The 144179-nt window shown below is 46.3% G+C and overlaps 6 protein-coding genes and 1 long non-coding RNA gene across 11 annotated transcripts in view; all 7 read right to left on the reverse strand.

The window, feature by feature from the left end:
* Positions 1-15739: 15739 nt before the first annotated feature.
* rap1aa (RAP1A, member of RAS oncogene family a) lies at positions 15740-60981 on the reverse strand. 2 transcript variants are annotated; one of them, XM_035382523.1, is made up of 8 exons: positions 60839-60981; positions 25378-25466; positions 23825-23893; positions 22711-22767; positions 21934-22074; positions 20940-21083; positions 19173-19291; positions 15740-16614 (listed from the first exon to the last, which is right to left on the reverse strand). In XM_035382523.1, exons 2-7 carry the CDS (start codon positions 25432-25434, stop codon positions 19202-19204), a joined length of 558 nt encoding a protein of 185 aa, XP_035238414.1. In that variant the 5' UTR covers positions 25435-25466; positions 60839-60981; the 3' UTR covers positions 15740-16614; positions 19173-19201. The 2 variants fall into 2 exon arrangements, with proteins under 2 accessions (XP_035238414.1, XP_035238415.1); XM_035382524.1 differs by lacking the exon at positions 60839-60981 and adding an exon at positions 59669-59692.
* Positions 60982-68141: 7160 nt separating this feature from the next.
* LOC118208484 (CMRF35-like molecule 3) lies at positions 68142-91443 on the reverse strand. Of its 2 annotated transcripts, none has more exons than XM_035383206.1 (7): positions 89846-91443; positions 88867-89196; positions 73354-73446; positions 72009-72086; positions 71099-71206; positions 69972-70015; positions 68142-69279 (listed from the first exon to the last, which is right to left on the reverse strand). In XM_035383206.1, exons 1-7 carry the CDS (start codon positions 89880-89882, stop codon positions 69040-69042), a joined length of 930 nt encoding a protein of 309 aa, XP_035239097.1. In that variant the 5' UTR covers positions 89883-91443; the 3' UTR covers positions 68142-69039. The 2 variants fall into 2 exon arrangements, with proteins under 2 accessions (XP_035239097.1, XP_035239096.1); XM_035383205.1 differs by lacking the exons at positions 88867-89196; positions 89846-91443 and adding exons at positions 74285-74614; positions 75286-76339.
* LOC118208485 lies at positions 83985-88396 on the reverse strand. Its single transcript, XR_004761575.1, has 4 exons — positions 87674-88396; positions 86767-86874; positions 85825-85868; positions 83985-85133 (listed from the first exon to the last, which is right to left on the reverse strand). It is a non-coding gene; the product is annotated as an uncharacterized LOC118208485 (long non-coding RNA).
* A 1390-nt stretch (positions 91444-92833) lies between the features above and the next one.
* Positions 92834-97872, reverse strand: LOC118207406 (mitochondrial import inner membrane translocase subunit Tim17-A-like). The gene is made up of 6 exons (XM_035380932.1): positions 97729-97872; positions 96420-96519; positions 95861-95924; positions 95471-95599; positions 93865-93975; positions 92834-93152 (listed from the first exon to the last, which is right to left on the reverse strand). Exons 1-6 carry the CDS (start codon positions 97752-97754, stop codon positions 93082-93084), a joined length of 501 nt encoding a protein of 166 aa, XP_035236823.1. The 5' UTR covers positions 97755-97872; the 3' UTR covers positions 92834-93081.
* A 12606-nt stretch (positions 97873-110478) lies between these two features.
* On the reverse strand, positions 110479-122581 carry LOC118207862 (leiomodin-1-like). Its single transcript, XM_035381995.1, has 3 exons — positions 121893-122581; positions 112897-114654; positions 110479-110524 (listed from the first exon to the last, which is right to left on the reverse strand). The coding sequence occupies exons 1-3, from the start codon at positions 122166-122168 to the stop codon at positions 110498-110500; spliced, it is 2061 nt and encodes a 686-aa protein (XP_035237886.1). The 5' UTR covers positions 122169-122581; the 3' UTR covers positions 110479-110497.
* Positions 122582-124540: 1959 nt separating this feature from the next.
* LOC118207864 (protein shisa-4-like) lies at positions 124541-134218 on the reverse strand. Of its 2 annotated transcripts, none has more exons than XM_035381997.1 (6): positions 133975-134218; positions 133738-133800; positions 132329-132506; positions 131001-131140; positions 128853-129071; positions 124541-126613 (listed from the first exon to the last, which is right to left on the reverse strand). In XM_035381997.1, the coding sequence occupies exons 1-6, from the start codon at positions 134054-134056 to the stop codon at positions 126573-126575; spliced, it is 723 nt and encodes a 240-aa protein (XP_035237888.1). In that variant the 5' UTR covers positions 134057-134218; the 3' UTR covers positions 124541-126572. The 2 variants fall into 2 exon arrangements, with proteins under 2 accessions (XP_035237888.1, XP_035237887.1); XM_035381996.1 differs by having other exon boundaries at positions 133954-134015.
* A 5166-nt stretch (positions 134219-139384) lies between these two features.
* LOC118207861 (importin-9) overlaps positions 139385-144179 on the reverse strand; it is a 29040-nt gene continuing 24245 nt past the window's right edge. The window contains exons 21-25 of one of the 2 annotated variants that reach the window (XR_004761474.1): positions 143942-144061; positions 142352-142453; positions 142073-142149; positions 140194-141304; positions 139385-140125 (exon numbers count right to left, since the gene is read on the reverse strand). Coding sequence is in view for 1 of the 2 variants with exons in the window: in XM_035381994.1 (XP_035237885.1) it covers positions 141194-141304; positions 142073-142149; positions 142352-142453; positions 143942-144061 (410 nt within the window). In the remaining variant the exon portion in view is untranslated. Of the gene's footprint in view, positions 141305-142072; positions 142150-142351; positions 142454-143941; positions 144062-144179 lie in introns of both variants that reach the window. The other variant, XM_035381994.1, reaches the window with a different exon arrangement.

Consider the following 144179-nt stretch of genomic DNA (forward strand, 5'->3'; position numbering starts at 1 on the left):
CTGCTTCTCAAAACCGTCCCTGCCTCCGCAGCTGTCACCCCAGTCACACACACCACAGCCTGTCCCAGACCAGGATCGTCAGAAAACCCATACTGGGGTTAAAGAGAGCCAGACTGCAGCTTCAGACACATACTGGGTTACCCTGTCAAAGAGCCAGACTGCAGCTTCAGACACATACTGGGTTATCGTGTCAAAGAGAGCCAGACTGACATGGTAACCCAGTATGTTTCTGAAGCTGCAAAGAGCCAGACTGCAGCTTCAGACACATACTGGGTTACCCTGTTAAAGAGAGTCAGACTGCAGCTTCAGACACATACTGGGTTACCCTGTCAAAGAGCCAGACTGCAGCTTCAGAAACATACTGGGTTACCCTGTCAAAGAGAGCCAGACTGCTGCTTCAGAAACATACTGGGTTACCCTGTCAAAGAGCCAGACTGCAGCTTCAGAAACATACTGGGTCACCCTGTCAAAGAGCCAGACTCTGTGGGAGTCTCACTATTTCCTGTTATTGCTGTTGGAAAAGCTGATCATGCTAAAAGATTATGGTGTGGTAGTGCTGGGGCGTGTGTGCGGTGGGTGGGCGGTGACGGTGGGGTTTGAGGTATCTGATTTGGCTCTGGATCCTGTAATTTCTCAGTTCTTTGCAGTCTCTCAGCAGGCATATTGAAGTGGGGGGGGGGGGTTAAAGAACAGCTGGGACGGGCCCAAGAGAGAAAACGGAAGTCTTTGAGCTTGATTCTACTGCCATCTAAAAAGAGTGCATGAAACAGACAGAGGGTTGTTTCTTTTTGATAGTGAAACAGCTTGCATCATATCATTCTCTAGTCAATCTACCCACAGCTGCAGCAAATTAAATTTCATTTGTGATTGTTTTTCTTTCTTTTTTTCCACCTGTACATTTTCGAAACAGACAGGATGACACAGAGAACAGCGATGGCATAATAAGGGATAAACCCAGCCTGGTGACAGAGCTCCATGATAAGGCTTAGCCGCGGCTGTGCAGGTCCATTTTCATGGGAGTGCTGAAAAGGGGGTGGTCGAGAAGGGGGGGGGGGGTTTCTCCCTGGGGGGGGAAACTCTGGAGCACTCAGCGTGATTTTGAAAAGCTGACACACCGCGAAGAATTGAATGCTGCCGCACATCGATCAAGCGCAGCGCCTTCGACAGGGGGGGGTCAAGGGGAACTGTAAATAAAGCGGCAGGAAGTGGGGGCTTAATGGGGTGTCGCAAACCCAATTTAACAACTGTGTTGAGACGAATAACAAGGAGATGGATGCTGCACGGGCACAAGAGGAGAACACCTGGGGCAGTACTGGGCGATCGCAGGAGGACTCACCCCAAAGCGGAAACTTTATTCCAACTGACCTCGCCTTTTAATGCTACTGCCACCATTTAAAAACCTGCCCCATGACAACGGCACCGGTTTTACCACCAACAGAGCACATTTTAAGTACATTAAGCTTTCAAAAAGCCACGGTAATTGAAGCTTGTATTTAGCCGGTGTTGTCTCTGTGGGGCACTCCGTGCTGCTAAATCATGGCGCTGTTCCCCTCCCCGAGGAACACTTCCTGTTTACTCAATAAGCCGTGTCTCCGCCAACTGGAAGCTCCCTATTAATCCTGCTTAAACACTCTCACAAATTAACAGCCACTTTCCAACGAGAGATATTAATGAGGAGAGAGAGACAGAGAGAGAGAGGGTGAGAGAGACGGGGGGAGGAGAGAGAGAGTGAGAGAGAGAGGATGAGAGAGAGAGCGGGAAGAGAGAGAGAAAGAAAGAGAGAACCTATAGTCGAGATAAATAGATGAGGTGAGATGAGAACTGAGATGAGGCTGAGAACTGAGATGAGGCTTCTGTTGTTTTGATTCATAGTTAATTTACAGTTGATTCATAGTTGATACATCGTTGATTTATAGTTGATTTATAGTTGATTCATAGTTGGTTGTTCCACATCATTTTCCCACATCCATATCAAAAGGATCTGGTCTATGATCCTTTGCTCACTCACTAAACAGATTGCAATGTTTTCTATCCTTCCTTTCAGGTTTATGAAAAATAATAAGCAATTTAACTGTGCTGGATAACCATGACTGTTCATATATAACAGCTGGACCTTGATAGTGAGCAAAACATGGCAACACATGAAGCATTATACAATTAATATGTTATTGCAATATGTTTGGGTGAGATTAACCATCATTCTGAGAGTCGTTCTGATGTGTGTCAGGAAATGTGCTGCATGTTTGCTGGATAAAGTGCTCTATCCCACAAAGAGGTCATGAAGGCTTTGCCTTGTGGACAGGCTTCAGTGTTCATGTGGTTCATCATGCAGTATCTCCGTCTGTTTCAGATCAGTTCGACAAACTGCCAGATGGGACTGCAATAAGAAACTCAGAGATACTTGTGCAGCCTGCAGTGATACACTGAGAGAGGGAGCTCATTTATAAACCCAGGCTCTGTGCACAATTCGAAAAGGCAGCTAATCTGTTAACGTGCATGACACTGCGCTGGCCTTCGCAAATCTACATTTCCTTAAATCATTTCCGGAGTTGTGCTGGGGCCAGTCTCAGCGATCCAGCTCAGATCGCCCAGAGGTGCAGACCGTGACATCTGGGAGCTCCAGGAAAAAAATGTGTTTATTTGTTCATTAAATAGCAGTCAATTTGGAGTTGTTTAAACAACTAAATCATGGCAAGATAAGTGTTTGAGGAATCAAACAGGGGAGTCAAATTACATGTGAACTTTCTTCTCACATTTGAGAAGATGGATGACCCTTCGTAGCCTCCATAACTTGCTACAGTCTAAACCCACTCCTTGCTGTTTGGGTTCTTCCACAAATTAAACTGTCATCTATTAGAAGTGCTGTGCTGACACATTCAGGCTCTCTGTAAACTCGCCTATGCTGCCATTTCTCAGGAACTAATAGGCTTATATTTGAAAACAGGCCCGCGGCAGACTGCGAGTGTTCCGCAGCGTGAGAGTTCTGCAGACGAGCCGCGCGCTACATAGAGAGCTGATCACACCGCGGTGAATATGAGCTAATCGGTTTAGCGCTAAACTCTGGCGTGGGCATCGAAAACGTACCCAACTCCCCAACAGCCCCCTCCACCCCATTCTCCATGGCCCTGCCTTCTGGACAGTCTCATTTCGTCGTTCATTTAAAAAATGCAAATGAGATGCAAATCGCCCCCTTATTAAACGTACTGTTTCTCTTTCAGACATGTTGAACGCCACCCCCAGCTTTTTCCTTTCAAAAGGATTCCAGCTGGTAATTATTGCCGTTCATTTCCTTTTCTGTCCTGTCCTGCTTGATGGTAGAAAGAAGCACAGTATTCTCCGATGAATATGCATGTATGAGGAGAAGAGCAAGTTTCTTGTGTCGATATACAGTGCAGTCTGCAAGTATATGGACAGTGCCACAGTTCTTGTGGTCTTGGCTCTGTTCTTCAGCACGTTGGATATGAAATTAAGCATTGTGAGATTAAAGTGCAGACTGTCAGCTTTAATTTGAGGATATATATCCATATTGGGTGATCTTGTAGGAATTACAGCCATTTTTTGTATAGCTCCCCAATTTTGCAATGCTCTATTGGGGAGCTATACAAGTTTAACTAGATTCAAGACAGGTGGTTGACAGTCAAGAACATTCCGCATTGTAACCCTGAAAAACTCCTTGGTTGCTTTAGCAGTGTGTTTGGAGTCATTGCCCTGCTGCAAGGTGAAGTGTCTTCCAATGGGTTTTGGGTCAGTTGATTGGACCTGAGTAGATGTTTCTGTAATATTTCAGAATTCATCCTGCTGCTGCTGTCAGCAGTCACATCATCAACAGTCAAGGGAGACTCTAGTGGCAGCCATACATGCCCAAGCCGTAAAACTACCTCCACCATGTTTCACAGATGAGCGGGCCTTAACACTACCTCCACCATGTTTCCCAGATGAGCGGGCCTTAACACTACCTCCACCATGTTTCCCAGATGAGGGTGCCTTAACACTACCTCCACCATGTTTCACAGATGAGCGGGCCTTAACACTACCTCCACCATGTTTCACAGATGAGGGTGCCTTAACACTACCTCCACCATGTTTCCCAGATGAGGGTGCCTTAACACTACCTCCACCATGTTTCACAGATGAGCGGGCCTAAACACTACCTCCACCATGTTTCACAGATGAGCGGGCCTTAACACTACCTCCACCATGTTTCCCAGATGAGGGTGCCTTAACACTACCTCCACCATGTTTCACAGATGAGCGGGCCTAAACACTACCTCCACCATGTTTCACAGATGAGCGGGCCTTAACACTACCTCCACCATGTTTCACAGATGAGGGTGTGCTTTGCATAATGAGCAGCTCCTTTCCTTCCATCACTTTAGTACAGGTTAATACTGATCACAAGACTCATTTGTGCATTTTTAACAAACTTTAACCTGGCCATTCTATTCTTGAGGCTTATCAGTGGATTGCATCTTGCAGTGACCCTTTTGTTATGCTGGTGTTGTCTTCCCGTTATGGTAGTCTTTGACATATCCATGTCTACATCCTAGAGAGTGTTTTTGATCTGTTTGACAGTTGAAAAAGGGTGTTTCTTCACAACTGAAAGTATTATTTTGTCATTCACTTCAGTGGTCTTCTGTGGTCTACCAGGTTGTTTGCTATTTCTGAGCTCACCAGTGCATTCTTGCTTCTCAACAATGTAGGTAACAGTTGATTTTGGAACACCCAATGTCTCTGATTGATTTATTAAGATTTTTCACCCTAATGATGCCCTGCCTTATAACAGCAACAGACTCCAAATGCAAATGACACGTAGAATCAACTTTTGTTAGCTTTTTTTGTCCATGAACTAATAATGGGAAATAAAGAAACATTTGATCAGCCAAATGTCCAATTACTTTTGCTCTCCTAAAATGGGAACTACTTACAAAAAGGTCTGTAATTCTGATATGGATCACCAGATATGAATGCAAATTCCCTTAAATGAAAGCTGACAGTCTGCACTTTAACCTCATTTTCATTATTTCATTTCAAATCCAGTGGGCTGGAGAACAGAGCCAAAACAACAAAAAATAGGTCACTGCTGAAATACCGATGGACTGCACTGTATCTCCCAGGCCCAAAAGCAGTCACTGTATCTCTCTGGCCCAAAAGCAGTCACTGTATCAATCTGGCCCAAGAGCAGTCACTGCATCTCCCAGGCCCAAAAGCAGTCATGTATCTGAGAAATACAAAGTTCTGGGGCAGGCTCACCAGAATTCCAAAGCACTGCCAGTCATGTCAGACAATCCAAAGCCTTTTAGCAGGTATTTAGGACATCAGCACCAAAATCACACAAGCTGCAACTACAGTTATAAAAATACACGCACACCTCAGTCTCTCTGACCTTCGGCCTGCCCAACAGCTGACCACACCCACTGAGGGCAGAAGGCAAATATGTGTCACAGAGGAAGGCTGTGGGAACGGGGTAATTCCTTGGAGCACAGACTCTCGTTTTACACGCCAGCCTGGGGGAGAGCCCTGATCCGCTGGGCCGCATCGTTCTGGAATCCTCAGGTCCCCTTTCGGCGTGTCTGGTGTTCCGGAATTTCCCCATGGATGGAATGGGATGGGCATCAGAGAGCGGGGCCGGTGGGGGCGGAGGGCGCTGTTAAAAAGGGAAGTCACCCTTCATCACCTTCAGATGCAACTGATTGGTGCAAACAGAGCAAGTAAAACGCACCCCATTTAACCTTGTAAGAACAGACATGCAGAACCCAGAAGGTGGATGGGAAAATGATTTTTTGGGAGCTTACTGTATATGTACAAATACTGTGCCCTCCATAATGTTTGGACAAAGACTTTTTCTCTCCATTTTCTCCCCAATTTAGTCGTTATACCAATTCCCCGTGTGTATCACATTTCTGGTCGATGCGCTATCCTCTGTCGGTCTGGGGAGGGTGTAGACTGCCACATGCCTCCTCTGATACAGTCGCCAGCCGCTTCTTTTCACCTGACAGCGAGGAGTTTCACTGGGAGAGCGTAACGCGTGCGGAGGTTCACGCTATCTCCCCCAGATCCCCCCCCTGCTGAACAGGCGCCCCAACCAACCAGTAGGAGTCACTAATGTAACGATCAGGACTCATACCCTCACCGGCTTCCCAGCCGCAAACACTGCCAACTGTGTTCGTAGGAACGTCTGACCAAGCCGGAAGTACCGCTGCCAGGGATTGAACCCGGGTGTCCATGGTGGTAGGCGAGTGCTTATACCTCTACACTACCCAGACGGCCCGAACAAAGACTTTTTTTAAAAAAATTTTATTTGGCTCTGTACTTCACAATTTCTGCTTTGCAATAAACAATAATAAAACAATTCACAAGTGGTTACTCTGTGCAGATTGTCACTTTTTCACTATGTAGAAATTACAGAACTTTCTATACATAGCCCAACATTTCAGGGCACCATAATGTTTGGGACAAATGAATGTAGTTGTATTTATCATCCTTCTGCGCTGTGATAAATGACAAATGTATCTCGGTGTATATTAATAGATTCTGGTGTTGTCATTTTGTCCATAGAGAGAGCTCGGATTTACCAACGGTCAGATGGCACACTCGGCTGACCTACTTGTCCCACTTTCTCACTAATTAAATTAAACGGAACGAAGAAAAGTAAATCGAATTAGTGCCCAGAAGTGCGTGAAAGGCCTGTTTTATATTTCAAAAGGCTGTATCGGCCGGGTCACAAACTCAGAGACCTCCGTTCACTTTCTCAGTTCCTCCTTCCAACTACACTCCCCCCCCCCCCCCCGGTCAGCTTTCGCTTGTCTCACAGGATGAAAATAAGCTGAGGAAGTTTTACGGCTCACTGAAGCCCAGGCAACAAAATGGCCCTCTCTCCCCCTGTACTTCAGCATCTCAAAGTGCACAGCCATGATCCAGTCCCTTGCTTTTTCATTTAGCCACTATTTTCTCAAACTTGTGCACACTTCTGGCGACCTCCGCTGCTGAAACACACAAGCCCTCCCTGTTTGCAGTTTTTATAGAGCCCCTAGCTACTGCCATACATCAAAACAACAATATTATTGGAATCTCAACCAAAAATTCAAACCATAAAATAAGCCTTTATGCAGATGATATATTGCTATATACACAAACTCCATCGAAATCACTGCAAGAAGCCTTCAAACTCATTCATTAATTCTCAAACAAACGAAAAAAAACAAACACAAGCATGCTCTTTCATCAAAAACATGTGATGACAGACTGAATCAGAAGAGAGCGCTTGCGGCTGGTGCGCGTACATCATGCCCAACTGACCAGTGGGCTGCCTGAAGACACAAATGTCCTGGGCACTAAAATCTCTCACTCCCCCAGTGATGCCCTGCCCGACAGGGCTGCACCCCACAGTTGGCACAGTGTGTAAGTGGTCCTCAGCAATTCTGCTAGGCGGTCAGTCTGGAGAATCAAGAGTGTTACACTGCAGCAGGCGTGCTCAACTCCACTGCAGGCACACCACTGTGTCGGTACAGCAGAAGCTTCAGTGCACTGTTACTCAGAGAAAGAATACAATTCAGCTGAGTCCGTTTTATTGATCTCCTCATTATAGACTGTCAGTGTTCTGTGTTGATGCATGGCGGACGCTCAGAATGGAGGATTCTCAGAATGGCGGACGCTCAGAATGGTGGATTCTCAGAATGGCGGACGCTCAGAATGGCGGATGTTCAGAATGGCGGACGCTCAGAATGGCGGACGCTCAGAATGGTGGATGTTCAGAATGGCGGATGTTCAGAATGGTGGATGCTCAGAATGGCGGACGCTCAGAATGGCGGATGCTCAAGATGGCAGACGCTCAGAATGGCGGATGCTCATAGGAGATATGTGTGCTTACAGTAAGTCTTGCTTATTTGTCTGTGAAACAATTTATCAAAAAATTAAGTTCTGTTGGTGTACTGTCATTTTTTGTTAAAAAATGACCATTTCCAAAACCAGCAGTTTTAACAGCTGACCCTTATTTAATACTCAGCCCTCAGAATACAGAACAAAAGTGGCATCAGCGGTTAAAATTTCTCACTTATCCATGTCAAACAGATTTATTCTCAGTCAGCAAGGCAGTCCCTGTTTCAGTGGCCCAGCTAATCAAGCCCCTGCAGTCTGCCTGCATCAGTTCAAGATGCAGCACAGTCCTCCAGCACAACTGCAGTTTCACCAACAGACTGAAGCAGCTACTGACTATTCAGAGTACTGGAATGCCACCTCTCTCTCCCAAATTGATGGAGGACTTTGTGGTGATATGATGTGCCTGCAGAAATATGAACATAAAGAGAGCTATTCCGCAGATAGATGTGACTCATTTCCTTGGTTCCTCTTTCCTCCTGTTTCCAATAAACTGCTAAACCTTTAATTACATTCTCACACAATGTGACCAAGATTATAGATCAGAGGGGTCTTTTTTTCCTTCTTTAAAGTACGTTCAGCATTTTAGACCACATGGGAAATTCCTGAGCTCCTAGAGAACACTCCGGAACTCACAGAACTCAAAATAGAGACTTAAACCCTCAGCCACAAATCTAACTCCATCAAGCAAATCTTTCAACTACTGTGTCAATGAGTCATGTGTTTCCACAGAGCCCTGAAAAAGTATTTACCCCCTTCCTGATGTCCTCTATTATTGCGTAACGGTTTCAAATCTTCAGACAAAATGTAATATTAGACAAAGGGAACCTGAGTAAACACAAAACACATTTTAAAATGATCATTTCATTTATTTAATGAAAGAAGTTATCAAACACTTAGCAACAGTCTGATGGAAATGGTTATATATAGATTTTTACAGTATAAACATACTGAAATACTGGTGAATCATTCAAGCAGTGTACTGATTCTGGGAACCAGAGAGGACAATTCATATAGATAATTGATAAATGTATTTATGTGTATATATTTATTTGAATATGAATAATCGTGCTGATCCCCATTGTGACCCTGGCATAAAACTCCAGCCTCTCCTTCAGTCAGAACGGAAGGTTCACTAGTGTTCACCAACTGGGGGAAGTGAACAATGACACAATTAAAAGTCAGGAATCAGGGAATGCATGTATGTTAGGCCCTGATTGGTGCTTCTGTTATTATGCCAGGGATCCCCTCCCCACAGTCCACACACTACCTCTCAAACTGCATGTCACAGAGAGAGATGAGTCTCTGTTCCAGGACAGCCGCACACACAGGGTTAGGGACAGGTGTGGATAATCCTTTCATCACCACCATTCCACAGATGTCAGATGTTCCGGGTGGCCCCAGAGAATTTCCTTCACACAGCCCCTTTGGGAGTTCAGCCTCCTCTGCTAATGATTATATCAAGAGCTGCTGTGGGCGACGTCTCAGGGCATCAAGTTCAGGAAATAAGGAGGTGGGGACGGTTGGGGGGGGGGGCTGAAATTCATTTAAGCCACTACCCCAGCCCATCAGTCACTGACAGAACAACGTTCTAATACAAGGCTGCACCAAGGGGGAGGGGGGAGGCAGAGGGGTCACCAAGGGTTGTCAGCAAATGCACGGCAGATGAGGGTCTGCAATTATAGGGAACGCGACTGCACAGGAAGCTGAATAAAAGGCCTCTTAATTGGACAGTGAGGCAAACCGTCAAACCGTGATGTCACATGCCTTCATAACAATGTGCAGTGCACATTCACGGTCTAAATCAATGAGCGGATTGGCGTGTAAAGCTCATGTACGCACAGCAGAGCATGCTGGGGCAGTATATCACGCAGGCAAATGGCACACTAGTCAGATTGCTTCTGTGGGGAAGAGTATTTATGGTGCGCAGGCCCTCAGAAACGGACCCTTATTGACCGTGACCTTCAGTGTCCAGTCCCAGCACAGAGAATATGAAGCAGTGCCTGCAGGATGTTACCGGAGTCTAACTGCAGCGCGAGACCGGTGAGCCGTAATGGGGTATCGACATTCAGAGAGATGGGGGAGGGGTCGTCTTGCAAATCAGGGCGCTCGATAAATTACCTCATGCATTTTCGCAGCGTTGGGGGGGTCATCAAAAGGTAACACGGTCCATCAAGACACACTGCAGTGCGTTGGGGGGTGGGGAAGATTCCTGCTTTCATCGAGCCTATGGAGGTGTTTTAGAATTACACAAACATGTTTCAGGTACAGTGCACAAATGGTTATTAAACTGTAAAGTGAACTGCAGCATCACAAAGAAAAATTTCTCTCTTATTGCATATTCGTCGCACTGAATGGTTTCAGATCTTTAGACAAACTGTAATATTAGACCAAGGGAAACTGAGTAAACTCAAAAACATTTTTTAAAAATTATTTAATTTGTTTACTGAAAAAAAAGTTATCAAACACTCATAAGACCCATGTGGAAAAAGTAATGCCTCCTTAAATTGCTTTGGAATACAGCTTGTTTAATTTTTCTGAGCTAAGATAGGCAATTTTGATATCAATACTTTTAATGGCAGACCTAGATTTGAATGAATGACTTGCAGACAGTTCTTAAGTGTGAGTAAATTGCCATTTTTGTATGTAGAAAACACTTTTTTCATCAAATTTGCTTTATACAAGACATAATGGGACCTGTGTCACCCAAACAGTTCAATTTTTGACAAACCTTCCCTGACTGACAAATATTACAACATTTCTTCTGGAATTTCCTTTGATCGTGGCTTAGTGTGCTTGTAGAAACTTGTGGTGACTACTTCATCGTAATGGCATGGTTCAGTAGGAGTGAGTTTTAGATTCAAAACGGCTGGCTGCAATCAAGCCTGGCTGTGTTCAATCAGCTGAATCGAAGTATCAATTAAATTTGGTTAATTGGTTTATTGAGTAACTAAGGGGGAAATTACTTTTTTGTATAGGTGGCATGGGTGTTTGATAGCTTTTCATAAATGAAATAACAATAATATTAAATAATTACAAATAAATTATTTTAAAATGTGCTTTGTGTTTACTCAAGTTTCCTTTGTCTAATATTACATTTCGTCTAAAGGTCTGAAACCATTCAGTGTGCCACACAGGCAATTATAGAGGAAATCAGGAAGTACTTTTTTACGAAAATGTTTGCACATTATAGTAGCTCATGATATAATTTGCTTTGCAGACACGCTTATCCAGGGAGACTTGCACAATGAAATAGAACAGAATAGAATTGTGTTCTGTCAAATGATGGATGTAAATCCACACTTCTTATTGATGCTGAAAATTTTCTGAAAGAAAAAATATTAAATAAACACATCATTGTAAACATGCACACTAAACACCCATGTTGGAACTGAGAAACAGAAATGATATCAGAAATGTCACATGTTTAAAAACTTTGCTGTGCCTAAGGATTCAGAACTCTCCACCTTCAGCTCTCCAGAACTCTCCACCTTCAGCTCTCCAGAACTCTCCACCTACAGCTCTCCAGAACTCTCCACCTTCAGGTCCTGCAGAAAGCTTGTGGGCTGTCTTCCTGGACAGAACTAACAGGTCGCTGTCTCACTCTCAAAAAGGTGTTATTTTTTATTTTATGGTCCATAACACACAGTGGAGGTCCTAGTCATGCAGGATTTCCCTTTGAAATACGTTTTATTACAACTCACTCACAGTAGTAACTGGGAAGCTATTTTAGAATTATGGGGTTTGAGCACTGGAAACATAATTAAAACAATAATTAGTATAACAAAGCTGATGGACTTGTCAAACAAAAATTCTTACAACAACAATTAGATGAAGAAATAAAATGGAAAGAGGATGTAACCAATTAAAATATAAAAAAGAAAAACTTAAAAACTGTGGCACTAAAAAAACCTTTGCAAGGGGAAAATAAATTGTGTTAAAATGTACTGCATTGAACAACCGCCAAATTTCAGTTGAAATCACAACACTGGTCTGTAAAATCTGTTAATGTTCGGACAGAACCCAGCTGCTCTGAACTGTGAAGGACAAATGCCCCGAGCAGGGGTATGGGTTCAGTCATCTGTAGAATATTACAGAAAGTTCCCTGTTGGTTAACTTAATCCCTCCCAGCTGTCAACAGTTCCTAACTGCCTGGAGTATATCGCTCTCTGGGCTGGAGAGCACATTGGACACTTACAATTTAAATAGCAGACAGCAATCTGAAAACCAATACAGACTCATATTTAAAAGTAAAGAGCGACTTTTTCCCCACATAAGCATCACCTTTAATATTTCCATGATTTTGCTGCACATTTGTAAGATTATTACCGTTTTATTACATCACAATGATGCTGCCGAATCACAGTCTTGTAAGCTGAGTTAGTGACAGGAAGTAGCTATTATATGTGCCGTCTGTGCCACGCAATGGAAAACCAAAACCTCGCCCGACGGTTAAAAACACAGCAGGGTTCGAGGGCAGTCGGGTGGGGATGGATTTTTGTTTCCTGCCCGTCGTTAATGTGATGCGTGTCACTCCCTCTCAGTGCTTCTGAGCACCCTCTGCTGGCCAGCCAGCCTCATGACACTAACTTTTTTACAGGGCCATGTATATATACCAAAACACAGTAGGTTTATTGTGACAGTGCTAATGAATCTGGATAGGGATTACTGCTAAATGAAATGACATAGCATTATGAAAGGTTTGGATCTGACTGGATTTAGACATATGCTTAGAAGAATATTAGAAAAAGGACAGTAAGAACAAGAACCAAGCCACAATTTCAACTCGACCCTGAGAGTAAATAACAGACATCAACGAAATGAAACACAAAGATACACAGGAAAAATATAATTAAGTATTTTACCATTTTGTGATCAGACCATTACAAAACTGCAGTAGAAACAACTTGGGTTTTTCACTGAGTGGAATTTGTTTCCATTTACAATAAGCAGATTTGGGTGAAGACTGTGTTTAGCTGCATGAAAGAGTGGACTGTTTTACCCAGATATGCCTGAAAATGTCTCACACAGATGCATTAATTTGTGTTCCATACTGTATCAGCATAATTTACAGCTGAATCTAGTCCCACCCCCCAATTCCCATAGAGATCCATTCAAATGCAAAGAGTTTTGTATCGCTTGTAGGACAGCCTGAAAATATCCAGACTCTGGTGATGTTGATAGGTCACAGACATCAGACGTCATGGCATGCAAATGATATGCAACCAAATACAAAACCTGATTCTTTTATTTGACATTATGTTAATTTGTCTACTGTATAAGTGAATTTCCCTGTTTCTAGCTTTTCCCCAAACAGTTCACTGCAGCAAAAGTAAACGAGCAAATGGTGGCACAGGAGGTCTTAGGAGTGCATTTGTTAAATTTTTGCTAATTTTCTGACCAATGATTTGTTCATTAACTCACACGGCTCTTCATTAACTCACACAGCTCTATATTAGCTTACACTACTCTACATTAACTCACACTGCTCCTCATTAGCTCACACTGCTCTCCATTAGCTTACACTGCTCTTCATTAGCTCACACAGCTCTTCATTAGCTCACACTGCTCTTCATTAGCTCACACAGCTCTTCATTAGCTCACACTGCTCTTCATTAACTCACACTGCTCCTCATTAGCTCACACTGCTCTCCATTAGCTTACACAGATCGTCATTAGTCTACACTGCTCTTCATTAGCTCACACTGCTCTCCATTAGCTTACACTGCTCTTCATTAGCTCACACTGCTCTTCATTAGCTCACACTGCTCTTCATTAACTCACACTGCTCCTCATTAGCTCACACTGCTCTTCATTAACTCACACTGCTCCTCATTAGCTCACACTGCTCTTCATTATCTCACACTGCTCCTCATTAGCTCACACTGCTCTTCATTATCTCACACTGCTCTTCATTAGCTTACATGGATCTTCATTGGCTTAATTGCCACAGCTAATTGCGGAGTAGGGTTTAATTTTACCGGAGGTTTTGGGGAAAGGCTGTGCCCTGACAGGGCTGCTTTGATAGTGAAAACGCTTCAGGCAGTGCACTGGCTCTCAGCCCAGACTGTCGCAGGACTGAGCCCAGACCAATGAACTACATAAGAGCTAGAAGGGAAACTGCCTTCTCAGATCCTTAGAGTGCTAGTTCTTATAATGTTCAGAGGCCCAGACAGACGTTAACACGCCTCGGATGGGTTACGAGTCACGAATATTCATATTCTTCCATGAGTGGGGACTGAGATCACAGCCAAAGATTCAATAAAGTCATAAGATAGTCAACTCCTACATTCCTCTGTCCTCTCGGTTTCTCGACTACAGGAGGTTCCAGTAGGCAATAACTGTGAGTTTCTGAGGCTGCACTACAGTACAGAACATTCTCTGCCACAGCACAGGTCCTGAGCACAGCTTCAATGTTAAAAACACAGAAATGAGAATCTGGTGAACCTAAAGAATCACACCACATCTTACCCAACCGACCCTCTCAAACTATTTTTAGGACACACCTGTGGTCATTAGATCTTCAGAGCTCTCTTCACCACTTTATTTAAACAAATTTACATTTTTAAAAATACAATAAAAGGTAGCACAGGGACTGAGAACCTGCATAAAAGAGCAAAGCAATGCATCAGACAAAAAAAGTTTCATTAAAGTTCAACTGGACGCAATTCTCAGCCTATAGCTCTTGGCATGAAATCAGTTCAGTATAAATGGCTGCAATTTTAGGACATTGTGACATCTTAAGAGCTGCAATAAGGGGCTTCTTTCATAATAACAAGTGCAATGTCTATCCATCCATCCATTATCTATACCTGCTTATCCTGGGCAGGATCGCGGGGGGTGCTGGAGCCTATCCCAGCGTGCATTGGGCGAGAGGCAGGAATACACCCTGGACAGGCCGCCAATCTATCACAGGGCGCACACACCATTCGCTCACACACTCATACCTATGGGAAATTTAGAGTCTCCAACTGGCCTACCTGCATGTCTTTGGACTGTGGGAGGAAACTGGAGCACCCGGAGGAAACCCACGCAAATACGAGGAGAACATGCAAACTCCACACAGAAAAGCCCCAAGCCGAGATTCGAACCCACGACCTTCATGCTGTGAGGCGACAGTGCTACCCACAAGTGCAATGTGTATTATTATCAAGTGTGTCACCTTGCTCTGTTCCAATCATCACTTCTCCAACCTGAGTTCTGGCCATTTCCCAGATTAGTGCTGCCACCTAGTGGCCAAAACAGCAGCTAGCTGAACATTAAACCAGCACACCTCATTTGAGGAGCTAGGTCTCGTAAGCCACCTGCAGTCTGGAAGAGGGACCACCACCCACGCCATTATTACCTGAAAACAAACGTGTATTGACAATATATAAAATGAATACATTCTTTACAGCAGCATCCCAATACTGCACACTGGGGGTGAAATCAGTCAGTACTAACTTCAAATCTGAAGCACTGGTGGTGATGGGAGAGCAGTCATCTGTATGAATGGCCAGTCAGAACAGGGTTAGCATGTTGGTGGCACACACCAGTGACGATAAAGTAGAGACAGAACAGCTGTTCCATGTCACACATAGAAAGAGGAGCTTAACCAATCACAAAGTAAGGTGGCAACAACCAACAGAACAATGCCGATGGTGATTGGTGAACATACTTCCAAGGAATCCTGTGAGTATCCAAGAAGTAGTATCTGCCAATCACAGTCAGTGTTCCTCTTTTGGCTGTTACATAAGTACTCTGAGCCCCACCAATCACAGTGACCTCAGAGCAACCTTATCGGATGTGAAAACCCCAAATACAAACACATAAGCAGGTCTAGCCTCCTTAAAGAGAAGTTTAAAACAAAATACAACGACCAAAAAAATAATGAAAATGTACTAAAATTTAATCATTCATAAAAGCTGGAAAATCATTTTTGTGACAGGAAAACACAAGAAGCAATATTAGAGTTGGTTTAGTATAATATATTTCAGCTTCAAGAGACATAGAAATCAATTCTTATTATTTTTCCCCTTTTCTTCTCTATAAAAGACATTTTTTTCAAAAGCATTATTATGCAAAAAAAAAAAAAAAATCTGAATTAGAATATATTATGGGAAATATGAAAGCCCCGTGACTTTAAATATAAAACAAAGTCACCAAGGAAAGGTGTTACCTGGAGAGAACTCCTTAAACGTAGGGAAAACAGAAATATATACGGACACTGATCTATTACTGCCAACACAATTAGTGCAGTGCTGAGGGTGTGGGGTTATAAAAAGGCCAATATCTCAACTTGATTTCACTTGCAACATCTACAATTGATCTGAAATGCGTCCATGCGGTTTTAAGGGAAAGGTATTTATAAACATAGGACTAACGTCAATTTTCCGATCTTTGAATAAGCTATCGCAAAGACGGAAATACTGTAGTCTCTGTTTTCCTGTTTGAAATTTTGCGTTTCCCATAAACAGTGGAAAGCTGGGGGCTGAGAGAGACAAGCCGCTGCAGTCTGCGGCCGGGGCCCGCCATCCGACAACAGACGAACGATAATCCCAATTATTCTTCAGGGCGGCTTTACGGTGTAAGAGTAGAGGAGCGGTCCGTTTGGATATGTCCCATCTTCTCTCTTCTTCCTTCTTTAGCGGAGTGAAGCGTCGTCGGTTATGCTTTTCCTAACGCTTGTGTTTACGGTTTGGGGGGGAGGGGTTTGGAATGCTGGCACGTTCCGAATGGGCAACAGTTCTTCATCACAGCATTCTGCAGTGTGAGAGAGAGGGGGGGGGGGGGGGGAGAGGGAGAGTATTTTTTTTTTTTTATTTATTTTTTTTTTTTAAATATAACGGATTAACTGTATATAGTTGTATGTTATAACTACTGCTTTGGCAACACAAGTGCCTATATTTGTCATGCCAATAAAGCACTTTGAAATTGAAATTGAAATTGAGAGAGGGAGAGGGAGAGAGAGAGAGAGAGGGGGGGAGAGAGAGAGAGACAGAGAGAGGGAGGGAGAGGGAGAGGGAGAGAGAGAGAGAGAGAGAGAGAGAGAGAGAGGGGGGAGGGGGAGAGAGAGAGAAAGGGAGGGGGAGAGAGAGAGATGGAGGGGGAGAGAGGGGGGGTAAGGGGAGAGAGAGGGAGAGAAAGAAGAGAAAGAGATAAGAAAAGTTATATGGGTGATCTGGTCTATCTCAATAACATTGGCAATCAAGTTAGAGTTAATGAAACTGATTTTCCTGCAGCCTGATTGGCTTAGCCAGTGCTGTGTCACAGTACCAGCCAGAGATGGAGTTGAGCAGAAACGCTGGCCTCAGTGAAGTTGTGATTCACCAGGAGAAGAGACAGGAGGATTCACTCATTAGCAAAGCAATTTATCTCACATTAGCGTCAATCTGTGTCAGGCTCATAGTGCCGTAGGTTTAACCTGATCAGACTGTTTGTTAAGGTTAAACTAATCCAGGCTAATAGTATTTCACGGTTATGAACCCGACAGGTGATGTAACAGAGAACCTGGCTAACTCGCACAACAGGAAAGTGGGTCAATGTTTAACCCGGCCAGCAAATTTAGCTCAAATACCGAAGCAGAGAAACCTGTGGAAAGTTCCTTACTGAACACAGCAAATCAATCTTTTAGCCAATCAGCATTAGAAAAGATAACAATTTATAAGGGAACTGGAAGCAGAATAATTATTTTTATGCTCCATCAGCAGGCATACCACCACACACTCTGCTCCTGCCGACTGGCTGAAGCTAAGCAAGTGTGGACTTGGTTAGTACTTGGATGGGAGACCACCAGGGAATACTGAGCTGCTGGCTAAAAAATGTTCTCTCCCTCCAGTGGAGGTGCTCAGTGGACAACAATAGAGGACTGTGGGTGTACTGGGCAGCTCCCAGGTGTGAATGTGTATGAGTGTGAAGCAGGGCGTTCCTGCAAAAGAGCATCCGTGCTCAGTGAACCTACCCGGGGTAAATAAAGGTTAAATAAAATAAATAAAATCTTACCCTCAGAAAAAACTGATGACTGTATTTCAGGTGTGAAAACATCCTTAATCTGTATCTGCAAAATATTATTTGAGTAAAGTCACTGGGACACATGTCCTGTGATGTCTCTGAATTGAAGAATACTGTGTTGTGTCTTTAAAAAAATATCTCCAACCTCCAATATGACCAACGCCAAGTCCTGCAGTTCTGGGCAGTGTAAAAACTAAACTAAATTGCTTTCAGGATGAACTCAAAATCTCAACAGTATAAAACGTGGTTTAGAATCTTTATCCATTTTTTCTTTATGCATGGAATAATGATCATACAAACATTGCATGATGATCATTTGAACGTGATTCAAAGCTTCGTTTTAACAGCATAGTTAAAATCAAATCGTTTCATCTCAAAGAATGCAACGGAAATTCACTTTTAATTAATCAGAATAACTTGTTCAAAAATACTTAGACCTGGACAAAGTTGAACGTATATTTAGACATCACAACAGAAATTCTGTAGCTAGGGGCATCTGAGTCTATTTGGAAAATTGTGGGCTATATTTAGCAGCTACATGCCTCAGTAATGCAATTAGACAAACAAACTGTACGGCTGAATTGCATTTATAGGACAGCTGTATCTTCAGGGAAAACTGTGTTGAACCATATCAGAGCTGATGAGTTTTTAGCTCTTAAAGGCAGGACATCCCGATTGTGTTACACAGGAGCCCATTCATAATCTCAGCTACACTGTGGCCAACACTCTCTAATTCCATACCATCTTATAAGGCTAAAGTAATGCTAAAAGGGTATAGGATGCACTGTTATAGCGGCTAGTAAAGTGTTAAAGCACAGAGGGCTAATACAGCTATTTTTAATACAGCTAATACATTGCTAAAAGGCATGACTATTGGAGCGAATATACGGTACAGTACACGCAGACACGAACAAGCAATATAATCTCAGTGGTTCAGGGACACGTGCTGGCATCGGCTGGACAGCCTTTTTAATGCCTGAAACGGACAGAAGGCCGAACAACAACAGAGAGGAAGCGCACCAAGCACCATACTGCCAGCAGATGGCGCCGTTTCTCTCTGTTGAGGCCCCGAATCAAGGCAAAGGACAAAGCCAAATCAGACCACATTAATCAATGATGAAATGATTGAAATTGTTGCTTTTTCATTTTAAAAAAGAATATTTTGCTGAAAACTGGCAAAAGCCTACAAACAATGCAGTTGTGATAATCAAGTTTAATCAAAAGTGCATTGAACTGGAAATAAAACAGATAAAAACAGTCAGCTGTAAAAAAGCTCCACCCTAAAAGCGGGTGTAGCCACGCCCACTCACCTGGCTCAGAGCTGCTGCGGGCGGGAGCTTTAGAGCAGAGTGCAGTTTGATTTCTTTTTCGCCTTCTTCTTTTCCACCGGCGTTTTCCTATTTATCTGCCTGACCAGGTCATAGAAGATCTGCACAACGGAGAGAAGCACAAATGAGCACAGCTGCATCTCAGGGGTGATTGGCCGAACCCTCCCTGCATTCTCAGAGGAGATTGGCCGAACCCTCCCTGCATACTCAGAGGAGATTGGCCGAACCCTCCCTGCATTCTCAGAGGAGATTGGCCGAACCCTCCCTGCATACTCAGAGGAGATTGGCCGAACCCTCCCTGCATTCTCAGAGGAGATTGGCTGAACTCTCCCTGAATTCTCAGAGGAGATTGGCCGAACCCTCCCTGCATTCTCAGAGGAGATTGGCTGAACCCTCCCTGAATTCTCAGAGGGGATTGGTCGAACCCTCAGAGGATGGTTTGATGATAAACCAAGAGAATCAACATAAACTTTCTACTTGAAATTATTCTACAGTCCTGGTCCACGCACTATCCTCTGTCAGTCTGGGGAGGGTGTAGACTGCCACATGCCTCCTGCAATACATGTGGAGTCGCCAGGCGCTTCTTTTCACCTGACAGCGAGGAGTTTCACTGGGAGAGCGTAACGCGCGCGGAGGTTCACGCTACCTCCCCCAGATCCCCTCCCTGCTGAACAGGCGCCCAGACCAACCAGTAGGAGTCGCTAATGCAGCGATCAGGACTCATACCCTCACCGGCTCTGAATAGCTTTTAAAACGGACTGAATGCAGAAATAAAAACTTTGGATGAGGATAAAAGCATGCGCTAAATGTAAATGGAATGGAAGACACAGGCTTCAGGAAACCCGAATGGGATTGGCTGGCGAGTTAACCAGCGATTCTGAATGGCAGACTATTGAAGGCAGTCCTTCTGATTGGTTCACACAAGACAGTGAGAGAGCAGACTGCTTCTCCACCCAGTAAGGGGGCTCAGTCTTACCCAATCCCCCAGAACGATCCGGGGAAGAATAGCTCTTTCACCGTTTGTATAAGAGCGTTTGAAATGGGCCCACACTCCACTCTTAGAGAGCCTTTGCACACCTCCACCCACTCAGAGTCGTGGGAAGGCATCGATACAAGAATAAAAAAGATCAGAGCAGAGCTCCCACGTGCTGCTAATAAAGCTCCAGCTGACAGTGTGGTTATCGCTTTCCAGCCAGTTGCTCCTTTTATGCAAAGATCTGGCACCGTGAAGTGTGTTCCTCAGTTAACCGCCTGGGTGGATACAGGCTCTCCAGTGCCCACACTGTGTGTGTGGGTGTGTGTGAGAGTGTGTGTGTGTGTGTCTGTGTGTGTGTATGTGTGTGAGTGTGTGTGTGTGTGTGTGAGAGTGTGTGAGAAAGTGAGAGTGTGTGGTTGTCTGTGTGTGTGAGAGAGTGTGAGTGTGTGTGTGTGTCTGTGCATGCGTGTGCATTGTGTGTGTATGTGTGTATGCGTGCGTGGATGTGCAGTGTGCAAGTGTGTGCGTGTGCAGTGTGTGTATCTGTACGTCTGTGTGTGTGTGTGTGTGCCTGCATGTGCAGTGTGTGTGTGAGTTTGTGTGTGTGTGTGCGCAGTGTGTGTGTGTGTGTGTGCATGTGCGTGTGTGTCTGCACGTCTGTGCGTGTGTGTGTCTGTACGTCTGTGTGTGTGTGTGCGCGCAGTGTGTGTGTCTATAGGTCTGTGTGTGAGTGTGTGTGTCTGTGTGTGTGAGCAGTGTGTGTGTGCGATCACCTCGTTAACGTTGATCTTGGATTTGGCTGAAGACTCTAAGAAGGCACAGTTGTTCCACTGGCGGGCCAGGTTCTGGCCCTGCTCCTTCCCCACCACCCGCTCCTCCTCCAGGTCACACTTATTCCCCACCAGGATCATGGGCACCTGCAGGAGCAGGGGAGAGACCAGCACAGTCACCCAGCACCGCACACACTTAACACCTGTCCTTAACACTGCCTAGGATTCAGCCCACACCTGTCCTTAACACTGCCTAGGATTCAGCCCATACCTGTCCTTAACACTGCCTAGGGTTCAGCCCATACCTGTCCTTAACACTGCCTAGGGTTCAGCCCATACCTGTCCTTAACACTGCCTAGGATTCAGCCCATACCTGTCCTTAACACTGCCTATGGTTCAGCACATACCTGTCCTTAACACTGCTTTAACTGCAGTAAAAATCAAGAGCACCAAGGACCCCTGATCCTGTTAAGATGGAGGAAGCTCACCTGGCCAGCCTTGAAATGAACTCCTGACCCAAAATTATAATTGGCCACAAATGGAATTTAATGTATATGGTGACTGAATGAATCTCATTGGTTGAAACCACAGTTCTTTGTCTCTGAAAACTATATAAACTCATGTACTGGACTTCCAAAGACCGTACTTGTACCTCTTCCTGACTGGTCGTATTAAGAGATCAAAAGTAGCTCCTGACTCTGTCATTCCTAAACTTTATCTCCAACACTTAAGAAATTCCTACAATAGCCAGGAAGCATCAGACAATCACCAACTGCATTGTGCAACAGGTCGTTACCAACATACTATGATTAGAGGAGACCCTTCTGTTTTCTACAAATAAGGCCTTCCTATCCCTATTGTACCATCCCTGCTTTCTCAGACTTTGCAGTTAATGGCTGACAATCCCTGCATTCTGTATTTCAGCTGGTTCTCTGATACGGACTGTAAAGAGGCACCTGCCGTGGGAAGGTAAGGATTTAAACATGGGGTCACTCACGTCCTCAGTGTCCTTCACCCGTAGGATCTGCTCCCTCAGGTCCTGGAGGTCGTTAAACGTGGACTGTGCTGTGATGGAATATACTAGTGCAAAACCCTGGCCGTTCTTCATGTACAGGTCCCGCATCGCCGTGAACTGCTCCTGTGGAGGGAGAGGGGGGTAGGGAGGGAGAGAGAGAGAGAGAGATGGAGGGTGTGAGAGAGAGATGATGGAGAGGGTGTGAGAGAGAGATGATGGAGAGGGTGTGTGAGAGAGAGAGATGATGATGGAGGGAGCGTGTGAGAGATGGTACGTCACTTCTTCTCATACAATATTCCCCCCGCACCCAATCCACCAAACATTTAGCCCACCTCCACACTCGACACCTCACGCTCCCAGTCTCCACGCCCCCCCCCCCTCCCCCCACCTTTTGCTCCTCCAAACTGCCCCGCTCCAAGCTCCCCGCCCCCAAACTGCCCCGCTCCAAGCTCCCCGCCCCCAAACTACCCTGCTCCAAGCTCCCCGTCCCCAAACTGCCCCGCTCCAAGCTCCCCACCCCCAAACTGCCCCGCTCCAAGCTCCCCACCCCCAAACTGCCCCGCTCCAAGCTCCCCACCCCCAAACTGCCCCGCTCCAAGCTCCCCGTCCCCAAACTGCCCCTCTCCAAGCTCCCCACCCCCCACCCCCAAACTGCCCCGCTCCAAGCTCCACATTCCCGTTCCATGCTCCACACCGCCCACCTCCACGCTCCACGCACCCGGTTCCACACCCCCGCCTCCACACTCAGGCTCCACTTACCGTCCCCGCTGTGTCCAGGATCTCCAGCATGCACTGCTGCCCGTCTACTTCCACTTGCTGTGTGTGTGTGAGAGAGAGAGAGAGAGAGAGAGAGGCAGGAGAGGGAGAGAGAGGCAGGAGAGAGAGAGGGAGAGAGAGAGAGAGGGAGATAGGGGAGAGGGAGAGAAAAGAGACAGAGCGAGGGGGAGAGAGAGAGGCAAGAGAGAGAGGGAGAAAGAGCAAGGGAGAGGGTCATAGGGGATAGAGAGAGGGAGAGAGGGACACAGGGGATAAAGAGAGGGACAGAGAGACGGGATAGCGAGAGGGAGAGAGAAAAGAGAGGGAGAAAGGTAGACGGAGGAGAGGGAGAGTGGAGAGAGGGAGAGAAAAGAGACAGAGTAAGGGGGGAAAAAAGAGAGAGGCAGACAGGGTATAGAGGGATGGAGGGAAAAGGGAGAGAGGGAGAAAGGGAGAGAGAGGGGAGAGAGAGAGGGAGCGATGATTGCTTTATTCAATTTTACCTTTTATTTAACCAGGTAGGTCAACTCAATTACCTTAAGCAGTGGCTATCTGGGAAATAAAAGCTGGTAGGAAATGAAAGGGATTGAGTTGCCAATCAGATAGCGGGCATAGAGGCAGTTTTCTTTGTGGGAACTTGACCCGGATGCCAGGGTTAACACCCCTACGCTTTCAGAAACCGCTCATGGGATCTTTAATGAGCAGTCAGGGCCTCAGTTTAATATTTCATTGAAAGCACAGAAGGTGCTTTGTGTCATTGTGCTGGGCCACTGAGTTTGCATTCTGGGCAGAGGGAACAGTGCCCCCTACTGGCCCACCAACATACGCAGTGACTTGCTTTACTTCAACACATACAATTGATTTAAGCAGCAGTAATTTTATTACTGAGGATTATTATTGGATTCGGTACCTTGCTCAAGAGTACAACAGCAGCACAGCTGCATACCTATACTACACTGCCACCCATCCAAGAATGAACCCAGCCCAGGCTTGCTTAGCTTCAACACTAACATTAAGAGGGTACGGAATGGCTGCGGGCTGATGATGATGATGAGCACACGAGATCATGTGTGGTTTCGCTTGCACATCGGGTCCAGCTCATCGGGTACTCTCTTACCTTTCTGTAGGAGTCTTCTATTGTGGGGTCATACTTCTCCACAAATATTCCCTGTACAAATTGGACTGTCTGAAGGGAGGAAAGAGGAAGTAAGGAGGGAGGGGAGAGAGAGAGGGAGAGAGAGAGAGAGAGAGAGAAATTATCTCAGCAAACCCAAAACCTTCTGTCTCCTTTCTTACTGCTGATTTCACAGAGAGAAAAGAGAAAGCAACCAAAAAAAAGGGGGGTGGGGTCAAAAGCATGGCCAAGCCCAGCACATCGGGATCTGTGCGCCAGCTTAGGCTAATTTCAGGCATGTACTGGCAAAAGAGTCCACACACCTCCCTTCCATGGCTTAAAACAGCTGCTAACTGAAAGGGAAGGACTGGAGTTGGAGTTTGAGATCCGACTCAAAGCCGGAGTTTGAGATCTGACTCAAAGCAGGAGTTTGATATCCGACTCAAAGCCGGAGTTTGAGATCCGACTCAAAGCCGGAGTTTGATATCCGACTCAAAGCCGGAGTTTGATATCCGACTCAAAGCCGGAGTTTGAGATCCGACTCAAAGCCGGAGTTTGAGATCCGACTCAAAGCTGGAGATTCAGATCAGACTCAAAACCATATCTGAGTCAAAGTGTCTCCGATTGAAGCCCATGAGGTATCACTCTGGCTGAAGAGTTTTTCCCCTTGGACAGTGGCAAGAGGTCGAGGGTGTCATGCTCCCTATTTCTAAAAAAGGGGCGAGGCTCAGGCAGGCCACCGCCCCCTTAGGGGTGGGGTCAACTCCAGCTACACACTCACAGTGCCCTGCCCCTCCTATGGATGACCGTCCTCATCGCACCGACAGACAGGCTGAGAGACCAGCAGAGGGGCGCCCCAGCCTTAAACGGGTACAACGCCAAGCTCTCCTGGGCTGGCTCGACTGTCACCATGGACACCAGAATCAGTGTCGTAGACACGACAGTCAGAATTGTGGAATTGAGGCATGCAAAAAAAATCTTTGCAAAAAAAGGCACTTCTCTTCACACAAATGAAGCCTAAAAAGGCCAGAATGGCACACATATTTATGACCTCAGCAGTGCATATTTCAGTACGTTCAGAGTCACTGAAAGTATAAATATTAATGATATAGGAATCATACAGGAAGCAGGGCCCAGCCTCTCTCACCACTGTTCCTCTCCACGTGAGTCGGGCTGCTCTTTCTGGAGCTAACTTCTGAATGAAATGGCATCACCTACATACGGTTTCCAAAGTTTCTAAAAGACATTCCAGACTGAGAAGTTGTTATTGGTTTTGTACAAATCCTTCAATAATTCTCTTAAAATGAAAGGATTACAGCCGATGTTGTAATTCAAATCAGATTAGCAAATGAGAGGCGATTAATTTCCGGGGCATGGAGTGTGGAGAAGGTAGGGCTTCAACGTCACAATCCGTAGTCACGGGATGGGCTTCATGAGGGTCTGTAGCTCATTGGTCGAGGGGGGCCACTGGGGCTGTGGGGGGGCAGTGGGGGTTTGTGGGGGGGGGGGGGGGGGTCTGAAAGCAAGGCAGGGGTAAAGAAGCAGCCTGTACTCACCAGAGCGGATTTGCCCACACCCCCTGAGCCTAGCACCACTAGCTTGTATTCACGCATGATGGGGTCTGTTCAAAAAACGGTGCAGCAGTCTGTGTGAGAAAGAGAGGGAGGGAAGGGGAGGAGAGACAGAGAGATGGTTAAAAGCAGACCTTCCAATGAGTTCAAAAATCAATGTCAATCACACAATTTTCAGATGAGGGACAGTGCCTTATGACTGGGTGGGACTCAAAGAGCCACTGAGGTTGGGGACATGACTAAGGTGAAGGTGAAAGAGGGGAGTCCGTGTCTCTCATTCGCTGACTTTATTTGGGTGGCCCGCCCTAATAGATTTGCCCCCGCCAGAAAAGCTTTTTTTGTATTTCGTTCTTAATTTCACCCATCACCAGTTTCTAGTTTAGCGCAATGGAAATGCGGTTCAGAATGAAATGCATATGTGCAACAAAAGTTCACTGTACTGCAGCATAGAACTATAGCTTTTCAAGAGAATCACCTGTAGCTCTTCAATTGTTATTTATAAATCAATCCAGGAAACTGTTGTTGTTATTGATAGCGGAGTTGGATGTCGTGTCTAGTTAAGGTGTTCACCGGACCACGGTTGACAGCTGAACACGTGGTGTTAAGTGAAGCACTCTCTCTCCCTGCAGACTGTTGCGCATTCCCCGCACTGTAAAGGCTCGTTCAGACCAAGGATTAGCGACGGGCGAGCTGCAGCTGGCGAGGTTTGCAACATTCTAAAACGGACCTGCTGACATCAAAGCACAGAGATGCGACACTGATCACGGTTACCATAGCAGCGACGCTATACTCTTCCTAGTTTACAGTTACTTCCTTGTTGGTTGCAATACTCAACTGGAAAATATCTACAGGCCAGTATAGCAAAAATGAACGAAAGTAGCAGCGACACTGAAATGCGTGCAGTAGCAGCAGTACTGCTACTAAAAGCACAGGCTCTTTAATTTCACCCGTATTTTCCCGAGCAGTGTGCTCACTGAAGAGCTGGTGTCACCGTGGATTGGGGACGAGACTGCTCTCATACCGCGGGCTCTTTAATTACCACAGCGATCCTTTTTTAAAATGTCGTAGGCAGCAGTGTAAACACAACCGCCGCCACAATTAAGGGAAACAAATTCAGGGAAGCACAAAATTCAGCTGTAGCGGCACGGCGCAGCTGAGCAAAGAAAGGCTAAATGACGGCAGAGCAGAATTCACAGAGACGTGGAGGTCACCAGACGCCTCAGCCTCAAACGCACGGATGGAGACTCCAGCTAAACGCAGCCGGGAAAAAACAAGGAAGAAGAACCAAAGACCTGCAACACCACACTGACACACGTGTACTCCAAGTAGCCTGCCATACTCTCATTCTGGGAGGCTGCTGCTAGTGGAGACCAGGCAGGCAGACAGATACTAATCCCTGGTTAAAAGAAATCTCACTTGACTGAAGAAGTCTAAGTACAATCTGAATATAAACTCGCACACCTGTATTTGGTGCAGAAGAGTGGGAGACAGGGTACCCAGTTAAATCTGGCCCGATCGTTTCTTTGTCCACAGTGCTTGCACAAGCCGAAGCTCACGTAAGGGTCTCTACAGCACGCTCATGCCAGGGGTCAAACGGTTGTCTTTGCCTTTCTCTTTGTTGTCGCGTTTTCCGTTTTCCCAGAAAACTCCGATGTACGTGCTTTCGGTTTCGGTTTCCCCTCCCCTCACAAGCAGCTCGAAGGGTTCCGGAGAACATTCCTATATTCCGGCGGAGAACACGCGGCAGGGAGGCTAACGGCTGTCTCTGCTTCTGACGAGGCCGCTTAAACAGCCCGCGGCGGCTCGGAAGGCATCGGAACGTCACGGGACTGGGGCGGGAACAACCTGGGAACGATGCTGGAACATGGCGGGACTGGGGCGGGAACAACCTGGGAACGATGCTGGAACAGGGCGGAACTGGGGCGGGAACAACCTGGGAACGATGCTGGAACATGGCGGGACTGGGGCGGGAACAACCTGGGAACGATGCTGGAACATGGCGGGACTGGGGCGGGAACAACCTGGGAACGATGCTGGAACAGGGCGGAACTGGGGCGGGAACAACCTGGGAACGATGCTGGAACATGGCGGGACTGGGGCGGGAACAACCTGGGAACGATGCTGGAACATGGCGGGACTGGGGCGGGAACATCGTGGGAATGACAGGGGAACGAAGCTGGAACAGGAGGGCCGTCCCGCCCTGCCCGAGCTCGCCACGAGGACACCCACGCACACAGGTAACGAACTGAAGATGCGTTTCCGGAAAAGATGCCGCAGCCCTGGAAGTGATGGACAAAGGCCACGCCCTGCCTCCTAAAGCTCGAACAGCGGTCCTGCCAAGACAGAATGGGGAGAAATCCCACGTCTCCTCGCACAAGAGACTAAGCCATATAAGGGCATCCATCTCCTCTATCCCACAATGCTCTCTGACCACCTGCCTACAGCATTAGACAACTCCACTCTTAAATACTCTGTGCCTTGCATTAGTCAAACAGAGAGAGAGGGAGAAAGAGTGCACTGAGAGAGAGCAAACGCAGCTCACTGGCAGCTACACGTGCTCAGGGTCAGTCGCTTGTGCTCCTAGCTGCATGCAATCATCAGTCCCTCTAAATCCATGATATCACCACATTATCCACTTTTTTCCACCAAAAGAGCATTTTTTTTCTCCATGTAAGGTTTGGGGGAATGGGGAAAACAGCAGGAGCTCTGCAGATTTCGGAGTGGTTTTCCCATCCTGGCTCGGAGAAGAGGAAAAAGAGAGGGAGATTACAGAAGGAGCTGAAAGACTTGCTCGGTAATTCCTCCTAATGAATATCAGAAAACCGTTTGTCATCACAAACGTCTCCAAGTGGCCAAAAACCATTGCATTACCAGCAGTGCACCAGAAGTTACCGAATAAAAAAATTAAATGCGGTCCATTAGCCTCAAATGACCTCAGACTATATTCAACCCACACATTAAAATGAAACGTTTACCAATAAGCTTGAAAATAAATTAGGGCTGTCAATCGATTAAAATATTTAATCGGGATTAATCGCATGATTGTCCATAGTTAATCATGATTAGCCTAATCGCAAATTAATCATACATTTTTTATCTGTTCAAAATGTACCTTAAAGGGATATTTTTCAAGTGTTTGATACTCTTATCAACATGGGAGTGGACAAATATGCTTGCTTTATGCAAATGTATGTTCATTTATGATTGGAAATCACAGAGACCTGGATCACACCAGACAACTCTGCCATTCCTGCTGCCCTCTCATCCTCCTACTCCTTCTCCCACACCCCCCGGCGATCTGGCCGTGGTGGTGGTACTGGTCTACTGATCTCCCCCACCTGGAAATTCTCTGTTCTCCCCCTCCCTGACCTGTCCATATCCACTTTTGAATTCCATCCTGTCTCTATCACCTACCCTGCTAACCTTTATATTATTGTTATTTATCGCCCCCCGGGGCCCCTGGGAAGCTTCCTGGATGAGCTAGACACTCTGCTCAGCTCCTTCCCTGAGGACGGCACCCCGCTGATCCTCCTTGGAGATTTTAACATCCACCTAGAAGCCTCCCAGTCTGCTGCCTTCCTACCACTACTTCACTCCTTTGACCTCTCCCTACAACACTCTCCTCCAACCCACAAGGCAGGCAACCTCCTAGACCTGATCTTCCTGAGGACCTGCTCCAGCTCCAATCTTACGGTTACCCCCCTGCATACGTCTGACCATCATTTCATCTCCTTCTCCCTCCCCCTCTCTCCACACCCTCCCTCTCCCCCTCCCATCCCCACTGTCACTGTCCGCCGTAACCTCCGCTCCCTATCACCCTCTTCTCTTGCTCACAGAGTGACTGCCTCCCTCCCCACTCTTCAATCATTTTCCAAGCTCCCCACTAACTCTGCATCCTCCACCCTGACGTCATCTCTCTCCTCAGCACTCGACTCCCTATGCCCCTTCGTCCCTAGGCCAGCACGTTCATCCCCTCCCAGTCCATGGATGTCTGACATCCTGCGCACCTCCAGGGCCACCCTCCGCGCTGCTGAGAGGAAGTGGGCCAAATCCAGGGACCCATCTGACCTCTCAGCCTATCAGTCTCTCCTGAAAGAGTTCTCCTCTTCTGTCACTGCCGCTAAGGCAAAATTCTACCAAACCAAAATTCATAACTCCATTTCTAACCCTCGTCAACTTTTCTCTATTTTCTCTTCTCTCCTCAGCGTGCCACCTCCTCCACCCCTGTCTTCCTTCACTGCAGATGACTTTGCAGCATTCTTTGACGAAAAGATTGCAGACATCCGCACCTCCTTTGCCCCCTCTGCGTCCTCCGCCCCCTCTGCGTCCTCCGCCCCCTCTGCGTCCTCCGCCCCCTGTTTCTCCACATTTTCTCTCCTCTCAGACACTGAAGTCTCCCAGCTTCTGCTCACCCACCGCCCTACCACCTGCGCCCTCGACCCTATCCCCTCATCTCTCCTTCAAGCAATCACACCAGACATCCTCCCTTTTGTCGCCTCCCTCGTGAACTCATCCCTATCTTCTGGGTGTTTCCCCTCATCCTTCAAGAAGGCCCACATCACCCCGCTGCTGAAGAAACCCACACTAGATCCTTCAGTCATTCAGAACTACCGCCCGGTATCTCTCCTCCCTTTCCTATCCAAAACACTCGAACGTGCTGCATCTAACCAGCTCTCTGCTTATTTCTCTGAGAACAACCTGCTTGATCCCCACCAGTCTGGCTTCAGGCCTGGCCACTCGACTGAGACTGCACTCCTCTCGGTCAGTGAGTCACTCCATGCCGCACGAGCAGCCTCCCTCTCCTCTGTCCTGATTCTCCTAGACCTCTCCGCTGCATTTGACACTGTGGACCACTCTACCCTCCTGTCCTCCCTGGCAGCATCAGGGATCCGCGGCACAGTCCTTGACTGGATTGAGTCCTACCTCTCTGACCGCTCCTTCCAGGTTGCCTGGGCGGGTAAGGTATCACCACCCCGTCCCCTCACTACCGGAGTTCCCCAGGGCTCAGTCCTTGGTCCCCTTCTCTTCTCCATGTACACCAGATCCCTTGGCCCTGTAATATCTGCCCATGGCCTGTCCTATCATTCCTATGCCGACGACACGCAACTCTTTCTCTCCTTCTCCCCATCGGACACACAGGTCCCTGCCCGCATCTCCGCTTGCCTGAGGGACATACAGAGCTGGATGGACAATCACCACCTGAAGCTCAACCCGGGAAAGACGGAGCTAATCTTTATTCCTGCTCTATCCTCTCCCCTCCTCGACTTTTCCATTTCCTTAGGGGACACCGTAGTGACATCATCACCCTGCGCGAAGAATCTCGGAGTGATGATGGACAACAGGCTGTCCCTCTCCAACAACATTGCAGCAGTAACCCGGGCATGCAGATTTTTCCTATATAACATCCGCAGAATCCGCCCCTTTCTCACCACCTACTCAACCCAGCTCCTGGTCCAAGCAATGGTTCTATCCCGCCTGGACTACTGCAACTCTCTTCTGGCTGGACTACCGGCATCTGCCACCAGACCCCTGCAGCTCATCCAGAATGCTGCGGCTCGTCTGGTCTTCAACCTCCCCAGACACTCCCACGTAACTCCCCTGCTCACTACCCTCCACTGGCTGCCTGTTATAGCTCGCATCAAATTCAAAACATTGGTTCTAGCATACCAGGCAGTCAAGGGATCAGCCCCAGCATACCTTCACAAGATTTTCAAACCCTACATGCCAGCCAGATCCCTCCGTTCTGCTACCTCAGGACGCCTAGCACCTCCCCCTCTTCGCACCTGCACTTCCAGAACACGTCTCCTGTCTGTTCTGGCCCCACGATGGTGGAATGACCTCCCTGTGGAGGTCAGAACAGCTGAGACTGTGAACAATTTCAAACGACGACTGAAGACCCACCTCTTCAGGCTGCACCTCTCCCCATCCCTCCCTTCCCCCCCTGTAAATGACTAAACTTAGGGGTGTAACTAGGCAGCTGTTTAATAGGTGACTTAGTTGATGCGCCAGTCTTAACGACTACTTGTATCTTTATTTATTTTTATTTTTCCATAGATTGCGTTGTTGCCGTTCTCGTTGTTAGTGTTAATCAGTTTAACCACCAGGGTCCAAGTTGAACTATGCGGTTGTTCCCTGTACTTGGACCGGTACTTCTCTCTAGGGGTTTCGTCATCCTTGTTCCTGGTTATGGTTATACACTTTGTTGTACGTCGCTCTGGATAAGAGCGTCTGCCAAATGCCTGTAATGTAATGTAATGTAATGAAATCAATTGACAACCAAAAACAATGACAAACATTGTCCAGAAACCCTCAAAGGTACTGCATTTAGCATAACAAAATATTCTCAAATCATAACATGGCAAATTCAAGCCCAACAGGCAACAACAGATGGCATATTGACCTGCTAAATTTAACATTACTTAGTAATATGAGTGCTCACACAATGTAGTGTGTTCAACTTCACGCTTATAAAGGTTCACTAAATCATCCTGTTTTTTTAAGCATTAACACAGAACGATGGACCTCGATGCATCGCAACAACAGACACGTCGTAGTACAACAGGTACATTGGTCAGCTAAATTTTCCATTACTCAAAGATCATTCCCTGGATCCCTCGCACTTCTAAAGAAAATCACACAACGTAATTGTGTCCAACCTCACATGGGGAAAATAAAGGCTCACAAAAACATCCCCTTCTACTAGCCTATGTGGGATCAAAACAGGAAGACACAAAATAAAACAAACAATAAATAAAGTGAGCAGGAAACAGTGGGAAGGGAGTATAATACAGAACTCCACTAGTCAGACCTCGTTTTTCACTAGTTCCGAGTTGTCTTGAACGCAGCATAAGGGTCGGGCAAACGTTCATCATAACAGAATGTGCGTTAACGTGCGTTAAAAAAATCAGTGGCCTTAAATCAAATTTGCGTTAACGTGTTATTGTCGCGTTAACTTTGACAGCCCTAAAAAAAATATAAGTATATAAAAAGACTTTGAACAGGACAGTAAAATTTAGGCAAATCAATAAAAAAAATTAATAAAGCCAGTAATATCTCTCAGAGAAATGAACAGGGAAGAATCTTTATCTATCTGGGAGAACATGAGTCACTCTCTGTCCATAAACAGGGACAGAGGACACCCTGCAGCCACAGGGATGGTCCGAGCGTGTGCTGCTAGCCTGGGCACAGGATGGGGAGTGTAGGGGTGATGGGGAGTGTAGGGGGGCCCGGGGTGATGGGGAGTGTAGGGGTGATGGGGGGTGTAGGGGTGATGGGGAGTGTAGGAGGTCCCGGGGTGATGGGGAGTGTAGGGGTGATGGGGGGTGTAGGGGTGATGGGGAGTGTAGGAGGTCCCGGGGTGATGGGGAGTGTAGGGGTGATGGGGGGTGTAGGGGTGATGGGGAGTGTAGGAGGTCCCGGGGTGATGGGGAGTGTAGGGGGGCCCGGGGTGATGGGGAGTGTAGGGGTGATGGGGAGTGTAGGAGATCCAGGGTGATGGGGAGTGTAGGGGGGCCTGGGGTGATGGGGAGTGTAGGGGGGCCTGGGGTGATGGGGAGTGTAAGAGGTCCCAGGGTGATGGGGAGTGTAGGGGATCCGGGGTGATGGGGAGTGTAGGGGATCCGGGGTGATGGGGAGTGTAGGGGGGCCTGGGGTGATGGGGAGTGTAGGGGGGCCTGGGGTGATGGGGAGTGTAGGAGGTCCCAGGGTGATGGGGAGTGTAGGAGGTCCCAGGGTGATGGGGAGTGTAGGGTATCCGGGGTGATGGGGAGTGTAGGAGGTCCCAGGGTGATGGGGAGTGTAGGAGGTCCAGGGTGATGGGGAGTGTAGGGGATCCGGGGTGATGGGGAGTGTAGGAGGTCCCAGGGTGATGGGGAGTGTAGGAGATCCTGGGTGATGGGGAGTGTAGGGGATCCGGGGTGATGGGGAGTGTAGGAGGTCCCAGGGTGATGGGGAGTGTAGGGGATCCGGGGTGATGGGGAGTGTAGGGGATCCGGGGTGATGGGGAGTGTAGGGGATCCGGGGTGATGGGGAGTGTAGGAGGTCCCAGGGTGATGGGGAGTGTAGGAGGTCCCGGGGTGATGGGGAGTGTAGGAGGTCCCGGGGTGATGGGGAGTGTAGGAGGTCCCGGGGTGATGGGGAGTGTAGGAGATCCTGGGTGATGGGGAGTGTAGGAGGTCCCAAGGTGATGGGGAGTGTAGGAGGTCCCGGGGTGATGGGGAGTGTAGGAGGTCCCGGGGTGATGGGGAGTGTAGGAGGTCCCGGGGTGATGGGGAGTGTAGGGGATCCGGGGTGATGGGGAGTGTAGGAGGTCCCGGGGTGATGGGGAGTGTAGGAGGTCCCGGGGTGATGGGGAGTGTAGGGGATCCGGGGTGATGGGGAGTGTAGGGGATCCGGGGTGATGGGGAGTGTAGGAGGTCCCGGGGTGATGGGGAGTGTAGGAGGTCCCGGGGTGATGGGGAGTGTAGGGGATCCGGGGTGATGGGGAGTGTAGGAGGTCCCGGGGTGATGGGGAGTGTAGGGGATCCGGGGTGATGGGGAGTGTAGGAGGTCCCGGGGTGATGGGGAGTGTAGGAGGTCCCGGGGTGATGGGGAGTGTAGGAGGTCCCGGGGTGATGGGGAGTGTAGGAGGTCCCAGGGTGATGGGGAGTGTAGGAGGTCCAGGGTGATGGGGAGTGTAGGGGATCCGGGGTGATGGGGAGTGTAGGAGGTCCCAGGGTGATGGGGAGTGTAGGAGATCCTGGGTGATGGGGAGTGTAGGGGATCCGGGGTGATGGGGAGTGTAGGGGATCCGGGGTGATGGGGAGTGTAGGAGGTCCCAGGGTGATGGGGAGTGTAGGGGATCCGGGGTGATGGGGAGTGTAGGAGGTCCCAGGGTGATGGGGAGTGTAGGAGGTCCCGGGGTGATGGGGAGTGTAGGAGGTCCCAGGGTGATGGGGAGTGTAGGAGATCCTGGGTGATGGGGAGTGTAGGAGGTCCCAGGGTGATGGGGAGTGTAGGGGATCCGGGGTGATGGGGAGTGTAGGAGGTCCCGGGGTGATGGGGAGTGTAGGAGGTCCCGGGGTGATGGGGAGTGTAGGAGGTCCCGGGGTGATGGGGAGTGTAGGAGGTCCCGGGGTGATGGGGAGTGTAGGGGATCCGGGGTGATGGGGAGTGTAGGAGGTCCCAGGGTGATGGGGAGTGTAGGGGTGATGGGGAGTGTAGGGGGTCCCAGGGTGATGGGGAGTGTAGGAGGTCCCGGGGTGATGGGGAGTGTAGGAGGTCCCAGGGTGATGGGGAGTGTAGGAGGTCCCAGGGTGATGGGGAGTGTAGAGGTCCCAGGGTGAATTGCGAGCCCTCAGGGTTTACTCCCCCGGGGGGATCATACCTCACACAGTGCCACTGCAGGGACCAGCGCAGCTCAGGTCACAGGCCCTGCAGGTGAGCTGGCCGAACTTCACAGCGACAGAGCCACAAATAGCCTAATCCCATTACCGCCAACCAGCGTCAGCGAAAGAGCTTCAGGCTGCCCCATCAGCCCACAACTCAGACACGCCCGCCAGCGACCGACCAATCCGCAGCAATGACAGAACGAAGGGTTCCTGCAGAGCGTGAGCCACAAGCTGTCAGTCAGAGCCGGTTTGAACCAACCAAAAGATTGTGCTGTCCACAGCAAGCCATGATGATTGGATAAAGCTCACTGAGTAGACTGTAGCTCCGCCCATCTTTGGTTTCACCTTCAGGCCTGCAAAACAGGGCCTAGCCATAGCACCGATACAGAATGATTTCCAGTGCTGATCAGACATAACTTTGTTTACCCCATCTCCAGCCAAGTACCTGGGACAGGCAGAAACATGACTGGACAGATGACCTGAAACAGATATCAGCCCAGGGAGGGGGGCTGGGCGGTTCCCTTAGCAACCATACAGCTGAAAAGGCAAGGCTGAAGGAGGCCTGCTGGCCTTGCGGAACATGCTGCAGGAGCAAATCTCACAGCTCGACAAGCACTGAAACAACCCATATCAGCCACTGGGTGCCATTTTGGCTCAACAGGTTGATTAATGTGTGCTTGGATGTGCCATTCACTGCAGCCCATTTCTATGCCTATTAAATGGCTGAAGGTTTCGGGAAATTGGACAAAACAGCACAGGGATGATGTATAAGCATTGATTCACTGCAATTTCTCTTGAAACGGAGACAAACTGACAGTGCTGTCGATTTGCAGACTTACTAAACCACCTTATCACCCAATATGTGCGATTAGACCGGTCCGAGAGATGCTGTGAAGCTACAGTCCTTCCAATATCACTCCAGCCTTGATATGACCCTCCCACGCCACCTGAGCTGGGCGTATATCCGTATCTGATGAAAAACACGTTTTCAACGTACAAAACCGCCAGGTTACTCACACACACAAAGCAACGTGTATAACTCATTCATTCAAACTGGCAAAATCTTGGCCTGCCATTAAAAGTATTGATATCAAAATTACGCCCAGTTACTGTACTACAAACAATATTGGCTATTTTACCTCACACAAATTAAACAAGCTGTATTCCAAAGCAATGCTACCCAATGTTTCCTCAATTGTTTCAAGTCACTTGGCCCTGTGTTTGTAATGAGTAAGTGATAATAGTAATTCACATATAAATGTAGGCTATGACAGACATGCATAAACATAAAAGCATGCAAATAAATATATCCTACATTCTGAAATAAACATAGGCATGGATTCAATCCTTTACCATGAATGCCAAATAAATGAAAGTGTATGTTATATTTTTTAATGGAAGTGTTTTTAATGGGCCATTGCACACGACAGACCTACAAATTGTTTGTATGTCAGTAGAGGATATATAGGGCTAGCTAACATGAATTTAGAAATGTGGCGTTGCAGGGTTAAAGGTACATTAGCGTAGTTAAAAAGTAGTTACTGGTGCACAGGCAGCGGTGAATGTGAAGGGTGTTTTAGTTGAGAAAACCGGACATACCAGGCGTGAAATCATAGTCTTGAAGCAGTTCCTATACGACCGTTAACGTTCCCAACCGGACCGAATCGCTATGCAGATATTAGACATCAATACCGGTGGCGTCTGTTATGTGTACTAACGTTATACAGTTGGTGTGTCGTCTCGTTAGCAAGGTAGCTAACATTAAACTCGGTAAAACTGCCGAAAGCGGAACTGTCTGTAGTGTGGGTGTATTTATTTGGATTTCAGAAATACGAATGAGTTTCTCGCAGAGATTGTACAGATGCAAAAGCAATAGTTTAAATGTTTTATTTTTAGTTAGCCAGCAAGCCAGTGTAATGATTTAGAGACTTGCTTCAGTCAAAGGGGGGGATTTGAACCCGGGTCTATCAGTCATGCAAACAGTTCCAATGGCGAAGGCTCTACCCAGTGAGCTACGAAGGAAGTAGACGTCAGAGCTGCAAAGTTTTACTGTTTTAAACATGTGCACTTGTATATATGTTTATTTTGTGCCTGTATCCAATGTTTTTATTGGTAGATGTAAGTAAAAAAGAAGGAGAAAACGCTAAATCCCCTGCAGTTTGGGGCTTTGTTGTGCGGACGTGTGAAGTTGTTTGTGAATTCTGTGTGTTGAGGTCTGAAGGTACAAAATTTTTTGTTTTTAAGGGCTGAGAGTCTGTGGTCATTGTAGTTATTTCTGTAAGACAAGTGCCAAACTCTTGGTGCTGTATAGGTATGGGGCATGCCACCCCACCAAGGCGTAACTTGACGGGATGGCATACCTGCCATCCCAATACTCCAGTCCCCATTGGCTCACCCCTCCATCTGAAGGGCGTGGCTCGACCCAGCCCACAGAATCTGTGTTTCTGCATTACCCAAGCACCAGCCGTGCCGTGCTCAGAGGGACAAAATGGCCGCTCCGTGCCACTCACCCCCTTGGCACCCCGGGCCATTTGCAATGCTAAGGAGGGCAAGAGGGGCGGGGCTGCTCGTACCGCCGCGCCAGAGCCAGACAGCTGCAGAGCCAGGCACAGAGGACCACAGATATACTCATCAGAGAGACCGCACAGATACTCACCAGAGAAACCACACTAAACACTCACCAGAGAGACCACACAGATACACTCACCAGAGAAACCACACTAAACACTCACCAGAGAGACCACACAGATACACTCACCAGAGAGACCAACCTAAACACTCACCAGAGAGACCACACAGATACACTCACCAGAGAGACCACACTAAACACTCACCAGAGAGACCACACAGACACTCACCAGAGAGACCACACAGAGACACTCACCAGAGAAACCACACTAAACACTCACCAGAGAGACCACACAGACACTCACCAGAGAGACCACACAGATACACTCAGCAGAGAGACCACACAGAAACACTCACCAGAGACCACACAGACACTCACAAGAGAAACCACACAGACACTCACCAGAGAAACCACACTAAACACTCACCAGAGAAACCACACAGACAATCACCAGAGAAACCACACTAAACACTCACCAGAGAAACCACACAGACACTCACCAGAGAAACCACACTAAACACTCACCAGAGAAACCACACAGACACTCACCAGAGAAACCACACAGACACTCACCAGAGAAACCACACAGACACTCACCAGAGAGACCACACAGACACTCACCAGAGACCACACAGACACTCACCAGAGAGACCACACAGAAATCCTCAGAAAGACCTTAGTGATACGATCACCAGAGACTTTGTGGCATTCATATGATTGTAGAATGTCTGCCTACACGTTGCAAAAAAGTTGCGTCACTTTAAGAATAACATAGGCTACATCACTTACTTTACAATTAAAGGAACATGACGTTTCACCTTGGTCCTCATCAGCCTGTGCTCTGTCTGGCTAAAAGTCAGGGCTTTATGATTGATTACAGTAAGGAAGAGGAACCAGCAGTGAGGGCACTCCTGCTGCAGTAACCTCCAGCCCGCCACGGCACCAGCAGCCTGGCAGGCCACGTGCACACACCACGTGCACACACCACTGTGACGTCAGCTGCTACAATGCGGCTATGTTTGACTGGTGAACAGTTACTGACCCAGAGTAATGTGCAGCTCCTGCTCGGCAGCTGACGAAACTCCAGAAAGCTTTCTTTCCCGATTCGCTCACAAGGGGAACCAGCGGCCTTCGAAAGCTCGCAAATCCCAGAGCACTGGAGCATGTGACCCTCAAAGCTCCACCTCTGTCCAAGGTTCAGGAACAGCCATTCCAGGCTGAGGGCCATGTTCTCTACTGAAGGGCACTTGTTTACGCCACACTTGGAGAGGAACGTATCACAGCAGCAACCAGGATCACAAAACGAGAGGCACCAGCGGTGACACTTCCTAAGGGCGCTACGGCCTGAACAAGAGCACGGAAAACAGAGATCAGTACTCCGCAGAGCCATCATAAATTCAGCGATCGCCATTTTCTCCTGCGAGACATAGCCGTGCATGGTTCATCTGCGCAGTCACACTGAGCTGGTTTTGAGGTAAGTCGACGTCAGACTACAAACCCTGCCCACCTGGAACCGCTTTGTCCACTTTATCACAGTATCACTGCATCTTTAGCATATGACATGCCACATTCAGCAGCTCACTAATCTAGCATCACTCCCACAAACTTTTAACCGCAGCAGAGAACTTGTATAACCCGTAAAAGAATCAGAAGCGGCCATTCGGCTTCTAAATTGGGACCAGCACTACCTATTGACGCATTAATAGAAACACAACAGACAATACCGGGTTTACTCACATAAAATACTGGGATGAAGGAATGCGCTCTGTTGCTATGGTGCTTTCACTAGCATGGCGGGACGGGCACTGCTGCACTGTCGGAACACTAGGTTCCAAAAAGCTCACAAAACAGCATACGGACCTGGGGGAGCAGGATGAACGATCCCACACCATCCAGATCTAAAACAAACCGGGCCTACCATCAAAAGAAGAAGAGGAAAGCACAAGCATAACAGGAGCTAGAACTTCAAGGTGTTCACTGAGACCGTGTGCACAATGGAACCAGAATCCTCAGACAGCATTTTCCACTGCTCCAGTCACAGAGCCCTTATCGCTCCAGTGACACACAGGTGAGGGTATACCAGCTCATACACAGGTGAGGGTATACCAGCTCATACACAGGTGAGGGTATACCAGCTCATACACAGGTGAGGATATATCAGCTCATACACAGGTGAGGATATATCAGCTCATACACAGGTGAGGCTATATCATACACAGGTGAGGGTATACCAGCTCATACACAGGTGAGGATATATCAGCTCATACACAGGTGAGGCTATATCAGCTCATACACAGGTGAGGATATATCATACACAGGTGAGGGTATACCAGCTCATACACAGGTGAGGGTATATCAGCTCATACACAGGTGAGGATATATCAGCTCATACACAGGTGAGGCTATATCAGCTCATACACAGGTGAGGATATATCATACACAGGTGAGGATATATCATACACAGGTGAGGGTATACCAGCTCATACACAGGTGAGGATATACCAGCTCATACACAGGTGAGGCTATATCAGCTCATACACAGGTGAGGGTATACCAGCTCATACACAGGTGAGGATATATCAGCTCATACACAGGTGAGGGTATACCAGCTCATACACAGGTGAGGGTATACCAGCTCATACACAGGTGAGGGTATACCAGCTCATACACAGGTGAGGGTATACCAGCTCATACACAGGTGAGGGTATACCAGCTCATACACAGGTGAGGGTATATCAGCTCATACACAGGTGAGGATGTATCAGCTCATACACAGGTGAGGGTATACCAGCTCATACACAGGTGAGGATATATCAGCTCATACACAGGTGAGGGTATATCATACACAGGTGAGGATATATCATACACAGGTGAGGATATATCAGCTCATACACAGGTGAGGGTATACCAGCTCATACACAGGTGATAATAATAATAATAATAATAATAATAATACATTTAATCTGTAATGCACTTTTCATTAGAAATAAATCCCAAAGTGCTAAAATGTACACAGGTGAAAATACACAGGTGAAAATATATCAGCCGATATACGAAATATATCAGGGAGGGCTTCATATCAGAAAACTGGGCCTGTCAGAGAAATGGGAACGGATAAAGGGGTGACCATCGCCCGACCGCCTTCGGGTCCAAACCAGCCATCAGCACATGGGGGGTGACCATCGCCCGACCGCCTTCGGGTCCAAACCAGCCATCAGCACATAGGGGGTGACCATCGCCCGACCGCCTCCGGGTCCAAACCAGCCATTAGCACATGGGGGGTGACCATCGCCCGACCGCCTCCGGGTCCAAACCAGCCATCAGCACATGGGGGGTGACCATCGCCCGACCGCCTCCGGGTCCAAACCAGCCATCAGCACATGGGGGGTGACCATCGCCCGACCGCCTTCGGGTCCAAACCAGCCATCAGCACATGGGGGGTGACCATCGCCCGACCGCCTTCAGGTCCAAACCAGCCATCAGCACATGGGGGGTGACCATCGCCCGACCGCCTTCAGGTCCAAACCAGCCATCAGCACATGGGGGGTGACCATCGCCCGACCGCCTTCGGGTCCAAACCAACCATCAGCACATGGGGGGTGACCATCGCCCGACCGCCTTCGGGTCCAAACCAACCATCAGCACATGGGGGGTGACCATCGCCCGACCGCCTTCGGGTCCAAACCAACCATCAGCACATGGGGGGTGACCATCGCCCGACCGCCTTCGGGTCCAAACCAGCCATCAGCACATGGGGGGTGACCATCGCCCGACCGCCTCCGGGTCCAAACCAGCCATCAGCACATGGGGGGTGACCATCGCCCGACCGCCTCCGGGTCCAAACCAGCCATCAGCACATGGCTCCAGAGAGCGTGAGCAGAAGCCACTCGTTACACAGCTACGCAGCGCTCACAGCTCTGACTGCGCAATTAGAGCGTTACACCGACACAAAGTTCTACAGCACACCATTAACGTCAACAACAAACTGCCCCTGAACCGCAGCCAAGGTGGCCGTTAAAGCACCTTCACTCAGGAGCTGAGGTTTGGCAAAGCCCCATGGGAGCATGAAAGACAGGAAGCATCGCACGGCAGGAAGCCGAACCTTCCCCTCAGACAGCCACGTCACGCGGGACGTCCCAAAGGAACGCAGGGGAAGAGGCCGCACTTTCCTAGAGAGTCTGAGCAGCAGGGACTCCCTGCAGGAATTTAAAAAAAACCCAAACTCCGGGCCAAGACTGAATACCCCAGCAAAATGTTTCCTGAAGGCAGCAGTGAATGGCCCCACCCTACCTGCCCCCCCATAAAGTCACTGTTTTTTTGGGTTAAACCCCAGGTGATTCGGGGGTGCAGGTGAAATTTCAAGCCAGCTGGGCTGGATGCTGTACTGAATTTGGCCGGTCCAAAACCAAAACGGCTCATCTGTTCAGCTTCTCCGGATGATTCTCCTCCACTGCTTGGCTGCGGTTCGCCACTCTACACATCTTCAGCAGCCACGGATACTGGTGGGAGGTGAAAACCATTGTTCCCCAAACGCTGCATGTAATCAGCTTCCACCGAGCTCTGGAAACCAGCTCTGTTTCTGTGACCGTGAAAGAGAAACGGGTTTCTGAAACTGCACATCCGTGATGAGCGCAGCTCGGAACATTACCATCTTTTTTAAATGAGAGCGCTGTTGGGCGCAGGAATTAATATGCCCCAAACGCGTCTCTGCAGCCCACGGAAAATTCATCTCTACCTACGGAGGAATTCTCACAAGGGCTAGTGGCGGTTCCAACAAGCGAGCACTGTTAGCCTGTTCTGCGCATCACACGGCCGAACCCGGGCCCTTTCAAACGTCCACTCCACAGGACACCCGGCCGAACCCGGGCCCTTTCAAACGTCCACTCCACAGGACACACGGCCGAACCCGGGCCCTTTCAAACGTCCACTCCACAGGACACACGGCCGAACCCGGGCCCTTTCAAACGTCCACTCCACAGGACACACAGCCGAACCCGGGCCCTTTCAAACGTCCACTCCACAGGACACACAGCGAACCCGGGCCCTTTCAAACGTCCACTCCACAGGACACACAGCCGAACCCGGGCCCTTTCAAAACGTCCACTCCACAGGACACACAGCCGAACCCGGGCCCTTTCAAACGTCCACTCCACAGGACACACAGCCGAACCCGGGCCCTTTCAAACGTCCACTCCACAGGACACACAGCCGAACCCGGGCCCTTTCAAACGTCCACTCCACAGGACACACAGCCGAACCCGGGCCCTTTCAAACGTCCACTCCACAGAACACACACATTGGCAAAAAAAAAAAGGGAGGCGAAAACAGAAGGTGGAGGCAGGGTGACAAAAGAACCAACGACAGGTTTCTGAATTTAACCAGAAATTGATCAAACACAACTGTGACGGTCTGTGTCCTAGTATTCATCAAAGAGACAGGATTTTTTCTCTTGGCAATTTCTCTTGGCTTGCGCCATTCACTGAACTTATCGTTTAATTAAATTCACAGAAAGGGAATATAGCAGTTCTGGACGGAAAGATTCTGAAGAAGCCACTTCCACAGGAGCCGACGGCCAAACTGAAGACGAAGCCTCTGAAGGCGACGGACGCTACAAGACGAGGAATCCGGGACCCAAATCGGCCGGAGATAATGGCCTTGTGTCCGGAGCAGGGACGGAGCGCACGAGCACAGACCTGACCCCTGAGCTCACAGCCCACCCGCCACAGCACAAAGAGAGGCCTGTCTCCCGCCATCAGAGAGAGAGCCGCTCGGCTCCTCCCACACAGGCGCCACTCCGCGGGTGCAGGGGCCAATGACACCGCTTTCAGCAGCATCAAAAACAAACACGCGCAAGAGTTCCATTTCACAGAACTTCATTACCGGTAAAAAAAAGTACGTAACTTTATTCAGAGAAGCAGGCATTTAATGGCCTAAAAGAATGTCAAACTAGAGTTCTGTTTGAAATGAAATAACCGTAATTAGCATAACTTGAACGAAGAATGAAAAGCACGACACCGCAAAAAAAAAACAAATAACGACGGAAGATTGAAAATTATAAACAGCGATTCAGGACAAACTTATTTTTTTTTGGCCTCAAGAAAAAGCCTCCCCAATTCAGCCCCCGACCAGGGGCAGCCCCGCTGGCTCCGTACGGGTGGGTGTGCTGTTCCACGGAGCGGAAAAGAGTCGGTTATCTCCCCGGCACAGGCAGCCGGGGGTCCTGTCCTGCTGATCCCTGGCCTGACTCAGCAGTGCGCCGTGACAGGCAGGCCCGGCCGCCCGCCGCTATCGCCACGCGACAGCGCAGCCCAACCAAACCGCCAACAGGAACAGGGAGGATGGAGCTCCCGACCTGTCCGTCACAGAGCTCCGCCCACTCAGAGCGTCTCCACGTCGAGCGCAGGCCCCGCCCCCAGCAACTGCACACGAGAACAATGTGTTCTGGTTCTGCATGTCCGTTTGGTAAATGGCAAATGGACTGCATTTATATAGTGCTTTTATCCAAAGCGCTTTACAATTGATGCCTCGCATTCACCAGAGCAGTTAGGGGTTAGGTGTCTTGCTCAGGGACACTTCGACACACCCATGGCGGGGATCGAACCGGCAACCCTCCGACTGCTAGACAGTCGCTCTTACCTCCTGAGCTATGTCTCCCCTAACAGTTTGGACCCTTTAAGAGTCACCAGAACACTAATGCAGATGGTTTAAGTGTTTTCCCTTCCTTCATCATGTTTATGGAAAGTTTAATTATCATTCAGCCATTAAAAGGAGCCACTTGGGCTGAGGGGGGAAAAGTTCAAAGTTCCACGAGGTTGTATGAGGACAGTGTAGGGCTCTGCTCTGCCTGGGTGCCCCGTTTTATTCTGCAGGAGGCAGACTCCATCAGGGGGCTTGACTATCCCAGAATTCCTGGCTGATGGCATCATCATGCCCAGGGCCCCGCTCCGCTCCTGAGGGCCCCGCTCCGCTCCTGAGGGGCCCCGCTCCACTCCTGACAGCCACGCAGATCAGGCTGGGCAGTTTCCAGCTCTGAGCCCAAGTGTTCCAACAGCACAGGAGGCAGAAGACCCGCTGGTTACTGCTGCTACGTTAGCTCTAACCATAACCTTAACACCAACACATCAGCAGTTCTGAAGTTTCCACCACAGCTCCGGCTGTCTCAGACACCAGTCATTTTAGACAGAAGTGCACAATTATGACAAAAACTTTATAAAAAAGACATCAAATTAAATACGTGACCTGATGTGAAATAGTAATGCGTATGATCCTGCTCTTAGCCACAAAGAGAGCCAGGCCTTATCTGTGCCAATGCCCCTACTGACGAGTCCTGCTGCTTAATTTAGCCGTCTTCATACTGCTCAGCAGGCTGTAAACTTTACTGCAGGCGAGGTCTATAAGACGATAACGTATCTCTACAGGCACAGCGGCAGATGCAGCGGAAGTGCGTGTGTGTGTGTGTGTGTGTTTGTGTGTGTGTGTGTGTGCTCTGTGTGAGCCAGTGCAAATTAAAAACAGGGAGAAGGAAACAGCTCCTCACCGGTTCAAATGAAACTGAATGAAAGCAAATGAAGCCACAGAAGCCGAGGGTTCTGTGTGTTTCAGACCAGTCTCGTAAATGGCACCGCACAGAAGCACAGGGGCCATGTTAGAACACATACAGCTAACTGTATCCCTAACTGTAACCCCAACACATACGCGTCCACACGGAACCCAAACGAAACGCCGCCAGGACAGGGATCGCTCTTATATCCTGTCACCGCAAAACTACACAGAAAATTCAACCAGGGAGAAACAGAGGAAACGTACTGAAACCATACAACATCCCACCGGGCTATCGACAGGACAGCAGGAAGCCAGAATCAATTACACGCAGCTTCGGATCAGGGGCCGGAGAGCAGAGCTGGGAGTGGACAGCACAGGACAGGACAGGCCTGATCGCAGGCCCGCAGCGACGCCTCAGTGACAGAACTCCGGCTGTAAGGTTCAAGGCCCCGCTGACTACAGCTTTAATTAACCCTTTGAAGAGCAGGTTTCTGGGAATGTTTTTTTTTTTTTTTTTTCCAAAATTCTAAGTCAGTGTTCTAGAACCTTATTTCTTTCATTTACCAGTAGTGATTGTGACATCAGCATTAGAATGTTCAGTTAAGAGCATTCTATTCACACATTTGTGATGTCACAGATGCTCTGAAGGGCATTAGTGGTGCAGATGAAGGCAGTACAGTCTGTGAGGACGAGGATCTCCACACAGTAACCGGCAGCTGTAATGTGCTGTAAAGACGCTACGGGCTGGCCTGGCTCTCTGTGCTGTGTGGAGCCGGCTGATTTCTGGGACGGGACTGTGGGAATCGGCCAGCATCAGACTCCCTGGAGCATAGGCACTACCTCCCCCGCAGGCAACCGAGGGCCCCGCCTGCCCCGCCCGAGCCACGGCCCCCAGGGGCCCCGCCGTCGCCGCGGCTGCTCAGACACGGCTTTGCACAAATGCCACAGGAAATGGCGGCATCCAAACAGACTGAAGACAACATCTGGAGGCACCCCAGCCCAACCCTTCCCCAAGACCCTCCCCAACACCGGGAAGAACTGGGAACCCAACCTTTCACTTCACAGACCAGATCATTCAGGGATGGAAAAGGAGAAATATTTCAAATAAAAATACAAAATCACAGAAAAAGAACTTTAAAAAACCTCAACAATGCACCCAAGGAAACCACCTGAACACCACAGCCATCTGGTCATGAAGTCTGAACGTTCTTACCAACGCTTAACACCATGCTTAACATACATTTCTGAATATAAACCTTCAATTATCACAAAGCTCCATGATTCCATACTACACTAGTCAGCACTACAAAAAGTAAGACTAGTGTGTTTTTATTTTTTTTCCAAGCGTCAATTTTTCTCATTTGTAATAACGGTCGACTCCACCTAAAATAACAGGCATTACTGCCGTAGTTTTTAGCTGCGACCAGCAGCTCTATAGCTCTGTCTGTCGGTCGGTCGGTCAGTTGGTCCACAAAAGTGTCCCACCCCGTAGCGGCCACAGTTTTCGCCCCAGGAGGCTGAAATTTGGCATGGAGGTTGGTCATGACCAAAGGTAGAGCTGAGTAACTTTCAAGGCCGATTGACCAAGAGGGGGTGTGGCGATGGGTGTAGCCTATCACAAAAAGGCGCATAACTCCCGAATGGATTCAGATTTGCACAAGATTTTGTGGAAAGGTTGGTCATGAGCTTATACGGTCAATGGTCATGAGCTTATACGGTCAGTGGTCATGAGCCAAAGAAGAGGTCACGGGTTTGTGTGAGGGTGTGTGCGTGGACACGTGCACACATGGATGCATGCGCGTGTCTGGCACTCTGTGAAGGCACCGGGAGCTTTCGGCACGCCCGCCATGCCCGGCCCAGCCCATGCTGCCGTCAGTCAGTTCCGATTAGCTGCATGGCTAGCCGTTTTATCAGCGCTCTGAGAGCCCTCCGCCTGATTACAGTGGTCAGCGCCCTCAGATTAAAGCCAGCCAGGAGGCAGATCAAATTAGATCAGCCAGCCGCCAAACTCCTATTGTGTGCGTCCACAGTGCGGGTCCACTCGACAGAGGCTGCTGGCCATTACAGAAATACAAAAATAAAGAGAGACCCAGGGGTTTTCACTGGGGGTCACAGGCAGTGAGCCAAGCTGAAGAAAGAAACCAAGTAAACAAGCAGCCTAGCCTTAGCATTACTGGCTGCTTCCTAGCGATGCTAACTGGCTGAAAGAATCCAACCAGTTCAAGCTGCTAACGGGAAGGGCTGCGTGTTTATTCGGCATTAGCGAAAACAGAACCATCGTTTAGGTATCTAATTACATCCCAGGGATCTTAGAGAAGCCGCTCCCAGAGATCACTGTCACCAAACACGGGCGAACATGAGGCAGCACACGCAGGTCAGGGAACGACAGCAGCGACGCCCTGGCAAGCAGAGGAGAACACAGGGGTGACGGTACCCAGTCCACCACCTGAGGGAGCGCTGCGGCTAACGCTAACGTGCATCACCTGAGCAGCGAGGGAGAGCGGTGGCTAACGCTAACGTGCATCACCTGAGCAGCGAGGCAGAGCCGTGGCTAACGCTAACGTGCATCACCTGAGCAGCGAGGGAGAGCGGTGGCTAACGCTAACGGGCATCACCTGAGCAGTGAGGCAGCAATGCGGCTAACGCTAACGGGCATCACCTGAGCAGTGAGGCAGCACTGTGGCTAACGCTAACGGGCATCACCTGAGCAGTGAGGCAGCAATGCGGCTAACGCTAACGTGCATCACCTGAGCAGTGAGGCAGAGACCCGGGGCTAACGGGCATCACCTGAGCAGTGAGGCAGCAATGCGGCTAACGCTAATGGGCATCACCTGAGCAGTGAGGCAGCACTGCGGCTAACGCTAACGGGCATCACCTGAGCAGCGAGGCAGAGCCGGGGCTAACGGGAATCACCTGAGCAGTGAGGCAGAGCTGCGGCTAACGCTAACGTGCATCACCTGAGCAGTGAGGCAGAGCTTTGGCATCACCTGAGCAGTGAGGCAGCAATGTGGCTAACGCTAACGGGCATCACCAGAGCCGCCGCTAACGAACAACATCCACGCTGCACAGCGGGGAAACGCGGCGAGCCCGGCTCGCTCACCCGCGAAGGACAAAGACGAGAATAAACGGCGCTGAAGACGCACAGACCTGGCAGAAACGGACCGAGGCCTGACTGAAGGCCCGGAGAGCATTCAGACAACATCCAGGTCCAGGACCGACCCAGCAGAAGACGGCAGTCACACGGGTTAGAAACGCAAACCCTGCAGAAACCCATAACTCCTCCACCCCTGCGTAATCCGTTACACGCTCACAAGAGTTATCACCTGTAAACATATAAACACAGCCACCACTCCTGCGAAGCCTCTAATCCCACACGTTCTGCAGGCTGCTCAACCTCATCAAGCAGCTGCTAGTAAACTCTAACAAAAACCCACTTTTCTAACTCTGCAGCTCCGACGTCTACTTTCCTTGCAGGCTTGCGGCTGCAGGAACTGGAGCTGGTCCGAGGCAAATCTGATCAAATTCTGCTTCAGAGCGCAGTTGCTGTTAGCATTTGGAGGGAGACTGTGCGGATGGAAAACAAAATTGATGTAATCGTGAAGTGAGGAGAGCATTAACATACCGTCAAAGGAATGCCGGGCAGGGGGGCCTAGGGGGGGACGTCCGCACCCTCCAGCCAGAGGGAGCCTGGCTCAGCCTCCCACCCCCCCCCCCCCCGGCCTGACCTCGTTTCCACTCCCACTGCTGCCCCCCACTCCTGAGGAATCCCCCCCACCCCACAGCACCCCCCTTCTCCCACAGCACGCCCCACCCCACAGCACCCCCCTTCTCCCACAGCACCCCCCACCCCACAGCACCCCCCTTCTCCCACAGCACCCCCCCACCCCACAGCACCCCCCTTCTCCCACAGCACCCCCTACCCCACAACACCCCCCTTCTAAAATCTCACATGGCAAAAAATAAGAAAAACGGGGGGTTTTGGGTGCCTCCGATAAACTCTCCGATAAGGCATATAAGGAAAAGAAATCAGCCTGCATGAGCATCACAGGAGAGATGGGTTTTGTATCTTTAATAACAAAAATGCCTGTATCCTGAAAAGGAAGCACAACATAGCACAAGTAAGATTAATTGCTAATCTTTTGAGAACATGCCATTGTGGTCTCTCTCATAATCTTTCTTATGATTGACAACCTTTGAGGCCAGCCCACCAAAAACACAGCCAAGTTCATTCCTTTTTTTAACTGGGAGCTGTCCATGTCCATGTCGTGGGAACAAAGAAATATCGCTTTTCAAAGGCACAAAATTAAACCCACATTCATTCATGATGCAAGTAGAAGAGGTGTACTGTCAGAGTGCAAGGTGTAATGTCCGTTACAAAAACAACGCGGCAGAATTAATGACTGAGGAACCTGACAAACTGAGATCAAACTGAGGAACCCGCAAACTGAGCTCAAACTGAGTTCCATATGAGCAACTACAAGCTCAGATTCAGTACGTATAGAGGAAGGCTAGTAGCTGGCATTCAACACCTCAAAAGAAGACAACAGTGCAGACAGCAGGCCTGGGTACAATGCGTAACTGAAATACTTCAACCCACACATGCTGGCAAAATTTAAAGATGCTCCTGTAGGAAGTGTTACCACCTAAAGTATACAATGCTATGAAAACACAACTTTGTATTGGTGAAAATAATTGTTTCAAATAATAATTAACAGTACTGAGCCCGCAGCACATTCACTCATGGCTAAAAGGTTTTCAAAAATATTTACAGGTGATAAGTCTTGTTATTGGGGCACCGCTTGGCTTCTACCAACAGCACTGCAGGTAACACACCCCCGCCAGCCTGACGTCACACAGCACACACACAGTAATGCACTCATCACCGTACACACCCTTCACAAAACACACACACACACCCATCAAATTACACTGGTGGTACTCATAAGTATTCCATCTCTAATAGGTACCCGGATACGACTATCGACGGCGTGTACCTGTGTGCGTATATAGATGTACATTGACTTTTTATTGCGGTTTTTAAGCCTCTGAGAAGGACAGGTAACTGCCAGCACTCTGCTCCCTGTGAAGCCCTCTGAACACACGTTGCTGGGAGCCTGTGGAGTGGAATGACGTCGCCTGGAGGCCAGGATATATTTAGGCCGCTTCGCGCACGCAGGCGGGCAGGAGCCGGACGCCAGGCGCACGGCGCAGCGCGACTGTCAACAAGGGCAAGCGCTGGACTTTGCCACCCGTCGCCACGGGCATGAAAACCGCCGTCAGGAGAGACGGAGGAACAGGAAGTCCCGCCACTCTCCTCAGACGGGAAACGGCTTCGTTCGCTTTCAATAAGGAACCCGTGCAAGGAACGAACTGCAGAACACACGCACGCACGCGTACGCACGCGCACAAAAAGAGAACAAAGAATGCACTGGAAAGAAAGAGGGGTGAAGTTAATCTATTAAGGCATGGGTGTTAATGTTCATCCACAAAAGGCCAGAAGGACTGAGATCTATTTAAATAGCTTACTTCTGAAATCAAAAAAAAAAAAAAAAAAACCCTGTTTAAACGCATGTTTTTAGTTGAACCTGAAAGTTTTTATGTCTAATATTTATAGGATATTTAAAGAGACACTATATGGCCAAAAGTATGTGAACACCTGAACCTCACACCCATATGTGCTTGTTGAAAATCTCATTCCAAAACCATGGGCATTCATATGGAGTTTGTCCACCCTTTGCTGCTGTAACAGCCTCCACTCTTCAGGGAAGGCATCAGCGATGTTGGGCACTGATTGGGCGATTAGGCTTGGCTCGCATCGGCTTTCCAAATGATCCCAGGTGCTGGGTGGGGTTGAGGTCAGGGCTCTGTGCAGGCCAGCCAAGTCCTGCCACACCAAACTCAGCAAACCATTTCTTTATGGACCTCGCTTTATGCCTGGGGGCATTGTCATGCTGACACAGGAAAGGGCCTAGCCCAAACTATGAAAAACAGTCCCAGACCATTATTCTCCTCCACCAAACTTTACACTTGGCACTATGCATTCGGACAGGTAGAGTTTTCTTGATGGTGAAGCATGATTTATAACTCCAGAGAGCTCTAGAGAACTCCAGCCCAATGCCAGTGTGCTTTACACCACTTCAGCGGACACTTGGCATTGCACATGGTGGTCTTATGCTTATGTCCGGCTGCTCGGCCATGGAAACCCACTTCATGAAGCACCCAACGACCCGGTCTTGTGCTGACGTTGCTTCCAGAGGCAGTCTGGAACTCGGTAGTGAGTGCGGCGACCGAGGACAGACGATCTGTACACGCTACGCGCTTCAGAACTCAGAAGTCCCGTTCTGTGAGCTTGTGTGGCCTACCGCTTTGCGGCTGAGCTGTTTTTGCTCCTAGACGTTTCCGCTTCACAATAACAGCACACAGAGTTGACTGGGACAGCTCTAGCAGGGCAGAAGCTGAAAGTCACTGAACTCTTCAGTACGACCCATTCTAATGCCAATGTTTGTCTGTGGAGATTGCATGCCAATACGCTTGATTGTATGCACCTGTATGCACCCAGCAATGGGTGTGGCTGAAGTAGCCAAACCCAGTAATTAGAAGGGGTGTCCACATACATACACATGGCCATGTAGTGTATTTTGAAAATTAGATTCAGTTTAATTTTCAGAAGGATAATTGGGTAATATACACATGTATAACCTCTAGAGGTATAATGTCATTATGCAAGCTGCTTTTCAGTAAAATGAAGTGCATTTTCATGCTTTTAAACATGCAGGCACCCAACCTATATTTCAGAAATCTGAGCATAGGAGAAAATGCTTGGGCCAGATCAGGAAACATATGACTTAGAGAAACGGTGATGAGGGCGAGAGGAGATCACAGTGAGCTTAAAAGAACAGACGGTCATTACAGGGTTTCTTGCGCAAGGTGGTAAGTTTTTTTCTGACATCTTATTTTAACCTGTCATTCCATCCTCCAACACCAAGAGGGCAGTACAGCTCTTTCAAGCTACTTATTAAGCAACCAACACATTCCAGTACCATAATCATCTCAAGGAATCAACTAAATGGAAATTTGCTTCCTTGCTGCAGCAGGCTTTTCATCTGGCTCTTAACTGCGAAATAGGTCATGTTCCTTTAACTGCTAACTGCTGATTACAGTGCCCACAGTGCAGTTCTGAGGATAAAGACTGAAATACAAGTTACATTTATCCCTGGTCACATGATCAGGGAAAACTCAGGGCCCTGAAGGTGCAACATTAACGTGTTAAAGCTGACAGTATACTCAGTAAGAAGAAAGAACTTCAGGATTGAGAACCACCGGCGAACATGTCCACGAACACTGTTGTCGGTATACTCAGTGAGAACACCGCACCGTTTAAAGTCACTCCACGCCGCTGGGGTGTGAATAATTATGAATAATTACCAGGCAGCTATTAACCGGGGCTGGAATCTCGCCCAGACCTCCGTCTCGCGGCTACGCCATGGATGTATAAAGAGAAGGGCTACGCGAGATCACAACACAAAACAAAAAGTTTAAAGTGTTCAAAGTGCCTTTAGTTTATCTAGCTATGCAAAAGAAGAAAAAAAGGCATAGGAGATGGTACGTTCGCCCTCTAAATCAGAGTAGGACGGAGAATGGAGAGTTTTGTCTGTACATTCGGCAAATGCGGAGTTTAGACGAGGGGGTCCGCTTTCTCTTATTTCCGAATGTGTGCTAGACGTTTTGATGACTTGCTGAAACGAGTAGCACCATTCATCAAACACGCGGGAACTCACTGAATTCCTATCTCTGCAGAAGAGAGATTGGCATTAACTCTCCATACATTAGCATGTGAAGTCTGCCCTCTGAACTCTCAACCGTGACGTAACCAACCATGTGATATTTGGACCAATAGCTGAGAGGGGGAGGTCGGAGAACAAGAAAGACAATTTTCTAAAAGTTCTCCCTGGAGGCCGTCGCACACTGCACCGTGAGAACACACAACACCACGTCTTTTTGTTCTTCAGTTGTTCTCATTGCGTCTTTTTGCTCTTACGAAGTACACTGCCTACTTAAGAGTTGCGGGAAGGCACCAGTCTGGCGAATGGGAGGAAGTAAAACTGTCCCTGAAGCACACCCGCCATCTTTCCTCGGCACGCCTCCCGATCCAGCCGCCAACTCCGCGGCTCCGCACCGTCAGCCCGGGAAACGGCCGGGTCTGACCCACATCAAAGCCAGCGACTGCATTCTCACTCCGGCCCTTCCTGACCCAAGCCACACGCACACAAAGACTGGCTGGAACCGGCCTTTCAGAAACAGTTCCCATTTTCAATAGCCTACATTTCAAACCGGAATGGGGCTACTGACTAAGAGCACTTCAGGATGGCTTCGATAACTACCGTTTAACTGCAGCTGTTTGCTTACGTAGCTTATGACATTACCCCTTATGCTGAATTTAATATTAATAACTGAAAGTGATTCCTGGAGGTAGCCTATTTGACGAATACTGCATCGTCTGGTTTCATTAGTTCATGAGGGGAAAAAAGAGGCAAGAAAAGGGGAAGAAAAAAAAAACATACCACGAGAAAAGCAGAAACCGAGAGGAGGGAATAAATAAACAGAATCACTTCTTTTTAAAAGCCGAGAAACAGCTGCCCTGCATGAGGCTGTGTCAGGAGAACGAGGGGTTGCATGCCATTACAAGAGACAGCATGGAGTCCGCTCCTGCTAACAGCCCTTCTGAGCCTAACCCTAACCCCAACCCCAACCCCAACCCTGCACCCGCCAAAACAGCTCCAAAAACAGCCTCCTTTTCTGTCAGCACCCTGCAGACAGAGCTGCAATAGTGTCCCTGAAACTAGACAACTGTAATAGTGTACTAAATAGAGCTTAGGCTATTACACCACTTCAGACTTCCAGACCAAACTCTCACACATCAAACCCTAAACCAGCGGGCTGGGCACCAGCTTAGCTGCTGGATATTCAGCCTAAAGTCTCCGTCTTAAAGCCAAAATACCTTTCTCCAAACTAGCCCCTAAGGCAGAGAGCTTGTTTTTTCAGAAGCAATTAATGCAGCCCGAGGTAACCTGCTACTTCTCACACAACACGCCCATTGCAAAGAGCTTCTTTTTTTTTTTTTTTTTTAAGAAGATGATGGGAATTGTAGTCTTTGGAGAGGTGGAATGGAGCTGACGAGGCCCCGGAAGTGAAACCCGGCAGCAGAACGACGGTTCCGCTGTTCTCACGTTTCAAAACGCTGCGCCGCAAAGCGACAGCCACGGCGACCCCAACCATTTCAGGCCTTTTCAGACGAGGGGGGATCTCCAGCCGAAAAGACCCACACAAAACAAACCGTAACCGAATTTCCCCTGAAAGACGGGCCATTAGTCCGGATTACATGTCCGCGCGCTGACGCACGGCAGAGCTCCACCCTATTCAGAGCGCGGACAGAGTAACCGATACTCCAGCTTTCCGTCCGGTCTCAGCTCGGCACGTCTGCTGCGCTCCGTCTCCATGCAGACGAGCCTCACAACTGCACATCAAACCGGGAAGATTACAAACGGCCTCGACTTCACAGCTGAAAACCTACCTCTGCCCCTGAGAGACTGCGAGGTCCACCACTGCACCGGGTGGAATGAGGAGTTGGGCCGTTCCGTGCAGAATGACGTCATGCCAGTAAAATGCACTGCTGTGTGCACGGTGAAGGCCTCTGTGCAGGGGACAGATCTCCGGGGTAGAGCAGCCATCGGCTCATCCAGTCAAAGCCCATTTGGCAGACCAGCCATCTTACAATGCACCTCCATTCATTTCGCTGGCCATGCATGGGGGGCCAAACCTGATTACGTTTACTAAAGATGGAGGGGGGTCATTAAGAACTCAACTGGCCCCAAGTCTGAGGAACCCCTGTGCCACAGTCACCCTCAGACTGGAGCGGGAAGAGAAAGATAAATATGCTGGGACATTTCTTGCCCCATTTTTTTCTTTCTTTTTTTTACAATTCTAGCCACAGTTCCTCCCAGCATGGAAAGCTAATCATCTCTGAACCCTCCTTCATTAAGTCAGAGCAGCCCAGACAAGCAGCGACATGACACCAGACACACACCGCAAGTCTGACGCTCGCAGCGCAGGAATAGTCCGGATCCAACGGCGGGCCGCAGGACCCATCCACACACAGAGCGTTAACAAAAAGCCCCGGAAAGCAGCAGAAGAGGCGATGACATCAGCGTGGCTCTGAATGCAGTTTTGTGTCAGACAGCCTGCAGTGCACTGCGGGTTTGGGAGAGTAGTAGCGGCTTGGGGGAGGAGCAAAGGCTTTGGGAGAGTAGTAGAGGTTTTGGGGGAGCAATAGAGGTTTTGGGGAGCAGTAGAGGTTTTGGGGGAGCAGTAGAGGCTTTGGGGGAGCAGTAGAGGTTTTGGGGGAGCAGTAGAGGTTTTGGGGGAGTAGTAGAGGCTTTGGGGGAGCAGTAGAGGATTTGGGAGAGCAATAGAGGTTTTGGGGAGCAATAGATGTTTTGGGGGAGCAGTAGAGGCTTTGCGGGAGCAACAGAGGTTTTGGGGGAGCAGTAGAGGTTTTGGAGGAGTAGTAGAGGATTTGGGGGAGTAGCAGAGGATTTGGGGGAGCAGTAGAGGTTTTGGGGGGGCAGTAGAGGATTTGGGGGAGCAGCAGAAGCTTTGGGGGAACAGTAGAGGATCTGGGGGAACAGTAGAGGATTTGGGGAAGCAGTAGAGGTTTTGGGGGGGCAGTAGGCGTTTTGGGGGAGCAGTAGCTACGTGTCGACAGCAGCACACCCATGCTGCCCAATACAGAGCACGAGCCGTTTTAACTGCTTGGAGCTGATCACCTTTCAGGTGGAATTAATAATGCAGCACATGCCCATGAAGTGGCCCCAAGCAGACGCACACCTCACTTCCGCGAACCGCCAAAGGGAAAGAGACGACACCACACACAGTTGTATCTGAGATTCTGTATCTGAGCGTGTGTGTGTATGTGTGTATGTGTGTCTATGTGTAGGTGGGGGGGGGGGGGGTTTACACACTCCCTACTGCCCGTTCAGCAGTAAGCTCCGTTTCCTACACCAGGGAAGCGGGACACGCCCCTCCACAGACTCTGGGAACATGAAACAGCGCACTCTGCCTGACCCTCCGCTACACCGCCCATCAAGCAGAGAAAACACACCAATCCACCGGGAAGGCCGATCTGGTGAACTTACTGACCCCAATAATGCCCCCCCCCCCCCCCCCAAAGTTATGGAGTTTCAACTTTAACCAATTTTAATTATTTCTCATTCCTTCAACAGGAACTTTCACTTTCCTGCCTAATCCACCACAGCCATGGCACAAACCACAGCTAAGTACCAAAAAAACTACTTAGCACACAAACCACAGCTAAGTACCAAAAAAACTACTTAGCACACAAACCACAGCTCAGTACCAAAAAACAACTTAGCACACAAACCACAGCTAAGTACCAAAAAAACAACTTAGCACACAAACCACAGCTAAGTACCAGAAAAAACAACTTAGCACACAAACCACAGCTCAGTACCAGAAAGAACAACTTAGCACACAAACCACAGCTAGGTACCAAAAAAACAACTTAGCACACAAACCACAGCTCAGTACCAGAAAAAAACAACTTAGCACACAAGCCACAGCTAAGTACCAGAAAAAACAACTTAGCACACAAACCACAGCTAAGTACCAGAAAAAGTAACTTAGCACACAAACCACAGCCAAGTACCAGAAAAAACAATTTAGCACACAAACCACAGCTAAGTACCAGAAAAAACAACTTAGCACACAAACCACAGCTAAGTACCAGAAAAAACAACTTAGCACACAAACCACAGCTCAGTACCAGAAAGAACAACTTAGCACACAAACCACAGCTAGGTACCAAAAAAACAACTTAGCACACAAACCACAGCTCAGTACCAGAAAAAAACAACTTAGCACACAAGCCACAGCTAAGTACCAGAAAAAACAACTTAGCACACAAACCACAGCTAAGTACCAGAAAAAGTAACTTAGCACACAAACCACAGCCAAGTACCAGAAAAAACAATTTAGCACACAAACCACAGCTAAGTACCAGAAAAAACAACTTAGCACACAAACCACAGCTAAGTACCAGAAAAAACAACATGCAGCCGAAACGAGAGGAACCTGCAGCGCCTCCTTTAGGTGCGTAAGCATGGCCCCAACAGCCCCGTTAAGCCCCACAGTAAAGGTCAAAGGGAACGGGCCTGAGCGGGGCAGGAAGTGACAGCACTGTTGCCAAACAACCTCGTGGAGGTCCCTCTCCCACACTCCCGTGGCAGGCTGTAAGCAGACCATGGCCATGTCTGAATTGGTGCACCCGCCGACTATTGAGTATACGAGTCGTACATGAGTAGTACACTCAATAGCAGGCAGGGGGCGCTGATTCAGACACCGCCCGGATTCAGACCCCATCAAGCTGCCATTCAAGGTGCTCCATCACACTTTCTCAAAATACTCTGAATGAGCCGACGTGTCAGTTATCCGGCCATTGCTGGGATGGAATGCTGATGGGGAAGCTGTTCTCCTTGTGCAACCTCGACCAGGTTCTGCTAAATGAAGGCAAATCCCTGTTCCAGGTCAGGCTTTGGAGAACACACATCCTCGGAGAACATAGCTGGTGGAGATGCTCATTACTGCCCCTGTGCTCATTACTTACAGGTGTGACGCGTAACCCCGGGGGTAACAGCCTCCGCAGGTACGTCACTGACCCGGATTTGCCTGGAGATGAGGGACTTGGGACTGTGCACAACAGAGCTCTGAAGGGCACAAACAGAACTGGTTTGTCACGGTCGTTTTTGCCTAAAGGGGGAGCAGGTCACAGTGTCGGTCCTATTCAGGACTGAACTGGCCGGCCTGAGCCCCTGCTTCACTGCAAAGTCCTGCGACACGGTCCCAACACCACCATCTACTCTCACACCACCCACACCACCCACAACCTCCACCTGTGTGGACCAGGCCTCTGCCCACTGCTGTTGAACGAGCTCCATGTTCATTATGAGGCTTGCAGCCGGGTGCAATCGCCACCTCCGGGAAGGTCTAACGGCCTGTGCAGGAAGCTTAGCTCTGTGGCTTATGGTCAGGCTCACGGCTCTCCAACTCCGGCGCAGGGGCATCCACTGCTCAAGAACCTTCTGAGAGGATTCCAATAAACGTTTCAGCTAATTACGGCAGGTGACTAAGAGGGCATCCTTTCACTCAGAGCCCAAAATAGACCACACTTGTGCCCCGCAGGGAAGAGAAGCTATTATTAGGGAGGCACTGTCTGCGGGGATAAAAAAAACCGCACCAGGAAAAACATTCTGCTGATTTATACAGGACGCTTACGGACGCGTATGGAACGGACAGCCTGTGCTCTCCTGCGACAGGCGTATTTCTGTCCTCAGAGAGGGAAGCGCTGAAAGGCAAAAGCCCCTAGCGAAGGCCAGTCATTCTCCTGTCCATTACCACGAACAGATCAATGGAGAAAAATCACACAAAGCAGGGAACTGGGGACAAAAATGCAACATTTCCCTGGTTCCATAACTTACCAAATAGCTTTATATAGTGGGTTGACTATACGTACATGAAATTAACTGAACATACCACAGCAAGAAATACGAAGACAAGCAAAGGACAGACAATCTGAAGGGAATGAAACTACAAGATACAAAAGTAGATTGCATATTTTGCCTTCATTCATCTTAAAGCACATTTGTTGGTTAAGACAGTCCTATCTATAGGGCCTTATGTTTGAGTCCATGGACATGAACTGATATTGAGCTATCAGGCTCCCACATCCCACTCATCTGATTATTTAAGAGCTTACATAACTGTACATTTAAAATATATATATTTAGGACAGGAACATTGACTGCCATAAAATGCAGGAAGTAGGCCAAGGCATGCAGGTCTTTGCACCTGCCAAATGCAACTGAGAATGGTTCAAGTATTTTTCAAAGGTGAAAACTGGATTTGTTTTCAAATCTTTTATTAACAATTTGTAGATACGCAGGACAACAATTATTCACAAAAAACTGCCCCAATAAAAAAATAAACTGCAGGCATATTCCAGGCTAAAGAGTGTTTTTGGATTCTAATGCCTCAAAGAGAAACTTAAATCCGCACCTGAATCTGGGTATCATGTAGCAGCATTTTGTGACTGGACCTGGGAATTGGTTGGAAGCATTCGCGTAAATATTTATCCAGACAGCACGAGCTAGGGCGCCATATTTGGAAAACAAGCGTACACCATCCACTGTGATGTATCTTCCTACAAAACGCCAGCAAGCAGCGAGATAGTTAGGGTTTTACGATCTCTCCAACACTCCCTTAAGAAAAATAACGAATAAGTGAAATGCAGCCAGTTTGCTATTGAGATAATTGCTTGAGTTTAGGCCAAGCGAGCTAATAATCCGTTCAAAAAATAATTTTGTTATTGTAAAACGTTACTAGACAGCCTATAAAGCTGTTTTTTCTACAATACAGGTGACGTCCGCTTAAAATGAGATGCTTAGCAGGGTACCCACCCACTAAAGACCCATCAATCTACATATGGACTCAGTATTATTTTCAAAATTTGTCGCACTAGCATTGTATGTTAACTAGCTTGCTGCGTAAATAGTTAAACGTTTCACTGCTGAAAACAATACAGTAACGTATCAAAGTAGAAGATGGCCAGTTACCTATGCTTTCACAAATGAACGGTTATGAAATAAGGCGATATTAACCAACTTACTGCTAGTCTGCGTTCTCGGTCCACATTGAACCCACGTTAGCTCAGTGCAGACCGTCTGGATTCAGTCACAGCTGACTTCGTAGCTAAAGCTAGGCCAAAAAAGTACTTAAAGCTCTAACATTGGAAATAGATTTGGCTAGCAAGCTAAATATTAGCTTATTCTATCCAGTGTTACAAGCGTAGACTACACGGATCAGCCAACACAGAAAAACTACCTAACTAGACTAGACAAGATGAGAAAACGGCTAAGTGTGTTAGCCATTTACCATTAGCTAACGTTCCAGTCAGATGGCACACAGCCTATCAAAGATACAGCTAACAAATTATATTAACGCTACGTTAGATAGTAAACAAAGCAGAGTGACGTTTAGCTACAGTACAACGTAGAGAGACAGGCAAGCTAGTCGTACATGTAACAATGTGGTGTTTTTTTTAAATGGGGGCAATAGGTCTAATGATATTTTGCTAATTGGCTAACTGGGGAGAGAGCTAATCTGAAGCAGACGGCTTCAGTGATGCGCTTCAGCTAATTTGATAGTGTACTGGATAATTTAGCAAGCTCACACGTTAAACTTTCGTTCGAGCTAGACATCGTTAACTATACAAACTAACTAAAGCTAAATGGCTAGCCATCCGATACAAGCTAGCTACTTTGTCAACTAGCAGTTGATCATCCCTCACTGCTGACAGGTTTGATAGCGAACGTTAGTTTGTAACCGTTATAGCCAATTCACGAAGCTAGCTACACTCAGTCTAAGATTAGTCTAGCCTTTACGAAAAACGGACAGAGAGAAAGGGATCTGTTAGTAATATCCGTGTTCTACTAGTGGTTTTGTAATTCACAGCTGTCCTAACTATATACCCCCGCCATGTTCCGTTTGCAAAATGTGACTTAACTTAGCAATACTGATACATAGCTAGGGCAGGCTAGCTACCTCCCTTCCGCCCGGCCTGGGCTAGCCTAAGTAGCCTTCACACAACTCGCGAGTAAAATAGTCTACTCAGTGTCTGACTTGTTGGAGAATTCTACAGCATAAATCCCCAAGCCCTGCTGTCTGACTCCATTGTTGTGAGCTCTGAACTCTAAAAACGTGAATTCACCCTCACGCACCCGCTGTAACCCGCTCTGACAGCAGGGAATCTACGGATAAAGTTCGCTGTGATACTCACCGTTTCGCCCTCTCCGCTGCTCCACTAGTGTCTAGGTACGGATCAACTCCGGTCTTTGCGCTGGAAACGTCATACCCCAAGCCTCTCGCGCTTGTGCTCTTAAAAGGGCAACACCCATAGACGGTGGGCAACACCACAAGGGCCAAGGAACGGCGATGAATGACACCCACTGTATTCATGTTAGAAAACCGAATATTTAATACTTGTTATATGGAGATATACGCTATGCTGAATGAAATAATATAACGCATATTGAGCAATATGGCGACAAACTATTAAAAAAAGCAGAGAAGAACACACTTAATAGCGCCACTTTCAAAAATACCTTGTTCCCACTGTAAGCAAAACATGTTGTGTGGTTTTGTAAATTTTGATTGGCATAAATTGGAGTCCACGTGCAAAGAATCAGTTTCCCTTGTCTGGCAGATGACGCACGGATCTACCCTGTTCTTTCCCCCTGCCCGACGGGCATTGCACCCAAACCCTACCCTGAACCTTGCGAGTGGTTGGCCCACACGGTTGTCACACGTAGTCTTTTCTAGCTTGGCCCGGCCGAGACACATGGGCTGCCCGGCCACCAGGCGCTCGCCTGCGGACAGCACCCCCAGGCCTGGCTCCAGGGATGGGTCCCGGTAACCCTATTCTGTACAGTGTAAACTTAGCTCTGAATTTGTTTACCATAAGTAGTGAAAAGCTGGTCGGTGCATGTCCTGGCAGCAACCCAAGGACCCATTAGTGCTCCAGTGCTGTCAAGCAGAAGAAAAAGGAATTCCAGGCCTGGTTGGCACGGAGAACCTCTGATTCAGCAGACAGGCCACAGCTGCAGTGGCAGAAGCAAAAGCCGGGGCATGGGAGGAGTTTGGAGAGACCTTGGAGAAGGACTTTCGGTCAGCCCCAAAGTTGTTCTGGAAAACCATTTGGCACCTCAGGAGGGGAAAGCGGGACACCATTCAGGCTGTACTTAGCTTTGGTGAAACTCTCACCTCAACTGGGGATATTGTCGAAAGGTGGAAGGAACACTTTGAGGACCTCTTGAATCCGACAGACACGCCCCCCTTTTTGGAGGCTGAGCTGGAGCAATCTGGGGGACCAGAGTCCATCTTTGTGGCAGAAGTCACTGGGGTGTTTGGAGAGCTCCTCAGTGGCAGAGCACCAGGGGTGGATGAGATTCGTCCAGAAATGTTGAAGGCTCTGGATGTTGGTGGTGTGTCTTGGTTGACACAAATCCTCAATGTTGCGTGGAAGTCGGGAGCTGTGCCTTTGGAGTGGCAGACCAGGGTGGTCGTCCCCATTTTTAAGAAGGAGGACTGAAGGGTGTGTTCCAATTATCAGGGAATCACACTCCTCAGCCTCTCTGGGAAAGTCTATACCAAGGTGCTGGAAAGAAGGCTTCAGCCGACAGTTGAACCTCAGATTCAGGAGGAACAATGTGGGTTTCATCCAGGCTGTGGAACAACAGACCAGCTTTTTACCATCTTACAGTTATTTGAGGGGGCATGGGAGTTTGCTTATCCAGTCTACATGTGTTTTGTGGATTTTCAACATACTCCTTTTCATTTCATTATATCATATTAAATCACTGAGTCAGAAACACATATCTCAGGCTCTAGTTTCTTTGTATGAATCAACTGGACTTTCAGTGTGACTGTCACATCCCCCACCTCCTATCAGGAAAGAGGAAAAAAAAAACCTAGAGAACATTTCCTGCAACAAAGAGTCTTTCCTCCATAAACGACGGTCTTTCCAAGCCCTTCTTGTCCATCATTAAAATAAATACTGACGTCAGAAAGTACAGTGACTGTCAGAAGCCATAGAATGTTACAGGAATAGAAACAGTGTTTCTACACGGCAAGCTATTTAGAGACTTTAAGCTATTTAGAGAGTTTAAATTGGTTATTGAACGTTTTCTCTAAACCTCCTACTTGGAGGGGTGTATATTTCAGTCATACAGGAAAATGAGGGAGCAGTTGTCCTGTTCTGCCTACATCATACACAGTGCTCCTGTGAAAGCACCGCCTAAGGGGATCTATCAAATCAATCATACAATACTGCTACAAAGTAGTCTGATGATATTTTGAATCTGTGACAAAAAGTATAGAGCATACAATTAATGGCAATAATTATACAGGTTTTCTGGTAAAAACTGTATTTTAAAAAGCGTAAATAGGATATACTATTTTCCCTATTTGTAGTTATTTTATATTAATGCTCCTGGACAGGTTAGCTGGGCATGTCTAATGTCACAAAAGAAGAGGTGAATAGTGCGGGTGAACTACTATTCAAGACAGGTGGTTGGACCTGTCAGTTATCAACACTACAGTAAGACCTCAGACAAATGGGTGTGAAATGGAAGCCATGGGTGGACAGTGAAAACAGCCTGGGTGTTTCAGAGGCTCCTGTACAGAAAAGCCCCAGGAGGAGGTAGCAGGCATTCCTCCTCTTAGCTTCCCAGGAGCAGCCTGCAGACCACCAGGCCTGGCCATTGTTCACATGCATCACAGGAAGCACCTTCAGAGGGACAGGAAACATCTGCAGTCAGATGGCCAAAGACCAGCCTCACGTCATCCCAGTGCTATAATCCCTTTCTGACGATGGGGGGCAATCCCATTAGTGTGGGGGGTGGGGGAAGGGGGGGGGGGGTAGTGCAGTGTGGGCTGCTGTGGAATTGGGGGGGTCTCTTTTATGGGGGGGCTGTGAGGTCATGTACAGGGGGTGGGGGGGGCTGTTTAATGTGGAAATTGCTTGAAATGTCAGCTAAACAATGCAAATAATTTTGCCCATGGGGTAAAATCTCATATTCCAGATGATCACACCTCCCGCTGACCTCCTAGATCTATTGTTCATATTGTATGGCCGTAGGGAAGCAGGTATCGCTGTATATCATCTGACTAAGGGAGAAATGTTGAGCGATAATGACAGCCTGGTGATAGCTGTCCTGCAGCAAGGGGAGAGAGACAATATCACATGAAATTTCAACACTGTGTAGACAGATGTGTGTACAATGGCAACCAGACTTGGAATGAACACATAAATGGAACATTTCAACATTTTATGTGACAGTAACCTTCGAAAAATATTCCTGCAGCAGATCCATGTTTCACAAAACATATCACTAACCAAAGGCGTACAGTCCTACAAAATAACAGTTTCATTTTGAATACTGGTGAAGAGATGTTTCTTATAAAATCATCAGTAGTCTGTTGGAGTTTTATTATTGTTTAAGACGATGATGATTAAAGCACTTTTCTTTTGCGTTTGACTATAGAACTGCAACAAGGCATGAGAAACCTCTGTTCAAAAATAATGTTGCCAAAAGGTATGTTTGTTTTATCATTGGACTGTTTCCAAAAGTAATTATAGCTGTGAAAATTTCAAGTAAGGAAAGAAGACAAAACAGAATTAATGCCCTTCGTGAATGACCTCTGTGTTTATGTAAGGACACAGGAACAGCTGGTGATGCAGACTGGCCATCTACCCCACCTGGCTTCAAAGAACAGCAGTGCTATGCCTGGGTAGTAAACCGGCAACCTCTGAGTTCCGCGACTATTATATTACTCTGGCTACCATAGTGGGAGAATGAGACCAGAGGCCATAAGATGGCAAACCAGGAGAAGGATGTGGTCTCATAAACACAAGGATCAAATACAGCTGAAGGTCAGAGGTCACAATGTGTCTGGCACTGGTACTCGAGTTCAGATCGCTATTGGATGGCATTCAAGCAAAATCTGTGAACTGCTGTCATATCTGTAATCAAACGCCAATGCCACTGATGTGGAAATGTTGTTTGTAATAAGCTGCCAGCTCTTTCCCATGCTTTTCAAAGCCTCTGGGGGCTCTGGTGGTGGTTGGTGCTGCCGCGGAGCCGAGTCAAAGCCAACGCGTGACTCTCTGGGCTTCTGTACGGTTAGAGAGAAAAGCGCATGAAAGGAAAAAGGGAGGAGGCTGTTTAACAGCCCATAATGACACGATCTGTGACCAGATTAACAGGGTGTATGAGCCCAAAATTTCCCTAACATCTCCAAAAGGCTTTGGTGATCTAACATGCAGATATGGTTATAAACTAGATACATTCCATACACTTTCTTTTCTGAGCAACATGTTTCCTCTGCTCCTAATTTAACCACAGATTCTATAGACTCACCAGATACACAGGTCCACATTCTTAATACTGACAGCTGAAGCTGAATCTTTACAATTTGATACTTCTCTGAATATCTATGAGGAGGCATGGCCCAGTACACCTGTACAGCACCTGCTGTCACCAACTGGAACCTTCTGTACCTATGAAACAGAGGGACTTAAAGACTGCAAGAGCTGAAGATCTGGTGAGTACAGAGAATCTGTACTTTAACAACCTCTAAAAACCAGTACTGCCTCTCAAACCAGTGCTCACATTGCAGCCATGTTCTTCATTAATGCCATCCCTGTGTCTCTTTGACCATTTCAGGAATGACTCACCACGTGGTTATCCGAGGTCCTTATTGTTTCTTCTTCTTCTTCTACCTCAGTTTGTGCCTAAACTGAACTCACTGACTCACTCCCTGCCTGCAGTGAGTGCCGTAATTTTAAAAGGAGCTGAATCTCAGCCTGTCTCAGTGCGGACCGTTCTGGAAAACCGGGAAGACACAGCGACATTCCTGAAGCGACACAAACACACCCCAAAGAACGAGTGGCTCTGTGACCGTCGTTCTCCGTTAACCTCGACCCTCTGGGGCCCCGTGATCTGGCCGGGTCCCCCTCGCTCAGTGACAGGCCAGTGGTGTGCCTCCATCCACAAAGCGCCACTGTGGAAAAAGCTGAAGAGGCCGAGGGGTCAAGCCGGCTGGCCTGAGCTCGCAGCGCCTTCCTATTGCAAAGCTTCTCGATTGTTTCCACTTCCCCTCGAGACTGACAGAGAGGAACTCGTTCATAATCAGAGTAAAAGTCAGGGAAGGAGCGGCAGTCACCGGAGATCCCCGTTGGCTCGGAGGTGGGAAAAGCCCGCGGGCTGACGCTGAAGATCTGTGATGTCCGTGAGAACGGCGTTCGGCGGTGAGATCTGTCATCGGTCACCTGCCAAAATCACCTGCCGCTCTAATAGACTTCCTTGTGTTCCTTCTACTAGCGGTATCTGCCTCCCTCTAGTGGTTACAAAATAACCATACATTCAATACCAAGAGGAGCTGGGGTTAGGCCACAGAACTGTAATATTATCAGAGATCTCCATGAAATTGGAGTGGTAGGTTTGGGTGAGAGATTCAAAACACACTTTGTAGCCTTTTCCTTTCATCCAGCAGTCCATCCATCCATCCGCCGCTGCCTCCCTGTAGCGCCTACCCTGTGCATAATGTGACTTCCCTGCTTTCCAGCCTCATCTTTCTCATTATAATGTATGTGTATAACAACAGTACTCACTGTGGCACTTAAAGTTAAACAGTATTCATCTGAATGCTTGATTCACACAAATGCACACACTTCTGTTAAAATTACTTAAATATGTCCATGCAATGTCGATCCTGCCGCAGCTGATCCTACAAAGAGGTCCCCTGAGAGACTTCAGAGACTTCAGTCAAAGTTGAGAAGCTTTAATACATGATGATATCATGGAGAGAAATATAGCATCTGAAGTTCTCTGAAAATAGACAGTTTATTCAGCAAGTTGTATACCCTCTATACAGATTATTACACATGCAAGGTTACATATTTTGCAGTATGCCTGGCCTATATGTTGAGAAGCCAGGAATCCACAAACCACTAAGCATAGAGAAATACACTCCTTTTTTTTTTTCACAAGAAAAAAGATCTGTTAAATTCTTCCACAGGGGCAATAAAATCAGAAATTGCTATCTGCACATTAGAAAACATAATATATTGTGGTCTAGCAAAAATAATTAATTCATTTATTTGTTTATTTATTTATGCACAAGTTATGTTGAAGTGAATACAAGAAATAGGAAAGAACAAGACAATGTTTCTTCATCACATCATCATCGATGCCATTATTACATCAGACATTCAAAGTCCTAAATAACTTTCTGAACGAGATTAATAACAGGCAAGTAAATTGGTTAGACAAAGACAAGTGACATGAGCTACTAAACAATACTTGAGTAAGTAACCCCTCAGATACACCAAACAGCGTCGAGGTCACCTACTATAAGGAACCAGAACTTATCACACTGAGATCACCACCAGTAAGAAACCCCTCCTACACACCAAACAGTGGAAGCATCCGAGTGGCGAAGATTAATTTAATGTTACAGTATCTCAATTATCTGACAAAAATAATGTTTCAACCGTTCCTCTGGCTAACAGTTATGCATAGATGGAAGAGACTGCTGTCCACCAGCAGTGTGGTTTTATACAAATCGCTATCTAGCTTGGTAGATGTGAACATGTCTTTGCCTTGTATAGCCTGCATAAATTACATTACAGGCATTTAGCAGACGCTCTTATCCAGAGCAACTTACACAACTTTTTTTTTTTACAATTGTGTATCCTGCTATGACACTAGCGTACAGGTGAGTGACTACGGGGTGCAGATATCCTCTGTGTGTCCGCGAGGACCTTAAAACTGCTTGTGTGCAGTGGTGCGAGTTAAAGAGGAATACCAGGTTAAAATGAATGCAGTTTATTGTTCAGTGTGTCTAGTAATAATGACAATATACAGTGTTGCAAAATGTGAGGGTGAAATGGCTAATGGCTTACGCTAGTCGTAAGTGTGGACGCCCGTGTGGACGAGTCTCCCCAAACCCCTGCATGTGTCCCCTTATATACAAAACTATCAAAGCAAAACACCAAGTCATCAAATAAAGACACAATCATGGCAAAACAGTATAGAACAATGATCCTGCTTGCACTACCTCTATAAGCATTTCACACTGGATTTACCTTTGTATCTAGCTGGGGGCTGATCCAATAGATATCAAGATCTTTAGTCAGCACCCCCCACCAAAGACACCAACTTGTTCCCCATGACATCAGTTTTCCAACAATACAAAACATGATTACATTATATTTTAGAAAACCTAAAATTCACATCATGCTGATCTAATCAGATATATTGTAACCGAAAACTCGCTCTTCATAACAGTTGCTGACTCACTGTCAGCACAGTGAACAGTTTTACGTTGAGGGTCTGATGAGAGGTAGACTTCTGTGAACTGCCCTATACATGTAATAAAGCATAGCATTAGGCCATACACAGTACTACAGGAAAATTTGCTAAAAACACTCCGATGCTGTTCGGGTAGAACACACACAAACATTTCTCAACAGGGCTATAGTTAGAGCTGGCACTGAGTGTGCTTGGGGTCTTTCTTCTGCTTTTTTATGCTGTATCTGTATTCATCCATTTTTAGTTGCCCAGATCATTAACAATAATAAGAGAATCAGTAGAGCCTATGCCCCACTGCTGAAAGCACCCTACCTGACTGTGATGGGAACTTTACCAACCAGTGTTATTAAGTGCTGGCATAGCTGCAGCACCAAGCCCATTTTTGGGTCACACTTCTGATTTAAACTCCTACCTACTGGGCCTGTTCGTTTGGCTTCATCAAAAACTGAACCACTTCAGATACAAATAAGTGATCGTGTTCGTTTAAAAAAATATATTTTACAATCTTGATAATTTCATCCTTATTCGTTGGAATGCACTAAAATGTTGTAGAATGATTAACACTCAGCAGTTTAAAGCTTTTTCATGCCATCTCTCAACGGCGTATTGAAGCATCTCCGTGGAAACAACCTTAGAGTGCAGTTTTTCCACAGCTTCCATCATCAGTGTTTGTGAAAACGTTCCAAGTCTGACAGTATGTCTGTGGTATATCAGCTGGGGCACCTACTAAGCTGGGGATATTCCATTATGGAGTTTTGTGCCAACTTCGGCTTTTAATTATTTCTCAATTTATTTGATCAAACATTTTTGCCAAGTCATGAGCCTCAGCTGCAGACTGTGTGTGTGTCCTTGGTGAAATCGTTTTACTGTCTGATACTGGACTGAGCCAACACTGGTGTAGTGCAGCTTCTTAGAAAATGAAAAGTTAAACCAGAATAATGGGTTAGAAAAACAAAAAACAGCACACACACCAAGCCCACACTGTGGCATCGCCCACACACAGACCTTTCCTTCAACACTCAATTTAGGTATTGGAAACCAGGTGTGTGGACCTTTTAGCCAATCAATGTCTTAACTAGCTTTTATTGCTGAAACACACCAAAAACTAACATACACAACAGCCTGCAGGACTGCAGTTAAGCCCAAGAGTAAGCTTCTCTTCCAGAAGGTGTTCTTCGTTCAGTGGGGCATCACCAGTACAGGCCATTCTCATCTGCCCCGGTGGAAGGTCAGAGAACTGCACCGTGCAGTATCCCCCCTCAGAGTTCTCCACGGGCAAGCCAACAGTACTGTATACGGTCATCTCACCGTACTCATCGTACACATGTTCAGGGTCCTCTTCCCCCTGAGGGAGAGGTGCCCAGTCTGTCACAGCAGATCTCTTTGACTTCATGTTACACATTAATTACAGTTAGTACCCTGAAAGTGTCATACATGCGGTATACTGCACTCATAATCTGGCAGGTGGCATAACTGGATTCCTAATGTATCAGGGGTCTGAGGCTCTGGCACTCTGTTCAGCGCTTTTGGGTGACTGAGCGCTTAAAGCACTTAATTAGGCTGACCCAACTCAGAAACCAGCTGAGTCAGCAGTTCCCCAGGCCCAGATTCACAACCCCAGTTAATTTGTGATTAGATGCTTGGTATCGAATCCAGACAGGAATATGGGACATGAGCTGCCTCAGAATTCTTATTGGATAATAAGGATGATTACAAGGCCTAGAGCCTAATCAGTTACTGCTAATGCTCGCAAATGAGTAGTAATTGCTGTCAAGTAGAACAGTTACAGTGTTCCTTTATGTTTTAACAGATTTACAAGCACTCGCTCATACTTTTGCCATCCACTGCTTTGGAAATACCCATCCGTATAACTCAGTATTTAAGTGTGCCTCAACCAAACAATTTTTTTCTCTCTCCAGTTGGTGGTTTGCCTTTTATAATAAGACTCGCAATTATTTTCCCAGATTTTTCTGTCCATTTTGATGAGCTTATATATTCCTCTCAGTAATGTGGTTTTAGAAATAAGATGCTACTTACCTGTACAGTGTCTACAGGGACAGACAAACCTGCTGGTTTTAAGGCTACAGAAAGAGAGAAAACCAGGGATAAATGATGAAATACGCCCTGAACGTTTTGTATTAAAGTTTACAAAAAAGGACATGTATGATGTCGGATATAAATGGTGGCATCACAAGGCTTCTTTAAAGAAACATAAATATGGTCACCCAAAGGGGGTGAATTTTATTTTAGCCGGTGTGGTCGCTACTGCTCTGAAGAAGGTCCATGTCCTCAAAAAGCCTCTTGAATTGGGAAGATGTATACAATTACCAAGCGGTCTCACACTTCTCTTTCTTATCTAAAATGCTCAAGTGTGCATTCTGCAATCAACTGTCTCTTGGTTACCAACAGAATGACATCTTCGACCTCAGCCAATCGAGTTTCGAGTTTGGCTGCTCCACCCAGGGTCTTCGCTGGCGGAGAGCAAAGCATCTGAGCATTCAGCTCCCTTGTCCTGCCCGGATGGTCTTCTGCACTCAGCACTGTCAGGCGCTGGCTTCTACTCTCACCAATCAGAGACGGGCATTTCAAGCTCCGCCCCAAAGCTGCAACCTCAAAGCTCCGCCCTCACATGGTCTGCCTTGTTTAACAGACCAGTCCTGCCAGGTGGTGTGGTATCATTACTCAAAACTGCAGAAGAGCAACTGACTGAGGTTGGATTACCAGCAAAGTCTGATTCACCCATTGTTTTCTTTTTACTGTAAGTCCTCCCCACGCATTGGTCTGTGCTTCACTTTGACTTCAGGCTTACAGAAAACACAGTTTTCCCCAAACACACAGCTTGCTCAGTCTTATGGATGCAACAGAGACAGCCTACCTGCAAGGGCAGGATTCCCTGGTCACTTAGTGATCTAAATGTCCAAGCTCAGCTGAGTGTCTGCCAGGCTTAGGAAATGCCATCAATGGCATAGATCCTTAGACCTGTGGCTCTCAATCACTAAGCATATGCAGCGAGCACAAATTTACTCCATCATCAGTCATTATAATGTCTTTTATAATGGCTCAGCTTTCACAGAACTGCCCCCACCACACTGTACATTGGCCACCGGGGTGGGTCTCACTGACACATCTGATAAGCACTTAGACAGAAAGGTGGAGAGTCTTACCAAGAGGATTTGAAACTGATCTTTTGAGTTGGACAGCAAGAGCAGCCAGAAATAAACACACCAACACACCGAGAGCTGGGCCAATCGCAACCAGGCTGTCCGTGACCCCTGGCAGAAAGCAAGTTCAGTAGCTCAGTCTTTTCTGACAATATCAACAACACATACAGGAGGAATTCATGCATTCAAAGACTGTCATTTTACAAAAACACATTCTGGAAAGAATTAAATTTAAGATTAATACCGTTAAAAAGGTTTCACCCATTTCAGTGCTATACTTTGGATCAGGGCTGGCCCTAGGGTTTTGGTGGCCCTAAACAAGTCTGTCGAACGGGGGTGGGGGGGGGGGCGGGGGTGCTGTTGGATTCTGTCGAGCGGGGGGGGTGGGGGGGGGGGGGGTAAAATCACTTGGTAAAATCCTTCTTACATTACACTGTTATGAAATGTTCTGTTGCCATTCCATTTTCGATTTAGACCGCTAGTTCCGCGATAGGGTATGAATAATGTAATTACGAAAATAACGTAACTTATCTTAGATAAACATTGCATCATGTGGCCCCCCCTAGCGGTTGTAGCCCTAAACAACCGCATAGAGCATTTATGCCATGGGCCGGCCCTGATTTGGATGATTCCTGCATTGAATTAGTTGTTTGCCCAAGTATTTTTAAAAATACATGTACTCTTCAAAAAATCCATCAAAACTATTTTGTTAGTTATGAAAAGCATAGTTCAGGTTGTCAGTGCTTACAGTCGCACTTTATTGTATTTTACCTTGCACTTGCACCTTTAATTCATCGGAACCTGCAGTGTGCCTACTGCAGTCTACTGACAGACACCAAAATCTGGTACTGGGCCATTTACATGTACAAACAGTTTTAGTGGAAAACAAAACTCCATTCAAAGGTTTAATTACCTTTGTTCCCATCCAGATATATAAATGGCAGTGGGGGCGTGGCAGTTTCCATGGATAGATTTGAAAGATAAGTTCGATCTGAAAGATAATATTTACCATTTGTCAGGAGTGGGTGCGGGAATGGACCCAAACGCAGAGTAAAAACAGAAGTCCAAAAATGGGAAAACAAAAACTTTAATAAAAACAGGGAACAAAGGGACTCGCAGGGCAAAACTCACAAACAACGAAAATCTTCAAAATTTCACAAGAAAAAAAAACAAAAATACAAAAACCCAAAAACGAAGGAAAACAGGGCAGGCAGGGCACAGGCAGGCAAACAACAGGTAAACTGGAAAAACGGGCAGAAACAGGAACAAAACAAGCAGGTAGCAAACCAGGTTACAAAGCAAAGCAAAGCAAACAAAGCAACAGATTCCAGCGCCTGAGTCGGGGAGAGGGAGACTTAAATAGAAAGACGGAGACGAGACACAGGAGGGCACGATGAACAATCAAGCCACAGAGAGGGAGGGGAACACGAGACACAACACAACTAATAATTAGATAACGCGAACCAATAAAACAATTAACAGGACACAAAACCGAGGTGCCGCCATCTGGCGGCCCAACAGAGAAACAACACAGGGGGAAGACACAGAACCCTGACACCATTTTCCTTCACAGTTTAGTAGATCAGATATTGCATTGTTATGAACAAGAAATTATAGATCCACATAAAAACAACCTTTTGCATTCTTGTAAAATGATCTTACTTTTCTCTTCAGGTGCATAGCTGTATCATAAACCTTCATTTAGTGAAATACTTTTTATTTTAAAAATAAAACAGAAAAGTACTCTTGGAAATTTAACATTATATACATGCCATGTTTTATATACTGTTATATATTCCATTTACTGGAACACCAAGTGAAGCTGATCTGTTTTGAGCAGGCAGTCATTGTGCCATGTGTGGGCTTACATTATACATTTACAAAAATATATGCGCAAGATCAGAGCTGACTTTCTGAAACTGCACTCATATTTTTTATGAGTTCCTGTTGTGGTTAAGATGTATGAAAGTTTGGGGGGAGAACAGGAAACTCCACACAGAAATGCTCAGGCCAAGAAATGCTCAGGCCAAGAAATGCTCAGGCCAAGCCGAAACCATGACGTTCTTGCTGTGAGCTGACAGTGCTACCCACTGCACCGCTGTGCCACTCCACATATTCATATATAATAAATACAGTGCATGTGTTCATATATCTGCGTGTGCACACACGCACATGCACACACACACACACACACGCACACACGCACACACGCACATGCACACACACACACACGCACAGGGAGCTGTGTTCTTGCTCACCTGTGGAGGCCATGCCAGGTGTTCTGATGAAGCTGCTGCCATTCCCATCAGACCCAGCAGCAGAGAGGGGCAGTGTGACTGCAGGATCCACCGCTGTACAAGCATAAAAACATTAGCGTCTATCTACCGCCCACAGGGTTTAACTACTACATTACAACCATTTAGCAGACACTCTTGTCCAGAGCGACTTACAAAACTTTTTACATAGCATTTACACTGCATCCATTTATTCAGCTGGATATATACTGTATAAGTAATGCAGGTTAAGTACCTTGCTCAAGGATACAACAGCAGTGTCCTAGCTGGGAATCAAACCTCTGACCTTTAGGTCACAAGACCAGCTCCTTACCCATTATACCATACTGCTGCCTAAAAGGGCATACTGCATGGTATATACAATAAGCTCCATAATGTTGGGGACAGACATATTTTTTCTTCATTTGACTCTGTACTCTACAATTTAGATTTGTAATCAAACAATTCACATGTGATTAAAGTGCACAGCTTTTATATTTATACATTTTGGTTTCACCACGTGAATTTTCTGAGTATAAATCTAAAATTGTATAGGGCCAAATCAAGAAAAAAATGTTTTTTTCCCTAACATTATGGCGCTCACTGTATATTTCTATTTATTCGGAAGGCATTTCAAGCACACAATAGTTAGGTCAAAATGAGATTGAAAGATTTAAACTTTTCAGTGTGTTGTCTCCATCAGTAAAATAGTGTCATGTGCTGATGGCAGTCATATATATGTCTAACTGTAAAGCATTAGCACAAGCGTACCACCTAATTACAGAAAACATAGCAATTGGAGGGTCTTTTTCAGGTATATACAAAACTCTACTGGCTATTGTAATGATACAGTAGTATTGGTGTGGCATGCATACACAAAGAAAGAATGGAAAGGCAAGAATCAGGTAGGTTATACCTTTGCTGACAGTCACTTGCACTTTGTCCCTCTTGTCTATGCCCCATTTGTCTATTCCACAGTAATACAAGGCACCATCCTGTAGATTCAGTTCTCGGATGGTCACAGTGAAAAAACGGCCAAGGGAATTGTCATACAGAGAGAATCTTCCAGAACGTTCATAGACATCCGACTGGGCACCTCTGATAAGAACATCCTTTTTCCAACATGGATGACGGCAGACATACTTTGGATGATGTTGATAACCGTCTGGATATGGACACCGGATATCTAAATGTCCACCTTCAATTCCATGTGCTCCAAGTTCATAGCCCATTGCTGTCCAGTGAACTTAATACACAAAGAAAAACATTAACATAAAAAACCAATATTGAATTCAAAATAATCTTATCAAAGACAAAGACAAAACATCTGGCTGAATGTTTGACTTGTGATTAAATGTCAGTGTGAGATTTTCGTTCAGAAAGTTTAGAAAGGTCAGGAATCACCATTATAAACTCACTAAACTGTTTGTGAAGAAGTTCCCTCTACTTGCACATTACATGTTCAAAAATGGCTTAGTCAGAAATAAAAATAATCTTGGTGTAAACATCAACAAGTATTAATGTTTCAGAACTATCGACCAATTGTTTATTTTCATGGAAGCAAAATTCTACGTATTCTAATTTGCTGCAAAAACTGCTTTCTACATGTTCTTCCTTCTAACAATCCCTTAAAAAATTAGGTATTACATCAGTAAAAACATACAGACTGAAAAATAATTAAAATTTCAGGTCAGTTTGATGAAAGCCAAATAGTAAAGAGTATAAATACAAGTAATGCAAATCACACCATGGCTGCACACAGTTTCAGCCTATCCAGCTATAAATGTTTCTGCAACAGTGACATGCAGTATTGCAGCTATGCCTCCCTCCTACCGAGTTTGATCCATCCTCTCTGAAGTACCTGTGAGATTCTGTTAAAAAACACTGGTTGCAGAAATACAAAACACAAGGACTTACTGGCAAGGAGAGAGAGGATCTGCAGAAGGGAACTCATCACAAACCCATGCAAAACCTCATTCCAGCAGTTCCCTTCAACAAACCGTCGATATGGCTGAAGAGATCAGCACACCCCCTGCAATGGTCTACCACCGGTCCCTCAGTGCAGCTCTCACCCTTATGAGCAGACCATTTTCCAGCACCATGAAAGCTCTCGTCATGACACAGCTGTGGGCTGGTAACTGATTCAGAGATGGAAACGACACAGACAATAGCACCGGAAATTTCTGTGACAGACACAAAAGGAACAGCCACATCTAAGACCCACTTCAGATCCTGCAATTGTTTGTGACCGACTGATCTGTAAATAGAAGTCAGTATTTCAAAGTATGTCATTTTACAAACTTTATTTGTTGGACAATTTGTTATGATGCGCTGAGCTCAATGACTACTAACTAAGGTTATTTGCGAATTTATTCGCATAGAGGAAGTGCTACTGTGTAGAAAGAATTGAGTGAATTGTCTTGTAACCGCCAGCACCGTATGGGGTGGGTGTGGTCTGGACAATTACAAAAGCTTGGACTGACAGGGGCCCTCAAAAAATGGTGCTGTAATTGCACAGGGTTTTCGTGGTTTGCAAATTTTCATGTGGCCCGAACTCTCATAGATTTTATTTGATCTGATTCCCTGGCAAAGCACTACCATAGTACCCTTGAGCAAGGTGCTAAGCAGAACCACATCAGCGAAATCCCAGCTGTCAAAAATGTCAAAGAATGAAACGAATCTGAACAAATAAAATATATTAATACTGAAAACGTCAATGCATATCACTTGCACATTAATGTCACCACTTTAATATGTTATGTTTCATGTGTTCTGTGCTGTAGCTGGATGGGGTGCACTAAAGCACCCACTAGTCTGGCAAACTGAACTGGCAGAAAATGCTACAGAAATGGGGCAGGCCTACAAATACAAATGAGTCATTCGGAGAAAAAATGGAAATATGGAACAGAAATTGTATCTTAATTCTGAAATACTATGAATACTACTTTGGATAAGAGCATCACCAAGTGACTGTAATTGAATATAATCTTTGCAGGACTATTTCAAATCCAAAAAAAAAAAAACTAAATCATGAGTGACAATTTCCACCAGTGTCTCAGATGTGAACTACAGTGTGTCCAGATGTTGAGGGAACTGAAGCACAAACTTAAAACATATTTTACCTTACAGTCATTCACAGACTGTGACAGTACGGGTGCTGGGACCCAGGCGCAGAGTGGGGGAAAAAAAACACGAAACTCAAAAAGGGAAAATTAACAAAGATTTTACTCACACAAAAAAGGCAAACACAACCAGGGAACAGGCAAGGCCACAAAGGGCAAAACAACAAACTCAAAACATTCTTAAGAACAAAACACAGAACAGAACACAGGCAGGCAGGCAGGGTACAGGCAGGTGGAACACACAGGCAAACACATAAAAGAAACACCAGAAAATACATACGGGTCAGGAACAAGCACAAGTCGGAAGCAAACACAGGTAGGAAACAAACAAGTCAGGAACAAAACACAAACGGGTAAAAAAGCGCAGGCAGGTACAATGGGTCTCAACAAACGCTAGTCGGGAACAAACACAAGGAACCAGCACCCGAGTCAAGGGAACAGAGAACTTAAATAGACAGGGGTAACAAGACACAGGTGAACTCAAAAAACAATCAAACCAGAAGGAGGGGATAAGACAGGTGGGAACAATGATGGGATAACGAGACAATGAAACAATCATACAATTAACAGGGGGGGAGCAGGACACAAAACAGAAGTGCCGCCATCTGGCGGCCCAACAGGGGAAACACAGACAGGAAAACAGGACCATGACAGTACCCCCCCCCCCAAGGGACGGCTCCTGACGTCCCAGGAGGCCGACCCGGGGAGGGAGTCAACAGAGGGTTGGGGCTAGAGACAGGACTCAGACAGGAACAGGGACTGGACACAGAACTGGGGCAGGAACAGGACTGGACTGGACAAGACTCAGGGCTGGACTGGGCAGGACAGGAACAAAACAAGAACAAGACTCGGGGCTGGAGGGGAACTCGGGGCTGGACGGGAACTCGGGGCTGGAAACAGGACTCAGGGCAGAAACAGGACTGGACAGGAACAGGACTGGACACAGGACTCAGGGCAGAAACAGGACTGGACAGGAACAGGACTGGACACAGGACTCAGGGCAGAAACAGGACTGGACAGGAACAGGACGGGACTCGGGACTGGAACGGGACGCAGGACTCGGGACTGGAACGGGACGCAGGACTCGGGACTGGAACGGGACGCAGGACTCGGGACTGGACTCGGACGGGGGAACAGGACTCGGGACTGGACTCGGACGGGGGAACAGGACTCGGGACTGGACTCGGATGGGGGAACAGGACTCGGGACTGGACTCGGACGGGGGAACCGGACTCGGGACTGGACAGGAACTCGGGGCTGGAGAGGAACTCGGGGCTGGAGAGGAACTCGGGGCTGGACAGTAACAGGACAGGAACTAGACTGGGGCAAGGTAGACACACCGGACTAGACATGACTAGACAGAACACTGGACTGGACGTTAGACAGGAACGGACAACACCACGACCCTACATGAAAAACACACACACACAGGACTGGGTACAAGACAAGACGAGACCTAAAAGGACAAACAAAGGGATAAGCAGGCAGGGAGGCATACTGTGACACCGACAGACACACAAAGGGACAGACAGACAGGGAAGGAGAGGGGGGAACCCAAAAACTGGCACAAGGACTGACAAATAGGCAGACAAGACAAGAAACATGTGGATTGACACGCAGACAGACAGGCAGACAGGCGGGAAAACACATTGGCCGTCGAGCTGACGGCCTGGGGAGCAGACAGACAGGCCAACATACTGGCTGACAAACAGGTGGGCAGACAGGCAGACAAACAGGCGGGCAGACAAATAGACACGGGGGCCGGGGAACACACAGACACACGGTTGGGAACACTGGGTGGCGTGGGAACATTAGGTGGAGTGCGGACTCTGGGGGGAGGACGGACACTGCGGGGAGGGCGAACACTAGGGGGAAAATGGACACTGGGGGGCGTGAGAACACTAGGGGAAGCACGAACGCCAGGGGAAGCACGAACGCCAGGGGGCAAGGTGTGGACACTAGGGGGAGCGAGAACACTATGGGAAGAACGGACACTGGGGGGCGCGAGAACACTAGGGGGAGCACGAACGCTAGGGGGAGCGTGAACACCAGGGGGAGCGCGAGCGCCAGGGGAAGCACGAACGCCAGGGGGCAAGGTGTGGACACTAGGGGGAGCGAGAACACTAGGGGAAGAACGGACACTGGGGGGCGTGAGAACACTAGGGGAAGCACGAACACCAAGGGGAGCAAGAACGCCAGGGGGCAAGCTGTGGACACTAGGGGGAGCGAGAACACCAGGGGGAGCACAAACGCCAGGGGGAGCACAAACGCCAGGGGGCAAGGCAGGTGGCTTAGCCTGCGGGGCGGCCAGAGCAGTCTGCGGCGGCCCCAGCGGGACAACAGATGGCACAGTTGTCCTCTCCGGGGCTCTGGACGGCTCTGGAGGCCTCTCCGGAGCTCTGGACGGCTCCGGAGGCCCCCCCGGGACTCGAGGCGGCTGCGGAGGCCCCCCTGGGGCTTGAGGCGGCTCCGAAGGCCCCCCCGGGGCTCGAGGCGCAAGTAAAGCCCGAAATTTGGGTGTAGCAGGCGGCCTCCACGGAACAAGGGTCAGAGCAGGCGGGCCTTCCGGGGCTCGGGGCGGCACTGGAGGCCTTTCCGGGGCTCGAGGCGGCTCTGGGGGCCTCTCCGGGGCTCGAGGCGGCTCTGGTGGGCCTCTCCGGGGCTCGAGGCGGCTCTGGGGACCTCTCCGGGGCTCGAGGCGGCTCTGGGGGCCTCTCCGGGGCTCGAGGCGGCTCTGGGGGCCTCTCCGGGGCTCGAGGCGGCTCTGGGGGCCTCTCCGGGGCTCGAGGCGGCTCTGGGAGCCCCTCCGGGGCTCGAGGCGGATCTGGGGGCCTCTCCGGGGCTCGAGGCGGATCTGGGGGCCTCTCCGGGGCTCGAGGCGGATCTGGGGGCCTCTCCGGGGCTCGAGGCGGATCTGGGGGCCTCTCCGGGGCTCGAGGCGGATCTGGGGGCCTCTCCGGGGCTCGAGGCGGATCTGGGGGCCTCTCCGGGGCTCGAGGCGGATCTGGGAGCCTCTCCGGGGCTCGAGGCGGATCTGGGAGCCTCTCCGGGGCTCCAGGTGGCTCTGGGGGCCTCTCCGGGGCTCCAGGTGGCTCTGGGGGCCCCTCCGGGACTTGGGGCAGAGCAGGCCGTGAAGGCCCCTCCGGGACTTGAGGCAGAGCAGGCCGTGAAGGCCGCTCCGGGACTTGACGCAGAGCAGGCCGTGAAGGCCGCTCCGGGACTTGACACAGAGCAGGCCGTGAAGGCCGCTCCAGGACTTGACGCAGAGCAGGCCGTGAAGGCCGCTCTGGGACTTGAGGCAGAGCAGGCCGTGAAGGCCGCTCCGGGACTCGGGGCAGAGCAGGCCGTGAAGGCCCCTCTGGGACTCGGGGCAAAGCAGGCCGTGAAGGCCCCTTCGGAACTCGGGGCAGAGCAGGCCGTGAAGGCCCCTCCGGGACTTGGGGTGGAGCAGGCCGAGGGCCCTGCCATCTGGGCTGGGCAGGGGGCAGGAACACAGACCACAGCTGTAGGGAACCCGGCTGGGCAGCCGGACGGGACCGGCGGGACCCCCGCGGGCCGGACCCTGGAAAGATCGCCAGTCGAGACCCTTCAAATGACGCAGGGCCAGGAACCGCTGGCTGGGCAGCTGGAGGTCTGGCCGACCGGGAGGCAGCCCAACCACGGCGCCTCCGTGACCGCCCGCCCCGGGCGCTGGGAAGCTCAAGGGCGAGGGACTCCCAGTCGCTGGGTGGCGAGTCCTCCGGGTCACTCCATCACCCCGGTGGCATGATAAACAAAAAACAAACAACCAAAAAAAAAATAAAATAAAATAAAAAAAATTTAAAAAAATAAATAACTCTGCTGGGTCCCAAACTGGCTGGTTCCTTCTGTGACAGTACGGGTGCTGGGACCCAGGCGCAGAGTGGGGGAAAAAAAACACGAAACTCAAAAAGGGAAAATTAACAAAGATTTTACTCACACAAAAAAGGCAAACACAACCAGGGAACAGGCAAGGCCACAAAGGGCAAAACAACAAACTCAAAACATTAAGAACAAAACACAGAACAGAACACAGGCAGGCAGGCAGGCAGGGTACAGGCAGGTGGAACACACAGGCAAACACATAAAAGAAACACCAGAAAATACATACGGGTCAGGAACAAGCACAAGTCGGAAGCAAACACAGGTAGGAAACAAACAAGTCAGGAACAAAACACAAACGGGTAAAAAAACGCAGGCAGGTACAATGGGTCTCAACAAACGCTAGTCGGGAACAAACACAAGGAACCAGCACCCGAGTCAAGGGAACAGAGAACTTAAATAGACAGGGGTAACAAGACACAGGTGAACTCAAAAAACAATCAAACCAGAAGGAGGGGATAAGACAGGTGGGAACAATGATGGGATAACAAGACAATGAAACAATCATACAATTAACAGGGGGGGAGCAGGACACAAAACAGAAGTGCCGCCATCTGGCGGCCCAACAGGGGAAACACAGACAGGAAAACAGGACCATGACACAGACATACCCAGAGAGAACGGGGTGCTCAGGGTTTTCAGATTCATTGGAAATATGGTGGAGCGGTTCCATTTGCGGACCTGGCGGCTAGCAGCAAGGTTTAAACAAGCTGAAAAAGGCCGTCAGAGAAGCAAGATGAGGAGGGCAGAGGCATAGCATGTTCCCTTCGTTTTGGGTCAGACTGTTTTAACACTGCCAATCACGGGTCCGCAACCCTGGTCCTGGAGGACAGTCCGAAGAAATCAGCAATCAATTCAGACTGAAGATGCCAGGTGTCTTCATTTGTTCTTAATGATCAACCAAGTGCCAAGTTACAAAAGGCAGCAGCACTGTGGCTGTCTATACCAAGGGTTTCCGACCCCTTTGGATTTGGGCATTGCATTTTTAACAACGTCATTGCCAGCTTCTACGAGTAAGGACGAAAGATCAATGTTCATTTTCAATCTATATTAGGGACTTTAGGTTCTTTTTTTTTTTTTTGGACTACTGAGAGCACCAGTGCAAGTTTTTCTATAACGAGAGACCATGAGGTGGACAGCCCAGCACTGAGGGTGTACTCCTCTTCGCTCTACTTCATATACCTAAAGCACCTCATTCCACAACAAGTACGACTACTGCCAAGAGACCATGTTAACACTGCACGTGAGATATCACTCTCTCCATAACACTTCACACTGTGGTCAGGGGTGGTGTGGCGTGATGGCTGGAGAACTAGGCTTGTAGCTCAGACTGTAGGTTTGATTCCCCAGCAGGCCATGGTAATGTACCCTAAAGTAAAGTGCTTCAACTGTAATATTATCAGAGAATGACAGATCTCCATGAAATTGGAGTGGTAGGTTTGGGTGAGAGATTCAAAACACACTTTGTAGCCTTTTCCTTTCGTCCATCCATCCATCCGCCGCTGCCTCCCTGTAGCGCCTACCTTGTGCATAATGTGACTTCCCTGCTTTCCAGCCTCATCTTTCTCATTATAATGTATGTGTATAACAACAGTACTCACTGTGGCACTTAAAGTTAAACAGTATTCATCTGAATGCTTGATTCACACAAATGCACACACTTCTGTTAAAATTACTTAAATATGTCCATGCAATGTCGATCCTGCCGCAGCTGATCCTACAAAGAGGTCCCCTGAGAGACTTCAGAGACTTCAGTCAAAGTTGAGAAGCTTTAATACATGATGATATCATGGAGAGAAATACAGCATCTGAAGTTCTCTGAAAATCGACAGTTTATTCAGCAGGTTTTATACCCTCTATACAAACAGGGAAACTTAACAGTTCTTGCAAAGAGGTAAGAAACAACAATAGTTCTTTCTCTAAGGGAAATTATTACACATGCGAGGTTACATATTTGGCAGTATGCCTGGCCTATATGTTGACAAGCCAGGAAACCACAAATCACTAAGCATAGAGAAATACACTCCTTCAAAATTTTCACAAGAAAAAAGATCTGTTAAATTCTTCCACAAGGGCAATAAAATCAGAAATTGCTGTCTGCACATTAGAAAACATAATATATTGTGGTCTAGCAAAAATAATTAATTCATTTATTTGTTTATTTATTTATGCACAAGTTATGTTGGAGTGAATACAAGAAATAGGAAAGAACAAGACAATGTTTCTTCATCACATCATCATCGATGCCATTATTACATCAGACATTCAAAGTCCTAAATAACTTTCTGAACGAGATTAATAACAGGCAAGTAAATTGGTTAGACAAAGACAAGTGACATGAGCTACTAAACAATACTTGAGTAAGTAACCCCTCAGATACACCAAACAGCGTCAAGGTCACCTCCTATAAGGAACCAGAACTTATCACACTGAGATCACCACCAGTAAGAAACCCCTCCTACACACCAAACAGTGGAAGCATCCGAGTGGCGAAGATTAATTTAATGTTACAGTATCTCAATTATCTGACAAAAATAATGTTTCAACCGTTCCTCTGGCTAACAGTTATGCATAGATGGAAGAGACTGCTGTCCACCAGCAGTGTGGTTTTATACAAATCGCTATCTAGCTTGGTAGATGTGAACATGTCTTTGCCTTGTATAGCCTGCATAAATTACATTACAGGCATTTAGCAGACGCTCTTATCCAGAGCGACTTACACAACTTTTTTTTTTTTTTTTTTTTTTTTTTTTTTTTACAATTGTGTATCCTGCTACGACACTAGCGTACAGGTGAGTGACTACGGGGTGCAGATATCCTCTGTGTGTCCGCGAGGACCTTAAAACTGCTTCTGTGCAGTGGTGCGAGTTAAAGAGGAATACCAGGTTAAAATGAATGCAGTTTATTGTTCAGTGTGTCTAGTAATAATGACAATATACAGTGTTGCAAAATGTGAGGGTGAAATGGCTAATGGCTTACGCTAGTCGTAAGTGTGGACGACCGTGTAGACGAGTCTCCCCAAACCCCTGCATGTGTCCCCTTATATACAAAACTATCAAAGCAAAACACTAAGTCATCAAATAAAGACACAATCATGGCAAAACAGTATAGAACAATGATCCTGCTTGCACTATCTCTATAAGCATTTCACACTGGATTTACTTTGTATCTAGCTGGGGGCTGATCCAATAGATATCAAGATCTTTAGTCAGCACCCCACACCAAAGACACCAACTTGTTCCCCATGACATCAGTTTTCCAACAATACAAAACATGATTACATTATATTTTAGAAAACCTAAAATTCACATCATGCTGATCTAATCAGATATTTTGTAACCGAAAACTCGCTCTTCATAACAGTTGCTGACTCACTGTCAGCACAGTGAACAGTTTTACGTTGAGGGTCTGATGAGAGGTAGACTTCTGTGAACTGCCCTATACATGTAATAAAGCATAGCATTAGGCCATACACAGTACTACAGGAAAATTTGCTAAAAACACTCTGATGCTGTTTTGGTCGAACACACACAAACATTTCTCAACGGGGCTATAGTTAGAGCTGGCACTGAGTGTGCTTGGGGTCTTTCTTCTGCTTTTTTATGCTGTATCTGTATTCGTCCATTTTTAGTTGCCCAGATCATTAACAATAATGGGAGAATCAGTAGAGCCTATGCCCTACTGCTGAAAGCACCCTACCTGACTGTGATGGGAACTTTACCAATCAGTGTTATTAAGTGCTGGCATAGCTGCAGCACCAAGCCCATTTTTGGGTCACACTTCTGATTTAAACTCCTACCTACTGGGCCTGTTCGTTTGGCTTCATCAAACACTGAACCACTTCAGATACAAATAAGTGATCGTGTTCGTTTAAAAAAATATATTTTACAATCTTGATAATTTCATCCTTATTCGTTGGAATGCACTAAAATGTTGTAGAATGATTAACACTCAGCAGTTTAAAGCTTTTTCATGCCATCTCTCAACGGCGTATTGAAGCATCTCCGTGGAAACAACCTTAGAGTGCAGTTTTTCCACAGCTTCCATCATCAGTGTCTGTGAAAACGTTCCAAGCCTGACAGTATGTCTGTGGTATATCAGCTGGGGCACCTACTAAGCTGGGGATATTCCATTATGGAGTTTTGTGCCAACTTCGGCTTTTAATTATTTCTCAATTTATTTGATCAAACATTTTTGCCAAGTCATGAGCCTCAGCTGCAGACTGTGTGTGTGTCCTTGGTGAAATCGTTTTACTGTCTGATACTGGACTGAGCCAACACTGGTGTAGTGCAGCTTCTTAGAAAATGAAAAGTTAAACCAGAATAATGGGTTAGAAAAACAAAAAACAGCACACACACCAAGCCCACACTGTGGCATTGCCACAGACCGCCCACACACAGACCTTTCCTTCAACACTCAATTTAGGTATTGGAAACCAGGTGTGTGGACCTTTTAGCCAATCGATGTCTTAACTAGCTTTTATTGCTGAAACACACCAAAAACTAACATACACAACAGCCTGCAGGACTGCAGTTAAGCCCAAGAGTAAGCTTCTCTTCCAGAAGGTGTTCTTCGTTCAGTGGGGCATCACCAGTACAGGCCATTCTCATCTGCCCCCGGTGGAAGGTCAGAGAACTGCACCGTGCAGTATAGCCCCTCAGAGTTCTCCACGGGCAAGCCAACAGTACTGTATACGGTCATCTCACCGTACTCATCGTACACATGTTCAGGGTCCTCTTCCCCCTGAGGGAGAGGTGCCCAGTCTGTCACAGCAGATCTCTTTGACTTCATGTTACACATTAATTACAGTTAGTGCCCTGAAAGTGTCATACATGCGGTATACTGCACTCATAATCTGGCAGGTGGCATAACTGGATTCCTAATGTATCAGTGTTCTGAGGCTCTGGCACTCTGTTCAGCGCTTATGGGTGACTGAGCGCTTAAAGCACTTAATTAGGCCGACCCAACTCAGAAACCAGCCGAGCCAGCAGCTCCTCAGGCCCAGGTTCACACCCCCAGTTTATTTGTGATTAAATGCCTGGTATCGAATCCAGACAGGAATATGGGACATGAGCTGCCTCAGAATACTTATTGGATAATAAGGATGATTACAAGGCCTAGAGCCTAATCAGTTACTGCTAATGCTCGCAAATGAGTAGTAATTGCTGTCAAGTAGAACAGTTACAGTGTTCCTTTATGTTTTAACAAATTTACAAGCACTCGCTCATACTATTGCCATCCACTGCTTTGGAAATACCCATCCGTATAACTCAGTATTTAAGTGTGCCTCAACCAAACAATTTTTTTCTCTCTCCAGTTGGTGGTTTGCCTTTTATAATAAGACTCGCAATTATTTCCCAGATTTTTCTGTCCATTTTGATGAGCTTATATATTCCTCTCAGTAATGTGGTTTTAGAAATAAGATGCTACTTACCTGTACAGTGTCTACAGGGACAGACAAACCTGCTGGTTTTAAGGCTACAGAAAGAGAGAAAACCAGGGTTAAATTATGAAATAGGCCCTAAACGTTTAGTAGTAAAATTTACAAAAAAAGACATGTATAATGTCGGATATAAATGGTGGCATCACCAGGCTTCTTTTAAGAAACATCAATGTGGTCACCCAAAGGGGGTGAATTTTATTTTAGCCGGCGTGGTCGCTACTGCTCTGAAGAAAGCCCATGTCCTCAAAAAGTCTCTTGAATTGGGCAGATGTATACAATTACCAAGCGGTCTCACACTTCTCTTTCTTATCTAAAACGCTCAAGTGTGCATTCTGCAATCAACTGTCTCTTGGTTACCAACAGAATGACATCCTCGACCTCAGCCAATCGAGTTTCGAGTTTGGCTGCTCCACCCAGGGTCTTCGCCAGCGGAGAGCAAAGCATCTGAGCATTCAGCTCCCTCGTCCTGCACTCAGCACTGCCAGCCGCTGGCTTCTACTCTCACCAATCAGAGACGGGCATTTAAAGTAAGTCCTCCCCACGCATTGGTCTGTGCTTCACTTTGACTTCAGGCTTACAGAAAACACAGTTTTCCCCAAACACACAGCTTGCTCAGTCTTATGGATGCAACAGAGACAGCCTACCTGCAAGGGCAGGATTCCCTGGTCACTTAGTGATCTAAATGTCCAAGCTCAGCTGAGTGTCTGCCAGGCTTAGGAAATGCCATCAATGGCATAGATCCTTAGACCTGTGGCTCTCAATCATTAAGCATATGCAGCGAGCACAAATTTACTCCATCATCAATCATTATAATGTCTTTTATAATGGCTCAGCTTTCACAGAACTGCCCCCACTACACTGTACATTGGCCACCGGGGTGGGTCTCACTGACACATCTGATAAGCTCTTAGACAGAGAGGTGGAGAGTCTTACCAAGAGGATTTGAAACTGATCTTTTGAGTTGGACAGCAAGAGCAGCCAGAAATAAACACACCAACACACCGAGAGCTGGGCCAATCGCAACCAGGCTGTCCGTGACCCCTGGCAGAAAGCAAGTTCAGTAGCTCAGTCTTTTCTGACAATATCAACAACACATACAGGAGGAATTCATGCATTCAAAGACTGTCATTTTACAAAAACACATTCTGGAAAGAATTAAATTTAAGATTAATACCGTTAAAAGGGTTTCACCCATTTCAGTGCTATACTTTGGATCAGGGCTGGCCCTAGGGTTTTGGTGGCCCTAAACAAGTCTGTCGAACGGGGGTGGGGAGGGGGGGGGGGTCGGGGGTGCTGTTGGATTCTGTCAAGCAGGGGGGGGAGGGGTAAAATCACTTGGTAAAATCCTTCTTACATTACACTGTTATGAAATGTTCTGATGCCGTTCCATTTTCGATTTAGACCGCTAGTTCCGCGATAGGGTATGAATAATGTAATTACGAAAATAACGTAACTTATCTTAGATAAACATTGCATCATGTGGCCCCCCCTAGCGGTTGTAGCCCTAAACAACCGCATAGAGCATTTATGCCATGGGCCGGCCCTGATTTGGATGATTCCTGCATTGAATTAGTTGTTTGCCCAAGTATTTTTAAAAATACATGTACTCTTCAAAAAATCCATCAAAACTATTTTGTTAGTTATGAAAAGCATAGTTCAGGTTGTCAGTGCTTACAGTCGCACTTTATTGTATTTTACCTTGCACTTGCACCTTTAATTCATCGGAACCTGCAGTGTGCCTACTGCAGTCTACTGACAGACACCAAAATCTGGTACTGGGCCATTTACATGTACAAACAGTTTTAGTGGAAAACAAAACTCCATTCAAAGGTTTAATTACCTTTGTTCCCATCCAGATATATAAATGGCAGTGGGGGCGTGGCAGTTTCCATGGATAGATCTGAAAGATAAGTTCGATCTGAAAGATAATATTTACCATTTTCCTTCACAGTTTAGTAGATCAGATATTGCATTATGTTATGAACAAGAAATTATAGATCCACATAAAAACAACCTTTTGCATTCTTGTAAAATGATCTTACTTTTCTCTTCAGGTGCATAGCTGTATCATAAACCTTCATTTAGCGAAATACTTTTTATTTTAAAAATAAAACAGAAAAGTACTCTTGGAAATTTAACATTATATACATGCCATGTTTTATATACTGTTATGTATTCCATTTACTGGAACACCAAGTGAAACTGATCTGTTTTGAGCAGGCAGTCATTGTGCAATGTGTGGGCTTACATTATACATTTACAAAAATATATGCGCAAGATCAGAGCTGACTTCCTGAAACTGCACTCATGTTTTTATGAGTTCCTGTTGTGGTTAAGATGTGTGAAAGTTCGGGGGGAGAACAGGAAACTCCACACAGAAATGCTCAGGACAAGAAATGCTCAGGCCAAGCCGAAACCATGACCTTCTTGCAGTGAGGTGACAGTGCTACCCACTGCACCACTGTGCCACCCTAAAAGGGCATACTGCATGGTATATACAATAAGCTCCATAATGCTGGGGACAGACATATTTTTTCTTCATTTGAATCTGTACTCTACAATTTAGATTTGTAATCAAACAATTCACATGTGATTAAAGTGCACAGCTTTTATATTTATACATTTTGGTTTCACCACGTGAATGTTTTGAGTACAAATCTAAAATTGTATAGGGCCAAATCAAGAAAAAAATGTTTTTTTCCCTAACATTATGGCGCTCACTGTATATTTCTATTTATTCGGAAGGCATTTCAAGCACACAATAGTTAGGTCAAAATGAGATTGAAAGATTTAAACTTTTCAGTGTGTTGTCTCCATCAGTAAAATAGTGTCATGTGCTGATGGCAGTCATATATATGTCTAACTGTAAAGCATTAGCACAAGCGTACCACCTAATTACAGAAAACATAGCAATTGGAGGGTCTTTTTCAGGTATATATAAAACTCTACTGGCTATTGTAATGATACAGTAGTATTGGTGTGGCATGCATACACAAAGAAAGAATGGAAAGGCAAGAATCAGGTAGGTTATACCTTTGCTGACAGTCACTTGCACTTTGTCCCTCTTGTCTATGCCCCATGTGTCTATTCCACAGTAATACAAGGCACCATCCTGTAGATTCAGTTTTTGGATGGTCACAGTGAAAAAACGGCCAAGGGAATTGTCATACAGAGAGAATCTTCCAGAACGTTCATAGACATCCGACTGGGCACCTCTGATAAGAACATCCTTTTTCCAACATGGATGACGGCAGACGTACTTTGGAAGATGTTGATAACCGTCTGGATATGGACACCGGATATCTAAATGTCCACCTTCAATTCCATGTGCTCCAAGTTTATAGCCCATTGCTGTACAGTGAACTTAATACACAAGGAAAAACATTAACATAAAAAACCAATATTGAATTCAAAATAGTCTTATCAAAAACAAAGGTCAAAACATCTGGCTGAATGTTTGACTCGTGATTAAATGTCAGTGTGAGATTTTCGTTCAGAAAGTTTAGAAAGGTCAGGAATCACCATTATGAACTCAGTAAACTGTTTGTGAAGAAGTTCCCTCTACTTGCACATTACATGTTAAAAAATGGCTTAGTCAGAAATAAAAATAATCTTGCTGTAAACAACAACAAGTATTAATGTTTCAGAACTATTGACCAATTGTTTATTTTCACGGAAGCAAAATTCTATGTATTTTAATTTGCTGAAAAAAACTGCTTTCTACATTTTCTTCCTTCTAACAATCCCTTAAAAAATCAGTAAAAACATACAGACTGAAAAATTATTAAAATTTCAGGTCAGTTTGATGAAAGCCAAATAGTAAAGAGTATAAATACAAGTAATGCAAATCACACCATGGCTGCACACAGTTTCAGCCTATTCAACTATAAATGTGACATGCAGTATTGCAGCTATGCCTCCCTCCTACCGAGTTTGATCCATCCTCTCTGAAGCACCTGTGAGATTCTGTTAAAAAACACTGGTTGCAGAAATACAAAACACAAGGACTTACTGGCAAGGAGAGAGAGGATCTGCAGAAGGGAACTCATCACAAACCCATGCAAAACCTCATTCCCTTCAACAAACCGTCGATATGGCTGAAGAGATCAGCACACCCCCTGCAATGGTCTACCACCGGTCCCTCGGTGCAGCTCTCACCCTTATGAGCAGACCATTTTCCAGCACCGTGAAAGCTCTCGTCATGGCACAGCTGTGGGCTGGTAACTGATTCAGAGATGGAAACGACACAGACAATAGCACCGGAAATTTCTGTGACAGACACAAAAGGAACAGCCACATCTAAGACCCACTTCAGATCCTGCAATTGTTTGTGACCGACTGATCTGTAAATAGAAGTCAGTATTTCAGAGTGTCATTTTACAAACTTTATTTGTTGGACAATTTGTTATGATGCGCTGAGCTCAATGACTAACAAGGTTATTTGTGAATTTATTTGCATAGAGGAAGTGCTACTGTGTAGAAAAAATTGAGAGAATTGTCTTGTAACCGCCAGCACCGTATGGGGATGGGTGTGGTCTGGGCAATTACAAAAGCTTGGACTGACAGGGGCCCTCAAAAAATGGTGCTGTAATTGCACAGGGTTTTCGTGGTTTGCAAATTTTCATGTGGCCCGAACTCTCATAGATTTTATTTGATCTGATTCCCAGGCAAAGCACTACCATAGTACCCTTGAGCAAGGTGCTAAGCAGAACCACATCAGCGAAATCCCAGCTGTCAAAAATGTCAAAGAATGAAACGAATCTGAACAAATAAAATATATTAATACTGAAAACATTAATGTATATCACTTACACATTAATGTCACCACTTTAATATGTTATGTTTCATGTGTTCTGTGCTGTAGCTGGATAGGGTGCACTAAAGCACCCACCAGTCTGGCAAACTGAACTGGCAGAAAATGCTACAGAAATGGGGCAGGCCTACAAATACAAATGAGAGTCCTACATTCTGAGAAAAAATGGAAATATGGAACAGAAATTGTATCTTAATTCTGAAATACTATGAATACTACTTTGGATAAGAGCATCACCAAGTAACTGTAATTGAATATAATCTTTGCAGGACTATTTCAAATCCAAAAAAAAAATACAAAATCATGAGTGACAATTTCCACCAGTGTCTCAGATGTGAACGACAGTGTCCAGATGTTGAGGGAACTGAAGCACAAACTTAAAACATATTCTACCTTACAGTCATTCACAGACGTACCCAGAGAGAACGGGGTGCTCAGGGTTTTCAGATTCATTGGAAATATGGTGGAGCGGTTCCATTTGCTGACCTGGAGGCTAGCACCAAGGTTTAAACGAGCTGAAAAAGGCCGTCAGAGAAGCAAGATGAGGAGGGCAATTCAGACTGAAGATGCCAGGTGTCTTCATTTGTTCTTAATGATCAACCGAGTGCCAAGTTACAAAAAGCAGCAGCACTGTGGCTGTCTATACCAAGGGTTTCCGACCCCTTTGGGTTTGGGCATTGCATTTTTAACAACGTCATTGCCAGCTTCTACGAGTAAGGACGAAAGATCAATGTTCATTTTCAATCTATATTAGGGACTTTAGGTTCTTTTTTTTTTTTTGGACTACTGAGAGCACCAAGTTTTTCTATAACTAGAGACCATGAGGTGGACAGCCCAGCACTGAGGGTGTACTCCTCTTCGCTCTACTTCATATACCTAAAGCACCTCATTCCACAACAAGTACAACTACTGCCAAGAGACCATGTTAACACTGCACGTGAGATAGCACTCTCTCCATAACACTTCACACTGTGGTCAGGGGTGGTGTGGCGTGATGGCTGGAGAACTAGGCTTGTAGCTCAGACTGTAGGTTTGATTCCCCAGCAGGCCACGGTAATGTACCCTAAAGTAAAGTGCTTCACCTGTATTTCTTCAATACTCACCTCTATAAGTGGATTGCACACAAAACCTTAAGCTGTGTAAGATGCTGTGGATAGGAGGATCTGCTAAATGTATAAATGTAAATAACCCACAACCGAGCAACGGAATCATTGTGCCTCGATTTTTATTTTATGTTGTCCAATCTGTCACACAGATCTTGCGTGTGGCACAGACCCAGAGTGAAACACCAGCATTATGGCTGAATTCACACCGCAGGTCTGCACAGTAAACTGCCTTTGGCCTCAGTTGCACTGACCCTTCTCTGCACACAGTCCTGGCTTCCATCATGGTCCTCATAACGCACCCAAAGCATGTCCGCCATTGCAGCTACTGCACACACACACACACACACACACACACGCACGCACGCAAGCACGCACGCACACACGCACACGCACACACACACACACACGCACGCAAGCACGCACGCACGCACGCACGCACGCGCGCACGCGCGCACACGCACACACACACACACGCACACGCGCACACGCGCACACACACGCACGCACGCACACACACACGCACGCACGCACGCACGCACGCACGCACGCACGCACGCACGCACGCACGCATGCACACACACACACACACAGCACCAGCTACTGTAATAAAGATTAAATAAATAAATCATCTGTAACAGCCGGCCTTCTTCTCAACAGGATGACGAGGACCAGGCTCGCTGTCAGGGGGAGGTATTGTGGCGTCTCTCTCCGTTGCTATACATACTCAGCAAAAATGAAAAGCTCGCTCGCTCGCTCGCTCGCTCGCTCGCTCGCTCGCTCGCTCGCTCGCTCGCTCGCTCACTCACTCACTCACTCACTCACTCACTCACTCACTCACTCACTCACTCACTCACTCACTCACTCACTCACTCACTCACTCACTCACTCACTCACTCACTCACTCACTCACCCACCCACCCACCCACCCACCCACCCACCCACCCACCCACCCACCCACCCACCCACCCACCCACCCACCCACTCACTCACTCACTCACTCACTCACTCACTCACTCACTCAACTCACTCAACTCACTCAACTCACTCACTCACTCACTCACTCAACTGACATCATTTCCTCTTTCATACTGATCACCAACATTTGCAAATTGATCCTGGAGAACATGCAACAGATAAGGCTATTCAACAGATGGCATTGATGGTTCAGAAAAAAAAACAGTAAGTAAAAAATGTAACCCTTAAAGTTGGGTTGCACCGGAGAGAGTTCCTTCTGCCGAAGTTCCCGGCGTCCATTTGAGTCGGCACTGGAAACGCGAGGTCGTGGAGGTATTTTAAAAATCCTAGGAGAGAGGGAGGGCAGGATTCCCCTCACTGATACTGTCTGTATTCTCCGAAGGTGGGGGCAGGCATCGGGGCCGGGTCCTCGGGAAACTGGGGGCCTAAAATGGAGCGGGAGAAATAACACCGCAGACTGACACACTGCATTCCCAGCTCATTTAAAACACATATACAAAATAAACTTGTGTTCTGAAAGGCTAGTTTCACAGGTTTAATACTAAACCCCTTTCCACCAAATTCGCTCAATTCTCAGAAAATCCATTATCCAAATTAAATCTTTCAAGCGCTGTCAACTGTCACCAATAAAAACTCAGAACAGACCATTGATCGCACTGCTTTCTAATTTAACCTTGCCATCTGTGGCAATGTTTAACACATTTTCAGGATTTCATTAGAAATCGCTGGGACTATCGCTGGTGAGCTGGGGACTCAGAGCTATCGCTGGTGAGCTGGGGACTCAGAGCTATCGCTGGGGAGCTGGGGACTCAGAGCTATCGCTGGGGAGCTGCAGGGACTCAGAGCTATCGCTGGGGAGCTGGGGACTCAGAGCTCAGCTATCGCTGGGGAGCTGGGGACTCAGAGCTATCGCTGGGGAGCTGGGGACTCAGAGCTATCGCTGGGGAGCTGCAGGGACTCAGAGCTATCGCTGGTGAGCTGCAGGGACTCAGAGCTATCGCTGGTGAGCTGCAGAGACTCAGAGCTATCGCTGGTGAGCTGCAGGGACTCAGAGCTATCGCTGGGGAGCTGCAGGGACTCAGAGCTATCGCTGGGGAGCTGCAGGGACTCAGAGCTATCGCTGGGGGACACACTCACCTGTGGGGAACTGCGAGGAGGCAAATCTGGTGAGCAGGATTCCCGCTCCCTCTATCAAGGCCAGCAGGATTCCTCCCATCGCCGCGGAGCCCACCATGGCAACAGGCCCATCTGCAGAGGAGAACACGCCCATTTTACAGCCTTCACACGGATGCCTACTCCCCCCACTCAACCATCCCTCCGATTCAGACTGGCCACATTCACACACCACCACATTACAACTCCTGTCACCGCTTCTCCTGTTAGTCTGTGCATGTAACCCTTTTCCCTGGGTCCTTAACACAGCATTGCTGTAAAATTATTATTCTTATTATTATTACTACAGAAAGTATTGTGTGCTGTGGTTAACAATGAACAGAATGTACAGTATTATGCAATTTTTCTATTTTTCAACTGATAGTACAAATATTCTTGAATTAGCTCAGTAGCCTTATGAATTCTGTGTGGACAATTCAAATCTTCTTAATGAATTTAGTGATTTAAAATGCTCCAAAATATGTTCCTATGACTCTGTTGCATTTGACTATGTTAACGTGATCAAAGCACTGAGCCTGTGCCAATGCATTTTCTGATTTCCAGAAAGTACATGCAAAAAAAGAATAGCCAAATCATTGTAATTAACGTCCCAATCTAATTCGACTAAGGAAATTCCGGTACGGCTGTAAATCATTTCCTTCGGGTTTAGAACGTTTCTTATGTTTAGTGGTTACACGTTTAAAAGGCACAGTCCTAATAATATTATTATTATTATTATTATTATTATTATTTTTAGGGGCATCCCCAGCCCTGTGATGAAAACCCTCACTGGCAGGGCAACATAGGAAATCCCATATGCCCTAAGGGGAACGGACCCATACAGCCCTAAGGGGAATGGATCCATACAGCCCTAAGGGGAACGGATCCATACAGCCCTAAGGGGAACGGATCCATACAGCCCTAAGGGGAACGGATCCATACAGCCCTAAGGGGAACGGATCCATACAGCCCTAAGGGGAACGGACCCATACAGCCCTAAGGGGAACGGATACATACAGCCCTAAGGGGAACGGATCCATACAGCCCTAAGGGGAACGGATACATACAGCCCTAAGGGGAACGGATACATACAGCCCTAAGGGGAACGGATCCATACAGCCCTAAGGGGAACGGATCCATACAGCCCTAAGGGGAACGGACCCATACAGCCCTAAGGGGAACGGATACATACAGCCCTAAGGGGAACGGATCCATACAGCCCTAAGGGGAACGGACCCATACAGCCCTAAGGGGAACGGATACATACAGCCCTAAGGGGAACGGATCCATACAGCCCTAAGGGGAACGGATCCATACAGCCCTAAGGGGAACGGACCCATACAGCCCTAAGGGGAACGGATCCATACGGCCCTAAGGGGAACGGATCCATACGGCCCTAAGGGGAACGGACCCATACAGCCCTAAGGGGAACGGATACATACAGCCCTAAGGGGAATGGATCCATACAGCCCTAAGGGGAACGGACCCATACAGCCCTAAGGGGAACGGATCCATACAGCCCTAAGGGGAAGGGATCCATACAGCCCTAAGGGGAATGGATCCATACAGCCCTAAGGGGAACGGGACTCACTTCTAGCGGCCAGGATGGCCCCGGTCATGGCTCCGCTGGTGATGGAGTTCCAGGGGTCCTCCTTCCCCCGCACCTTCACCAGCCCGCAGTCGATCATGGAGAAGAGGCCCCCCCACACCGCGAAACTGCCTGCCAGGACACACACACGAACACACACACCCATCAAAACCATAACCCTAACTAACCCTAACCGCCCCCCCCCCCCCACATCGCAAAACTGCCTGCCAGGACAAACACACCCATCAAAACCATAACCCTAACTAACCCTAACCCTAACCCCACCACACAAACCCGTCAGCACCGCTGCTCCAGCACGGAGCATAATAGAATTCCACTGAAGGCTATTTCCAGGGTGTATATTTCCACCCCTTGGTTTCCATAAACACATACCTCCAAGCTGAGGAGCCCTGGTCTTGATGGCTGTCATGCTCCCACGCAATCTGTGGTTCATCCCCTGAGGAACAACAATACAAACACAAAAGTGAGCCAAAATGCAATTTTGGTGCACAACGCTCTAAAGCAGAGGTCCCCAAATTTTCTCTCCGGAGTCCGGACATTCTGTTTGGCTGTTTGGGGAAATATGGTGGGCTGTACAGGTAATGACAGGTGCGGGGAAAAAATATATACTTTTGGTAATTTTACACATCTTCCAAATGCACAGCAGATAGATTAAGCACTGAACTGTTATAGTTATTTCAAGTTCCAAGGTTCCAACTTTTATTTTTTTCATCTAGATTTGATGATGTCAAGCCACATTTTCCACTCAGAAAGAAATGTCTTTATTATCATTAACTGGGTCACGTGCTCAGTCAGTTTTGGCAGCCAGTCCCCTCAAAGATACACTGACTTTGTCCTGCTTGATGTGGCCCTCCCTGCTTAGTGACTCACCTTAAACACTTTAAGCAATCCGGCAAAGCGACAGTAAAGCAGCCCGACAGGTAATACTTACAGCTGGTGAGTTTCTAAAGCCTTTGACGGCCTGGAAGATCCCCCCTCCAATGGTGCCCATGGTGAAGGCCCCTCCACAGTCGTCCACGATCCTCCACGGGCTGCACACACAAACCGGGGGCTCAGCGATTCACACAAACCTACCCGAGGCTTCGTCACAGCTACTATATGAACTGTCAAGTTTGACGGACAAAGCACAAAACATCCAAAGAAGCACTGACTGTAGGGAATTTTTTCCCCAGATGTTTGACTGAAGGACCTATTTCCCAAGATCGGTTTACAAATGGTAAAGCAGTATATCTGTTATCATAAATACACAAGCCACATAATACACAACGTTTATAAATATAATGGGTCTGTGTTTCTACAATGATAACAATTCTCAGCTGTGACTGGTCTGCAATTAATTTTTACACATACTCTAAAGAAAACTATAAACTCCTCTCCAAATGCACATTTTGCTGAAATATATTCTATACCCAAGCAAAAGCATAAACTAAATGTTACTTATATTATCTTAGCTACAGGGTTGCTCCTTTGCATTTATTTCTAACCTAGCTGTTGTACAATTACTACAGGTAACACAATATTTACTAGCACGGTGGTAAATTATTACAGTTAACATTTGCTAGTTAGCTAGCTGGCTACCGTACATTACCCTGGATATGACGCTCTGATAGCCAAACAGTTTCGAAACAATCTCAAAGCACACACTCCATAGCGAGATTCTCAGCCAAATCACCCATCTTGGATCTGGTTCCATCCGAAACCGCAATTCATCTTGCATGTTAGTGAGCTTTTTTTCTAGTTTACCATCTTGATTGGCGGTTCGTGTTAGAACTGATGTTTACAGGAGACACCAGTTTCAGTGTTACGTCAGTGAGGTCGGTCAACATATGACGTAACGCTACAGCTAGCTACCTTGCTAACTTTCCCGTAGCAACCGAACCAGCATACGAATGAATTATTGCATAGTTTCGCACTAAAGAACGATTTACAAGTATCAGTGTTATAAATGAGCTACACTTAAGGCTAGCTAACATAAATTAAATGAGCGTTAAAGTAAACAAGCAACAAGGTCACCTCGCTATGCCGGCGTTACCAAGGGCACTGCTAGCTAGCGTCGATATGGCTACTCACTGACTAGTGTAAGACATGAAATTGAATTTAAACCATATTTTAATATTATTTTATTTATTCGTTTTCACCTCTGAGTATGCACCGTGTATGGAATTATTTTAATGGACACATCGATTCACCGCAGAAAAGAAAGAGAAGAACAATTTAATATTCGGAAATTGCATAGCTACCATGGTTCTCGTGCATACTCCTCCATTTCCCTCTCGGTTCCGCTGAAGAGAAGGAGGGGCTAGGCTGACGTCACGGAACTGTTCTAAACCACAGAGTGTACATAAGCAAAAAACTGGAGAGTTGAAGGAGTTCAGTGCAGGGGACCAGGGATTGCCATTCTCCGCGAAGCTCATAAACTCCAGTGGTTACTTGAGGTATTGCAGTTTAGTAAGCCTCTGGTGCCAAAAAAACACATTTACCCATAGAAGTCCATTCAAAACGACGAATTTACCCTGGCCAAATTTAATTATTTTGGATAGCACTTTCTAGCTCTAAATTTCTTCACAGTGAACGGATTACTCTCCAGGCACCGATTTTGTTTCTGAGTCCCACAGAAGAAGATATAATATGTATTTAATTCCAATTAGCTGAGAAACGGTGTTGTCGTTAATTATACAGTACGTCACGAACAGATCGTAGAAATGAAATTAGTCTTATTTTTAATTCATAATAAAAAATAAAATGACGTGCAGGACTTCGCATAAAGTCTTTATTTATGTCAACAACAAATAAGATAAATAGAAATAATTTGAATATAAAATATGCATGCAATCCAAGTTAAAAATATAAGAAAAAGGCAGCCTATGGCCAGATCAACAAACGAAAAATAACAGCCAAGAAAATAGAATAAGAACTTTAATAAAGAATGAGAATAAATAGAATATAAATTTATATATATATATATATATATATATGGGAAAATAAATAAAATAAAACAACTAAACTCCTCTGGGGCTTCAGCTGGATAAATCTAATGTATGCTACATATCTATGGCATTCAGTCCGGCAATGAACCGGATTGGTCTCGGCTATGCTGGCTGGTGGAGAGAGCACACGCACCGGGGTTGCGTTAGCTAATCAGCCCAGGTGCTTAAAGGTGTGCCGCTCTCCACAGTTCGGACCGAGAGCGGGAGCTCACACCGAGAGCGTATTTCTTTATTTCAGTTGCGATTAATTTCTTTTAACGTGATGGGGGAAAGGACTGACAGGCTCAATAGAGAATTTCTATCACTGTACATTGTCTCACATTTTGTGTTCAATTGTGCTTGAGATGCATTTTAGTATCATATTGTAAACAGAATAAAATTCTGAATCAGTCAAATCACATCGTTGTGTTAAGCAACTTTATGTAAACTTTCAACATCACACCAAGGAAAAATATGTTCCAAGTGAACCCATCTAAATGCAATAATAATAATAATAAGTACTGAGTATTAGAAACCAAGAGTAAATAAGGCAGACTGGGGTAAAATGCAGCTTTTCAGATATCTGCATCGAGCTTGCTTTGAACAACATATTTCAGGTAAACACGCAGAATTATAATCTCTTTGTCTCCAACGAATGCTGGAAGAGTTCAATAAATATTTCAAGAGATATTGCCAGAAGTTTGTTTTGGCTATTTGCAAGCGAGTTCTTTTTTTACCGGAAGTGTTTTTTGGCTACAGCATTGTATGTGTATCTCAAGGAATCCTGATGTATTTAATCGTAATAAACAGTCGTGTCATGACTAACAGTTTTTTTTATATAGCAGCTTGCTAGGATTAGTAGCCAAGTAAAAGTGCAGACACCCCACGTGGAGTTGTTAGCCTGTTGTCAGTCCATCCATCCATCCCTTTTCTTACCGCTTAGTCCAAGTCAGCGTCGTGGTGGCAAAGGGGCAAGCAGAGCAGCCCAGATGTCCCTCTCCCCAGCGACTTCTGCTAACTCATCCCGGTGGATCCTCAGGCGATCCCAGGCCAGTCTTTTGATATAATTCCTCCAGCGTGTGGTGGCCGAGCCCAGAACACCTTCAGAGGGAGGGGCCCAGGAGGTGCCCTTATCAGATGCCCAAACCACCTTAACTGGCTCCTTTCAATGCAGAGGAGCAGTGTTTCTACTTTGAGGTCCTCCCAGATAGCTGAGCTCCTCACCCTATCGACGAGAGTAAGCCCTGCCACCCTACAGATAAACCCCATTTCGGCCGCTTGTATTCGTGATCTCACTCTTTCGGTCACTACCCATAGGTCGTGACCATACGTGAGAGTAGGGACAAAGATCAGACGGAGTGTAGCACAGTGGGTAAGGAACTGGGCTTGTAACCGAAAGGTCATAGGTTCGATTCCCGGGTAAGGACACTGCCGTTGTACCCTTGAGCAAGGTACTCAACCTGCACTGCTTCAGTATATATCCAGCTGTATAAATGGATACAATGTAAAATGCTATGTAAAAGTTGTGTAAGTTACTCTGGATAAGAGCGTCTGCTAAATGCCTGTAATGTAAAGATCGACTGGTAAATCGAGAGCTTTGCCTTTCGGCTCAGCTCCTTCTTCACCACCACCGTCCGATACAATGCTCGCATTACTGCGACCGCTGCACCCAGATGGCCGTCAATCTCCAAATCCCTTTTTTCCCTCACTCATGAATGAGATCCCAAGATACTTGAACTCCTCCACCTGGAGCAGTTGCTCCTCCCTTACTTGAAGAGGACAAACAATCCTTTTCCCGAAGAGGACCATAGCCACAGACTCGGAGGTGCTGATCCTCATCCCGACCGCATCACACTCAGCTGCAAACCCCTCTAGTGTGCATCGAAGATCACAGTATGATGAGGCCAAGGGAACAACATCATCTGCAAACAGCAGAGATGCCACTCCTGTCCCCAAACTGGCCACATTCTATACCTCAGCTGCGCCTTGAAATCCTGTCCATGAATACCACGAACAGGAGGGGAGACAAAGCGTAACCTTGGCAGAGTCCGACACCCACTTTGAATGAGCTTGACTTAATGCCGGGAATGCGAACGCAGCTTTCGCACCTAGTATACAGAGACCGAACGGCACGCAAAAGCAACCCCGGCACCCCGTCCTCCAGCGGCACCTCCCACAAGGTTCCCCCTGGGGTACACGATAATATACCTTCTCCAAATCCACAAAACACATGTAGACTGGATAAGCAAACCATGTCCCCTCAACTATCTGTGAGAGGGTAAAAAGCTGGTCTGTTGTTTCTGTGGCCTGGATGAAACCCACATTGTTCCTCCTGAATCTGAGGTTCAACTATTGGCCAAAGCCTCCTTTTTAGCACCTTGGCTTAGACTTTCCCAGGGAGGTTGAGGAGTGTGATTCCCTGATAACTGGAACACACCCTTTGGTCCCCCTTCTTAAAAATCGGGACTACCACCCCGATCTGCCCCTCCAAAGGCACAGTTCCCGACTTCCACACGACATTGAGGATTTGTGTCAACCAAGACACACCACCAACATCCAGAACCATCAACATTTCTGGACAAATCTCATCCACCCCTGGTGCTCTGCCACTGAGGAGCTCTCCAACCACCCCAGTGACGAGCCACAGAGATGGACTCAGATTGCTCCAGCTCCACCTCCAAAAAGGAGGGCGTGTCTGTCAGATTCAAGAGGTCCTCAAAGTGTTTTTTCCACCTTTCGACAATATCCCCAGTTGAGGTGAGAGTTTCACCATTCCTGCTGAGAACAGCCTGAACGGTGTCCTGCTTTCCCCTCCTGAGGTGCCGAATAGTTTTCCAGAGCCGACCGAAAGTCCTTCTCCAAGGCCTCTCCAAACTCCTCCCATGCCCAGGCTTTTGCTTCTGCCACTACCTCAGCTGGGGCCTTTTTTGCCTGCCGGTACCTGTCTGCTGAATCGGAGGTTCCCTGTACCAACCAAGCCTGGAATGCCTTTCTTCAGCTTGACAGCCTCCCTCATCGCTGGAGTCCACTAACAAGTCCTTGGGTTGCCGCCAGGACATGCACAGACTAGCTTTTGATCACAACCTCTAGCAGCTGCTTCCACAACAGAGGTTTTGAACAGGGTCCATTCAGATTCCATGTCCCCAACCTCCTCCAGAATTTGGGAAAAGCTCTTGATATAATCCCTCCAGCGTATCCTAGGTCTAACCCGTGGGTCTCCTCCCCGGTGGCCGAGCCTGGAACACCTCCCGAGGAAGGTGCCCAGGAGGCATCCTTGGTGAGGGTGGTGTGGGTGGTGAGAAAGGGGCAGATTCTTCAGTTGCTGTACAGAAAGAATCTGGATGCCCGATTGTCACTAGATGAAGGCAGGCTAATATAAAAACACAAGCCAACCACTCTGCTGTTTGAAAAATGTGAATATGGAATCTCACTGAAGGTGCATTTTGGGACCCGTTAAGAGAAAAAGAGAAAACAACTGTGGACATGTACTGTAGTAGTCTGAAAAGATTACGGGTTAGCTGTGGCAAGGCACTGCACTTCATTTGTATAATCAAAAAACATTTTGCCGAGGCAAACTCTACAGAAACAACGTTTAGTCACTGCTTGCAGGCTTTACCCACAGCTCCCTTGAGAGTTGACCAGTGGCTGGAATACCATTCAGCTGAGCTTACGTGGATCACACAAGCACACAAAAGTAATGGGCAAACCCATTTTCAAGACAGTTGCTTCTTTAATTTATTTTTTGAGCGCTTGTTAGCTTCCGTAAATATAAAGAAATTCACAATGCTGTGGTGATGTCCTGGTAATTCAGATGCCCACTAGCCCTGGAACATGATCTGACCTGCTGGAGAATTCTTTGTTGCAGAGAAACAACCTTGACGAGGTTTGATAAGTATGGGCAAAATAATGATATTGATAAATATCACAGGATTCTTAGGTCTATTGACAAAAGCCATTATGAGTTATTAGTTTACTTCAGGTAATACATATGCAGAAAATGAATACACTCTTGTTAATGTTACAAGAAATACATTTTAAAGTATGCAATCTTCCTGTGAGATCTTCCTTCCTGTCTTCCTGGCACTGGAACATGAGGTTTGAGCAATCTGTGTTCTTAAGAGAAATTTCTTGGGCCTACATTACAGAACATTAACAATTTTCATCTCAGCTTCTGTCAAGCCCAGGTATCAAATGACATTTACATTTTTATAAATAGATTTAAAATCCCAGCAAGAGAGAATGATGCAGAGAAACAGAGAGAAAACCAATATAAACCAATTTATTGCACGTTGTTCAAAATCATCATTCACACATTGAATTATGTCAAAAAGTTTACTTTAATTTGGGCCATGCACTGCCAAATGTGCAGTTCCAGAAGAGTGTGCCTAAAGATTCTAAACTATTCCACTGGTCTTCGACAGCATTGAATATTAACAAAGGTTCTGTGTGTCCAGCAGATTATAAATGATGTAAGGATTTAAAATTAGTGATAGGGACGATCAGACCAAGAGATTAAGAAGGCCAGACATGTCCTGTAAGGGATATCACATTGTGGTCACCAAACTGTGAGGATTTAAAATTAGTCGCGGGGAGGAAATCAAGTTTATTTAGATACGTTCAAAAACAAGTTTATCTGACTCTATTAACATGTAATGTGGATGTTTGTGTGAATACGGGTTTAGGTATACATGTATTGACTGAGGTGTGCTGAAATAGTGGGTGGCAAGACTGGTACCTCAGAGAGCAAGACTATCTACTGTCCGCGTATATGCAAACCATGTACTTTAGATGCCCTGAAAAGGAAAAACAGTTTATAATGGTACAATTTGACAATTGCCAATAACCTAGCATAGGCAGTTCCAACGATGCTGAATGTTGTAAACGTATTTACAAAACAAAACAAATAAAGACAGTTATTCTATAAGAGAAAAGTCGTACAATCTAACAAACTAAGACAAAGAAAAGGAACACAAAGAGATGATTGATGCATGCCAAAATTACAAAATCCTTGTATGAAAAGACGATGGTACCCGGAGAACTGTTAAGCAGATTCTCCCCGTCTATGGTACCCGGAGAACTGTTAAGCAGATTCTCCCCGTCTATGGTACCCGGAGAACTGTTAAGCAGATTCTCCCCGTCTATGGTACCCGGAGAACTGTTAAGCAGATTCTCCCCGTCTATGGTGCCAGGAGAACTGTTAAGCAGATTCTCCCCGTCTATGGTACCCGGAGAACTGTTAAGCAGATTCTCCCCGTCTATGGTGCCAGGAGAACTGTTAAGCAGATTCTCCCCGTCTATGGTACCCGGAGAACTGTTAAGCAGATTCTCCCCGTCTATGGTACCCGGAGAACTGTTAAGCAGATTCTCCCCGTCTATGGTGCCAGGAGAACTGTTAAGCAGATTCTCCCCGTCTATGGTACCCGGAGAACTGTTAAGCAGATTCTCCCCGTCTATGGTACCCGGAGAACTGTTAAGCAGATTCTCCCCGTCTATGGTACCCGGAGAACTGTTAAGCAGATTCTCCCCGTCTATGGTGCCAGGAGAACTGTTAAGCAAATTCTCCCTGAATGTTTCTTTGGACTTCCCTTAAATGCAATCCTGAGCAAGTCTTCCACTTTACACACTTCCCTTTGTATGCCCAAATAAGGTCTGGACAGGAATCCCCACCACACTATCAAGAGACCCCCCCCCCCCCCCCCCCCCACTACTCTCCTCCAGGAAGCATACTCCCCCTGCCCTGCCCTCAATTCTTTTTTCTAATTGTATCGTTTTGTATTTTTTACCTACTTTGTCGCAGCTCCAAGATGTGCACAGATCTTCATCCAGGCTTGCATTCAGATACAAACTCAGCAACTTGGCCTTGCCTGCATATGAACCATCGCGGAGCTGCAATGCAGAAGTCTGTGTCGAGAGAATAAGCCATTTTGAGATGGACAGCCCAGCTCACCAAACATGCAAACAGAAATAAGTATTGTATCTTATTGAAGCTGTGTGTTGTAGTTGTCCATGACCTATGAAATGCACTTTTGTACGTCGCTTTGGATAAAAGCATCTGCCAAATAAATGTAATGTAATGTAATGTAACTCCGTACCTCTTCAATCTGCTCCAGCCCCTCTTCACTTCAGTGGGTCCAAAGTGATTTGTTCTTACATGGGTGAATGGTGGCAAGTCAGGAGAAACATGACTAGTGGATAAGTCAGCTATTTTCTGACCTCTGACAGAGGCATGCCAGCATCGACAGAAGAGACAGTCACTTGCTATCTTTCTGGCAGCAGAGTTAGCCTGTGTGATCCAGTACATCTGTTGGAGTTTGGAGAGCATTTGGTTTCTCCAATGATCCATTACCTTGTGGATATGGCCCTGAAGTAGCTTGGATAACGTGGCTGTCTTTAGGCAGGATGGCCGGACGCCGAAGTATTTAATCAGCTTGGTTATGGGATTCAGTTCACAGGTCATGGTCGTACTGAAAGTGTTCACTTCTTTCCTAACCTCAGGGTCTTTATCAGAAAGAGGTGGTTGATCTGTGGATCTTGGCCAGCTTGTTTCTGTCTGTCGTAGGAATTCTGGACCCTTCAGCCATTGGTCAGGTTTGAGGAATGATTTAGCTTTCATGCCACGTGAAGCATCATCCGCAGGGTTGAGTGTAGTGTTCACATACCGCCACTGTGATTTCTGTGACAGGTCTTATATGCAGGAAACTCTGTGGGCCACAAATGTCTGGTACCTTCTGGAGTCATTTGTGAACGTCAAGTGTTACGGTCGATAAGTGTTCGATTCTGTTCACTTGGTAAAATCATTCTTACATTAAATTGTTATGAAATGTTCGGTTGCCATTCCGTTTAAAATTTATACCGCTAGTTCCGTGATAGGGGATGAATAACGTAATTGCAAAAATAAGATTATTTACCTTAGATAAATATTGGATCGTGTGGCCCCCCCTAGCAGTTGTGGCTCTAAACAACTGCATAGACCATTTATGCCACGGGCCAGCCCTGTTTGCAGCACCGGACAAACAGCGAGTAAATCCTGGCATCCAGTTTTCCAATATATTGATACACTTGCCCGTATCAAAAAGAGTTTTCAATTATTGTAGCTGCTTTTCCGAAATGCCGTTTCTAATCGCCATATAGACAAACTCAATTCAATTTTCTAATTGTATCGTTTAGCATTTTTTGCCTACTTTGTCGCAGCTTCTAGACATGTGCAGATCCAGGCTTGTAACTGAGTTCATTGAATGAATGTAGGCTATGTATTGTGTTAATGGCTAGCCACAAATAAATAATAACACACTCAAAAATACATTAAATAGGCCTATTTACATAGATCCAAAGATGAAAATAAATGTGAAGTTTTCTGAATAACAAACCTTAATTAAACGATACAATTTTAGAATCTAATTGGTAAGCCTGAAAACTACATCACTCTTGGTGTCTTGGTTCATCAGGTTCTTGACACAGGAGTTTCCTAATGAGCCCTAGGGCCTGGTTCCATTTCCACCTTAATGACTAAACAGCCTATAGGTGTCACTAACGTGTCACTAACATTTTTTCTCATAACATAAATGGCTCCAACAGAACATGACCTTATGTTTTTATCTGTTATTCTCCTAGATACTTTTCTATGGAGGTCCAAGGTGGTGGTCTTTCTATAATCCAAACACTTATGGAGGAAATACATACTTGGGATAAACCTCCCTATACCAACTTATAACAGCTCAAGTGTGCCTGTCTGTATAACATACCGTATCTGCATTTCAAATGATATTATTCAGACCACCACATTTATCATATAATTTTCAGTTATTTACATGCACATATAGGTAATGGTCAACCAGGGTCTCATCTGACCCAACGATGCATGTGGGACGTGAAAACAGACACTCTCCTGGTCATCTGTTTATCCTTGTTCCTGCAGGGCACAAGTGTTGGTGGGGTAAAAAGGTCCCACAGCAATCTCCAGATTGTGGGGCAATTGTCTTTTCAGCTGCGTTTACAGCCTTCTGATCTTTACAACTCCACCGGAATGCAGGCAAAGATCAAAATATACAGACAGTCAAAATTGAACCTTACAATGAAAAATGTCATTGCATTTGATATTTTCATGTTTTTATCTTCAAATGTTATCATAATAATAATAATAATGATGATGATGATGATGATGATGATGATGATGATGAATAATAATAAGATTAACCAAGTACTGAGATTCATAACTCTCTAGCAAAATAGAAGTTTATTATGTCAACATATATTTATTTGCTTTTTTGTCTCTGGTTATACTTTTCTATACATTGACGTACATTGAATTATGCATAAAAAGGGTCAAATATACACTTTGGCACACTACTCTACACAAAAAACACTATTTTCTGTTTACTTACAATTTATGATATTCCAGGGGCCTGGATTAGCCTATTTGTTGAATAATTTAGGTCACTCTTTTGTATTGAAATGCTAAAACGCCAATACATATGCATTACTTTACTGTGTCATGCTACACACATTGTTTTAATAAAGATGTCAGTCACATGGGATGGAAGTAAATTTTCAATACTGATCAACTCTTTTTCACCAGGATACTGTATAATTTCCACCAAAGTGAAATATCTACATTCTGAAGGAATGTTTGCACACAGAGTGATAGACACGAGCATGATCTAGAGGCCCTGGTGCAATTTCTGAGACAGTATGATATTACAGCCATGTGAAAATACTGCAAATAAGCCGTTTAAGGTCAAACGTTTTACTGACGTGTTGTTCAGTCCAGCCTTTTTGTTATTTGTCATTTTTAAAATAGATTACCTGATGGCAGAACATTTGGATTGTTTATCCCAATACAGGAGAATGAAAGTGATCATAACTTGAGACAAACTGGATTTTTTTTAAGGTAAATAAAAGTGAATTCCTGATCACCTAGTAACTTTAAGTATTGGGATGCTATCATTGTAATACCATCAAACACTGTTACCATCAAACTACTGTATGAGTTCCTTCAGATAAGTGAGTAGGTCTAAAGTATCATATACAGTTGAGGCCAAAAGTTTACACACACCTAGGCTAAAGATATTCGAACTCAGTTTTTCACAACTTTGCACATTTCATGTTACCATACATTTCTTTTGGCAAGTCAATTAAGGCATCTACTTTGTTCACATCAGAGGTCATTTTAAAACAATTGATTAGAGATAGATTTATTTCAGCTTTAATTCACTATATCAGAATTCCAGTGGGTCAAATGTTTACATACTCCAAGTTGACTGTCTCTTTAAACAGTCTCAAAGATTCCAGAAATTGATGTAATGATTTTTTAGAAGCTTCTGATTGGCTAATTGTCCTAATTAGGAGTTAACTGGGAGTTAATTGGCACCTGTGGCTGTATTTAAGGGCCTATCTTTAGAGCCACTGCCTTTTTGCCCTTGATACCATGGGAAAATCAAAGCAGCTCAGCCAAGACATCAGAAAAATCATTGTGAACCTCCACAAGTCCAGTTCCTCCTCCGGTTCCTCCTAATTTCCAAACAACTGAGGGTACCACGTGCATCTGTACAAACAAGTTTATGTGCGAAAATATTGTGAGAAGCTTGTGGAAGGCTACCCCAAGTGTTTGATTCAAGTTAAGCAATTAAAAGGCAATGCCACCGAATACTAACAAAGTGTATGTGGAAATCTGATATAGCTGAAATAATTCTGTCTCTTAGCTATTATTTTGAAATGACCTCTTATGGAAACAAATTAGATACCCTAATTGACTTAACACAGGAAATGTATGGTAACATGAAATGTGTGGAGTTGTGGAAAATTGAGTTTGAATGTCTTTAGCCAAGGTGTATGTGAACTTTTGGCCTCAACTGTAAGTCCTTCTATAAATATTTCAGCTTCACTGCTTCTAAATAACCATAAATGGAAAAAAATGTATCATTTAATATATTCTGGTGACCCCTAGTGAGATAAACGTATTTTTCAAGTGAGCCCTGACCAATGTGTGTAAAGCAGTAAATAAACAGAAGAGCATTTAGGATCTGACAAATGTATTCAATCTAATTCCACTTCAATGATTGAATAGGATCTTTTGTTTTGAAAATGTTTGAAGTAAACAGGAATAGTTTACAAGCAAAAAGTATTGTCTGTAAATCATTTATTCAAAATACTTCAAAATGACTGCACTGTGAGATACACCAATCATGAAATACCTGTGCTGATTACAACTCAAAAGTAAAAACATTTCTCACTGTGCCCATGGCAAGAAGAGAAACAGGCAGCCATTTAAACCTCTTACAGAATTTATCATGAGATATAGGCTCCAATGCATGGCTTGGTTCCGCTAATAACTCCAGTCCAATACAATATAGACAATACCAAACAATCAACTGAGTTTCAGAATCAAATAGAACAACCTTAGAACTGCCCACATGGAGTTTGTAAAATTTGCTAAAGCAATCCTAATCTTTAAAAAGAAAAAAAAAGCTTTGATGATATTGTTCACCATATTGCAAACAGAAAAACAAGAAATATACTTTAGCTCATCAAGCTCATTCTGTTACTTGATATGTAAAGGAACATTGATCCTGATTTGATTGAAACCAAATTTTGCATGTTTGCAGTGAATATGCACGGTACTTTGATCCACTTCTGAACCAGATTGAACAGAGAAGCACACTAAATAACATACATATTTCAGAATGTTTGTAAGGGCATCACCCATTATCCAGTAATTAACTGTAGGTAAAAATAAAAAGGCACTACAATGCAAATCTCTTGTCTGACTCCCCATTATTGCTGTTCTGTCTATCCTGAGTCAATATAAGGTGCAAGTAAGCACAAGGGAATTCTAGGTGGGATTTGCAATGTAAGAAGTGGCTGAGATGTCATAATGAGACCTGGGTCTGTACTCACAATGTGTCTCAGAGTACGAGTGCTGATCTAGGATCAGTTTAGCATATTAATGTCTCGTTTAAACATACATATACCATGGATAAGACTAGGGAAGGCCAGGTCATGTAGTAGAGGCAGAAACTCTGGGGGTTTTCAAGACCAGATACGGTGTGAGATACTATCTAGTTTATAGGTAAATGGTGAGCAGTAGGTATCTTAAGTGGTGGGACAGCATTGGTGGGCTGAATGGTCTGTTCTTGTCATGATGTTATGTGGTTATATAGACCAGGGAATCGTGATGTCAGATCAGCACTCCCACTCTGAACATGCTTTATGACTCCAGGTCTGGTATGACTGGCTCAAATAATGCCGCTACCCACTATTCCAAGGAACCTCTTTTCCATTTAATCTACATGCACAATAAACCGCACAGGAATTTCCTGATGACAACCTGCCAAGTTGTGACAGACAAGCTAACAAGGCAAAATGAGCTGAAATGGGTGAATGGGATTCTGCTAGCCTTAGCATATTGTGCATGTACTGGGGACCATACAGCCAGCACAACTGTCATCCAGTCTCACAACGGCTACTGTCAACCTCGCAAATGAGAGAAACAACACATTGCTTTTAAAGTACACACACGCCATCAGCAAGTATGAACAAGACCCCCACAGAGGAAACATGGCACACATGCCCCCCCCCCCCACCCCCACACACACACACACAACCTGCTTCAGAATCCAGTGTAATTCAGGTGGGGGTGCAGACTGCCCCACCATCTGAACTCCTCCCTCAGACCGCTCTGAACTCCTCCCTCAGACCGGTCTGAACTCCTCCCTCAGACTGGTCTGAACTCCTCCCTCAGACCGCTCTGAACTCCTCCCTCAGACCGGTCTGCACCCGCCTTCACTGTCCACTAAGATGGGTTTGTGGGGACTCTGGGAAGACACTGCACATTCTCAACCACGCATCCTACACTCCACTCTTAAGGTGCTCCAGGGCTGTACTCTAATCCTGCTGCAGCTCAGTGCCAAGACTGTATCCAGGGGGTCCAAAAGACATAATTCAATTCTGATCTCCCAGAGATTTATGAGATGTCCATCTTCTTCACCTCCATCCTCCTCTACACCCCCACCCCCCCACCCCCCCACCCCCCCACACACACACACACTTATTGCAGCAGCTTGGGAACCTCAACCTGCAGAGACAAAGAGAGGGAGGCATGAGAATCTTTACTTGCTTTACCTTTATATTAATGCATTATGTGAATCCCCTTGATATTCAATATATGAAGAAATGTGTCTACACTGTGTATATGTAGAGTGCCCTCCATAATGTTTGAAACAAAGACATGCCTTATCTCGATTTGGCTCTCTACCCTCCAATCAAACAATTCTCAGCTCAGATTCTCAGCTTTTATAAAAAAGAGTTTTTATACATTTTATATATAGTCCCCACATTTCAGGACACCATAATGCTTAGGACAAATGGCTTCACAGGCATTTCTGATTACTCAGGTGTGTTCAATTGCTTCCTTAGTGCAGATATAAGAGAGCATTGGGTGGGCCAGCAGGGGGCAATCTTCCCTCTGGTACAAATAAACCCCAATGCCCCAGTGCAGTGACGGGGACACTGTGCTGTAGGAGATGCCGTCTTTCGGATGAGACGTTAAACCGAGGTCCTGACTCTCTGTGGTCACTAAATATCCCATGACACTTATCGCTAAGAGTAGGGGGTTCCCCGGTGTCCTGGCCAAATCCCAGATCTGGCTCTCGCAAACTTGCCACTAAAAATCATCCCCAGACTTAATTGGCTAAATAAATGTTCTCTCCCTCTCCACCTTCGCTAATGTGTGGTGAGCGTTCTGGCGCAAATTGGCTGCCGTGCATCACCCAGGTGGGTGCTACACATTGGTGGTGGGTGAGGTGAGTTCCCCTTCACTGTAAAGCACTTTGAGCATTTGGAAAAAGTGCTATATAAATGTAATTAATAATAATAATAATAATATCTAGTCTTGATTCTTTGCTTTGCGGAATCTGTTATTGGCATTTGAAAACAGGAGGAGTTGTGCCAGTGAAAGTCAAGGAAGCCATTATAAGGCTGAGAAATGAAAAAAAGAAACAGTCAGAGACATAGTCCAAACCTCGGGCTCACCAAAATCAACCTTTTGGAACATCATTAAGAAGAAAGAGAGCACTGGTGAGCTCAATAATTGTAAAGGGCCTGGTAGGCCATGGAAGACATCTACAGGCAATGATCAAAGATATCCCCACCATGATGAAGAAATACAAACACCTGTCTGACAGATCAAAAACACTCTTCAGGAGGCAGGCGTGGATGTGTCAGTGGCTACTGTCCACAGAAGACTTCATAAACAGACCTACAGAAGCTACACTACAAGATGCAAACCACTAGTTAGCCACAGAAACACAATGGCTAGGTTACAGTTTGCTAAGAAGTACCTAAAAGAGCAGAGTTCTGGAAAGGGGTCTTGAGGACAGATGAGACCAAGATTCACTTGTATCAGAGTGATGGCAAAAGCAAAGTGTGGCGGCCAAAAGCGACTGCCCAAGATCCAAAGCACCCTCCCTCTTCTGTGAAACATGATGGTGGTGGTGTTTTGGTTTGTACATGTATGGTTATCACACATACTGGCTTGCTTGTCTTCATTGGTGATGTAACTTCTGATAGCCACAGTAGAATGAATTCTGATGAGTACAGAAGCATCTTATCTGCTCAAGTTCAATGAAATACCTCAAACTCATTAGGACAACACTTCATACTACAGCAAGACAATGGGCCTCATTCACAAAACGTTTATTAAATTTTTCTTACTTTTTTTCTTTAAAATGTCCCTACAAAAACAATATGGGATTCATGACACGTGCAGATATTTGTAAATTGTAAAATGCTCTTGGAAACGTTCTTACATGCAGTTTATGATCAAATGTGATCATACACGTTTCGTGAATGAGGCCCATTGATCCCAAATATACTGGTAAAGCAATAAAAAAGTTTTTCAAAGTAAAAAACTGGATAATTCTTCAGTGCCCAAGTCAGTCCCCTGATCTGAATCCAATTGAACATGCATTTCACAAGCTGAATGGAAAACTTGAGGCAACTAGCCCCCGAAACAAGATGGAGCTGAAGGTGGCTGCAGTACAGGCCTGGCAGAGAAGATACTCAGCACCTGGTGATGTCTATGGGTCACAGACTGCAAACGGTTACTGCATAAGGATATGTGGCAAAGTGCTGAACATGGCTACTTTCATTTACATTAGATGAATATGTCCAAAACATTATGGTGCCCTGAAATGGGGGGCTATGTATAAAAAGTGCTGTCATGGTGAAACCAGAATGCATAAAAACACCCTTAAATAGAAGCTGAAAATATGCACTTATCCACATGTGAATTGTTTGATTACAAATATAAAACTGTGGAGTACAGAGCCAAATCAAGAAAAACAAATATATGCCTTTGTCCCGAACATTATGGAGCTCATATATATATATATATACAGTATATACATATACATATAGACACAGGCACAGATGCCCTATTATTCTTACCCTTTTAAGTTTTCTCAAATTGTTGGTGCGAATGGAGTCCAGCAACTGGTCCCTTGAATTCTTCTCTATGCCACGGCCCAAACTCCGGTCATCAACCTTCCTCTGCGAAACAGGTGTCAGTGAATTCCGCAGGAAGTTGTGATCAAGAGAGTGGGCAGGAGGAGGTGGAGGAGGGGGAACTGGCGGTCCAGGGGTGCCTGTTCCTCCTCCTCCTCTTCCTTGTCCACCCACCTTCTTTGGGGTCTTGGGGGAGGTTTGGGGCGTAGGCTGTGGGGAGGGTTTGGGTGTACCTTTGTGGGAATTTTTCAGGATGGCCCCTGCTGCCTTGGGGCTCTTGAGAATGTCCTTCATCTCACCATTAGACTGGGCCTCAGCCAGAGCCTGGGCCTGTTTCTGCTCCAGTAGGCGCCTCTGCCGCTGCCTGTCCATGTTACGGCTCAGGATGTTGGTCATGGTCATGCGGGGGCCGGCCAGCTCAAAGTGGTAGCCCAGCTTGAGCAGGGTGGTGTTGTCTTTGAGCACCTTAGCCATCTCCATCTCGGTCTTCCCGCCGCAGATGTGGCGCTGATTGTGGAAACGCAGCTCAGTGAGGGTGGCGTTGTGCTGCAGGGCGTGGATGACAGCCATGATGCCCTTGGCAGTGAGAAGGTTGGAGTCAAGGTTGATGCTGGTGAGGGTGCTGTTAGCATGCAGGGTTCCTGCGATGGCGTAGGCCACGTGGTCATCGGCGCGCGTGTTGGCGAGGGCGAACGTCCTAACGTGCGTGTTGTCCCTCAAGGCCTCGGCAAACTGAATGAGTGTCTTGGTCTTGATGACCTCCGAGTTGTTGACGTTGAGCTCAATAAAATCAGGGTCATTTTTACTGACCTTTTCCAGGGACTCGTTGAACATGGTGGCGGCCTCATCCTCCTCCTCTTCTTTGGACTTACCAGGCTGGCTCCCATCTGCAGTGCAGTTGGTACTATCCTCCTCATTGTGGTTGCTTTTCACAGATTCATTATGGACTTTCTTATTCTTCTCTCTTCCCTGCTCCTTCTCTGTCTCTTTCTTTGTTGCCTTCTCAGTAACCCCTTTCTCCTTCTCCTTCGCTTTCTCCTTTTTAATTTTTTGCTGCTTCTCACTTTCTTGCAAGCCAATTTGTCCCAAATTACTCCTCGTACCCGTCTCAACAGCTCTCTCCCTTTTCTCCTCGGTCTTGTTTTCTCGAGTCTGGCTCTGCTGCTTCTCTAACTTGGAGATGAGTCCTCTCATATTTCCGCCATCCCTTTTCCTGACATCATCTTTGCCCTCCTTCTCTTTGTTTACCTCCTTTTCCTTTTTCTCCTGCAGCCTGGAGATGAGTCCCTTTGTCTTTCCCATCTCCTCTTTTCTTTCCTTTTCCCTGCTCTCTTCCTTCTTTTCCTGCAGCTTGGAGACCAAGGCTGTTGTCTTGCTGTTGCTCTCTATTTTTTTCTTGTTGTCCTCCCTCTTCTCCACCTGCTTGCTCTTTTCTTTCGCAGCTTTTCCCTGGGCTTCACACGTTTTCTCCTTGTCCCTACTCCCCTCCCTCCTAAACCTATTTGAGGGACCTGCCCGATCCTCAGTGGGGCAGTCTCTCCTCTTGAGGTTCTTGTCCTCCATCTTGTGACCCAGACATGTAGAGCCACAATCTTCTCGATGGATCACTGCATTCTGACCCCCCAGCTCTGAGCCCCCCTGGCTGTCTGACCTGGAGAAGCTCCTTGCCAGACCTTTCTTCAAGACCTCATTCTTAGGTTCCTACAGTGTACAAAAAAGAAATACACAAAAGCTTACATTAATGTTTGAATTTGTGTTAAGACAAGTGAAGCTTCATTAATCACTTCATGAGTATAGCTAACTTGTGCCAAACTGTGACTCACTCATTTGGACGAATTCATTTGTAAAGTTTTCCTGTGATGACTGAATATCTTTAATTGCCTATGATAGTTGAAAGCTAGCAGCAAAAAGCAGGTCACATTAAAAATGTGAAAAGCCTCAGTTGCCGATCACAAGTTTGTAGTAACTGTACAGTAGAATCAAGTGTAGTTTGGTACATGCTATGCTTTAGATTTTGTCCAGTAAGGCGGTGCCTACTTAAAATTAGTAAGACAGAACAGGCTTTTGATAAAGTAGCACACCATTATGACATAAGCCACATCAAAAAAATAGTACAAATTTGATAAAGTAAATCTGTAAACTATGCCTTCAGGTTATGGGCTAGGCTTACAGTTGAGGCCAAAGGTTTTCCTACACCTAGTCCTAAAGACATTCAAACTCTTCATTCAAAAATTTTTCACAACTCCATTACATTTTCTGTTACTATACATTTCCTGTGTTAAGTCAATTTGGTTATCTTATTTCCATAAGAGGTAATTTAAAAATAATAGCTAAGAGACAGATTTATATCAGCTTTTATGTACTATATCAGATTTTCAGTGGGTCAAAAGTTTACATACACTTTAAATACACAGTATTTGGTGGCATTGGCTTTTAACCACTTAACTTGAATCAAATGCTTGAGGTAGCCTTCCACAAGCTTCGCACAATACTTTGCCGGAATTTTTGCCCATTCCTCTTGACAGAACTGGTGTAACTCAGTCAGGTTTGTGGGCCTCCTTGCTCGGACACACTTTTTCAATTCATTCCACTAATTTTCTATGGGATTCAGGTCAGGGCTTTGTTATGGCCACTCCAATACTTTCACTTTGTTACAACTTTGGAGGTATGCTTAGGATCAGCTTTCTAGCTGATGTCTTGAGGTGTTGCTTCAGTATTTATAGATAATCCTCCTTCCTTATGATGCCATTTATTTGCGCACCAGTTTTCCAGCAAAACACCCCCACAACATGATGCTGCCACCCCCCATGCTTCACAGCTGGGATGGTGTTCTTCGGATTAAAAGCCTCACCCTTTCTCCTTCATACATAGAACTGATCATTATGGCCAAAGAGTTACATTTTTGGTTTATCTGACCAGAGAACACTCCTCCAAAAGGCTAGGCCTTCATCCTGATGATCACCTGCAAACCTCATTCTGGTCTTTTTATGCCGGTCTTGAAGTAGGGGATTCTTCCCTGCCCCCTTTCAGGCCATGGCGATGTAGGATTCTCTTAATGGTGGATATAGATACTTTGGTGCCTGATGTCTCCAACTCCTTCACCAGTTCCATTGTTGTTGTCTTGGGGCTCAGTTGAACCTTTCAGACCAAAGTTCGTTCAGCCTTGAGTTAATTTGTGCCTCCTTCCTGAACAATGCAGTGCATGTGTGGTCCCAGGATTTTTATATTTGCATAAAATTGGTTGTACAGATGCTCATGGTACCTTCAGATGTTTAGAAATTGCTTCTAAGGAGAAACAGGACTTCCGGAAGTCCGCAGTTTTGTTTTCTGAGGTCTTGGCTAAGTTGCTTGGATTTTCCCATGGTATCAAGGGCAAGAAGGCAGAGGCTCTAAAGGTAGGCCCTTAAACACAGCCACAGTATGTAAACTTTTGACCCACTGGAATTCCGATATGGTGAATTAAAGCGGAAATAAATCTGTCGCTAATCGATTGTTTTAAAATTACCTCTGATGTGAACAAAGTAGATGCCCTAATTGACTTGCCAAAAGAAATGTATGGTAACATGAAATGAGCGGAGTTGTGAAAAACTGAGTTTGAATATCTTTAGCCTAGGTGTATGTAGGTGTACTTTTTGGCTGAACTGTATTTCACAAGCTTCCATTTGTTGCTATTCATTGTGCTATGGCATCATGCAGAACTATATTAGACTGTAGAAAACATATGGACAAAATGATTGTGATGTCACCCATAAACTTTCCATTTTGAAATGCTTTCTGAAACCATGGAAGTCCCGCCATGTTGTACAAAGAGACTTTGCAGTAGAAAAAAGAGGGACCCTTATATGGTCATACACAAACCATCCCTGGTTCATCCACAGAATATTAAAATATTGTCCACATGACACAATAACTTAACAAATCAAAAACATGTGGAGACTTTAGACAAAGAAACAACACCTATTACAACTATATGTTCTTGTGGGAAAAAAAATTATTGACTTATTTTGAAGCCAATAATTTTTTCCCACACTGGGTGTGATGCTGGGAAGGTGATGGGAGGAGGGGGAGTGGCAGAGAGGGCTTCCCCTCCTCTTTGGGGGAGTGGCAGAGGGGGCTGCCCCTCCTCTTTGGTGGAGTGACAGAGGGGGCTGCCCCTCCTCTTTGGGGGAGTGGCAGAGGGGGCTGCCCCTTCTGTCACTCCACCAAAGAGGAGGGGCAGCCCCCTCTTTGGCAGCTCACAGCTTCCTGCCAATGGCCAGCACCAAAGTGCCAGCAGTGGCCTAGCCTGCTCCTGTGGGCATGAACACCTGTAGCTGACTGGCAGCCAGCCCAGCTGATTTAGTTGCCTTGGCCTTTTAGAAAAGCACAGCCTTCCCATAGGAGAGGGGACCTTTGTGGACATGAACAGCATGCTATGCAGTATTCTGCTAACCTTCCAAGCTGCAGAGTGGACCTTTACTGACCCCTGCTCAAAGGGGTACTGCACATAAATATAATAGTTTGGCCAACTGACTGCATTCTGAACCACTGTCAATTCACTCACCACCCAGAATTAGTGCCACCTTGTCACACTAAGGCTATGCAGCTAACTAACACAGATGCTAAGAGCACACACAGGATAGATGACACGGCATTCAGAATAATTTGGCTGCTACCAATCCTGGGTAAGAGAAAAAGAAAAACTATAAATAAACACAGCATCTTTCTTCACATGGCAAATGGAGGAGATCGCATGCACTGGGCATCATTTGCAGTTGGCTCCACTCTGTGGTAAGGTGAAGAGAGGCCTTTGTGATTGCCTGGTTTTAATGTCACATGTAGAAATAATTACACTAATTACACTATTTAGCTTGAGCCCTGGTACACTTGCCACCTCAACTTTTTTTTATCTGGTCCACCCCTGAGGCACATGAGTTTCAGTTTATTTTAGATTATTGTTTCCATTCACGGTAGAACATTTGTCTACCAAGAAGCAGAATTAGAATTAGATAGGTAAGGAGTATAGGTAGATGATGGAGAAGTAGGTAAATGACAAGCTGGAGTGGATTCGGAATTGACTACCACTGCTCTTCCTCATTTACATCAATGATCTTGACAGGGACATAGAAAGTACATTAGTCAAAGGTCAGCTAAAGTAACGTTCGGCGATAAAGCTGTGCTTAAAAATGTCGTGCCATACTACCTGCGCATGTGTCCTACTAAATGAAGCACCACCTGTGCATGCATCCCACCAAACCTCCCTCAAAGGTTGTCCGTGAGTGAGTGAGTGAGTGAGTGAGTGACCACAATTTGCCACACATAGCCCACGGCGCCATGGGAAAAAAAGAGTAATAATATTTTCCTCAAAAACAGGTTTCAAAACGATTAGCACTACTAGAAATTAATTATTCCATGCAATTAGGTTGTACTTTAAGTTTTGCAACATCTGTTCTCTGGCTTTCTGTCATTTCCTGTATCTCTAAGATATAAAATATGCGTGTAAAAACTCTGAAATACTTCAGCATGTGGAAAGCCAAAGAACTCTCAAATCAAAATAGACGGATGGCTGTTGACCTACACAAATCAGGAAATATTTACAAATAAGTGCACTGGTAGGCATAGCGCTGAGCATTGTCAGGGCAATAATCAAAAGGTTTCAAACATCTGGAGCAGTTCCAAAATTCCCGATAGAATACACAATGACACGTTGTCCCCTTGCTCACAGAGAATGATAATGAGGAAACCAAAAAGGATTACCATTCAAGAGCTGCAAAGTTTAACTCGACATCCTACGTTATGTAACATAGGATTGTTACATAATGTGGTATCATGCTTTCCATAGTTCAGTAACAATCCATTTGTTACAATGAATGCACAGTATAATGTATATTTGACTGTAACAGCCTATTGTGTGCTCCAATATAAGAGAAAGTTTAGAAGTGTCCTTCTTCTTCAAACAGTTTGTGGCCAAAAGGCAAAACAAATGTTAACAAATTTATTTTTTTTAAATAATTAAACTATGCCATTAGATTCTAAGTCTCTATTTGTGTACCCAGCTGTTTAAATCTGTGGTGAAAGAACTGCAAATAAGCAGGCATACCAGAAATGCATCTCCCCAATGTTGTCAAATGCTCCTGTTACCAACTCGGCCTGCAGTCCATGTATCTTGTTACCGAGTCGTGTAAACACTCTCCGTTTGTATTTGTTTGTTTGAAAAATAAATATGAAGTGACCACATTCAGGGTTTGGTCTTAGTGCTAACCCCTCCCACTGGAACAAACAGAAGCATTTGTTTACTCAAAAGAAGGTTTTGCCGCCTAGCAACCCGTAGAGTGATGAGGCCCCAGTGTGTGGGTGGCATTTTGCATGTTTGGGTCGGGTCTTTCGTACCCTTGCTGTCGGTCTCATCTCTTCTTAAACAAACAGAACTCTCTCTGGATGTCCCACATCGGCCGACAAGTCCCGACAGCTCATATTTCTGTTTCTCAGCACCTGTTGCTCGGGTAATCACTGCATCCATGAGTACCCAACTCTGCAGCTCCGAAGCATAGCTAGTCCACGTTAGCTTAACATTCCTGCTACATCGAACCAAATCTTTTAGGATTGAGCCGTATTCTTCAAAAACACAAGCATAAGCTCTCCTCCCTTGAATGCAAACACTAATGTCATAAAAATGAAGACATCTCACTGTACACAGTGAATGAGGGCTAGTCTCCCTGTACACAGTGAATGATGGCTAGTCTCCCTGTACACAATGAATGAGGGCTAGTCTCCCTGTACACAATGAATGAGGGCTAGTCTCCCTGTACACAGTGAATGAAGGCTAGTCTCCCTGTACACAGTGAATGATGGCTAGTCTCCCTGTACACAATGAATGAGGGCTAGTCTCCCTGTACACAGTGAATGAGGGCTAGTCTCCCTGTACACAGTGAATGAGGGCTAGTCTCCCTGTTACGTCTCCCTGTACACAGTGAATGAGGGCTAGTCTCCCTGTACACAGTGAATGAGGGCTAGTCTCCCTGTACACAATGAATGAGGGCTAGTCTCCCTGTACACAGTGAATGAGGGCTAGTCTCCCTGTACACAGTGAATGAGGGCTAGTCTCCCTGTTACGTCTCCCTGTACACAGTGAATGAGGGCTAGTCTCTCTGTACACAGTGAATGAGGGCTAGTCTCCCTGTACACAATGAATGAGGGCTAGTCTCCCTGTACACAATGAATGAGGGCTAGTCTCCCTGTACACAGTGAATGAGGGCTAGTCTCCCTGTACACAGTGAATGAGGGCTAGTCTCCCTGTACACAGTGAATGAGGGCTAGTCTCCCTGTTACGTCTCCCTGTACACAGTGAATGAGGGCTAGTCTCCCTGTACACAGTGAATTTGGGGACGCAGCCCGAGATAGCAGCTCTTACAGTCCATTAGCTCACACCAGGCCATCTCTCGCAGACCGGGATCACTGCCATAAGCCTGGAATGCAGCTGACACAGCACTTTGCTATCTGAAGCACTTGTCCCAAATTGCCACAAAGCACAAAATGGCGCCCCCTGGTCCTTCAGCGACGAGTGTGTATCATCTCCTCATGATGACTCATTAACCATTTGAAAAGTAGGTTTTTTGGAATGTTTTTCAAAATTCTAGTCAGTGTTCTTCAATTACCAGTAGTAGTGATTGTTACATCAGCATTGGAATGTTCAGTTAAGAACATTCAACTTAGATATTTGAGCTCTTACACCTTAAAGGGTTAATGACTTCTGTCACAGGAGAAACAAACATACAAAGTGCACTGCAGAGAAACCGTCCACTGTGAGGACTTCATGGAGATATTTATTCTGAACCAATTCATCTTTCATATCACACTAAGTCCCATCACCTGTTGCCCATCCAGAAGACATCTGTAACTTTGGCCCTTCAGTCAGATTTTTCACAGATTTGTTTTGGAACAACATGGCATGACCACCTGCATGGAATGAAGGAGTGAGCCACACAACCAAACCAGTATGGGCCATGAAACCATGGGCAGATGATCACTAATTTATTGTAAATGGCTAAGTATGATATGTTTAAATTACATTAGGAAGAATTGTACCAAAATATAACAATCAAAATGAATTTAATAAGGATAACTTATTTAACCCAAACTGGGAAGATATGTGCTTATGATACAATCAAGACATGAGGCGATTCGTAATCGTATTCATGCTCTTGGCTTCAGTTAAACTGGATGCAATATGGCATTTAAAGAGCACGTCATGGAATCGTCTTGAGAAGCTCGTGGTCATTTGACAAGTCTGCAGAAAGACCTTACTCTGGCGAAACGCCTAAACTTGCAAGTACACCTCTCTTACAAGCAAACGGGACGCGATGATGGAGTGCTTCAGCAGCCGTGCTCCAACTGCCCAAGACACGATTGACAAAGACGCCAAGGAACCATTTCAGAGTTTCCGATCCACCTCGTCGCCCCCCAGCATTGACCCAGCCTCTTTACACACTCACCACAGCGCCAGCTGTCCGCTCTTAGCCTCCTAACAGCCATCAGCTTGATGGCGATACTCCCTCTATGCACAACACGCACTGATTGACAGGTGACAGATGCTAAACATTTGAGACTTTAAGACTTTCCGGTTTCTCTTTTGCTCATTTAACAACGAAATTGGTAGAGCAGGAAAAACGAATGTTGGACTCAGCTGGATAATATTTGCATAGACCTACGTTTAATTAATGTAGTCTACACGTTTAATTTTCATGTCAAACTTGCGAATGTAGCATTAGACGTTAACATTAACAAAAGGAGTATCCTTGCTTGATTGAAAAAAAACTGAAATACTTAATTCTTCTCCAGGTAAAACTCCTTCCCTTTCATTTTATGCTTAGGATACAACTGGAAGACGGCTTTGCTGCATCAACTGACATACTGAGGAACGGTCATCTTGATTGAGCTATATGCGGTGACCGTTTGCATACCTCGAAAGACAGCTCTCTTTCGATGAGTTTCTTAGTTTCACGCTCGCAGTAGTCCAGCATGGCTTCTCGGTCGTAGTTTCTGGACGGCTGTTTTTCTGTCTGATTCTTCTGTCGGAGGCCGACTGGTACGTTTGGATCGGGGTCGATCGCGGTAAATTCCCTCTCCAGCTCCTCTACCTCCTCTGGCGATAAATTAGCCAACAGGTTGTCAATGTCGGCGTCTTCGCTCACCTGGCGGTCCGTCCGGGTTAAACCCCTCGTTTTCCCCCTAGACATGGTTATTATAAAACAGAGCACCCCCGAAGAAAACTTGCAAGACACTGGGAGGCCTGTAACAACCTCCCCCCGAGTAATTTATTTTATTTATTTTTTTGGTACGAAATCAACAATAATCCAAGGGTAAAATCCAGTGAGCCGAGGAACCACGGGTCACAGCTGTCTGTCAGCCCTGGTCTGTCGGAAAACTCAAGTGCAGGGAAAGCTGCGCCGTCGAGGGCACAGGCAGGACTGCATTAGCCTATCACCAAAGCCGTCTGAGATGCTTGGACATTCCTTGAAATCCTGTGCAACAGCATACCCAAATTTAGTGCGAAGCATTTTATCCTTTTAAAGGCAATAAGGAAGGGCTAAAAAGGAGGTGAAATGAAAAGTGAGGAGGGGGTTTCACTTGCAATTAATCATTCGGGCCCACTAAATCCCATAAAGACCGCGGAGGTTTAAATAAGCCCCTTTGCTAAAACTGAGTGACAAATCAACAGTAATCACATTAAATACTTCTATTTGACTTCAGACAAATGCTCCGCAAGCCGGTCCACTGCCTGATAATATTTCAGGTAATAGCCTAATAACGTTTTTTTTTTAAATAGGCTACAAACACAGCCTTATTTATATGGAACCAACCGTGCCAGTCTGGTAATTTGCTAGCACCTTTCAGCTACGCAGCTGCACTAAAGCATCTATTTTACAGATAAACGTTTTGTAATTTGGGGTAAAGGGGCATAGACTACTTAAGTGAACATATGTCACAAAATAGTTTGTTTTGAGACACTAGAACACGCGGGCATGAACTACATAGTCCATACAATACCACAAGGTGGCCATCTAGTGGTAAAAACTTAAAAAACTAGGCTGTAAAAAACATTTTTTCCACACTCATCTGTCCGGGGGGTCTGGTGAAGATACGGAAAATAATTCATTTAAAAAATAGTATAGTCGAACATATTTATTACAATAAAGAATTTTTATATAAAAATACTGTTTTTTTTTTTCAACTTCTTTAACAACTTGACCATATGTATTATGGCCTCAGCATTTTACATTCAAATACGTCATTTAATGTATAAAAAAGAAAAACCAACAGCAATTTTACCACATTATCGTTGCCTACCATACAATCCATCAAATAAAAAACGACCAAGTACAGTTACATTCGACACTTTAAATCAGTCTTTAACACTATTGCGTACGGCCGTGTTGTATTTTTATTTTCTTATCTAAATAGTAAATATTTAGATATCCAAATATCTAAATATTTCACACAGTAAAATATTTGGTGTTAATTTAACTCTAACAAAGTTTATATGAGTCCAAGAGGGATCAATGTGTTCTATCAGTTAATTCAACACTGCGTATTTGTTAAAATTTACTGTGCAATACAAAACAACTGGACAGATTTCATTAAAAATATGGGTGATTAGGTTGCATCACCAGTATATTCTTATTTGAGTAATTTTCAGCTAAATATGTTAATCTTCACACAATTAGCTAGCAATGAAATATTCTGCCCTGTGACAATTTTGTGATGGACCAGCGAGCAAACCATTTTATATAGAAAATGGATCTGGGCCACAGTGTCTGCTGGGCTTGGTGCGCTTCAGAACTTAATTTAAGTAAATGATGTGTTAAACCGTCCACACACTTGTTTTCAAGGCTTAAATTGGTTGCTGACTGAAAGGAAACCACAAAATAACCGGCAGATTCTGCGGTTATTCAGATCTCCGCACAATAAGCAGCCGGGCACATAACTGATGGAACCGTGACCGTTTTCATTGGAACCTGAGTATAGTCTATGCGGAAAGAAGAGGTTTAGCGATCGGAATCCTGACACTCACTCAGATGCAGATACCTTCAGATGGGGGGGGGGGGGGGGGGGGGGGGGGGGGGGGGGGGGGGGGTGGGGGGGGGCTCCTCTAGAGTTGTGGTGGAGTAACGTATAGAGCCTATAAAAGGGTTTTTTGCAACTTTGAAAATGCAGTCCAACACCAGTTTTAATTTGAATAATTTATTGGAATGGTTACTTGCATTACTCTACCTTTATGTTGAAAAATAGGCCATTTACTTTAAACATAGCAGGTTATTTCTCCTGTGCTAGCTACCCAAAAACATAGCAAAGCCTGACGAGACCCAACAAATGAATAGCCTTTCTGTGGCGCTAGCAAAAATGCTACCTGACTTGCATTCTCAAAACGAGATTTTTACCAACTGTGAATTAATGTCATTAAGAATGCAGCCTATGTGCTTTGAATGCAGAATAACTGAAAGTGTGTCAGAAAAAAAAACAAGAAAAAAATGGAACAACAGTCAGTGGATCTGCAAGTCGCTTCTGAATACCCTGCTCAGCAAGCATCGATAATTAATAAATGCATCTATAATTTTACACAATTTTATTGTACATATGAAGGTAGGCCACTCCTTCAGAAACCTGCTGCCATCTGACAGATTTTAGATTTAGCATGCAGTTACAGAAGAGTTAAGAGGTAAATCTCCATTTTTTCCCCAATGTAAAGTGGCTTGATTCTGTTAACTGTGCATATAATAACTTTATTTGTGAAGTGCTTTCTCCATGCTTAAAGCACTCGAACAGCACAGTGCTGTTCAATCTTGCCCTTGAAGATCCATAGGCTCTGCTGGTTTTTGACATTACTTGCATTCCAAAGCAGCCATTTAAACACCTGGAGGTGCGTTCAGACTGAAAACCACTTTGCTATTTGTCTGCATTAGACCCTATCTTTCCAGTGAGCAGTGTGCAAGTGAGCGGTTAGTTGTGTTTTACAACTGTCTCTCAGATCCGTTTGCTTCCATTTTGTGGGCATGCCATGGATGTAACCAAAAGCAGGGATATTTGGTCATATTTAAGAATGTGTGTCCCACCGTGCAGTTGTCCTCTCAGTAGTCATAACAGTAGTAACCACAATCACATTATACACAGCACTGTTTGATGAAACACTGCACCTTTCATTCAACACTGCACAGGTTCATTTTATTAGTTCGCTGAGTTTGTGTCTCATCCCAGAAGCAGTCAGTTTCCTTCAGTTTGAATTTGTAGACAGTTTGAAGTGAAAACAAAAAGCAAAACACACTGCAGGTCTCAAAGGGCAAGACTGAACACCATGGCATCAGGGGGTTTTAAAAATGACCCCCCCTCGCTTTGTCAATGTTGCAGCTAGTGAACAGTCGCTGTAAGTCTGGCCCACAGACACAAGATAAATGCTAAATGGTTTGCCAATCAGCTTCCTGGACAAGTTCTCAACAAGAATACAGTTAAAACTGAATTCTCAATTATAAGTAACATGCATAATAATTTTTAAGTTTAAGTTTGAAAAAATGCAGCTAAATATATAATATAAACAGACCATTTACAGTAAGTGAATGCAGATAGCACAATAAAAATAGTTTACATACTCCAGTTCTGAGTTTGTCACAGCCACAGTGAAATATTTACTCCAATATTTTATCTTGCCTTACAATATAAAAAAAGATTGCTGACATTAGTTTCCTTGATTCTAGCAAAGCTGGAGGATCTGACAGGAGCCATCAGATAAATGAGCAGACTGTGATGGGTGGATAAGGGAGCTGTCCATGTGGCTGGAGGCTGCAGCCTGCCTGTGCATATGCGCATGTGTATGGCACTGGTGTGCAAAAGGATGCCATGAGCCAAATCCATCCCCCGCAGATGTAGGGCTGGGGACGACGAACGCACGGGGGAGGTGGGGGGTTGTTGGGGGGCGGGGCGTGTGCATCACCGTGCCCCAAAGTGAATGTAGCAAATGCAAACGGCAAAGACTCAGTAAAGAGAGAGAGGGACAGAGATAAACAGTGAGAGGGGGAGAGAGAGATAGTAAGAGACGGACAGGGAGAGGGAGAGATAGCATGAGAGGGAGAGAGAGAGAGAGAGACAGAGAACGTGAGAGGGAGAGAGCAGGAGAGAGGGAGAGAGAGACATTCCTATTAAAACTGTAAGTCTTGAGGATCCCTTGGCAGGAAATTCCCCCGGCAGATGAAACGTGCCATCCAGGAGCAGTCTGGGAACTCTCTCCAGACAAAGCCAAGGTGCACACGGTGTGATGTGAAGCCATGTTTTGGAGGGGTGCAGGTGTCTTGCTGTAACAAATGTCGTGAAGCAGAACAGAGGGTGCTCAGCTGTTTTCTGTTTTTGTGGGGGGGTGGGAGGGGGGCAGACTGCATCTCTACCCCTCATCTTGTTGAAAGGCTCCAGTTAAGCGCAGGAGCATCCCAGCTCAGCTCATGCTCTTTCCTATGGGGGGGGGGGGCAATCAAACAGACGCAAGTCAGAAATTTTGGTTATGAAGATAGTGTGGGGGAGCCAGAGGAGAGAGAGACTGTGTGGGGGGGGGGGGGGGATCCCCACCTCCTCCTCTCTCCCCATTGGCCGCCGCCCCGTCAGTTGCCCGGATACTGCGGTGGCGAGTACGGAGGGGGTGCTGCAACACACAAGCACAAAACAAAAAAAGATCAGTTCTGGCTCCAACAACACAACAACACTGAGGTCAGGTCTTTGTTCCTGGAGGGCCATATCACTTTCTGGATTTCATGCCCATTTCTCATTTAATCAGCCCAGTTATTTCGCTGATCTGACATTAGCAGCATTTGACAGGTGAAGACTTGTGTTTTTACTGTAATCTACAGGTGAGCCAGTGTGGGGGCTGGCAGGCAGCTCCTCCCCGTTAAGGCATGGCTCTAGGTCCACAGGGCTGCACATGAATTGTCTTCCTCTAGCTCACGTTTGCGTTCTGAAATGCACGGTGTAGGAGCATAAAATAACAAGTAAACTATCATTGGTGCACACAGCTTATTAGCTAATTATATCAGGGTGTAAACAAAAATGAGAAACTGACACAGCCTTGCAGGAACAGGGTTCCCTCCCAAAACACTAATACTGTGCACAGTGCAGTTAAAAGGGCCATACCAGACAGTAGCAAACACATCCCCAGTTAACTTTTTTTTTTTTAATTACCTCACAACATTCAGCTGTGTGCAATAATGATGGTGTTCTTAACATTGAAAATTCTGTCTCCAAAATTGCTAAGGCTGAAAGTGCCATGGTTTACTGTCTATGACAAATATTAATATAGGATATGGGCAAAGACAAATCATTCATGTGTGTCACATTAGAATAATGGGTTCTGATACTGCCTCCTCCTCTTACACTGCATGTTAGTATGTGAATATAATATTTTAAAAACTTGACCATTCTTGCCCTTCATTTTGCAGGTCTTTGCATGCACTTTGACAACAACACAAATTTGACAGCAATTTTGACCATCTCTACCCCTTGTGGTGTTTGCTGTCCATGTTAAATGCACCTTTTATTGTTTGTTGTTTTTTGCTGTGTCTGCCAAATGCCTAAATTTTAAATAGTTATAAGCCACTCCTGCAAGTACAGTTGAGGCCAAAAGTTTACATACACCTAGGCTAAAGATATTCAAACTCAGTTTTTCATAACTCCGCACATTTCATGTTCCCATACATTTCTTTTTGCATGTCGTTTAGGGCATCTACATTGTTCACATCAGAGGTCATTTTAAAACAATCAATTAGAGACAGATTTAGTTTATCTTTAATTTACTGTATCAGAATTCAAGTGGGTCAAACGTTTACATACACAAAGTTGACTGTCTCTTTAAACAGTCTGGAAGATTCCAGAAATTGATGTAATGACCTTTTCAGACGATTCTGCCTGGCTATTTGTCATAATTAAGAGTTAATTGGGAGTTAATTGGCACCTGAGGCTGTATTTAAGGGCCTACCATTAGAGCCACTGCCTTTTTGCCCTTGATACCATGGGAAAATCCAAACAACTCATAACATTACGTGTGATACGTTCTAACTGACATTACGTGTGATACGCCAAAATGCTGGGAAAAAGATACTGCATTCTGTAAACGCAGATATTCCGAGGTGATTCAAAAATGAATTAGTCCTGTTCTTTTGAGCCAGTCATCTTTCAGGGTCTGACATTGCATTGTATATCGATCATGATATTTACACAGCCATTGGCAGCACTGCGAGCTTCAAAGAGAAAGCGCTTAATTTGAATGAAAGGTCGAAATAGAGGATGCTCTAGCTAGCTCGATCAACATGAGTACAACAGAAATCGCTCCTAGGGTTTTTTTAATGTTATTAACCTGTGTGGCAAAAATGTGTTTTCATCAGAATGCCAAAACACTATTTGTAGCTTAGGTTTCATCCCACTTCTGTTACAAGTGCCATAGTAAAATTATGATCAGATACTGGGAACTCTAAATAATACATGGTTATTCTACGGCAGGGATCTGCCACCCTGGTCCTAGAGAGCTGCATGGTCTGCCACCCTGGTGCTACAGGGTCTACCATGCTGGTGCTACAGGGTCTGCCACGCTGGTGCTACAGGGTCTGCCACGCTGGTGCTGCAGGGTCTGCTGGTATTTGGTGTTACTCAGCACTTGACTAATCCATTAAAGCAGTTGATTACATCGCTAACTTACTCACCTGCTTCACTGCATCTGAACTGCTTGCTGATTTTAAGGCGAAAACAAAAACCTGCAGACCCTGTAGCTCTCCAGGACCAGGGTTACAGACCCCTGATATACCTTATATATACCTTATATATGATTAGAACTTGAAAACCTTCAACAAAATCGTAGTATCCAGCGGGACATTAATGAAATCACTAGCTCTTACGTGATGGAGCGTATTCTGGGTTCACTGGAGGGTAGGGTGGGTATGGTCCCGGGACCATGGCGGGGTACGGCTGGGGTATGCCCGGCTGGTAGGACAGCTGGCCCGGCGGTGCTGGAGCGGTTGGGAAAGCGGGGTACTGGTACTCAGGCTGGCCTATTGGTTTGCCATGTGCATCATACATGGGGTTGCCCGGGTAACTGGCCATTGGTATCTGTTGGCCTGAAACAGAGTGACATTTAACAGTGCTGCTCCACAGAATGTGTGGAGTGAAGTACATACACCTGGATGCTGTAGCAAAGTCATACAGCCAGAACAGCAGGGTCATACGGTCAGAACAGCAGGATCATACAGTCAGAACAGCAGGATCATACAGTCAGAACAGCAGGGTCATACGGTCAGAACAGCAGAGTCATACAGTCAGAACAGCAGGATCATACAGTCAGAACAACAGGGTCATACAGCCAGAACAGCAGAGTCATACAGACAGAACAGCAGAGTCATACAGACAGAACAGCAGGGTCATACAGTCAGAACAACAGGGTCATACAGACAGAACAACAGGGTCATACAGTCAGAACAGCAGAGTCATACAGACAGAACAGCAGAGTCATACAGACAGAACAGCAGGGTCATACAGTCAGAACAGCAGGGTCATACAGTCAGAACAGCAGGGTCATACAGTCAGAACAGCAGGGTCATACGGTCAGAACAGCAGAGTCATACAGTCAGAACAGCAGGGTCATACAGTCAGAACAGCAGGATCATATCATTAGAACAACAGGGTCGTATGGTCAGAACAGCAGGGTCATACAGACAGAACAGCAGAGTCATATCATTAGAACAACAGGGTCATACAGACAGAACAGCAGAGTCATATCATTAGAACAACAGGGTCATACAGACAGAACAACAGGGTCATATGGTCAGAACAGCAGGGTCATTGGCCATCTTCCAACATAGACTCAAGATCTGCCGCTTCAGACCACATCTCTCTAGCATTTTATGTGCTTGTAACCCCTGTTAGGACACCTTCTGTTTCTGAAGAGATACAGAATGTGTGCTTACTATCTCTCGAGTCTACACTTTCACTTCTATAACTGCACTTTGAACCCTGACCTATGCACTTGTGTTTGTGATGTCAAGTTTCACCATATTGAATAAAATGCATCTAAATATAAATATTTACTTTATACAAATATTTACCTTTTTAAAACCACTGCAGAAGGAAATGTCTGCCTGTCATATATTGTACAGCTCCCTAGTTCAACAAAACAACCCATTATCTTAATTGTCCTTTCTCCATGTGATGTTGTTCATCCACACAATTTCTCACAATGGTTTGGCACCCTTGCCATTTCCTGATCTTATTCCTTTAGCACTGTGGAGATGCAACACTAAATGCAGTGGTTTTACAGGGCATCTTCACATAAACCTGCTTCCCCACTTCTGTTTTCTGATTTGAAAATGACCCTGTGATGTTTGGGAGTTTCAGTATTCCCGAGATGCTGCAGGGATTCATTGATCTGCACCCCTTGTCGATGGGCTAACTGTGACATCACAGATTGTACACAGCATTTGCAAAGCATTGATCCAAAAACGAGCTCTATTTTTGGAATTTGCAGCAAAGTGCCCCGTTGCATAAATATGCCAGCCACTCCAACAGAGGTACACACGCTCTCAAAAAAAAGGAAAAGGAGGACTTATATATTTTTTTAGCACCTTAAACTGGACATTACACAGTCCCCCTCCCACTCTCCTATATCCCTGGTGAGCCGTGCTCAGCACCAGCCATGGCCCAAGTAATTATTTGGAATACTTTTACGCTTTAGACAGCAGTCGCTAACAGAACCCCCGCTGCTAAATGAGAATTCTGTCAGAACCATCAATCATATGATCAATCACACCTCATAAGACCAAATAGTTTTGAATCATGAACACCTTTCCTTGGGAAATTTTTATTAGGGAAGTGCCCCCCCCCTCCCCATTTTGTAGCACCATCTCAATAGTTATTATATAGTTGTTATATAAGTATTTAAAATAAGAACCTGTACCCAAGTCTGGGCGCTGGACAGCACTAGCAGCAGCCATGAGGCTGAGATGGGTTGGATGCAGTTTGCGGACAGACGCTGGCGGTGGGCGGTGCTTTACCTTCGCAGGGCGTGGCCTGGCGCAGCTCCCGACGCCGGCGGTACATGTAGCAGCAGGAGCACATGGAGCAGCACACCAAGGTGCTGATGATCACCACGAAGAGCAGCACGGACGAGGCAATGCCCGCCATGGTGGTGGGGCTGCAGGGACAGCATAAGACATCATGCGCCCGCATACCAGACACACACACAAACACAGGCCAACCGCACACTACAGTTCAAACACGGGCTAACCCACGTGTTACTGTTCACACACAGGCTAACCCACGTGTTACTGTTCAAACACAGGCTAACCCACGTGTTACTGTTCAAACACAGGCTAACCCACGTGTTACTGTTCAAACACAGGCTGATCCGCACGCTACTGTTAAAACATAGGCTAACCTGCATGTTACTGTTCAAACACAGGCTAACCTGCATGCTACAGTTCAAACACAGGCTAACCTGCATGCTACTGGTAAAACACAGGCTAACCTGCGTGTTACTGTTCAAACACAGGCTGATCCGCACGCTACTGTTAAAACATAGGCTAACCTGCATGTTACTGTTCAAACACAGGCTAACCTGCATGCTACTGTTCACACACAGGCTAACCTGCATGTTACTGTTCACACACAGGCTAACCTGCATGCTACTGTTCACACACAGGCTAACCTGCATGCTACTGTTAAAACATAGGCTAACCCATGTGCTACTGTTCAAGCTACTGGTGATTCGTATGGGTCTCAGAGGTCCTAGGTCCAAGAGGCAACCCCAGAGCCGGGGATACTCACATCTGGTCTGGCGGCCAGGGGTGCAGCCGCTGTTCATTTCCCCTTCTAATTTGATTTGGAGCTCAGACACCAGGTGAATAGAACATCTGGCCAATCGATGACATTAATCAACCAGTAAACTATCAGGTAGAAAAATAACAGCTTCACTACTGCCCTGCAGGCTCAGATGTGTGTACCCCTAATGCATGTGGGCTGCCTGTGTCCTCATCATAGTGTGCTCAGATGTACTCATCAGTGTGCTCAGATGTTCTCATCATAGTGTGCTCAGATGTTCTCATCATAGTGTGCTCAGATGTACTCATCATAGTGTGCTCAGATGTACTCATCATAGTGTGCTCAGATGTTCTCATCATAGTGTGCTCAGATGTTCTCATCATAGTGTGCTCAGATATTCTCACCATAGTGTGCTCAGATGTACTCATCATAGTGTGCTCAGATATTCTCATCATAGCGTGCTCAGATATTCTCATCATAGTGTGCTCAGATGTACTCATCATAGCGTGCTCAGATATTCCTGATGTGTCCTGATGTGTTCCCATCGCTTGGGGCCACGCACCTGATCTGGAAGAGCATACAGCGCTTCTGCTCGCGCTCCCGGATCATCTTGAAGTCGTCCAGGCAGCAGTAGCGGTGCTGGCAGGTCCCGCAGCAGAAGGAGATGAGGGGGCAGTCGAACCCGTTGTGCCAGGTGCCGTTCTTGTCCACGTACGACAGGCAGTCCTCATCTGCGCTCGCTGCGGACGAGAACACGGCGGAGGGCAAAATCATAAAGCGATCCCACAGCATTTCTGGAGTTCTGATCAGGTGGCCCACTGAAACAAGCCTGGGTGGGCTGCGGCAGGAACAGAGGTCTGGGGGTGGGTGTGGGAGAGCAGCAGTGCTGCCTTGCCATCCAAAAGCAGACCAGTAATTAGCAAAAATGTGAAATTGAAAGAAAACTTCCATTTATCATATTTTTATTTCTCATGAAGATTTTCGTTTTGTAGAGAAGTGAATTTATGTTTTATATGGGCATCCCATGTGGATTTAACTCTGGAAAATTATCACGTGGCAACACTGGTGAGTCAGTCCAGAAACATATTTAGCAATATTGAGGGCTGAGAAAGCTGTGCATTCCACGTTTAAGATGTATTAGTCCTCTCCCGAATGACAGCAGAGTTTAACCTTCAACAACAAGAAATGGAAACTGTGACAAAGGGCTACTTCATGCATTTATCCTGTTCAAATAGCCTTTTCTACTTTAATTGCAAGAACGTACCATTCAGAAGGTGACACAATTTCACGTAACTTTTGTATTATGGAAAAAATGTAACCATTTAACAAATTCAAGCCCCAGGCATTAAATGTTAAAATATTAACAAATATGAATTATTTTGCATGTCTGTATTCTCATTAATAATCGCATTTAACTGTATGCAATAGACTATTGATAAGAGATTAGTAAAACCACGGTTAGTCACACTGAACGGGTCTAATATTTTGAATGTCCATATATATATATTAGATCGGTGGATATCGCAAACTGAAAATACCCAATATCATAACAATTTAGGGTGTACATTTACTGATAACTGCATTATGCTATCTATTATGCTGCACATACCATAACTGATCCATACAGTAGGCTAGACTATGTTACAGGCAAACGCTAAAGCAAGCGATTCGGTATTAAGATTTAATTCTTGAATTTAATAAACTCCTGGAATAACGTAAGGTTGCAAATATCGCACATTATGCGAAGACGGGTTTAATATAGGCTACCCGTAACATTTGCAACATTGCAACATTTTCGAAAAAATGAACCATTTAAACAAGTCGCCTTCCATGTAATTTATAGTACTCTGAACATGAAATGAAGTCATTATTTGAATGAGTATTATTCTCTTTATCATAAAATCTAGGTAGGCTACGTCATATTGTAAAGGCCTGCAGAGTAGAAGCTTTAGCATAGCAGAATCGTCTTACCCTGCCAAGCGTAGAGGACCGTGGCGAGCAACGGCAAAACGAGAGCGGATGGGGACATCTTGCCTGGAAATAAAATAAAACGAAATAATCTAATAAAGCCTGTACATTGCCAAAAATACCTAGTGTAATGTCCGTCTTGACTTCGCGCCAATGAAATGAATGCGGTTAAATAGTACTTCTCTTTTTGGTGTGCGATGCGCTTGTGATAAGACCCACCGTATATCAAATAGCAAATACCTTCAGTGACGCCGAACATCCAGGGCTGGAATGAGATCCAAAGAGAATCTTTTAGCGCCTCTGTGGTTACACCCCCACTCATCTATATTTATCTACTTCAGATTGCTTTATATTTTTCCTACAATAACGTTTATAACGTAATAACGCAGCTAATTAACTACATACGTTTCAATTAAATAAATGGAACTGCCATAATTCATTATTGTTGTCATTGAGAAAGGCATATTTGTACCTCTGACCTTGTGATCCAAGCAAGAGTGGTGTTTTGTCCACAAACCTACTTTTGTTCTCTGAATAAACATAATTTAAATATTTTGGTCTGGATTATATAAATGCATAACTGATTCTACCCTGTGTTTTATCTACATGTATAATATAATAAAGTGGTTTTGAAGTCTGAAGTTATGGTTTTACACATACATTTCTTTAGATTATGTAAATACTTCTGACAGAATGATAAGAAGGCATCTGATTGGCTGCTGAGAGCATGGTGCACATCCTCTAAGGTACTGGTAGCAACTCCATTTAACCAAATTATCAAAGTTACAAAATTAGTGTGAATAATATCTGACAGCAAGTTGGTGTAAAATATTAATGTTGTGTTGTGTAAATGTGTTAGTGCAGGGGTGCCAGACTCTAGCCCCTGACACCTGCTGGTTTTCGGTTTCAGCTCTTTAACTTATAACGCTCAAGAATCCAAACACCGTCTTCCAAAAGCATGAAAGGAAACTTCACAAGCCTGTTGGGACTGCATCCCTACAGGCCTGGAGTTTGATACACTTGCATTAGTGAAAATTGTTGGAAAACATGGGAGCCACAGTTTACCCCACTAGAGCTGGAGACTGGAGCCACTAGTGCAGGAGACTGGAGCCACTAGAGCTGGAGTCTGGAGCCACTAGTGCAGGAGACTGGAGCCACTAGTGCAGGAGACTGGAGCCACTAGTGCAGAAATCTAAAGCCACTAGTGCAGGAGACTGGAGCCACTAGTGCAGGAGACTGGAGCCACTAGAGCTGGAGTCTGGAGCCACTAGTGCAGGAGACTGGAGCCACTAGTGCAGGAGACTGGAGCCACTAGTGCAGAAATCTAAAGCCACTAGTGCAGGAGACTGGAGCCACTAGTGCAGGAGACTGGAGCCACTAGAGCAGGAGTCTGGAGCCACTAGTGCAGGAATCTGGAGCCACTAGTGCAGGAGACTGGAGCCACTAGTGCAGGAGACTGGAGCCACAAGTGCAGACGACTGGAGCCACTAGTGCAGGAGACTGGAGCCACTAGTGCAGACGACTGGAGCCACTAGTGCAGACGACTGGAGCCACTAGTGCAGGAGACTGGAGCCACCAGTGCAGGAGACTGGAGCCACTAGTGCAGGAGACTGGAGCCACTAGAGCAGGAGTCTGGAGCCACTAGTGCAGGAGTCTGGAGCCACTAGTGCAGGAGACTGGAGCCACTAGTGCAGGAGACTGGAGCCACTAGTGCAGACGACTGGAGCCACTAGTGCAGGAGACTGGAGCCACTAGTGCAGACGACTGGAGCCACTAGTGCAGACGACTGGAGCCACCAGTGCAGGAGACTGGAGCCACTAGAGCAGGAGTCTGGAGCCACTAGTGCAGGAGTCTGGAGCCACTAGTGCAGGAGACTGGAGCCACTAGTGCAGGAGACTGGAGCCACTAGTGCAGGAGACTGGAGCCACTAGAGCAGGAGTCTGGAGCCACTAGTGCAGGAGTCTGGAGCCACTCGTGCAGGAGACTGGACCCACTAGTGCAGGAGACTGGAGCCACTAGAGCAGGAGTCTGGAGAAACTAGTGCAGGAGTCTGGAGCCACTAGACCTGGAGACTGGAGCCACTAGTGCAGGAGTCTGGATCCACTAGTGCAGGAGTCTGGAGCTCTGGTCCTGCAGAGCTGCAGGGTCGGATGGTTCACATCATTACTCTGCACATAATGAATCAATTAAAGTAGCCAATTACGGGTGGATGATTAAGGAGAACACATAAAACAGGAGAACCTGTGGCTCTCCAGGACCAGGGTTGCAGACCCCTGCACTAGTGACAGGATAATAATAGTGATGTGTATATTAAGAAGGCCGCTACATAAATGACTGAATTTATCACATAATTGAACTGGCAAATTGGGCTTCCCGTGCTGTGGCCAACCCCACCCCGCCTGGGAGAAGTTACAGCATTAATGTGATGATGTCATAAATCTAAATAAACTGCCAATACATATGCTTAGTATTTACTGCCAACTTGCATCAAATGGGCTCGTTCAGTACTTTATTGGGAAGCCAGAGGGCAGATTTCTACCAGAGCAAATAAAGCCCTAAACCAGAGGCCACCAACCCAGGGCCACCCCTGACCTAATCCCTTGTTTTTACTCAGGGGATAGCCACCCCTTACCTAATCCCCTGTTTTTACTCAGGGGATAGCCACCCCTTACCTAATCCCCAGCTGCTGTAACAAGAATGCTGTGCAGCAGGTGACAATGACTTTCACATAATATGTTAAACTGAGGTCTTGATCCCATAGTATTCACTGATCCAGGCTCCCCAAATGGACCTCTGACTAGCTTCGGTGCCACCAACCAACCTACCTGAGTGCGGCCATCCAGTTGGCGGAGAACCATCTGTCTGTCGGAGAGGACACAGAGAGGAAACCGCGGACCTATAAAAACCCCCTCCTTTTCTCCTCTGCTTTCATTGGTCGAGGTCCCCTTTGAAAGAATTTGCATTGACCTCGTCAGGCCATTAGAACGAAGTGCCAGAGGCTATCGCTTTGTGTAAATCCTAGTGGATTATGCAACACGATACTCAGAGGCAGTACCCCTCCGCAACATATCAGCTAAGACTAATGCAGAGGCACTATTTAATTTTTCCTCCCATGTGGGAATCATGATAGAGATTCTCACAGATCAAGGCACCTAATTTACTGTATGTCATGGACACTGTACAAATTGTTGGATGTCAACTCTATTCGAAGTAGCGTCTACCACCCTCAAACCAAGTAACTTGCAAGTAAATTTCCATGATATACAAAATTGGGAGAAACTAATTGACCACCTGTTGTTTGGGGTGAGGGAGGTTCCCCAAGCCTCCACATGGGGCCTTTTTTGACCTGTTACAAGAAACTTGGGGGAGGGACCAAGCCAAAGTAAAAACGGAATTCAATACGTTTTGTACCTGCGAGCAAAGCTACACTCACTTGGCCAAGTTGCAAATGAGCATTTGCTCCAGGCTCAAGAACGTCAGAGACAGCAATACAACAGGGAGCATTTAAACTGGGAGACAAAGTCCTAGTGTTACTCCTGTCATCAGCATCCAAATTACTCGCCAAGTGGCAAGGACCTTTCGAGGTCTCACGCTGTGTTGGGGATGTAGACTATGAGGTCATTCGTTCTGACAGGGGTGGAGCACGTCAGATCTACCATCTCAGTTTGCTAAAACTGTGGAAAGAGGTAGACCCTGCTTTGATAGCTACATCGGAGGTCATGCCAGATGAGCTGGGACCGGAGATTCCCAATTTGAATAAAAATAATCTGGTCCCAATTGACAGCCATCTGACTCTAAAGCAGCAGGCAGAGGTAGCTTGATTACAACAGGAATTTGCTGATGTCCTCCCCCCCCTACCAGGAAGAACAAACCTTATAGAACACCATATACATACCTCCCCCCCGGGCACTGTAGTTAGAAGTCCCTTATCGACTGCCTGAACACAAAAAGAAAGTGGTGCAGGAAGAATTGGGCAAAATGCGGACATGGGAGTAATCGAGGAATCCCAGTGACTGGTGTATCCCTATCGTGCTTGTTCCTAAACCAGATGGGCCTGTTTGTTTCTGTGTGGATTACTGAAAGATAAAGCAAAATTTTATGCCTATCCTATACCTCAGGTGGACGAGCTGCTGGATCGGTTAGGCACAGCTACTGGCAGACTCCCTTGTCTTCGGTGTCTAAGGACAAATCGGCTTTCTCCACTCCGTACGGGTTACATCAATTTGTCACTCTACCATTCGGTTTGCATGGGGCACCCGCTACCTTTCAGCACCTGATGGACAGGCTATTGAGACCGAGTGCTGCCTATGGCGCTGCTCATCTGAATAACATCATCATCCACAGTAATGATTGGCAGACAATCATGTGCAGCAATTGCGAGCCGTCCTGAAGACGCTGCGGGGGATGGGGTTCACCGCAATCCCCAGGAAGTGTGCAATTGGGCGGAGGGAGGTACGGTATCTGGGGTTCCTCTTGGGGCGGGAACAAGTTAGTCCTTTAGTGGATAAAACAGCGGCTATCTCTGCTTGTCCCCAACCCAAGTCTAAAATGCAAGTGCGGTCGTTCCTGGGGCTAGCGACCTATTATCGTTGGTTTATTCTGAACTTTTCTAGTCTCGCTGGTTCCTTGACCGACCTCACTCGAAAGGGAGCCCCTGATACGGTTCAGTGGACAGAGCTGTGCCAGGCGGCGTTTGTGAAAATAAAAGCGTGCTTGTGTGGTGGTCCTCTGTTGATTAGCCCTGACTTTGATGAATCTTTCCTCCTGCAGACTGATGCTTCTGATAGAGGACAGGGGGCGGTGTTGTCCCAGGAGGTGGATGGGGAGGAGCGACCGGTGCTCTACATCAGCCGCAATCTCAGCCCCAGAGAGAGTCGGTACAGCACCATTGAAAAGGAATGTCTCGCTATACAGTGGGCTGTGCTGACTCTCCGGTACTACCTCCTGGGAAGACCCTTTGTCCTCTGTTCAGATCATGTCCCCCTCCAATGGCTGCAGAGAATGAAGGACACCCGGTGGTATCTGGCCCTCCAGCCGTTTCGTTTCCGGGCAATCCATTGACCAGGGTCTGCAAACACTTGCGCCGATTTCCTCTCCCTGTAGGGGGGGGGGGGGGTATCAGTCAAGTCGATGCCACCCGGCTGCGTTCTGGCGGTGCATGAGCGTGGCAGGGCTCGGTTTCCAGGAGGAATTCAGGGCAATTAGAGGACCACACCTACTGGTTAAGCAGTCACACACCTGGATTGTGTTACAAATCAGTCCAGGATTTAAAAGTGTGCTTCTTTCCACAGTAGGCGTCTGAGACCGGGAATCCCCCACGAAGGCAAGGCAGAAGTGTGCTGAAAAGCAACGATTTATGATTTATTTTGTCTTTGTTTTAGTTTTTTATTTTAACCCAGATCCTGTGAGGGTGATAGGCGAAGGTTTTTTCGTTTGTTTTTGTTCACGGTGGAATACGGTCTCTCGCTCTGAAAATACATCCCCGGACTTATCTGGAATTCCCGCATCTCCCTGTGTCCCGCTCTTCTGTCCCTACCAGGGTGGTCACGGTGTGTGACAGTGTGGTTGTGCGTTTAGAGTCAAAATGTACATTTTCCTTTGGTTATCATAAATTGAGAGCCACTTAATGAGATATTTTAAAAGCAAAAACTCACTTGAATGCTCCATTTCATTTATTTTTATCCCAACTTTTACAAACAACTTATAATAGCAATTCAAGTGTTCATTTGTCATTCGAATCAACAGGGGGCGACAAATTTCCAATGAACACATATTTCACTGTGATACAAGTCATCAGTTCCACTGTCATAATCCCGGCTGACGCCCAAAGCTCTCGGGTACCTCCATCTGGGACAGCACAAAATCACACTAGCCCACTACCTGACGTAGTCCTTTGTGAGTGAAGGTGATTAAGTTCCATTTTTTTACGTTCTTTGACATCAGGGTAAACTAGGGCACCATACATGGGTATGGTCACCCAGCTGGCGTCACCCATGGAAACTATCCACAGCAGGAAAACTGTGGACAAGTTCATATTTAACTGAATGAAGGGAGAGCATTGTAATTTGTGACTTCAGTTTTTGGCCATCTCATTTCTGATAATGGGCCTTGTGTTTTTTTAATTAGCAGCACAGAGTAAGATACAGGACATTATATAAAAATAACCAACACTTTTAGAGAAAATAGTGGATATCAGCCAATTTCCATCAGGGTCTAATTATCAAAATGCGAGGCTGTGTTTCCATGAATTGCATACTCTATGACCTGGTTGCATGGTACCAGCGCCTGCAGCACAGTACAGTGAGTGCATGGTACCAGCGCCTGCAGCACAGTACAGTGAGTGCATGGTACCAGCACCTGCAGCACAGCAGTGAGTGCATGGTACCAGCACCTGCAGCACAGCAGTGAGTGCATGGTACCAGCACCTGCAGCACAGCAGTGAGTGCATGGTACCAGCACCTGCAGCACAGTACAGTGAGATAGATAAGGTACAGAAAAGGCCTGAACACGGCAGCCTTTCGGGCTTCATTTAGAGAAACCAGCGAAAGCTGCCGAGGGTGGCTGGAAATTTGGACACTGGGTGTCACTGAAGCAACAGCATTGCAGTTTGCACTTCCGCTGGGCACCCCCTGACCCCAACGCTTCCAACCCCGCCCCCCTGGGGTCATCTAAAGGCTGGATCTCCCAATGACAAAACAGAGGATTAACCAAGCCAATAGCCTCGCTTTAGTTCAGATTAACAGTCCCTGCCGCACGCACACACAAACGCAAACACAGCAGTCTTTTGTCTTCTTGATCCGCACACAGGTGCCATGGAGCAGTACAAAAACACAGCAGCAGAGGGAGCCGCAAGCAGGACACAGAGGGACGAGGAAACAGTTCGTCTGTAGACCCCTCCTTCAGTAAAGAGTTCATATCTACACAGCCAAACCCCATCACCCCCCCCCCCTCCCCCAGGAAATATGTGTGGGGGAATATTCCAGAAATGTCATGAAGCCCTGCAAAGATCAGCCCAGTTCAATCTGGCTTCCCAAGCTCTCTCTGCCACGCTTCGCTTGGCACTGCTGAGGACTTGCTGGGATAAATCCACTCTTTCACTTGCCAGTTCTTGCTCTCGTCCCTCCCTACTCACTCTTCCTCCTCCTGCTCCTCCTCCTCTCCCACCCCCCTTCACCATGGATAATAGTCCATTTCAAATACAGTCACCCCTCTGATTTCACACAAATTATTCTCCCCTATGGATGCAGAAATGAGTTTGAGCTGATGGTTCCACACATTAAAAAGACTCATTTTCCCAGAGTTCCACTGACTGTGAGGGAGGGGAGGAGGAGGGTGTGGCTGGGGAGTGCTCCAACACAGCTCCCCAAAGTTCGGGAAAAGAGGTGAATGCCACAGGCAGAGTGAGCGGGTCTGGGTGGTGGTTTGGGCTTGGGGGGGGAGGGGGGGTTGGGGGTGCAGGTTAGATGCCGATGGACTGTAGAACACGGCGCTCGGCTTCGTTCAGGTGACCGGAGAACATGGAGTAACAGGGCTGCTGGGAGAACTGCGTCAGGAAGTCTGTGAGGTAAGCCTGGAAAGAGCACACAGCCAAGCAGGCAGGCAGGTCAGACCGCTGTACGTTCATACCAGTGGTGACCAAACCCTGGAGATCTACCATCCTGTAGGCTTTCATTTCAACCCTAATTTAGCACACCGGACTCCACTAATAAGCAGCTCAATGAGATCTAAAGGTGTTGAATGAGGTGTGCTTTATTGGAGTTGGAGGGAAACCCTGCAGGATTGTAGATCTCCAGGAACAGGGTTGGTTACCACTAGAGACAAGTCACAAAGTATACAGTACAGCATGCAATTCATACTATTTCTATTGAGTTGACTCTGCTTTTAATTGAATAGTTCAGTTTATGATACAGCATGAATTAGCCCATTTATCTCTCAAATGGCTATTCTGTAAATAGCAGTAATTAGCATCATTTCACGCATTGTCATCAAAAGCACTAATAGTTTCAATGCACTTCACACCTCCAGGTCAGAACAATCCAGCGCCAGCGTGTTGCTTATAAGCTCTGGTGAGACTGGCTATGCTTGTTATTTTACTTCATTTTCACTTTTTACTGATTTAACGATGCCAAATACTTAGGCTTTATATTTAGGAAAAGTTAGGAGTGGGGAAATGTAGTTTCAATGACGTCAGAATGATTAGATATTCGATACATCTAGTGACACGCTGTGGCTGTCCCAGTGTATAGCAGTAGCCATGAAGTTAATCATGTTCTTAGCCTTTGACTGACTTTTCCATCTGACACATTTCTCAATAGAGTGCACTGCAATGGGGGCTTACCTGGAGATCTATTTGATAAATAGGATCCTTCAAGGCATCAGGGTCTTCCTCATCATCATCTTCATAGTAATCATCATCTGCACAATGACAGAAATGACCTCTCTCCATCTCCAAAACAATTTAACTTAAAATACAGAACAATACTACGCCTCACTTTGTTTATTAGAGTGTAAGTATGTACTTGCGTGTGTCTGTGGCTGTGTGTGTATGGGTGTGTGTCAGTGTGTGTGCTAGTGTGTGCGTCTGTTTGTGTGTATGTGTCTGCGAGAGTGTCCTCACCATATTTATTAGAAGCAATGAGGTCTGAAAGTAGCTGCCCTGCTGGGCCTTCATCCTCATCTTCCTCTTCCTCTTCCTGCTCCTCCCACATATCTGTTGAATCTGCGGAAACGAGCACCTAGTGATTCAACACGGTCACACAACACTACAGTCGAACACACTGACCCACCCACGAGTGTCCACGCGCGACGGTGTGTGTGAGATCTATGCAAGCGTCAGAGCGCATGAGAACGTGTGTCTGTGTGCGTGTATCCATGCATGCGTGTGCATTTCTGTGTGTGTGTGTGTGCGTACGTGTGTGTATGCATGTGTGTGTGCGTGTCTGATTGTGTGTGTATGACAGTGGCTCTGTTGCGGTGTGTGTATGAGAGCTGCTCTGTTGCGGTGTGTGTGTGAGAGCTGCTCTGTTGCGGTGTCTGTATGAGAGCGACTCTGTTGCGGTGTGTGAGAGCTGCTCTGTTGCGGTGTGTGAGAGCTGCTCTGTTGCGGTGTCTGTATGAGAGCGACTCTGTTGCGGTGTGTGAGAGCTGCTCTGTTGCGGTGTGTGAGAGCTGCTCTGTTGCGGTGTGTGAGAGCTGCTCTGTTGCGGTGTGTGTATGAGAGCGACTCTGTTGCGGTGTGTGAGAGCTGCTCTGTTGCGGTGTGTGTATGAGAGTTGCTCTGTTGCGGTGTCTGTATGAGAGCTGCTCTGTTGTGGTGTGTGTATGAGAGTTGCTCTGTTGCGGTGTGTGTATGAGAGCGGCTCTGTTTCGGTGTGTGTATGAGAGCGACTCTGTTGCGGTGTCTGTATGAGAGCGGCTCTGTTGCGGTGTGTGAGAGCTGCTCTGTTGCGGTGTCTGTATGAGAGCGACTCTGTTTCGGTGTGTGAGAGCGGCTCTGTTGCGGTGTCTGTATGAGAGCTGCTCTGTTGCGGGGTGTGAGAGCTGCTCTGTTGTGGTGTCTGTATGAGAACTGCTCTGTTGCGGTGTGTGAGAGCTGCTCTGTTGCGGTGTCTGTGTATGAGAGGTGCTCTGTTGCGGTGTTTGTGTGAGAGCGGCTCTGTTGCGGTGTCTGTATGAGAGCTGCTCTGTTGCGGGGTGTGAGAGCGGCTCTGTTGCGGTGTGTGTGTGAGAGCTGCTCTGTTGCGGTGTGTGAGAGCGGCTCTGTTGCGGTGTCTGTATGAGAGCTGCTCTGTTGCGGTGTATGAGAGCTGCTCTGTTGCGGTGTCTGTATGAGAGCTGCTCTGTTGCGGGGTGTGAGAGCGGCTCTGTTGCGGTGTCTGTATGAGAGCTGCTCTGTTGGGGTGTCTGTATGAGAGCTGCTTTGTTGCGGTGTCTGTATGAGAGCTGCTCTGTTGCGGTGTCTGTATGAGAGCTGCTCTGTTGCGGTGTGTGTATGAGAGCTGCTCTGTTGCGGTGTGTGAGAGCTGCTCTGTTGCGGTGTGTGTATGAGAGCTGCTCTGTTGCGGTGTGTGTATGAGAGCTGCTCTCTTGCGGTGTGTGAGAGCTGCTCTGTTGCCGTGTGTGTATGAGAGCTGCTCTGTTGCAGTGTCTGTATGAGAGCTGCTCTGTTGCGGTGTCTGGGGGCAGGACAGCGTCTCGCTGGCGTTACCATGGCTCCAGTCTGCAGCTGCACTTCTGGTGGTGTTGGCCTCCACCACTGAGGACAACTCGTTAATGATCAGCTTGAAAATCTTCACCAGCAGAGGGATATTTGTCCAGCGTTCAGGGTCTACAAAAAAATTAATTCGTAATATAAAAAAAACAGACATTTCTCTAAAGCTCCCTTTTAAGGACACCTCATTCTGAAAGAAAAAATGTCCTGACTTAACTAAATAAATAAATAAATA

Source organism: Anguilla anguilla, chromosome 11 (genome assembly GCF_013347855.1).
Source record: "Anguilla anguilla isolate fAngAng1 chromosome 11, fAngAng1.pri, whole genome shotgun sequence".
Lineage (NCBI taxonomy): Eukaryota > Metazoa > Chordata > Actinopteri > Anguilliformes > Anguillidae > Anguilla > Anguilla anguilla.

Bases quoted from the DNA above. Each gene is read 5' to 3' on its own strand.
- rap1aa (XM_035382523.1), bottom strand. From the start codon at position 25,434: ATGCGTGAATACAAGCTAGTGGTGCTAGGCTCAGGGGGTGTGGGCAAA. The intron at 22,075-22,710 runs GTAAGTGGAGCC...CTCCCTCCACAG, and splicing joins TCCTGGACACAGCGGGGACG to GAGCAGTTCACGGCGATGCG. The intron at 19,292-20,939 runs GTGATCGCACAC...TCCGTTGTGCAG, and splicing joins CCAAGATCAACGTTAACGAG to ATCTTCTATGACCTGGTCAG.
- LOC118207864 (XM_035381997.1), bottom strand. From the start codon at position 134,056: ATGAGTGGGGGTGTAACCACAGAGGCGCTAAAAGATTCTCTTTGGATC. The intron at 132,507-133,737 runs GTAAGACGATTC...TCTCGTCCGCAG, and splicing joins GGTCCTCTACGCTTGGCAGG to CGAGCGCAGATGAGGACTGC. The intron at 126,614-128,852 runs GTAAGAGCTAGT...TGTGTGTTGCAG, and splicing joins CCCAGAATACGCTCCATCAC to CACCCCCTCCGTACTCGCCA.
- LOC118207862 (XM_035381995.1), bottom strand. From the start codon at position 122,168: ATGTCTAGGGGGAAAACGAGGGGTTTAACCCGGACGGACCGCCAGGTG. The intron at 114,655-121,892 runs GTATGCAAACGG...TGTACACTGTAG, and splicing joins AAAGAGAGCTGTCTTTCGAG to GAACCTAAGAATGAGGTCTT. The intron at 110,525-112,896 runs GTAAGAATAATA...TTGTCTCTGCAG, and splicing joins ATTTGAGAAAACTTAAAAGG to GTTGAGGTTCCCAAGCTGCT.
- LOC118208484 (XM_035383206.1), bottom strand. From the start codon at position 89,882: ATGAGTTCCCTTCTGCAGATCCTCTCTCTCCTTGCCA. The intron at 89,197-89,845 runs GTAAGTCCTTGT...TTGTGTATTAAG, and splicing joins GATCCTCTCTCTCCTTGCCA to TTCACTGTACAGCAATGGGC. The intron at 71,207-72,008 runs GTAATTAAACCT...GCTTTCTGCCAG, and splicing joins ATATCTGGATGGGAACAAAG to GGGTCACGGACAGCCTGGTT.
- LOC118207406 (XM_035380932.1), bottom strand. From the start codon at position 97,754: ATGGAGGAGTATGCACGAGAACCATG. The intron at 95,925-96,419 runs GTAAGTATTACC...GTTGTTCCTCAG, and splicing joins GCTTTAGAAACTCACCAGCT to GGGATGAACCACAGATTGCG. The intron at 93,976-95,470 runs GTGAGTCCCGTT...TCTCCTCTGCAG, and splicing joins GGCCATCCTGGCCGCTAGAA to ATGGGCCTGTTGCCATGGTG.